At 35.4% G+C, this 144,179-nt stretch overlaps 2 protein-coding genes, 1 non-coding gene and 1 pseudogene across 25 annotated transcripts; 1 reads left to right on the top strand and 3 right to left on the bottom strand.

Annotated features, from left to right (window-relative positions):
* Nucleotides 1–54,648: 54,648 nt before the first annotated feature.
* LOC107503802 lies at nt 54,649–89,345 on the bottom strand (annotated as a pseudogene).
* Nucleotides 89,346–89,443: 98 nt separating this feature from the next.
* On the top strand, nt 89,444–124,335 carry PRPF4B (pre-mRNA processing factor 4B). Of its 19 annotated transcripts, XR_001595304.2 has the most exons (18): nt 89,444–89,641; nt 97,452–98,651; nt 101,048–101,224; nt 103,758–103,913; nt 105,298–105,379; nt 106,697–106,907; nt 109,536–109,609; nt 111,043–111,133; nt 111,817–111,964; nt 113,055–113,192; nt 113,800–113,953; nt 116,504–116,618; nt 117,208–117,359; nt 118,568–118,654; nt 119,739–120,016; nt 120,345–120,478; nt 120,986–121,031; nt 121,541–124,335. XR_001595304.2 is itself a non-coding variant. In XM_016132583.2 (15 exons), exons 1-15 carry the CDS (start codon nt 89,505–89,507, stop codon nt 119,940–119,942), a joined length of 3,126 nt encoding a protein of 1,041 aa, XP_015988069.1. In that variant the 5' UTR covers nt 89,485–89,504; the 3' UTR covers nt 119,943–124,335. The 19 variants fall into 19 exon arrangements, 2 of the variants coding, with proteins under 2 accessions (XP_015988070.1, XP_015988069.1); XR_001595302.2 differs by having other exon boundaries at nt 119,739–120,478; XR_004955827.1 differs by lacking the exon at nt 120,345–120,478 and having other exon boundaries at nt 89,485–89,641.
* TRNAG-UCC lies at nt 93,513–93,585 on the bottom strand. The gene has a single exon. It is a non-coding gene; the product is annotated as a tRNA-Gly (tRNA).
* A 3,009-nt stretch (nt 124,336–127,344) lies between the features above and the next one.
* On the bottom strand, nt 127,345–138,541 carry FAM217A (family with sequence similarity 217 member A). Of its 5 annotated transcripts, XM_016132588.2 has the most exons (7): nt 138,448–138,535; nt 137,301–137,388; nt 135,577–135,661; nt 135,396–135,409; nt 134,681–134,755; nt 134,518–134,585; nt 127,345–129,114 (listed from the first exon to the last, which is right to left on the bottom strand). In XM_016132588.2, the coding sequence occupies exons 2-7, from the start codon at nt 137,361–137,363 to the stop codon at nt 127,899–127,901; spliced, it is 1,521 nt and encodes a 506-aa protein (XP_015988074.2). In that variant the 5' UTR covers nt 137,364–137,388; nt 138,448–138,535; the 3' UTR covers nt 127,345–127,898. The 5 variants fall into 5 exon arrangements, with proteins under 5 accessions (XP_015988074.2, XP_015988075.2, XP_015988073.2 ...); XM_016132589.2 differs by lacking the exon at nt 135,396–135,409 and having other exon boundaries at nt 138,448–138,541; XM_016132587.2 differs by lacking the exon at nt 138,448–138,535 and having other exon boundaries at nt 137,301–138,378.
* Nucleotides 138,542–144,179: the final 5,638 nt, after the last annotated feature.

Raw genomic sequence — 144,179 nt, 5'->3', positions numbered from 1 at the left:
CAGAGACAATGAGAGGAAGCAAAGGGAAAGCTAAAATGAAGAGAGATGCTGGTTTATGCAACTCCTTAAAGCCCATGTTACCAATTTTCTTTTCATCTTCAGGGTATTAGGAAATCATTAAATAGGATGTTAATGCAATGAGATGTCACTTTGAAAAGACCAGTCTGTCTTTTAACTCCTTCCTGGGGTCTTTAGTTTCCCAGGGTGTGCACCAGTATCTCCTTAGCTGCTCCTTCACAAAAAGAAAATAATATGCAACAAATGAGTGCCTAAGTGACACCAGGGGCAGCAGCAAAAATTTGTGGTCAAAGAAGATAACTGTTTTTAATTTCCAAGAATTTTTTGTTATTTCTTTCTCATAAACATAATTGATCTTTTGAATACTTTGAACATATTATTATACTTACTTTTAAGGCTTTTCCTGCTTGCTATATTAACTGTTTTCTTGGGCATTAATTCTCTTAATTGCATTTCTGTCTTCTTTCATGATGTGTTTTCTCAAATGTATGGTGATTTTCTGTACTCTCTGTGTTTTTGAGTATCTTTACTTTCTTGTTTGTGGATACAGCTTCCTGACAATGACTATGGTCAACAAATTAATATTATTCTAATAGCATTAGAAAAAGTATGTTAGTAGTTTAGAGTTAAGAGGAACTTTCCTGCCTCTCCAACTTCAGAAACCACAGGATCTGCTTTATTCTGATAACAAATGTCACTGTAGTATATTGCTCATTCTGAGCAGAAACTGGCCAAATTGCAAGAAAACTACAGACCAATGAACACAGATGCAAAAATCCTAAATTAAGATACTAGCAAACTGAATACAACATATTAAAAGGTTCATGATCAAGTGGGATTCATTCTGAAGGCACAGGAATGGTTCAACATACACATATCAATTACTGTGATGCACCCCATAAACAAATTAAAAAATAAGAATCATATTATCATATCAATAGATGCAGAAAAAGCCTTCAACAAGTTACAGCACCCATTTATGATCAAAATAGTTGACAAAATTGGAATAGAAGGAAAGTACCATAATATAATGAAGGCCATATAGGCAAACCCTCAGCCAACATTATACTTAATGATGAAAAACTAAAAACCTTCCCTCTAAGATCAGGAACAAGGCAAGACTGTCCACTATCACTACTGTTATTCAATATAACATTGGAGTTATTAGCGAGTGTAATCAGACAAGAGAAAGATATGAAAGGCATCCAAATAGGAAACAAAGTAGTCTGTCACTATTTGCAGATAACATGATTCTCTATATAGAAAACCTTAAAGACTCCACAAGAACACTACTAGAAACAATATAGTAGAGTTTCTGGATACAAAATCAATGTTCAAAAATCCATAGCATTCCTATACTCTACCAACAAAGTGTCAGAAAAAGAAGTGGAAACAATAATTCCTTTTGCAATTGCAGCAAAAAGAATAAAATATCTAGGAATAAATCTAATGAAACATGTGAAGGACCTATATAATGAAAACTACAAGACCTTATTAAAATAAATCAAAGAAGATACAAAGAAATGGAAAGATATTCTATATTCTTGGATTGGAAGAATCAACATAGTTAAAATGACCATATTATCTAAAGCATTATACAGATTTAATGCAATCTCCATCATAATTCCATTGGTATTTTTTAAAGAAATATAATAAAAACAATTATCAGATTTCTATGGAAGTACAAAAGACCCCAAATTACCAAAGCCATCCTGATAAAAAAGAACAAGGCTGGAAGCATCACTCTGCTCGACTTCAAATTATATTACAAAGAGACAGTAATCAAAACAGCATGGTATAGGCAGCAAAACAGACACACAAACCAGTGGAACAGAATCTAGAAGTAAACCCATATTTATATGGGCAAATAATTTTTAACAAAAAAGCCAAAAATATACAGTGGAGAAAGAAAAGCCTCTTCAATTAATGGTACTGAGAAAACTGGAAAGCCACCTTCATAAGAATGAAACTAGACTGTTGTCTATCACCAGTCACCAAAATTAACTCAAAATGGATTAAGGACCTGAATATAAGACCTGAAACAATAAAATGCATATAAGAAAACATAGGAACTAAACTCAAGGATGTTGGACTTAAAGAAGATTTTATGAATTTGACCTCAAAAGCAAGGGAAGTAAAAGCTAAAATAAACAAATGGGACTACATCAAACTAAAAAGCTTCTGCTCAGCAAAAGAAATTGTCAACAAGGCAAAGAGACAACCATCTGAATGGGAAAATATATTTGAAAGCAACATCTCTGATAAGGGCCTAATATCCAAAATATACAAAGAACTCATACAACTCAATAACAACAACAACAACAAAATGATCCAATCAAAAAATGGGCAGAGGACCTGAATAGACACTTCTCCCTAGAAGACATACAAATGGCCAACATATATTTGAAAAGATTCTCAACATCACTAGTTATTAGGGAAAAGCAAATCGAAACCACAATGAGATACCATCTCACCCCTGTTAGAATAGCTAAAATCAACAAGACAAGTAATAACAAATGTTAAAGAGGATGCGGAGAAAACGGAACCCTCATACATTGTTGGTGACACTGCAAATTGGTACAGCCACTATGAAAAACAGTACGGAGGTTCCTCAAAAAACTAATAATGAATTTACCATATGATCCAGCAATCCTTCTACTGGGTATTTACCCCAAAGACTTAAAAACCCATATCCAAAAAGTTATTTGCACACCAATGTTCATAGCAGCAGTATTCACAGTGGCCAGGACATGGAAGAAACCGAAGTGTCTTACAATAGATGATTGGCTAAAGAAGCTGTGATACATATATACAACGGAATATTACTCAGCCATAAGAAGAGATGAAATATTGCCATTTGCAACAATATGGATGGACCTCTAGAGAATCACGCTAAGCGAAATAAGCCATACAGAAAAAGTTGAAAATCACATGCTATCACTTACATGTGGGTTATAAACCTAAAAGCAACAAATGAACAGGGCAAACAAACAGAGACTCATGGACATGGACTATAGACTAGTGGTTACCAGAGGGCAGGGTGTGGGGGAGGAAGGAGTAGGTAGATGGTTAAAGGGGTCAAATATAGTGGGGTAGGGGAGAGTGAAGTGGGTAAAGAGGATCAAATATATGGTAGCTGAAGAAAACTGGACTTTGGCTGGTAAACATACAATAGAATATACAGAAGTCAAATGATAGTGTACACCTGAAAATTATATAATTGTATTAACCAATGTTACCCCAATAAACTTAATTAAAAATTAATAAAAAAAGATGATCACCACAATAAGTCTAGTTAACCCCATGACTTGTTTATATCTAGAAGTTTGTACCATTTGACCCCCTTCACACACATTCATTTACTCTTCACCTCCACCTCTGACAAATGCCAATCTAGTCTCTGTATCTATGAGCTCTGTTTTCGTTGTTTTTTTTTTCTCTATATGGCTTATTTTGTTTAGCGCAATGCCGATTCCCATGTTGTTACAAATAGGAAGATTTTCTTCTTTTTATGGTTAGTAATATTTTATTATGTGTGCATGTGTATCTATATATATGTATATATATATCCATATACATATATATAAATATAAAATGTATATCAGATTTTCTTTATCCATTCATTCATTTATGGAAACTGGTTGTTTTCATATCTTGGCTATTGTAAATAATGCTGCAATGAACATGTGAGTGAAAATATTATTTTTAGTTAGCGTTTTTTTTTCTTCAGAGAAATATTCAGAAGTGGAATTGCTGGATTATATAGTAGTTCTATTTTTAATTTTTTGAGGTACCGCAATACTGTTTTCTATAGTGATTGTACCACCTTACATTCCCACCAACATTGCACAAGGGTTCCTTTTTTTCCGCATCTTTGACAACACTTATTATTTCTTGACTTTTTGATAATAGCCATTCTAACAGATATGAGATGACATCTTACTGTGATTTTAATTTGCATATCCCTAATGATTAGTGAAATTGAGCACCTTTTCATATACCTTTTAGCCATCTGTATGTATTTTTGGGGAAAAAATGTCTAGATCCTTTGTCCACTTTTTAATTGGATTTTTTTCCCAATCGAATTGTATGAGTTCTTTATACGTGTTGAATATTAACCTTTATCATATATATGATTTCCTAATATTTTCCTCTAGTCAGTAGGTTGCCTTTTCATTTTGTTATTGGCTTTCTTTGCTGTACAGAAACATTGTTATTTGATATAGACCCAGCTGTTTATTTTTGCTTTAGTTGTCTTTCCTTTGGTGTCAATTCTCAATAATCATTGCCAAGACCAATGTCAAGGAGTTTTATTCTAGGAGTTTTATTGTTTCATGTCTTACAATAAGTCATTAATCTACTTTGAGTTAATTTTTTTTGAGCATCCATATGAATTGCCTGTCTCTCAGGAATAGTATTGGTGAAGACGTCATACATTATGTCCAGTAAATCAGTATTTCATATATGAACCACCAAATACTAAATCCATCCTATTCATATAAACATAAACATGGTTTCTGAAGAAGAATGTATATGTTTTCCTTTGCTAAGCAAGGTAAACTCTGGCACAACATCTTTTATTTATTTATTTATTTATTTATTTATTTATTTATTTATTTATTTATTTTTGCTAAGCTGTTAAAAAACTGAAATGTTAAATGAGTAGTCAGTCATAAGAAGCAACTTTTCTCAAGTGCCTGGTAATATTTAATTTCTGTTTCTCTTCAATATGCTTTTATGAATTTGTTCCTTAATCATATACTTTATATGGCTAAATTGTGTTACTTGTCTCTTAATGATATGTAGTAATTGGTTATGTATTTTGTATTTTAAACTTTTCTCTATTATGTATTGTTGCAAATAATTTCTCTAAGTCTATTATTTGTCTCTGACTTTTGAGGCTCAGGAAATTTTTAGAAAATCAGAGTTATTAGTCTTTTTTGTTGTTGTTGTTATTGTTCCTGTATTCTGTGTTTTATTTAAGAAGATCGTCCCTAACTCAATGTGAAAACAACTTTTTAAAATATTTTCTTGGAGGTGACATCAGCATCATGGTATAAGACATTCCTTCTTACTATGCCCCTTTTTGACAACTAATTAGATATCTATCTATAAGCAAAAGTGCTTCAGTGGGAGCTTTGGGACCTAGCATCATATGCCAAGGGACCTGAGAGGATTCTCACCCACCTGTACATCCAAAAATAGACACAGGCCTCAGTAAAGGATACAAATTCAGTGGAGTCAGTGAACCTGTCCCACCTTCTCTCATTGTGGTCTGGTTGGAAACTGGAGAGTACTGACCTAGACTGATACCCACAGGCAAAAAAGAACTTGTAGAAGTTCAGCCTGCCTAATGGGAGATTACAGCATGCCATCAGAGTGGGAGGGATTAGTTTGGATGAAGCAGAGAGGGAGAAACTCAGGCAGAGTAGCCTCTGCAAGAGTGACACTGCAAGGGGCTAACCTGTCTGTCAGTAGGAGTGACCTCCCCCTCACAGGTGGAAAGAGTGAGAGAGTTCTGGCATACTCCAGGTGCGTAGATTGAAGCTGGAGCACCCAGAGTACTGGGATAGAACCTCCATAAGTGGGGTGCAGGTGGGGAAGACAAAGGAAAAGACGCAAACGAGAATCTTGAAGGACATTAAAAGGAAACAGTCTCTGCTGACTGCTTCCGGACTTCAGGAATTTTTCCCACAAGCATCAAAGATTCCCCATTAGGATACACTATGCAAGGATTTCTCCACCATGTCTGAGTGAACCCCCAAAATCCCATGTGCTAAACTCACACCTCCCCACATGCTGCAGTCAAATTTTTGTGGCAAGAGTGAGCTCTGGCAAACACACTGCTCAGAAAATAGGTCAGGCTCTGTGGACCATAGCACCACCTTCTGGAAAACAGCAGAGAGGTTTCCAGTAGCCAGCACCATCAGCTGTAAGAACCAGAGAAGACATACAAGCTTAAGAATTCTGCCACAGGAGGAAGCAAGAATTGTGGAACAAGCCTACCCATATATAACCTAGGAAATCCCTGATACAGCAACACCAATAAACAGTACCCATCTGAGACAGCCAGTAAAGATTTAAGGAGGTGTCTGCTATTTCAAATGCTAAAGCAGCAACACAAAACTATAAGGAACATGAAAAATCAAGAAAATGGGTTATCACAAAAAGATATCAATAAATCAACAACCAAACTCAAAGCCCCAAAATATTATGAGCTCTCAATTGTTATTAGTTTAAAATGTACTGTTTTATCTATAGGCACTTTAATATAAGCCTCATGAAAACCACAAAACAAAAATCTGTATTAGATTTATAAAAGATAAAGAGAGGGGAATGAAAGCATACCACCACAGAAAATCAAAATTCAAAAGAGTGAGTAGAAAGATGGGGGCAAAAAAGAACAAAGGAACTACAAACCACCGAAAAGCAATAAATAACATGGCACTAGTCAATTCTTACATATCAATAACTACTCTTAATGTAAATGGTTTGAATTCATTCACCAGTCAAAAGTCACAGAATGGCTGGATAGTTAAAAAAAAATAAGACTCAACGTATGTTGCCTACAAAAGAGTCAATTCGGCTTTAAGGACACAAAAAGGCTCAAAGTGAAGGAGTGGAAGAAAATTCTATTCAAGTGGAATCCAAAAGAAAGCAGAGGTATCTACATTAGCAAAATCGACTTGAAGTCAAAAATAGTAACAAGAGATAAAGGTCATTATATAATAATAAAAGGGTGAATTCATCAATAAGATGTAATAATCATAAAAATAAATGCACCAAGCATTAGAGCATTTAAATATATTAAGCAAATACAGATCTGAAGGGAGAAATAGACAACAATCCAACAATAATAGGGAACTTCAAAAATTGATATGTCATCCAAACAGATAATCAATAAGGAAGCACAAAGATGGACCAAACAAAATAGTCCATCTAATAGCAACAGAATACACATTTTTCTCATTTATATATGGAACATTCTCTGAGAGATATTATAGGACACAAAATAGGTTCTAGCAAATTTCATAAGATTAAAATCATGCCAATTATCTTTTCTGACCACAATGGTATGAAAGTAGAAATTGACAAGAAAAAAAGATGAAAATTTTACAAATATATGAAAACTAAACATAGTTCTGAACAACCAATAAGTCAAAGAAATCAAAAGGGAACTTTACTCTTTTTATTTAGTTTCAAGTATACAGTACATTAGTTAGACATCTATATAGTTCATAAAACGATCCCCCCCCCCAATTGCTCCCTCCCTTCCCTGACCCTCCACCTAGCCAACATATTAATGCTAACTGCATTCCCTATGTTGTGCTCCCTATTTCCATGAGCATCCATCAGCTACTAATCTGTAGTTCTTTAGCCCTTCACCCCATTCTCCCAGTCCCCCAAGCCTCCCTCCCCTCTGTCAGTCACCAAATGTTCACTCTATTTCTATGTCTGTTTTTGATTACTTTGTTCTTTTTATTCCTTAAATTCCATATATAAGTGAAATCATATAGTATTTATCTTTCTCTGATTGACTTAAATACCTTCTAGGTCCATCAAAGTAATATCTTTTTCCATTCTCTTCCTTTCCATATGTAGGGGTCTTATTTTCTTACCCTTTCAGCCACTCTATCTTTTGCTTGGATCACTTAATTCTTTTCCATTTAAGGTACTTATTGATAGAAATGTAGTTGTTCCCATTCTTTATTCCTGTTTTTGATACATGTTTTTTCTTCTCAAAGAAGTCCCTCAAACATTTCCTGTAATACTAGCTTGGTGGTAATAAATTCCTTTTATTTTTCTCTGGGAAGCTCTTTATCTGTCTTTCAACTCTAAATGATAGCTTTGCTGGATAAATTATTCTTGGGTGTAGATCCTGGGTCTTTATCCTGTCAAATATTTTGTGCCAAGCCCTTCTGTCCTGCATAGTTTCTTTTGAGAAATCAGCTGCCAGTCTTATGTGTTTTCCCTCATAAGTAACTATCTGTTTTTCTCTTGACTGCTTTTAATATTCTTTCTTTGTATTTAACCTTTGGCATTTCAATTATGATGAGTCTTGGTGTGGGCCTCTTTGGATCTCTGGGTTTTGGGATTCCTTGAGCTTCCTGGGGTTTTATGTTCATTTCCTTCACCAGGTTAGGGAAGTTTTCCATTATTATGTCTTCAAACAGATGTTCAACACCTTGTTTTCCTTAAGGTATACCAATCAGATGGATATTTAAACCCCTAATAGTGTCCCATATGCTCCTTAAGATATTTGTATAGTCCTGGCATCTTATCTCTTGCCATTCTGCTGTGTGTCCTTGGCTTTCCCATCCTCTGATAGGACATTTGATCCTTTTCTTTATTCATTTTGTTTATTCCTTTGTTTATTCCATTTAATATGCTTCTCATCTCAGATAATATTTTCTTCATTTGACTAGTTCCCTTTTATAATTTCCATTTTAATGTTTTTTATATCTTTGTTGGAGTTCTCTACTTCCTAAAAGTCCATTGAGCATCTTTATGACCAGTATTTTGAACTCTGTATCTGTCAGATAACTTGACTCCATATATCTGGATCTCTGTTATATTCTGTCCTATGGTTTCTACTTCTTTGTCTTCCCATTTTGGTTGCCTTTCCATGTCTGTGTCTATGTGCTAAGCAAAGCTCCTATCTCCTGCTCTTATTAGTGTGGATCTGTGAAGTAGGTGTCCAGTGGCACAGTCCTGAGAGGGGTTCAGCTGCAGGACAAATTTAGCCCAAGCCTCTGCCCCTTTGGGTCCACCTGTTAAGATTCAACAAGCAATCTACAGATGCTGTGCTTATAGTTGCCTCAAAAGGTCACACCAAAATTAAAGCCAGCTGCCACCAATGTGAGTCTAGGTACTGCTCAGCAAGGACCTCCTAATTCCCCAAGGACACACCTGGATGTGGCTTAGGTGGGGCCACGAGTTGGGGGAGGTGGGGTTTCAGGGAATTCTCTGGGCAGAGTGACCTCTGTTACCTAGTTTGATGATGTCACAGCTATGGCGGAGGTGTGTCTGCACACTGAGAGCAGGGCAAGGCTCAACAGGGAACAATGGATATCGCTGGCACTTCTGTATGGAGTAAATCTTGCCTCAGCCCTCACTCTGACAATGTCTCCCTATAAGTCCCTGGTACCCCCTGCATGCAGCCGTAATGACACTGGTACTCAGAGCAAGCAGGTCCATTATTGTGAAAATTTGCTCACGGACGCAGCCCCTTTAAGAGGCATCTGCCACCGCTACTGCTGCTACCGCCTCTGTCTTACTCAGAGGCAGTAGCCTCTGTTCTTACTAGAGACTGGGTAGCCTTATGTTCTTACCCAGAATGGGTAGCCTTATGTTCTTACCCAGACCTACCTTCTGCCGTTGCAGGGTGATTTCCTGAACTTCTCCCTAGTCGTATGGCTTATTCATCTAGATCCCAGGCGGTTTTTCCTTGCTGCCGCTCCCTATTTCTGTCACAACTTTGATTTGGTCACCAGAGGGATGAACAGAGCCTCTATCATCTACACCATTTTTTTCTCCAGCCCAAAAGGAAACTTTTTAAAAAATCTCAAAACAAATGAAAATGGAAACACAACATCCTAAAACCTGTGGGATGCTCCAAAGCAGTTCTTACAGAAAATTTTATAATGATGAACACATAACTAAGAAACTAAAGAGATATCAACTACAAAAACCTAACTTAACATCTCAAAAAACTTTTTAAAAAGAATAAATTATGGGGAGAAAAAAATGACATAGATGATAGAGGCTTTGTTCATCCCTCTTGCGACCAAATAAAAGTTGTGACAGAAACATGGAGCAAACAGTCAGTCAAGTCACCTGGGATCAAGACAAACAGAAGCACTACAACTAGGGAGAGAAATAATTAATCAACCTGCAAAGGTAGAAGTGGGCGAAGACTCAAGGCTGCCTGGTTCCAAGTGGCCAAGTGGGACAGACGCTAAAACATCGGCAGCCAGCAGCTGAAGATGCTTCTTAAAAGGGCCTGTGAGTGGACTTTAGTGGTGACAGATCTGTTGGCTATGAGCCCTAGCAGTGGGTGGGCTGCACAGGGGGCACCAGGGACTTACAGAGGACACTGAATTGTCTGAGTGAGGGCTGTAGGTGAGGATCTCTCCTGAACAGAAGTGCTAGTGGTATCCATTGTTCCTCTGTTGAGTCCACCACTCCTGCCCAATGTGCAGATGCAGTGCCTCCATAGCTGAGACATCATCAAACTGGATAACAGAGGTTGCTCCACCCAGAGGTTTCCCTGAAACTCTACCTCCCCCAACTCACAGCCCCACCCAAACCACATCCAGATATGTCCTCAGTGAGTCAGGAGGTCCTTGCTAAGTGACACTGAGACACTCCGATGGCGGCTGGCCTCAGTTTCTGGCATGGCCTCTTATAACAAATATAAGCACAGCATCTGTGGATTGCTTGCTGAATATTAACAGGTGGCCTCAGAGAGGCACAGGCTGGGGCCAAACTTGCCCTGCAGCTGAACCCCTCTCAAGACTGTGCCACTGGACAACTATTACCCAAAGCCACACTAATAAGACCGGAAGATTAAAGAGTTTTGATTAGTACATAGAAGCATACACAGAAAGGGAGCCAAAAGAGGAATACAAAGAGGCAGAAATTATATGAAAGAAGAGAACATAGCTCAAGGAAAAATGGAGTCAAGGAATCTAACAGATACAGTGTTTAAAACACTGGTTATAAAGATGCTCAGTGAAATTAAGGGAAGTGTAGATGAAGTCAGTGAGAACTTTAACAAGGAGATAAAAAAAAAACATAAAAATGAGAATGGAAATTATAAAAGAGAACCAGTCAGAAATGAAGAATACATTATCTGAAATGAAGAGCATATTAGAGAGAATCAACAGAATAGCGGAAGAGGATCAATACACCAATATAGAAGATGGGGAAGCCAAGGACACCCAAAGAGAACGGCAAGAAAAAAGTAACCAAGAATATAATAATATTTTAAGAAACCTATAGGGCAAAATTAAGGATAACAACATTTGGGGTCATAGGGGTACCTGAAGAGGGAGCACAAGAAGTTAAATATATATTTGAAGAAATAACAATGGAAAACTTCCTTAACCTGGTGAAGGAAATAGGCAGAAAGCTCAGAGAGTCCCAAATAGGCAGAAAGTTCAGAGAACCCCAAAAAAGATGGACCCAAAGAGGCCCACACCAAGACACACCACAATTAAAATGCCAAAGGTTAAATACAAAGAGAGAATTTTAAAAGCAGCAAGAGAAAAGCAATTAGTTACCCACAAGGGAGCACCCATAAGATTGGCAGCTGATTTCTCAAAAGAAATCATGCAGAACAGAAGGGCTTGGCACAAAATATTCAAAGTGTTGAAAACCCAGAATCTACAACCAAGAATACTTCAGCCAGCAAAGCTATCATTTAGAGTGGAAGGACAAATAAAGAGCTTCCCAGACAAAAATAAGCTGAAGGAATTCATCAATATCAAGCCAGTATTAAAAGAATTCTTGAAAGGATTGCTTTAAAAAGAAAAAACAGTATCAAAAACAGAAATAAAGGATTATAATAACTACATTCCTATCAACAAGTACCTCAAATGGAAAAGAATTAAGTGATCCAAGCAAAAGATAGAGTGGCTGAATGGTTAAGAAAACAAGACCCCTACATACGCTGCCTACAAGAGACTCACTTCAGATTAAAAGACACAATAAAAGGAAGCGGAAAAGATATTGCCTTGATGGATTTAGAGGGTATTGTGCTGAATGAAGTAAGTCAAATAAAGACAAATATTGTGTGATTTCACACACATGTGGAATCTAAAGAACAAAACAAACTACAACAAAAAATGAAAACAAACTCATAGATACAGAGAATATTTTGAGGGCTACTAGATGGGATGGGAGGTTGAGGGGGATGATGAAAAAGGGCAAAGAGATTAAGAAGTACAAATGGATAGATACAAAGTAGTCATGGAGATATAAAGTGTAGCATAAGAAAAATAGTTAACAACGTAATAAATATATAAGGTGGAAAATGGGACTAGATTTAATGGGATGACCACTTTGTGAGTTATATAGATCTCTAATCACTATGCTATACAACTGAAACTAACGTATTGTTGTATGCCAACTATAATTGAAAAAAACTCATTGAATTGTACAATGTAAATATGAACAATTAATTATCTGTTATACTTCAATAAAGCTAGAGAAAAAGATATATAAATTTTATTACGTTAATTTAAAAATTAGACTAAATTTTTTAAAAGGTGATTAAAAGTAAATTTAGAGCATATATTTGGCATCTTTTGGTTCTAAGGTAAAGCCAAAATGAGAATAGATACATAATTCAGCAAGAATTATGTATCTATAAATATTTATCTATACATAATTCATTATTTATACAATAAGGAAATGGTCCAGGAGTGGACAGAGCACATTGATCAGCAGGATAGTCTTGCTCTGTACAGTCCAAGTGTAGTGAATGAGTAAAGCACTAAACATTTAATTTAGGCAGTTCTCTTTTGTCAAATTTTCCCCCTGATTTTATGCCAGTCCTACTGGTGCTATGCTTTGTTGGGTTAATCCTTGCATAGATGTTCTTTCCTGAAAGCGGGGGAAAAAAGCTATAATAAAACAAAATAACAGGATAGAACTGGAGAAGAAGAAACAAGAATACAAAGGAAGGGATTTTTGCACAGATGACCTGTATTTCATTCACTGGATAACATGGATAAAGATGTTGGTCATGAAGCAAATATGTTTTAGTTGCATACCATTTAGAAACCAACATTACCTAATAACTTCAAGAGGTTATTAAACTCTAGCTTGAACATTAACATATAAAATTAGGACATGTTATATAACAGTAATTTTTCCTAATGTACCAATAACCTAACCTTGAAACTGTTTGCAAGTAAGAAGCTGAATGAGGCATTCTATTAGCCAATAAATTTATCACTGGTGTCTTTATAATAAGAAACTATATTTTCCTTCACTGATGGATTGGCATGAAGTGAAACTCATGCAGCTTAACTAACATGGTGCTACTATGCCTTTAATAGAAAAAATAAAGTTTTTATATTCATGAAAGCACATATGTGACACCAAAAAAACTACGAAATTGAAATTATTGACATCATAGAATTATAAACATATCCAATTCGGTTTATAAACTGAGATAAATATTTTTGAAGCCCAAACATCTACATATAATTTTCCAGCTACATATCTGTTCTATTTATTACCCAAAGATGGGATATCAGATTTTCTAAGGAAGAATGATGAAGAACATTGTTGTGACATCCCCTCTCCTTTAGGGTTTTGAAATAACTGTATGCTTATGGAGTAGTGTCTACCCATGTGCAAAGCATGAGACCCACATAGAATCTTATTTATGGTTAAGCTTCTAGTGTTGTAATATTAAGCAAGCTTTAATCACCATGCGAACACAATAAATCATCATAAAGTCACAACTTTAAAATCCATTGAGGACTTTAAATAGAAACTAAAGAGTATTAAAATTATTGACAATATTTACAATCCAGCTACTTTTCAAATACAGTTTCTAACACGATGAGAGCAACATTTTTAAATATTTTTCTTTGCTTTAAGGAATACATACTTTCCCTTCTCACAGAAAGTCATATTTTTAAATAGCAATTGTTTTCTATGTCACTATTTTCCTTGCAATTATTTTGTGATGACCCAAATAACCTTATGCTCAGGAATATACAATGAGTCAAGTAAAAAGATAATAAAATTTGGTCATCTTAATTCTTTGTCAGTTTGCCTTTCTTAGTTAGGAATTCCTTGAAGTGGTTGAACTAAGGTCATTAGTTGTTTTGGATTGGTGTCAGATGGTTCGAATAGTTTCTGTTTCTTGTAACTGAAATGATCCTCTTTAACCCTATTTTCCCTTACATTTCTTGTATATGTGAAATAGCACTGCCATCCTCGCTGTCATCACCAAGCGCTTCTGCCTTTCAATTTTTCACAATAGCATCCAGTTAGCTATTAAAAATAAAGAAGTGGAGGCTAGATTAGAGGAGAGTTTATAGATATAAACCTTCGAGCCTTCAGCATAGGTAAAAAATAAACAATAAAAAAATTTAAAAAGCTGAAACTGAGATAGTTATGCTCCTTAAGGAAACCAAGGGGCAAAAGGCCAAAAAGATTCTTGAGAAAGAAAGCACTAGTTTTGAGAAAACAGTATAGTACAGAGTCATTAAAGTAATAGAAGGATGATGTTTTAAGGAAAGGCTAATCAAATCAACAGCATCAAATATGGTTCCAAATTAAAAAAAAAGACAAAAATAAAAAGATTGCTGTAATTATCAAGAAAATCACAAAATTTGGGGGAGAAAATCAGCTTCTGCAATATGGTGGGAATATATGTCAGAATATGGGGGTCAAAAATAACATGATTGGTGAGGAAATTTCGAGACTGACATAAAGAACTCATCCATGGGGGAAAAATGGGAGAAATGTCTAGAACCTGGACAGTGTATAAGTTTAAAGACACAGATGTTATAATACTAACCTTGTTAAACTTTTATTTTCAACAACTTGTCTATAGATTCTTTTGGTCTTTTTATTAAAACAATCATATCATTACACAATCTCCCTCTTTTTCCAATATAGGAGAGTCCAAAGGATATTCAGGAGCAGAGGAAAAAGTGCTAATATTCTCCAGAAAAGTGGCTGAATAAGTGTATATTTGTCTATCTTCTTTTTTCCAAATGCATGGAAATTAACTAAAATAAATGAAAACTATATAAATTGAAACTAGGGAATGAGCATAATTACATATCGAAAAAAATTTGTAAGATATAAGGGAGTTTGGGCCTAGAAAAAGAACTGTAAGTTGGCACCTAGCTATTCTGATATTGAGTAGAATGTTAATTTCAAAACATAACTGAGAGAGCTGGGCAGTACCATACCACTTTGGAGAAAAAATTGAAGGCTCCCAAAGAAGTAGAAAACACCCAGCATAGGAACCATAAATTCCTATACACTAAGAGTATTAGGAGGGACAGTAGAAAGCAGAACCATAAGAAGTCATCTTAAATCTTTCTAATCCAGATTTCTAATCAGCAGCACTCATCAGGATTACTGGCCTTGATCCTAAGGGTTGTGAAAGGGTAAGGCCAGTGTTTTAGGGGATATGCCCAAGATTTAGTGAGAAAGTATTTGGAGGCTATTCACAGTCCCTTAGCTCACATGCACTATTTGAAGGGTGAAGAAATCACAAACTGCCAATATTTTATCCCTCCAGCTCAAGTTCTAAGGGTACCATGAATATAATTCCTAAGTAAACAGGGAGAAAGAAAAATCCACATTATTCCTTGGTAGCATTGCAGAATGGAATTTTCTTTCTCTTCTTCTTTCCCTTCTTCCTTTAAGGGATATCTATTAAACACCTAATTTGAACCAGGCATTGACCTAGGCACTATGAATCCTCACACAAATCATGTCCTACTGGGGAAAAAAATGTACATTAAAGTTATACAAGAATACTGAGTAAAATAAAAGTGTAGAGTTCTACAGGAATATCTACAGATGGCCTTAACATAATCCAGGAGGTTTCAAATGAATAATGAGCACAGAAAATCTAAGGAATCTATGAATTAAGCGCATTGAAAAAAGGAATAGAAGGGAGCATAAAAAAGCCAAAAGTGCTATGCTTTGGAAGAACTACTTTAAGAAAGAGAAGATAAAAATTAGCAGAGTTATGTCTTTTGATATGTAAGTCTTCTCTTGTGTAAAATCTGTAACTGTGTCCTGGGACACACTGGGATCTAACTCTACTTATTGGTCTATATATAATGAAAGTGTGAGAGAGTATTAAAGAAAATTTACTTCTTGTAAACTAATTTTCTCAAATTAAAAAAAAAAGCGTATTCGTTTCCTATGGCTGCCATAACAAAGTGCCATAGACTGTGTGGAATAAACAACAAAAATGTATTGTCTCATAGTTCTATAGGCTAGAAGTCAAAGGTCAAAGTGTCAGCAGGACTGGCTCCATTGAAGCTGAGAGGGAAGAATCTGTTTCTCTCCTTGGCTTATAATGACCATTTTTTCCCTATGTCTCCAAAATTTTCTTTTGTAAGGATGCCAGTCATATTGGATATTGCCCATCCTAATAATTTCATTTTAGCCTCACTACCTGTAAAGACTCTATCCCAAAATAAAATCACTCTGAAGTACTTGGCATTAGGACTTCAATTTCATCCATAAACAAGGAGTTATAACATCTTTTAAAAAGAGATATAATTTAATCTTTGTCCCTGGTTTCTGGCAGAGAGTTCCTAAAACCCTTGGAGTCTCCAGAGTAATAAGAATATCTATTGTATACTCATGAGATGATTGGTAGCTAGAGGTCCTTAGATAGCTTCAGGATGAAGGCTGGTCACCAGAAAGACCAAGAAGTGATTAGAGGGTTGGAATTTTTAGCCCTATCCACCAACCTCCAGGAAGAAAGAAGGAATGGAGACTAAGTTCAGTCACCAATGGCCAATGACTTAATTTTTAAAACATAATAAACCCTCTATAAAATCCTCTAAATGACAATATTCAAGGTGCATTTACATGCTGGGAGAGCAGCATGCCCAGAAAGGGACATGGAAGGTCTGTACCCCTCCCCTAACCTGACTTTATGCATCTCATCCAATTGGTTATTCCTGAGTTCTCTCCTTTAAAATAAACTGGTAGTAGTAAGTAAAGTGCTTTCCTGGGTTCTGTGAGTCATTCTCATGAATTATGGTATCTGAGGAGGTGGGTCTGAAGGGACCCATGGATTTGTTGTCAGCTGGATAGAATGTAGGTGTAGGGTTAACTCAGAACATAGCCCGTCCACATACTCAGAAAATTGACAGCTACCTGGCCTGCAGCCACAGGAAGGCCGTGAACAAAGACCTCACAGCAGTGATGTTTTCTACTGCTCCTTCGGACTTTATCTGCTTGCTCTGCTCAAGAAGGTGGCTAGTTTGCCACCCTCATGAACGCTATCTGCTTCTGTAACTAAGCAACACATCTTGTTTCAATCCACCAGAGAAGGTGGCAGCAACCTCAATGAGGTAATTCTTTATACCCCCAACACCCACTTAGAGATAAAATGTTATTTTCTTTTTGGCTAGGGGACTTTTCCTGCAGCTCTAACTGGCTGCTACTGAAGCTTCCTTGTCTCGTGAGTAATAAACAGGTACTTCTCACCCCTCTGGTCCTTCTGGTGTTTTTTCCAGAATATCCAAGCCCAGGTGCAAGTTCCAGGCCTGGGACTTCTGCATTACAGTGGGTATCCTAGGCACCCCATACATAACTGACATCTAAAGTGAAGGCAGTCTTGTGGGACTGAGTCCGATGCTAACTCCAGGTAGTGTCAGAATTGAATTGAATTGTTGGGTACCCAAAGGTGTCTGGAGAATTAGAAAATTGGTTGATGTTGAAAAAGACACCATTTTTCAGTGTCAGGAGGGAGAAAAACCCTTAGCAGGATTAAAAGGAAGGGAGGGTTTCTATGACAAGTAGAGGAGGCTCATGGGATTAGAGTTTAGGGTACTCCATGCAGTACTCTGTATCTTTTTATGTGTCCCATTCCGATTAGCAGTCTTGATTTCTCCTAATTCTGTGTCCTAACTTTTACTTACATGACCTAGCTTTAACTGATAGAGTAATTCAGTAGCCCTATATTTCAAATTGTGAATTTATTTTTTGTTGTTGTTCTCTGAATTACAGCTTTAATTTTTGGCTTGTTTCTGTGTATATCCTTCATTTTTCTTTTTTCTTTTTAATAAATTTATTGGGGTAACATTGGTTAATAACATTATATTATTTTCAGGTACACAATATTATAATTTGGCATCTGTTTATTGCATACTCACCACAGAACTCTAGTTTCCTTTTGTTACCTTACAAAGACTTTGACCTTTCCTCACCCCTTGTCACCTCTGGTAACCACTATTCTGTTGTATCTATGAGTATGTTTTGTTTGTTTTGTTAGATCATTTATTACTTTTTGTTTTATGTTCCACATATGAGTGAAAACATATAGTTATTGTTCCCTTCTGTCTGATTTATTTCATTTAGCATAATATTCTAGAGATCCATTCATGCAGTTTTCAGCTACTTCAACCTCAAGGCTACAATAAATAAGAGAATTTTATTTTCTTTTTTGTGTCTGTGTGTATTTAGGAGTCAAAAAATAAACAACATTGCATTGAATGTCCTAACAGCACATAAGAAAAATAAATTGAATCAAAAGAATAAGAAAGGATTGACAAAGATTGAAGATGATCTAATTAATAGAATATGACCATTTTAACATAAAATCACAAAGAATCTACAGATATGTTTAAAATAGTCAGTTTAACAAGAAGGATAAGGATATGTATAAGATCGTTATGCAAAAGACAACTGCACTTCTTTATACAAGAAGAGATATAGACTCAAATATATGGGGCCTGTAGAATATTATGAAGGTGGAATCCTGAATTGTGAGGAAAAGATTATTCCATAATGATTTTCAGGCAAATGGTTAGCCAATTGAGAAAAAAAATGTTTAGATCCGAATTTTATATAAATTGTTTTCAGATATGTCAAAGCTTTTTTTTTTCCTTAAAGAAGGGCATTTAATCCATTATTTTACCATGGTTGTATTACACTTATACAGAGGTTCCTCTTTACTCTCCTAAGAAAGCATTTAACAAATTGGCATTTTATTATTTCTAAGCCCTGAAAAGTTTTGATTCAGTATTTGTAATCTGTCTCTTATGACAACTTACCAATATGTAGATTAGTCCCCAAAATTAATGGGATTCAGAAAGTGCATATCATTCAATTCCAGACAAATAAATGAACCCATCCACCATAAACTCTTTCTTGTTTAGGTCATCAACACACATGCTGAAAAGCTGGGAAGAAGATGGGAAATGTTAATCTAGAGGACAAGATTATACCTTGAGAATTGCCATGCATTTATTTAAAGACTGGCCACTAGGGAGACTAAGAAGTGCAACTGTGTGAGCTCTATACCCAGATCCAACTTCTGGCATCCTCACTCTCTTTCACAGCCCTTCACAGAACCTTACTTTTTCTGGCCCATTTTCCCAAACTTTCAAAATACTTCAATGAAAGCTATAAGACAAACCATTAGTTGTCAGTCTGATTTAACAGAAGAGATCATGTCTGATACATTTTCTCTCTTCTTTAGTTAAATATAATTAGTTGTCTCTTGCCTCAACTTCTGTTGATTGGACCAGGGAGGCAAGACCTAGCACTTTAGTCTTAAGGATAGTTTACTCAATATTACAAAGATATAACTTTATATCTTATTCAAATAAAAATTTCATAAGTAGCATATTTAGATCTACTTCTGCACCCATGTAAATCTTTGTCCATTTACTGCCACCATGGGCATTTATACATATATGTGTGTGTACCATCATGTGCTGCTTAATGACTAGGGTATGCTCTGAGAAACACTTCAATAAAGGAAATTTCATCGTTGTGCAAACGTGATACATAATCCTACATGGTAAAGCCTGCTACACACCTGGACTATATTATATAGCAGGGATTCCCCAACCCCCAGGCCGCAGACCAGTACCGGTCCGTGGCCTGTTAGGAACTGGGCCACAGAGCAGGACAGTAGGCAGTCAGTGAGCGAGCAAAGTTTCATCTGTATTTGCAGCCACTCCCCAGTGCTAGTACCACTGTCTCAGCTCCACCTCAGATCATCAGGCATTAGATTCTCATAAGAGCACCAGTCCCTGGTACCAAAAAGGTTGGGGACCCTATAGCTTATTGTTCCTAGACTACCAGCCTATACAGCATGTTACTGTACTAAACACTGTAGACAATTGTAACACAATGGTAGGTATTTCTGTTTCTTAACATATCTAAACAGAGAAAAGGTACAGTAAAAATATAGTATAAAACAGTGATCCACTGGGGAGTGGCTGCAAACACAGATGAAGCTTCACTTGCCGCTCACCTCCTGCTGTGCGGCCCAGTTCCTAACAGTACTGGTCTGTGGCCTGGGGATTGGAGACCCCTAGTATAAAACAAAAAATGGTACACTCGTACTGGGAGCTCACTGTGAATGGAGCTTGCAGGACTGGAAGCTGCTCTAGGTGAGTCAATGAGTGCTGAATGACTGTGAAGGTCTAGGACATTACTGTACACTGCTAAAGACTTTAAAAATACTATCCACTCGAGCTACACTAAATTTATAAAACAATACAAGATTATATCAAGCACAGGAGAAAACTATGCAATCAAGAGCACAGATTTATGAGGTTGCTGCCAGTGTGACATGGCATATTGTTTTACAACTTTTCTTTTTTAATAAATAGAAAGTATACTCCAAAATAATGATAAAAAATATAGTATAGTAAATACATAACCCAGTAGCATAGTCATTTATTATCATTATCAAATACTATGTACTGTACATAACTGTATGTGCTATACTTTGACTGTTTATGCGGTAGATTTGTTTACACCAGCATCACCACAACCACTACATATTGTTGATTGAAACATCATTATGGGGCACATGATTATATAAATCTGGCCTATCTCACTCTCTTCCCAACAGTGGCCTGTGTCTTGTGTGTGTGGCTGATTTCAGTGTTCCAAATTGAAAAGTATCCCCAAGATGCAAATAAATGATGCCTTTTTCTCTGAAACGTAGAGAGGTTTTTCTCTCTTATAAGATGGGTCGAAGTACATCAAGCAAATCTTGATAGTCAACTAGTTTAAAATCTCGGTCTCTCCACTTTTGATAATCTCTTTGTAAATATCTCATTAACTACACTGTAATCCATTTGAAATATTATCATTATTTTTGATAAAAGGACCTTGGGGAAAAAAATCGAAATAATGCTAGACAGCTGTGGCCTTTGTTTCTTCAAAACAAATTGCTATCACAATAATAATTTCTGTATTTTTAAAGAATTAGTGTTATATGAGCTGATACAGGCATAAGGCACATAACTTGAGTGATGGAAAGTTTGCTTTGTGAAGAAAGTTGAAGGGCTATTTACCTCCATGGAGAGAGTCTGCAAAAAAAGAGAGAGAGAGAGAGAGAGAGAGAGAGAGAGAGAGAGAGAGAGAGAGAGAGAGAGAGAGAGAGAGAGAGAAAAGAGTAAAGAAAAGAAATGGGATTCTCACCTAAAAATGGGCAGGTTGTCTTCTTCAGGTTCATGCTTTCTTCTGATTCCTTTAAATCCACACAGAATCTAGGCCACGGGTTCTGGTGTCTAGTGTCTTGCCCTAGTTGCTTTATTTTGTAATTGGCTTGTCCTCAAATTCAACTTTAACTAAACTTGATGCTAATCGTCATTCTCTTCTGTGACTATCACACCTCAACTCCTCCCCTTCTACCAGTCTCTCCTACCCAGTCTTCACTCTTGAGAATGTGTTTAACAAACTCTATTCTTGGATACTTAGCTTTGCCTTCTTTCCACAGTTCTTATATGCATTAATCCACTCAGGAGCCCAACTAGCTCCCTTAGTGAGATTTGCCCTTTTTTCTCCTGGCACAAAAGACATTTTCCAAGTACTCTACCTATAGATTATCAGCTTAATACTATAAAGTCTGGAAGAAATAAGAGAACCCGAAATCAGAATTTTCCAGGGAACAACATAAATCACAAAACAACCACTATGTTTTCTGGCTTTTTCATATCGGGCACCAGTGATGATGATCTAGCTATAACAGCGACTATCATTCATTGGTGCCTATTGGGTGCCCATAGGAAGACTTTTAAAAAACTGAAATATAAAAGTATTACAAGAAGCAAACTGTTAAATATTTTTATAATTTTGGAGTAGAGAAATTTTTTATAAGCATGGCAGGAAACCCAGAAGCCACAAGAGAATTGGACTGCTTAACAATTTAAAACTTCTTCACTGCACAACAAACAAAAATCCTCCATAATGTTAAAAAATAAAAGACAATCTGGAAGGTGATGAATTATCATAGCTAGCATGTGCCTTCAGTTGTCAGTGAGGCCTCTGTGAAGGCCAGCTCTAAAATTAACTATGAATTTGGGCAAATTCCTTGATTTCTCTGAACTCCAATCTTCCTTATATGAAAAACTAGAACAATACCTATATTCCACATGATCAATGTGTAAATTAAATGGGATAATGTGTGTAAAGTAGATAACAGGGACTGGCAGGTAGAAAGCATTCAATAAATGCAGGGGAAAAGATCTGCAATATTTGACAAAAGCAGTTACTATAAATTAATAAGAAAAAACAATGCATGATTTTAAAAGAATAAAGTATGTGAATGATGGGCTTGAATAAGTAGAAATGACATTGATTAATAATCATGAAAAATGTATAACCTACTAAGAGAAACACAAAATTAAAAAATTAACAAAACATATGATTTAACTGTTATGCAGAAGAAAAAGTTTTCCTTGACCCTCTTAGAGTCCCTGGCTGGGTCAGAAAATTTAATTGTCAAAGACAGATTAACAGGAGAAAAGCATACAAATTTATCTAAATATTATGTGACATGCAAGCCTCATAAGGAAATGAGGACCCAAAGAAATGGTTAAACTTGTGTTCTTTTTTTTATGCTGGTTTTAATGAAGAGTGGAAAGTCACAGAAAGATATGATACTGTAAGTATAGTAAACTGGGGGAAACTTAGCAAGGTCTGTTGTTTCAGATTCTTCCTGGAGTCCCCTTGTTCAGGAGGAGGATAATCTTTTCCTCTGAGTTTCCTCTGAGTATAGGAAGGGCACCTCTCACAGGGGGATTTTACGACTGCTTCCAGGGAAAAGGGCGGGGGAGATCGAAGTGCCCTGCTTCTGCCATTTTCTCAAACTCCTTCAGCTTAAAATATTTAGTATGCCAAGGCGCCATATCTTTGAGTAGTATATCCTGAACCCCATCAATACCTATCAGCCTGGCAGAGATTTGAAAAAATCGATAATGCCCTGAGCTAGTAAGAATGTAGTAAAAAAGAAAAAAAAAATCACCCTTTTACATTTTAATGGGAGCATAAATTGGTATACTTTTTAAGGTAATTTATTGATTCTTATTAAATTTAAATGTTCACACCCTCTTGCCCCCACAATTTCACTTCCAGGAATTTATCTACTGAAATACTCATTCAAGAAAGTTAAACAATGTAATAACTATGTATAGTGCCAGAAGGGTACTAGATTAATTGAGGGGATCGCTTTGTAAATTATATAAATATCCAACCACTATATACACCTGAAATTAATATAAAATAATATTAAATGTCAACTCTAATTGAAAAATTAAATTAAAATTGAAAAAAAAAAGAAAGCGAAACATATAGTATCTATAATGATGGCTACAGATAAAACCAAAATTACAAATAATAAATATCAATAAATTCTATTATGGAAATTCAAGATATGTACAAAAACAAGTTGTACAATAATTTGCATAGTGTTATCCCTTTTAGGTTAAAAAAATATGGCATATATGTAAATACATTCATAAAAATATCTATCTCTAGAGGCTAAGGTTATAGAGTTTTTTCTCCTTGGGTATCATATTTATGTTTAAAACAGAAAATATTTATAAATTAATAATAATTATATATTAGTGACAATTTATAATTGAAATAAGTCAGGGGAGAAGAGGAGACACTAAAGTATAAGAAGCAGTCTCTAATAAGGAACAGAGATAGGCTCTAAAACCCAAGCAAAATGGAAGCAGACAGCAGATTGCAAGTCATTTTAAATACTTAAAAATAAACCTCCAGCCAAGCTGTCTACATACCAGTACTTAATATTCAAATTAAATTTTTCATATACTCATTGAGGAATGTAATACTAATTAACCACTACTTTAACTCAGAAAAAAAAAAAAGGCTGCACTATCTTTTTATAACGTAGACTATATCTTAATCCTCAGAAGAAACTTCTCCAGCTCCTTCATCTTATTTGAAATTATCTCATAAGTGTAAGTTCAAACATGTTTTGTGCAAATGCTTTGCAACATTATGAAAAGTGCTAGATTGTGTGCATTGTTAGGCTAGGCTTGAATGTAGTAGCAATAAGCATACAAATTGGTCTAAGAAAAAGTAAATTTTACTGCTTCGTGTCAGTAAAAGTGCATATGTTTATTATAATATTTTGACATGAAGCTCTATATTTAAAAAACAAAACACTCTTTTTAAATGTAATTCTTTCTGAATACACTGATTCTTCACACGTTTGTGATTACTGCCCAAAGCTGCCATTTAGTTTTGCTCTGAAACAATCTCTCCCTTTATGTACTGTACCTCTAAATTCATCTTACATGGAACTCAGATCATTAACATAATATAGGCCATTCCCCTGTTTAAATGGCCAATTAAAACAAGCTTAATTTCAAAAAAAGCATTCAATGGACTAAATGCATGCAAATGGAACTTGCACAGAGTTTCATATGTAGACAGACACAAAAGACATCTGTGTAGTAATCCAGGAATCAGATTACTCTACTTGTCATCAGTTTTTCTCAAGGGTGGTAAAAGGAACAGATGTAACCATGGCAACGTTTCTTCCAAAAACACAAAATAAACAAAACTCCAAAGCACAAGAACATCAAGGAAACCAAGAGCCCTAGCTTTCAACAGAGAATTCAACATTCCCATGACACAGAGTAGCTGAAAAGAAATTCTTTCCAAAACAGAAAGAAAAGGGCCACAAAGACATGGCCCTTTGCTTTTACCCCAGGCAAGATGCCTTTTATTCTATAAAATAAAATGCTTGTCAGCAACTATAGAAATAAAATACGTGCCTAAAATTTTCCTAAGAAGGACAAATTATTCAGTAGCTAGATTTAGCCACTTTCTTTAGATAATTGTGATGCAGCATTTTAATCCTAAAGTAAAGCTGGATATTCCTTATCTACTGGTTGAAATAGGGTAATCCTTTAGGGGAAAATGAATCTCTCTTGATCTAAACTTAATTGGAAACAACTAAAACTTAAACAAATTCATACAAAGACAATATACACTCTTTTGCCGAAGAGACTGGAGTATGAACTAACAACACTGAAATTAATTCATCAATTAATTAGTTAATTCAACAAATATTTATCATATACCTATCACATAATAAACACTGTCAAGTGCTAGTTAAATAGCTTCCAACAAAAACAGATGAGAATTCTCATTTATAGAACTTACATCTAATTTAGTGAGCAAATATAAATAAAGCAAAAGGGGCAATTATATACAGTCTTAAGTAGTAGGAAGGAAATAAGGCAACGTGATGAAGATGACTTGTGAGTTAGGGGTAGGAGCCTACCTGAGATTAAGAGGTCTTGGAAGATATGAACTTTAGATAAGACTTGAACGCTAGAAAATGTGAACCATGCGCAGATATAAAGGAAGAGGATGTTAGACAGAGGAACAACACACATGATGGGTTTTAATAAAGGAATAAGCTTGGAGAATTATAAGGAAAAAAAGGGGGGTGTGCCGGGAGCTAAAAACTACGAGAGAATTTAGGGAGAGCCAGATCATGTATGGCCTTACTAGCCAAAGAAAGGAGTTTGGATTTCATTTTCATGTGATGTATGAGAAAACATTGAAGGATTTTTGCTTCACTGATGGATTAATGTCTTTATACAATGCTCTGCTGTTTTGGGGAGAAGGAATAGAAGCAGAAAGACCAGGTGAGACATTTTGGTGGCTTAGAGTAGAGTGGTAAAAATAGAGGTGAAGATAAGACAAGATCTTGCAATAGGCATGTATTTTATGGTAAAATCAACAGTCAGGTACTTGCCTTCCTCTCACCTAAATTAACTGTGGGAGAAAAATGTCATCATAGGAGCAGAAATGGGCTGATCTTGGCCCTTCTACTTATTTTAAACTGTGGTGGCAACAGACCTATCCAAGAATTAAAGAAAAATTCTCCTCCTGGAGCCAACTTCAAAATTTGTACTAAAAAGTTCATAAAAGCCATTTCATAAATACTTAAAAAAAAAAAAAACAAGAACACATTCTGATGATTTAGATAAATAAAATTTTGCAAGTTTTTTTCTTTCTTTTTATTTTTGTAACAAAACTGCTTATCTTAAAAAATGAAAACTAGAATCCAGTATGAGAAGAAATGCAGAAGGTCAGATTATAAAAAGTTAACTAAATAATGTGAGATGTGAAATGCTAGTCAAGACAGTAAATATGATAGATATATCTGGAAAAACACACATAAGGGTGTGTTAGGAATGGATAAATAAGCAAATAATATAAAGAATAGTATTGGAAAATAGTGAAGTGTAATATACAATTATAGTAAAAAAAATATTTCGTATTCAAAAGAGAAATGCATTGAAGGTCTGAATTTAAAGTGACATAAACTATGAATCCCACCCAAACATCATGGTTTCTGCTCTGTAGAGAAGAATATGAAGTCTATGTTCAAGTACGTTTTGTGTATAAGTTGGATTTTTATGTCCAGGACACTGTTCCAATATATCAATAATTTAATATAGTATTACATTAAATTATGGCAATAACTTCAGAGACCAATTTCTTACGATAACCTATGGATTCCTCAAGATACCATAAAATTTCAAAGAACTATGTCAGAAGACTTTTGAAAATACATGTGTACTAGGAAAATACTTTCTAATAAACAGGTAAAATATTACCAACAATATGGTAAATTATAACACATTCAAGGATGTTATCCAAAATCTGATTTGGTCACTGACCATTGAGAAAGCAACCTGGCCACAGTATAGAGCAGGACCTAGGAAGCCCCTGATGGGCCAAGCATTTACTCTTTAGCGTCTGGAGAATTGTTCTACCTACTTTTTTCTTTTTTTTTGTTACGCATAATAACACTGTCATAGAAATATGGCACTATACTCTTATATCAATTGATTAAGACACTAGGATCTGAAAACTGGAACTCTATAAACCTGAAACTTTATTTCACTTCCATAGAATCATGGAATTTTATAGTAAGAAAGATCCTTAGAAGATGATATCCTCTGTGTTGAAGTCCAGAACACTTCTGCTCAGACATACATAGAAAGATATTAATCTTACTCTCTGCTAAGTTTATTAAAATTCAAGGATCTGCCTTTAACCAATAACACAATATTTCCATTCTAGGATAAAAGCAAATTATTTGCTATTCTATACTTATCAAAAGTTCAGTCTCAAAACCAATATTCATGGAGGATCCCTCAGACGACATGGAATCCATCTGTTTACCTAATGGATATACAATCTATCCTTGGATCATGCCATACAGCTGAAGAATCACATGTCAGAATCATAAGATATTGCTTCCTAAGGGATTTGTCATGTGAAAAAAAGAAGCTTCATACTATCACTGTAGGATTGTTATGAAAAATGTTGTTCACAGTATCATTGGAATCAATTTTATAAATATCTGAAGAAGAAATTTTTCCCAGGTCCTACTACCTGGGAATGTAGCACTTCCCTTGAACAATTGCTTAACTTTTATCACATGTGTCATGTAAGTTTTGTAAATAACCACACTTCCTTTATGCTTGTTTGCTTGTTTTTATTGGGGTTTTTTTGGTTGCCTTTTTATTTGTTTATTTTTGTTTTTGTTTGACTGCTGAGAAGTTCTGAAACAATTTGAAGTGTATCTTATGACTTGTATTTTGTGTAGTTGGTGGCTTTGATAATAGCACGTTAGTTCACTGCATTGAAATCTGGAGCTTTGCTATTCATTTAACCAAGTAACTTTGGGCAAGTCACTTAACTCTCTGGGACTCAGTTTTCTCAATTGTAGACCGAGGGCAATCATAATAATATCTACTTCATTGGATTGTTCTGAGGACTAGATGAGTACATATTTGTAAATCACTTTGAACAGTGCCTAGCACATAAATACCACTATTATTAATCCAGATCTTTTTTCCCTATGAAGAAATTGATACCTATCACACAAATCTCCTCTTTCCAGTAAAGGGTAGCTTTCTAATATCCTATGTTAATATTTTCTAAAAGCATGAGAAAATAAGCATTTATAGCCAACATAATTAGCAATAAGCTTCAAATTTATTTCAGAATTTCCTTATAGTGAGGATGGGAGTAAAGGAATGGTGGCATGAAGATTCACAGTATACACAAGTAAAAACAAAGAAGTTGCTCAGGGAAAATGCAGGAAATGGAGAGTTAATTCCTTCTTCACTCTCTCTCTCTCTCTCTCTCTCCCTCTCCATCTCTCTTTTTCCCTCCTCTCTTTCTTGCTCAGCTTACAGACTAATACAAATGAGGACAACAGATCTATGAGCTACAAAGAACACAAAAATGGCTGAAGGAAAAAATTTTTTGTTATTTCTTGTTCTTGATAGAACTAGTTGAATTAACTAATTTTACTAACTTACAAATATAAAATAAAAAGTTTTAGAATACAAAGAAATAACTATCACAACTGAAGTGACAATGTATTTATAACATTAATGATTCTTCCATGGATTTTTCCCCTTTGAAAAGCTTGAAGGCAAAGAAAAATACACTAGATATAATTTATTGTTTAAAGTATGGATGGATTAAAGCATTGACAGTAATCTAATGAAAAATTCTGTCTCTAAATTTCAAGTCAATAGCCAAATTTAAATAGAGCTTGAACTAATTAAAAAATACATATGCATCCCTATGTTTATTGCAGCATTATTTACAATAGCCAAGATATGGAAGCAACCTAAGAGCCCATAGATAGACAAATGGTTAAAGAAGAGGTGGTACCTATATACAATGGAATATTATTCAGCCATAGAAAAGAGTGAAATCTTGCCATTCACAACAACATGGATGAAACTAGAGGGTATTATGCTAAGTGAAATCATTCAGACAAAGACAAATACCATATAATTTCACTTATATGTGGAATCTAAAAAAGCAAAATAAATGAACAAACAAAACAAAAACAAACTTATAGATACAGAGAATATTTGATCATTTCCAGATGGGAAGAGGGTTTAGGGGATGGGTGAAAAATGGAAGGGATTAAGATGTGCAAATTGCCAGTTATAAAAACAGTCAAAGGGATGTAAAGTAGAGTTTAGAGAATATAGTCAATAATATTATAATAACTGTATATGGTATCAGATGGGTATTAGACTCACCAGGGTGATCACTTCGTAAGTTACATAAATGTCTAATCACTATGTTGTACACCTGAAATGAATATAATATTGTATGTCAACTATAATTGAAAGTGGAAGAACAAAGATATCTATTTTGACCACTTCTATTCAACATTGTACTAGAGGTTCTAACCAGGGCAATTAAACAAGAAAAAAAAATAAAATGTGTCCAGATTGGAAAGGAAAAAAGTAAAATTATATTTGTAGATAACATAATCTAGAAAATCCTAAGGAATCCACAAGAAAATTATTAGGTCTCATAAGCAAGTTCAGCAAGATTGGAGGATACAAGATCAGTATACAAAAATCAATTCTATTTCTATACACAGGTAAAAAAAAAAAAACAATCCAAAAATGAAATTAAGAAATTATTTTATCTACAGTAGCATCAAAAAAAATCAAATACATAAGGAAAATTTTTACAAAAAAAAGTAGATTTTTGTACACTGAAAACTACAAAACATCATTGAGGACCTAATGATAGATCTAAATTTAAAAAGAAAGCATAATAAATGAAAAGACGTTTGGGTTCATGGATTAGGCAACCTAACATTGTTAAGATGGCAATAGGCCCAAAATGATCTACAGATTCAATGCAATCACTATCTAGATTTTGGGGAGTGAGAACATGATAGAGTATACAAAAAGCATATTATAAAGTTATATGCCTGAGATTTATATAATTTTATTAACCAATGTTATCCCAATAATTTTTAAAATTCTCTGGCTTCCCTACAAAAATTAATACACTGATCCTAAAATTCATACAGAAATGCAAGGGGCTGAAAATAGCCAAAACAATGTTGAAAAGGAAGTACAAAGTTGGAGGACTAACACATCATAGTTTCAAAAATTACTACAAACCTATAGTAATCAAGACTGTGTGATACTGCCATAAAGATAGATGTATAGAGCATTGAAATGGAATTGAGAGTCCAGAAATAAACAGATACAATTATGGTTAACTGATTTCTGACAAGAGTGTCAAAACAAGTCAGTAGGAGAAAGAATAATCTATTAAATAAAAGGTGCTGAAAAAACAAGATGTTTACATTATAAAAGAATAAAGTTGGAGGCTATTTAAACCAAATGCAAAAAAATAACTCAAAATAGATCAAAGACTTAAATGTAATAGCTAAAATATATATAGTTATAACTATGTATTTTAAGAGTTTTATAACTCCTAGAATAAAATACAGAAATAATTTTTTTATTTAAGTTTATTGGGGTAACATTAGTTTAATACAATTATATAAATTTCAGGTGTACATTATCATTTGACATCTGTCTATTCTATCGTGGGTTTATCATCCAAAGTCCAGTTTCATTCGGCTAACATATATTTGATCTCCTTTACCCACTTCACTCTCCCCCAAAACCCTGTATTTGACCCCCTCCTCCCCCACTCCACTAGTAACCACTAGCCTATAGTCCATGTACATGAGTCTCTGTTTGTCCTGTTCCTTTGTTGCTTTTAGGTTTATATCACACATATAAGTGATATCATGTGATTTTCAACTTTTTCTGTCTGACTGATTTCACTTAGGATGATTCTCACGAGGTCCATTCATGTTGTCGCAAATGGTAGTATTCACCTCTTCTTATGGCTAAGTAATATTCCATTGTGTATATGGACCTCAGGTTCTTTAGCCAATCATCTATCATAGGACACTTCAGTTGCTTCCATGTCCCGGCCACTGTGAATAATGCTGCTATAAACATTGGTGTGCAAATATCTTTTGGGGTATGGGTTTTCAAGTCTTTGGGGTAAATACCCAGTAGAGGGATTGCCGGATCATATGGTAGATCAATTCTTAGTTTTTCTTAAGGAAGCACCATACAGTTTTCCATAGTGACTGTACCAATTTGCAGTCCCACCAGCAGTGTATAAAGGTTCGTTTTTTTCTGCATCCTCTACAACATTTGTTATTACTTGTCCTGCTGATTATAATTATTCTAACAGGTGTGAGATGGTATCTCATTGTGGTTTAGATTTTCATTTCCCTAATAGCTAGCCATGTTGAGTATCTTTTCATAGGTTTGTTGGCCATTTGTATGTCCTCTAAGGTGAAGTGTCTGCTAAGGTCCTCTGGCCATTTTTAAGTGGATTGTTTGTTTTTTGTTGTTGATATTATTGAGTTATATGAGTTCTTTGTATATTTCAGTTAATAAGCCCTTATTGGAGGTGTTGCTTTCAAATATATTTTCCCATTTAGATGGTTGTCTCTTTACCTTGTTGATGTTTTTTTTTGCTGAGCGAAAGCTTTTTTGTTCTACGTAGTCCCATTCATTTATTTTTGCTTTTACTTCCCTTGTCTTTGAGGTCAAATTTATAAAATTCTCTTTAAGCCCAAGGTCCTTGAGTTTAGTTCCTGTTTTCTTCTATGTGTTTTATTGTTTCAGGTCTTATAGTCAAGTCCTTAATCCATTTTGAGTTCATTTTGGTGTGTGGTGATAGACAACAGTCTCGTTTTATTCTTTTGCAGGTGAGTTTCCAGTTTTCCCAGCATCATTTATTGAAGAGGCTTTTCTTTCTCCACTGTATATTTTGGCTCTTTTGTCAGAAATTATTTGCCCATACAAACATGGGTTTACTTCTGGACTTTTGATTCTGTTCCACTGGTCCGTGTGTCTGTTTTCCTGCCAATACAATGCTGTTTTAATTACTGTTGCTTTGTAGTATAATTTGAAATAGGACAAAGTGAAGCCTCCAGTCTCATTCTTTTTTCTCAGGATGGCTTTGGCAATTTGGTGTCTTTGTGCTTCCATACAAATCTGATGATTTTTTTGTTCTATTTCTTTAATAAATGCGAATGGGGTTTCGATGGAGATTGCATTAAATCTGTATAATCCTTTAGGTAATATGGTCATTTTAATTATGTTGATTCTTCCAATCCAAGAACATGGAATATTTTTTCATTTCTTTGTATCTTCTTCGATTTCTTTTAATAGGGTCTTGTAGTTGTCATTATACAGGTCTTCCACTTGTTTCATTAAATTTATTCCTAGGTATTTTATTCTTTTTGTTGCAATTGCAAAAGGAATTATTTTTTCCACTTCTTTTTCTGACACTTTGTTGTTAGAGTATAGGAACACTACAGATTTTTGAACATTGATTTTGTATCCAGATACTTTACCGTATTTGCTTATTGTTTCTAGTAGTGTTCTTGTGGAGTCTTCAGGGTTTTTTATATACAGAATCATGTCATCTGCAAATAGTGACAGTCTGACTTCTTCATTTCCTATTTGGATGCCTTTTATATCTTTCTTTGTCTGATTGTACTCACTAGGAACTCCAATGTTATATTGAATAAGAGTGGCAATAGTGGACAGCCTTGTCTTGTTCCTGATCTTAGAGGGAAGGTTTTTGGTTTTTTTGGCTGAGGGTGTGTCATAGATGGCCTTTATTATGTTAAGGTACTTTCCTTCTATTCTGATTTTGTTAAGTGTTTTGATCATAAATGAATGCTGTATCTTGTTGAAGGCTTTATCTGCATCTATTGATATGTACATATGATTATTTTTTAATTTGTTTATGTGGTATATCATATTATTCAATTTGTGTACGTCGATCCATACCTGTGCTTCTGAGATGAAGCCCACTTGATTGTGGTGCACAACCTTTTTAATATGTTGCTATATTCGGTTAGCCAGTATCTTATTTGGAATTTTTGCATCTCTGTTCATGAGAGAAATTGGTCTGTAGTTTTCTTTTTTGTGTGTTATCCTTACCAAGTTTTGGTGTCAGAGTAATACTGGCCTCATAAAATGAGTCAGGAAGTATTGCCTCCTCTTCGACTTTTTGGAAGAGTTTGAGGAGAATAGGTATTAAATCTTCTTTGAGTGTTAGGTAGAATTTACTGATGAAGCCATCTGGTCCTGCACTTTCACTTTTTGGTAAGTTTTTAATGATTGTTTGAATTTCCATACTGCTGATAGGTCTATTTAGATTTTCCAGATATTCTTAATTCAGTCTAGGAAGGTTATATTTTTCAAAGTACTGGTTCATTTCTTCTAGGTTATTAAATTTGGTATTATTTACTTTTTCATAGTATTCTTGTATGATCCTTTGTATTTCTGCTATATCGGTTGGTCGTAATGTCCCCTTTCATCCTAATTTTGTTGATTTGTCTCCTTTCTCTTTTTTATTTAATGAGTCTAGCCAGGGGTTTGTCAATTTTATTAACCTTCTCAAAGAAACAGCTGTTTGTTGCAGTTATTTTTTCTATTGTTCTTTTGTTTTCAATTTCATTTTTTTCTATCCTAATTTTGATGTTTTCTTTCCTTCTGCTGACTTTAGGCTTCATTTTTTCTTCCTTTTCTATTTTTTAAGATGAAGTGTTAAGTTATTTATTTGGGCTTGTTCTTATTTTTGGAGATAGGCCTGTAATGATATTAACTTTCCTCTTATGACCACTTTTGCCATGTCCCAAAAGTTTGATATATCGTACTATCTTAATCATTTGTTTCTATGTATCTCTTGATATCGCTTTTTATTTCTTCTCTGACCAGTTATTCTTTGGTAGCATGTTGTTTAATCTCCATGTATTTGTGGTTCTTTCTGATTTCTTTCTGCAGTTGATCTCTAGTTTCAAAGCATTATGGTCAGAGAAGATGGTTGGTATGATTTCAACCCTTTTATATTTGTTGAGGCTATCTCTGTGTCCCAGCATGTGGTTAATCCTTGAGAATGTTCCCTGTGTACTAGAGAAGAATGTATAAGCAGCTGTTTTGGGATGGAAGGCTCTGTAAATGTCAATTATGTCTAGTTGGACTAGAGCATAATTTAAAGATGTTATTTCCTTATTGATTATCTGTTTGAATGATCTGTCCCTATCTGACAGTACAGTATTTAGATATCCTACTACAATGGTGTTTTGGTCTATTTCTCCTTTTTAGTTCTGTTAGTAATCGCTTTACATATTTTAGGGCTCCCTGATTGGGGTTATAAATATTAATAAGTGTTATTTCTTCTTGGTGCATGGTTCACTTTATCATTATGAAGTGTCCCTCAGTATCTTTCTTTACCTTTTTTATTTCGAAGTCTTTTTCATCTGATATTAGTACTGCCACTCCTGCTTTTCTCTGAATTCTATTTGCTTGAAATATCATTTTCCTCCCTTTCACTTTGAGTCTGTATTTGTCTTTGGAGCTGAGATGTGTCTCCTGGAGGCATCATATGATTGGGTTTTATTTTTTTGATCCATTCTGCAACTCTGTGCCTTTCTTTGGTGAGTTCAGTTCATTTACATTTAGGGTGATTATTGAAATATGAGGTCTTCTTAGAGCCATTTTATCTTTTGCTTTCTGGTAGCTCAGTGTTTCCATTGCTTTCTTGCCCCTGTATTGCTGTTTATTTTGCCCTGTTTATTTTGCTCTGAATCTTTGGAGTGTGGTTACCATTATGAATATGTAAAAGGATAGTTATATCAGAACTGAAGATTCAGAACTGAAGTATATAACATAAATCAAGAAGGGCTAGAGGGTAAACCCACAAAAGCTAACCAAAATAAAGAAAACAGCAACACATGGGCAAGGAAGCAATGAAAACACTGAGCTACCAGAAAGCAAAAGGTAAAATGGCTCTACGAAGACCTCATATTTCAATAATCACCCTAAATGTGTGTATACACACGCACACACACACACATGCACACAAACACAGTTGTCCATTTTCTTCTTCGTGTTCCTTATCTCCATTCCCCTTTGAAAATTTGGATCTTTGAATCTTCCCATTTTTAGTCATTGTTGTCTCAATTTGTCCCTATATATGCTGAACATTCATTACTATCTTGTTATAACAATTCACTTATTATTTAAGCTATAATGCCCTGCTCTTAATAAGGGTTGCACTCCTCTGCTTCTATTTTCCTGATATCACTTTACTTCTAATTATGTATTTTTGTTGTTGTTGTTGTTGTTGTTGTTGTTGTTATTTTGTGTTAGGTGAGCTGACTCCTTCCAGTATTTCCTGTAGTATAGGAAATATTGTAGTGGAGAATTTCCTCAATTCTTGGATGTCTGGAAAGGTCTTGATTTCTCCTTCATATCTAAAGTAGAGATTAGCTGGATACATTGTTCTAGGTTGGTAGTTCCTTTCACTTAATAGTTTAAATATTTGATTCCATTCCTTTCTGTCTTGTAAAATCTGTGCTGAGAAGTCCAGTGATAATTTAATGGGTTTTCATTTATACGTTAGTTTTTTTCTCCCTGGCTTCCTTGAGAATTCTATCTTTGTCATTGATTTTTGATAACTTTAATACGATGTGTCTTGGTGAAGGCCTTTTTGGGTTGAGATAATTCAGTGTTCTGTTGACTTCTTGAATTCCAAGCTCCAGCTCTTTCCTTAGATTTGGGAAATTCTCGTCCACTATTTGTCTGAAAATGCTGTCTAGTCCCTGCTCCTTTTCCTCACCTTTGATAATGCCATTATTCTTATGTTTCCTCTCCTGATGATATCAGCTAGTTCTTGTATTTCTCTTTCATTATTTTTCATTCTTTAGTTTCTCTCTTCTTCCTTCTGATTTATTTCTAGATTTCTGTTTTCAATATCACTGATCTTTTCCTCCATTTGGTCAACTCTATTTACCAAGATTGCTATTTTATTTTTCAACTCTTGCAGTGTGTTCTCATCTTCAGAAGTTCTAGTTGGTTCTTTTTTAATGTTTCAATCTCCTTGCTCTGCTCACCTAATTGTTTTTTCAATTCCTGAAATTGTCAAGTTGTTTTGGATCTCATTGAGTGTTTTCAGAAGTATCATCCTAAATTCTCTGTCATTTAAGTTCCATATTTCTATGTCTGTAGGCTTATTTTCTGGAGATTTTTCTCTTTCTTTCTGAGATGCCTTGTCACCTTGGTTGTTCTTGGTGTTTAATGGACTATTTCTCCACCTGGACATTAATGGAAATGTAATCTGCTGTTTTTCTAGAAAGAAGATTTATTATATAATGGCCTCTCTTTAGTCTGTTGCAAATAAGTGCTTTTCTTTTGATTTCTATTGGCATCTAAGCCTCTTGGATCCCTGCTGTATATAAAGTCTTAATAACGTTATTTAAATTTTCTTGCAGATATTTAATCATGCTCGCTACCCTCAGTTTCAGTCTCTGTCAGAGTCAGCGACAGTCTCCGCCAGAGTCAGCGACAGTCTCCGCAGCATTTTCTCAGATTCCCCTGGGGCTCTGCAGTGATCAGTCTCAGAGTTATGAGGTCAGGGCCCTCCAGGTTGAGGGTTTGGGGTTGTGGCTCAGCCTCAGTTTTGCAACCACAGCCAGCAAAAATCAACTGTTGTTCCTCTGCAATCCCGTCCCGCTTCTCTGCTTTCTGCCCTGATGACTGGACCCTGCAGCCAGCTGGTCATGGGGATCCTACAGCTATCCCAGTCAGGAATGTTCAGGAAACTCGTTGCATGAACTTGCCACCCTTCTACCCCCACCCCATCCTCCTGCAGGGATCTCTGGTGGCTGCCAGAGACAGCATCTTTATTGCTCCCAGTCCACCACTCGTCACCCTGGGTTCTGATCTGTGGTAGCTCTTATGCCCAGATCCCATGCTCAGATGTGCTAGTGTGCAGTTCGAGTGTTTTTTGTTGAGTTTTAGATGTTCAGCTTATTGCTGTTTTGAGGCGAGAGGTCTGAGGACATCTCTCACTTCACCATGTTACCAAAGATCCAGAAAGAGAAATAAATTTTTATGACCTTGGATTAGGTAATGGTTTCTTAAATATGATGCTAAAAGCACAGGCAACCAAAGGAAACTTTTGTGTATCACAGTACACTATCAAGACAAAGGAAAGACAACCCATAAAATAGGAGAAAGTATTCATAAAGCACATTTCTGATAAAAAGGTTAATATGCAAAACATAAAGAACTCCTACAACTCAACAACAAAAAACAAACCACCTAATTCTAAAATGGGCAAAGGACTTAAATAGACATTTCTTCAAAGAAGATATACAATGGCCAATAAGCACATGAAAAGATGACCAATATACACTACCCATTAGAGACATGTATGTCAAAACCACGATGAGATGCCACTTCACGCCTAAAATGGTGGCTATTATCAATAAAAGGAAAAAAAACAAGTATTTTGAGGATGTGGACAAATTGAAACTTTCTCATATTGCTGAAGGAATGTAAAGTGGACCACTGTAAGAACCAGTTTGGTAGTTCTTCAAAAAGTTAAACATAGAACTGCCATATGATACAGCAATCTCATTTCCAGATATATACCTAAACTGTTTTTACTTATAACACTTCTAACACCAAATACATGGGGTTGTTTCCAACATCACTTCTTCAACTCTACAACACCAGCTGAGTATCACACAACTCAATTAAATTCTGACACTATCTCTCTGGAGTTAACAATGGATTACATTGCTTAAGGATTCAGACCCACGAGACTACTGCTATTTCAGATGGCAGTCACAAGTTCCATATTATCACTAGTACTGACTGATTGACTATAAATTCAGGGAGGTCCTACAACCCCTTCCTAAGGTTCTATTGTTTGCTAGAATGACTCACAGAACCCCATAATCACTTTATTTACTATTACTAGTTCATTATAAAAAGTACAACTAATGAACAGCCAAATGAAAGAGATGCATAAGCAAGTTATAGGAGGAGGAGTACAGAGCTTCCATGCCCTGAGTGCATCACCCTCCCAACACATGGATGCATTCATCAATTAGGAAGCTCTCCAAACTCTGCTGTTTGGAGTTTTTTTTTTTTTTTTTTTATGGAGGTTTCATTATATAAACACAACTGATTAGATCATTGGCCATTAGTGATTAACTTGATCTCTAAACCCTCTCTTTTTCCTGGAGGTTTAAGAGCAGGGCTGAAAGTTCCAACCATCAAATTATGGCTGGGTCTTTCTAAGGACCAGCCCCAATCCTGCAGCTTTCTAGGGACTCCCAGTCACCAGTCATCTCATTAAATACAGAGACACTTTTATCACTCAAGAGATTCCAAGGGTTTTAGGAGCTTGTGTGCCAGGAACTGAGGACAAAGACCAAATATTTATTTTTTTAATATATTGCAAATTATTAAAAGCAGACACTCAATCAAATACTTGTACGCTAATGCTCATAGCAATATTATTTACAATTGCCAAAATGTGGGAACAACTCAAGTACCCACTAATAGATGCATAAACAAAATGTATAGACATACAATGGAATATTTCTCAATATTCAAAAGGAATAAAATTCTGATACATTACAATATGAATCAACCTGGAAGACACATGCTAAATAAAATAAGCCAGATACCAAAGAATAAATATTGTGTGATCTCACTTACATGAAGTAATTAGAATAGGCAAACTTATAGAGACAGAAAGTAAAATAGTGGTTTTCAGGAGCTAGGAAAAAGGAAAAGTAGGGAGTTATTCTATAATTGATATGGAATTTCTGTTTGCAGTGATAAAAAATTTCTGGAAATTGATAGTGGTGATGGTTGTACAACATTGTGAATGGTCAAAATGCCATTTAATTATACATTCAAAATGGTTAAAATAGTAAATTTGCATTATGTGTATTTTACCAATATTAAAACAAATTTTTTTTAATGTGCAAATGATTAGAATAGACATTTCTCCAAAGAAGATATACAGATGGCTGATAAGTTCATGAAAAGATGCTCAACATCATTAGCCATCAGGAAAATGCAAAACGAAATCACAAGATATCACTTCACACCCGCTAGGATGGCTATGATCCAAAAGACATACAATAACAAGTGTTGGCAAGAATGTGAAAACATTGTGACCCTTACACACTGCTGGTAGAAATATAAAATAGTTCAGCCACCTTGGAAACAGTCTGGCAGTTCCTCAAAATATTAAACATAGAGTTACTATATATGATCCAGTAATTCCATTCCTAGGTACCCAAGAGAAACATATGTCCACACGACATCTTTTACATCAGTGCTCATGGCAGCATTATTCCTAATAGCCAAAAAGTAGAAACAACTCAAATATCATTAACTGACGAATGGATGAACCAAATGTAGTATATCCATACAAGGAGTATTATTCAGCAGTAAAAGGGAATACAGTACTAATTTATGCTACAACATAGATGAACCTCAAAAACATTATGCTAAGTGATAGAAGCCAGTCAAAAAAGGATCACATATTGAATTTTTCCATTTATACAAAATGTGTAGAATAGACAAATCTATGGAGACAGAAATTATAGTAGTGGCTATATGAGGATGGCAAGAGGACTAGGGGAAAATGGGGAGTGATTGCTAATTAATCCAGGGTTTCCTTTTGGGGTTATAAAATGTGCTAAAATGGATTGTGGTAGTGGTTACACAACTCTGCAGATATACTAAAATCCATTGAATTATACTATTGAAATGAGTGAATTGTACAGTATATAAATTATATCCCAATAAAGCTATTACCAATTTTTTTTTAAATCTTCCAATAAAAATATGAACACTGCTTCTGATCTGTAACATGACTTTATTTGGCTAGAAAAGAACTAGTAATAAAAGTGGAGGCAGTAATTAAAATTCTAGTTTTCTTACTTTTAAAGGTTATATGCCTTTTATAAAATGAAGCATATATTCTATGTTTTAACATTATTACTTTTCCTAATTGTTAAACTTGACCTAAAACTAAAATTTGATATCTACTTAATACCTAAAAGTAATTTTAAAAATAACCAAATTGGGTTTATCCAGTAAATACAAGAAATATCAGACAAATTTATAAATTTGATTTATCACAATAATAGATGGAAAGAGAAAAATTATGATTATTCCAATAGATAAAGAAAAAGCATTTCATTAAATTCATAATAAAAGGTCTTAGAAAAAAGTAATGATAGAAAGAATTTCCATAGAGAATACCTCTGAGTAATCTATAGCAAACAATGTCCTAAACATTAAAAGCAGTTTTTTTACAAATCAAAACATAAATAACACTAAGTTGAAGGTCATATAGCCCATAAAATAAAAAAAAAATAATAAGTTAAAGCTAAAATGATTTCAAAGGAGTAAATAAAACTATTTTTATCAGCAGATAATATGATCAGTTCTGTAGAAAACCAAAAACAATCTACATACGACATATTAAAAATAGTAAGAGAATTTAATGAGGTGAATGGATATTAGATTGCTGTATAAAAGTCAATTGTATTTCTTTGCACTGATGACAAATAACTTAAAAATATAATTAAAAAGAAGATAACATTTTCAACACTATCCGAGAATACCAAATATCCAGAAATAAATCTAATAAAAGACACACAAGATCTCTATGTGAAAATTATAAAACAACATTAAGAGACATTAAATGAAGACCTAAAAAAAATGGAGAGATATACCATGTTCGTGAACAAGAAGATTCAATATTGTAAACAATCGATTTATAGATTCAAAGCAATTCCAAATCAAAATCCCAATAAGTCTTTTTTATGGGTAATGTTAAGCTAATTCTAAAATAAAGTACAAATAACAAACAATAAAAAAAAAGCCAGGAACTTCCTGAAGATGACTGTGGGGTAACTTACGCTATCAGATATCAAGAATTAATATGAAGTTATGATTAAGACACCATGGAACAAATTGGAAATTAGTGGAAATCAATGGAGATCCACAACAGACCCACACATATATGGAGCTTTAGCTATATCAGATGAAACATGGCATATTGATGGAGATATTAGGAACTATGCAATAAAAGGAAGTAGAAAAAATCACTATTTGTGTGGTAAAAAGTGAGATTAGAGTTCTATACCACAACAAGACACAAGATCTAAATCCATATGTATTAAAAACTTATATGTCAAATACTTAGAAACTCTTAGTAGAAATTATAGATGAAGATATTTTAGAGGGAAAAATGTTTTTAATTTAAACAATACAAGAAAAGCACTAACTACAAAATTAAAAAAATAATAAATTTGACTACTAAAATTAGGATTTTTTATTAACATATTTTAAAGATAGCAAAAAAACTAGTTACAAATTAGAACATATTTGTAATTCACACAAGTGATAATTAGCATCAAGAGTAGATAAAGAACTCCGAATAAATTTTAAAAAATAGAAAAGTGGGCAAAGGACATAAACAGGCATTTCAGAATGAGAAAACACATATGACCAATAAACATAGGGAAAAATGTTAAATCTTGTTAATGATAAAAGAAATGCTAATCAAGAGTACAATAAAGTAACTTCTACCTTCATTCCACCTGAGAATGTCAAATGTGAGAATATCAAGTGTTATAAATGTTGGTTACAGGATCTCTTATCCATTCCATTAGACTCTAATTTTCGTACAATGTCTTGGTCAATTCAGGAAGTTGTAACACAATATAATACAATAGGTGGCAAATAAACAACAGAAATGTATTTACCATAGTATTGGAGGCTGAAAGTCCAAGATCAGGGTGCCAGCATGGTCAGGTTCTGGAGAGAACCCACTTCCAAGGTGCAGAGGTCCGTTTTCTTATAACTTCACGTGGTAGAGAGAGGAAGCGCTCACTAGAGTTCCTTTTATCAAGGCACTAATTCCATACATGAGGACTCACTCTTGTTCCCTAATCAAGAGGCTTCCAAAAGGCCCCACTTCCCAGTACAATCACAGGGGCATTAGGATTTCAATATACAAATTTTAGGGGGACACAAACATTCAGTCAGTTGCGTATAACCACTTTGGTGGAAAATAGTGGGTCCTACTTGAAGGGTTGAACATTCACAGTAATTCCACTCTTTGGTTTAAGCCCAAAGAAATTATTGCTTACATTCAACAAAAACTAGGAAAATTCTTGAAACAATCTCAATATCTATCAGTAGAAGAATGGAAAAAAAAACTCTGGTATGTCCATACAATAGAATAGTGTCAGAAAATTCCATATAGTCTTGGAAGATTACATACAACATGATTCCTTTTTTAAAAATAAATTTAAAAATTTAAAAACAAGCATTTTAATAATACTTTTTAGGAAACATAGATAAAATAAGACCATATAGAATCAAAGAAAAAAATGGCGTAGATGATAGAGGCTTCATTCATCCCTCTTGCAACCAAATCAAAGTTGTGACCAAAACATGGAGCAAACAGCAAGTAGAATCACCTGAGATCTAGATGAACAGAAGCACTACGGCTAGGAAAAGAAATAAGAAATCACCCATGCAATGGTAGAAGGTAGGAGGGGGTGAAGATGCAAGACTTCCTGTTCAGAGTAGTTGAGTGGGACAGAAGCTATGGAAGTTGCTGATGCCTCTTAAAGGGGCCTTGTCCATGAGTGGAATTTCACGGTGATGGACCTGCTCACTCTGAGCACCAGCAGGTCAGCTACTTGGGGGGGGGGGGGCACCAGGGACATACAGGGTAACTGAATTGTTGGAGCAAGAGCTGGAGGTGAGGTTTCCTTCTAGCCAGAAGTGCTAGTGATATCCATTGTTCCTCTGGTGAGCCTTCCCCCTTCCCAGTGTGTGAACTTGGCGTCTCCATAGTAAAGACATCATCAAACTGGATAACAGAGGTCACTCTGCCCAGAGGATTCTCTGAAACTCCACCTTCCCCAACTCGTGGCCCCACACAAGGCACATCCATCTGTGTCCTTGGCGAGTCAGGTGCTCCTCACTGAGCAAAGCCTAGACTCACACTGGTGGTACCTGGCCTCAGTTTCTAGTGTGGTTTCTTGAGGCAACTATAAACGCAGCATCAGTGGATTGCTTGCTGAATCTTAACAGGTGGCCCCAGAGGGCACAGTTTGGGGCTAAACTTGGCCTGCAGCTGAACCCCTCTCAGGACTGTGCCACTGGACACCTACTACGCAAAACCATGCTAATAAGATCAGGAAACTTAGGAGCTTTGCTTAGTACATAGAAACAGACACAGAAAGTTAGCAAAAATGGGAAGACAAAGAGGCAGAAACCACGTGAGAGAACAGAACAGAGATCCAGGAATAATGGAGTCAAGCAATCTAACAGATGCAGAGTTCAAAACATTGGTTGTAAAGATGATCGATGAACTTAGGGTAAGTATAAATGAAATCAGTGAGAACTTTAACAAGGAGATAAAAAATATGAAAATGGAAACGGAAATTATAAAAAGGAACCAATGAGAAATGATATAGATTATGGGGTGAGATAAAGAATATAGTAGATGAAATCAACAGAGTGGATAAAGAAGATTGAACCACTGATGGAGGATGGAAAAAACAAGCAAACTCAATCAGAACAGCAAGAAAAAAAAAGGGCTAGACTATAATAATAATGTAAGGAGTCTATGGGACACAATTAAATGTAAAAATATTTGTGTCATAGGGGTACTTGAAAGAAAACAAGATTTTGAAGAGCTATTTGAAGAAATAATGATGAAAAACTTCCCTCACTTGGAAAAGGAAATAGACATACAACACAAGGAAGCTGAGAGTCCCCCAAAAGATGAACCCAAAGAGGCCCACACCAAGACACATCATAATTAAAATGCCAAAGGTTAAATACAAAGAAAGAATATTAAAAGCAGCAAGAGAAAAGCAATTAGTTACCCACAAGGGAGCACCCACAAGACTGGAAGCCAATTTCTCAAAAGAAATTATGCAGGACAGAATGTTTTGGCACAAAACATTCAAAGTGTTGAAAACCCAGGACCTACAACCAAGAATACTTCATCCAGCAAAGCTATCATTTAGAGTCGAAGGACAGATAGAATTTCCCAGACAAAAATAAGCTAAAGGAATTTATCAACACCAAGCCACTATTACAGGAAATGTTGATGGGACTTCTTTAAGAAAAAAAATATAGCAAAAACATAAAGAAAGAATGATAATAACCACATTCCTATCAACAAGTACCTCAAATGGAAAAGATTAAGTGTTCTCAACCACTTGAATAAGAAAACAAAACCCCTACATACGTTGCCTGCAAGAGACTCACTTCAGATTTAAAAACACACACAGACTAAAAGGAAGGAGATGGAAAACAATATTGCCTGGTTGACCTAGAGGGTATCGTGCTGAATGAAGTAAGTCAGATAGAGAATAACAAATATTGCGTGATTTCACATACATGTGGAATCTAAAGAAAAAAATACACAACAATGACAAAAGCAGAAACAAACTCATAAACAGAGAATATTTAGAGGGCTACTGGATGGGACAGGGATTAGGAGAATGGTGAAAAAAGGCAAAGAGATTAAGAAGTACAAATGAATAGTTACAAAATAGTCATGGAGATATAAAGTATAGCATAAGGACAATAGTTAACAATGTAATAAATATGTAAAGGGAAAGAGGGGTATTGGATTTAGTGGGGTGACCACTTCATGAGTTATATAGATCTCTAATCACTATGCTGTACAACTGAAACTAATATATTATTGTATGCAAACTATAATTCAAAAAAACTCATTGAATTGTACAACATAATACAAACAACTAATTGCCTATTATATTTCAGTAAAGCTGGAAAAAAATCTTTGAATTGTAAAATAAAAGTAAAATACACATTGTAAAGATTAAAAAATCTAAAAAAGGGATATAATCATCCTTAAAGCTATGCGGTTAATCTATTACCTATTAATATTAACTGTCAATCTATAACCCTATTTATTTGAAAGTTCTTAACTGTTTATTAATAAAATTATCAACTTATAATTATTAATATTGAAACATTTTAGCAATAAAAATATACATATGTATTTTAAAAAAGAGAGAGACCACGTAAAGCAAAGGATTATGGAGAGGCAAGAAATGAGAAGGGACTGTACCATAGAACTAGTGGTGTATTAATATTAAGGTCCTGGCTATTGAACTGGATGGCAGTTTCATAAATGCTTTATCAGAATTAAAAATAAGTAAAAAAAAATAGATGATAGATGATAGATGAAAAATAGATAGATACATGACAGATAAATAGATAGATGATAGATAGATAGATAGATAGATAGATAGATAGATAGATAAACAAACAGGGTATTTCATGGACTAATTGTGAGAATGTGTCATGAACCAGAGATTATTATTGATCTAGTTCTCAGATCCATATTTAAAAGACACAGAATAAAACAAACAAACAAAAACCTCAGGCTAAAATTTTAGATTATTTCTTGAAATGCAGTCATCTCATAAACGAGGAATGGAAAATCTTGCTAAATGACTTATTTTATTTTAGAGTTGGAGATTAGATACTGATTAATTATCAATGTTGATTGAAAAATTTATTTCAAATACGGCTACTAAAAATTTAAATACAAGAGGAAAAAACAGAACCATAATCAATGAAGCTTTATAATAATCACAAAAGCTTAATAAATGAAAACAAAAAAATATCAGAAGTAGGAAAAAACTTAATCATCACAATATTTATGAGATTAAATGAGGATGAAGCAAGCTCAGTGTCTCAAATATTATTATTTTATTTCTTCACTTAAAAAATAAAAAATTAACTAGTGGTTACCAAAGGGGTAGGAGGAGGGGGAGGGAGAAGGTAGGCAGGAGGGAGGGAATTAAATTATTTCTATAAATAAATAAATACATATATACATACATACATACAAAGGGGTAGGAGGAATCATTTGCTAGTGATAGATATATTCAGTATTTTGATTGTAGCGTTGATTACAACATATACACAATGCAAAACTTTATCAAATTGTGTACTTCAAACAAGTGCAGTTTATTGTACCTTAGTTATCCCCTCAGTAAAGCTGTTTTTGAAAAGGTAAAAAAATAATTAAATAAATAAATAAATAAATAAATAATTGCAGTGACCAAATTACTATATGTCATTTAAGATAGTAAAAGATTTTATTATAGCATTCACATGAATTCAATTGGCTTAGAGTATATGAATGAATGATAATTGGTCAGTACGTATGTATGTTAATTATTTTAAAAATTAATAAGTAGCTACCTCTGTAATGGCCTATACATCCCTTTATCAAACCCTAAACAGGAATTTCTTTAAGAAAATAGTTCATTCTATACTGGTAGGTTATCAGGTTAGTTTTTTCTAGCTCCATCTTTTTAATTGTTCTTAACCTCTTCAGGATATAGAAATTCTATTGTAGTTATTAAAACCATGTGAAACAGGTATTGGTATTCTCCCACTGTTTTTTTTTTTTTTAATAGATGAGGAAACTGAGGGTCAGAAGGGAGCTGGCAAGTCAGGCTTCCAGCATTCAAACCCCAAATGACCAACATTCAATCACTAAGCTATCTTGATAATACATGGTCCATGTGAGATAATCTGCTATGCAGCACAAAAACTATATTAAGCCATATAAAATATAACCTAGAAACTAAATAAAACTATAACCATGCCTTCTATTTTCCATATTATTTAAGTTTGCAGTGTGAGCCAATCTCTGGTGTGACTACCGAGAACAGAATCATGCTGGTCCTTTGCTGCCCTCTTATGGAAGATGTGCATAAATACACAAAAATCCCAGGCCAATAACTGCAGTCTCTTTTTCACAACTAAATTATTCTAGGTGTTCCTAGCTTTAAGTGGTAGATGGGTCTCTCAAACAATGCAACTAGTACATAATAGGTACTTGATTGATGTTTATAGAATTGAACTGAAGGTTTTAACCACTAAAACTCTGATATGTACTAGGAGCTTGATTTTATAAGAATCTTATGGTAAATGGTTTATCCAGTTAAATGACTAAATACCTTCCAATTTAATCTTTGTGGTATCCAGATAAGCATGTATCATGTTTATTTAAAATTATGAAATTACATCACATAGCAAATTTATTCACAATAAACAAAATCATAAAATTTACAAAATAAATAAAAATCATAATCTAAAATTTTCAGTTCAATCACTTGTTTCAATCACCTTTGCTTTTGTTTAAAGTCCAAATCTAATAAATAGTCAAAACAGACAGTTCAAGTTTCTTTTCATTTTCTGCTCTTTGTTTACTCTCCATTGGTTGTGACCACAGTCTACCTCAGGAAAGACTAAGTGTCCTGAATTCTGCAATAGGCAAGACTGATTGGTGATGAACAAAATTTGTGAAGAACAGCAGCATTTTAATGTAGGTAGTTATCTCTCTAGCTATTTTCTCAAACCGATAAGGCTGTTGATGATATTAAACATTAAAGTCCATAATCTTATGACTTCAAAACAGTGAGGCATTTTTATAGCTCAATGGGAAAGGTAATTGCTTCACTAATGCATGAATGAACAGTCCTCTAAAGTCATGGGTGACTTTATACAAGGGAAATTCTCCAGACTTTCTACTGGTCTGAAGTGTTAAAATCCTAAGAATGAGACCTCGCCTAGCCCTCATCACTAACTCTGGAAAAGGCTATGCATATCACTGAGTTGTGTCATGTATATCCTTCTACATGCTAAGTAGCTACCATAAATTAAAGCAAAACAAAACAAGAACAAACACAAAATAGTTGATAGTATATGTATCAAAAATGTTTCCTAATTCCTCCAGTAACTCTATCACAGCAACCTACTGTGAGTTCTTCAAGATCTTTGCTATTCATATTCCCCCTAATGGTTCCTCCTTGATATTATTCAAGCTTCAGTTCAAATGTCACTTCCTCAGTCTCAGTTCAAATGTTATTTTCTCAAAGAAGCTTTATATAACCATCCTCAAAGGTAGCTTTCCCCTACCCCATCATTCCACTTTATTTTTTCACAGCACTTAAAGCTATATGTGTCCTACCAACTAGGTTATAAGCTACATGAGAGCACAAATCATGTATAACTTGAGTGCACCATCATTTTCCCAATGCCTAGAAAAGTGATGAAAAGAAAATAGATACTTAATTAATGTATGGAATAAATAAAATATATAATATTCCAGTAAGTATAGAAAATCATTTTTTATAATTTCAATAATACTAAAAATGGACCTTCATTAGATAAAAGTAATATGTATTCTAGAATTCTAAATCCATAATTGGAGTCTTATCTTTCTTTTAGTTATGAGAACTCCACTGAGCTTTCATACTGCACTTCTACTTGCTTCCCTGAGGTCATACTTGGCAATATTGTTTCCTCTCCTAATGAGTAACCCTAGCATTTCTTAGGGCACCTAGCTACTTATGACACCTAGACATGAAACTAAGCCACTGCCTCTTTACCCACAATCACAGCCAATATTGTGCAAAGGAACCCTGGACTCATTTCAGTCCTTCCTATGCCAATGGCTAACCAAAGGCTAATTTTCATAAGAGAAGTTATGTTAACAGATGATTTACTAATTAAAGTATGAGTAAATTCAGGGTAAACAAACTGTTTTCCAATAAAAGTTTACTAAAAGTGAAATTTGAAATTATGTGAATATTGTTAGCAACCATGTATACACTATATATTTCCAATTTTAAAAAAAACTGGTATGCATTTATTCAGAAAACATTTTCTAAATATATATTCCATCCTAGATAGTCAACTATGTGTTTTCAGAATGTAGAAGTGCACAGTGAGAAATAAGGTAAATGCCATTAAAAATGCAAGTTATATTAACATATAATGGGCTTATTACTGATGTTTTAATAAACATTTTTAAATTTTTCAAATTTAATACATATTACAACAATAGACATAACACACATAAATGAAAGCTTTTCAATAATTTTTAAGGATATAAAGTTTCCTCAGACCAAAATATTTAAGAACCACTGTCATAGACTGAAGAGACTAAAAACAGGGGAAAAAAAACAGGAGGATGATTTTATGAGTATGAATGCCTAATTTAGTAGGATGACTAATCAAATCTAAGATGATATGGACTAAGAAAATCAGCAGCCTTAAACCCTAAAGACTAATGTTTCTTTTCCCACTATATATTCAAAATAAAATAGTATTAAACCATAGAAAAAATATAAGGATGCTGAACAAATTTCTGATATTTCCTCTTATTTCTTGTTTTGCAGATTTACTGAGGTATTTTTGATAAATAAAAATGTTATACATTTAGGTTGCACAACATGATAATTTAATATATACATACAGTGTGAAGTGATTAGCACAACCAAGTTAATTAACACATCCATCACCTTATATAGTTAGCATTTTTCTGATGGTGAAAATAATTAAGATCTATTATATTAGCATATTTTAAATATACAATACAGTATTATTAAATATAAAGACTATGCTGTGCATTAGAACCCCAGAATTTATCATATAACTGAAAGTTTGTGCCCTTTGACTAATATCTCTCCACTTTTCCCCACTCCTCATCTCCTGGCAACTACCACTCTACTCTCTGGTTCTATGAATGTGATGTTTTTAGATTCCACCTATAAGTGAGATCATACAGTATTTGTCTTTCTGTGTTTGGCTTATTTCACTTAGTATAATGTCCTCCAGTTTCATCCAGGTTGTCACAAACGGCAAGATTTCCTTCTTTTTATGGCTGAATAATATTCCAACGAACACATTTTTTATCCCTGCAAGTGCCATAACTTTTGGCCTGAAAGTACATTACAGACAGCAGAAGAAGGAGGGGAATCTCACTCATATTCCATTGGTCCTAAGTTAAGTTATCGGAGGTTGGTGTTCTGAGAGACTAAGACAGTTCCAAGGCAGGGTCTTAGAGAGGAAGAATAAATGAAAGTAAAACAAAATGTTTCATTGTTCTTATTTTTAACTGATCTAATAAATAACTGTTCAAAGTAATAATGGCGACAATGTATTGGTTGATTATAGCATATGGATAATAAGTGAAATGAATGACAGGAAAGGGGACAAGACAAGAGAGAGGAATTGGGAATATTCTGTTTTAAGGTACATGACTACTTGTAAAGTCCTATAGTGTTACTTGAATGTGGGCTTAGATTAGTTGTAAATGTATACTGCAAGATCTAAAGGAACCACTACAAAAACATTAAGCATAATTGATATGACAAGAGAGAAGAGAACACAGAATTATATAAAATACAGAGAAGCATAAAAGGAGGAATACAAAAACAGAAACAAAGAATAACTGCAAGGAAAGAATACAGTTAAAAACATGATAGATACTTATCTAACTATATCAATAATCAATATAAATACAAATGGTCCAAATACTTCAATTAAAAGATAAAAGGGATCAAAAAACAATATTCAACTCTATCTTATTTAAAGAAATCCATTTTAAATATAATGACACAGATAATATTATTAAAAGCAAAGGGGTGAAGAAAGATATACCATACTAACACAAACCAAAAGAAAGCTGGAGCACCTATATTCATTTCAGACAAAGCTGGCTTCAAAACAAGGAAAATTATCAAAGATAAAGAGGTACATTACATAATGATAAAGGAATTAGTTCTTCCAAACAATGTAATAGTCCTCAAGGTGCTTGTACCTAATAACAGAGTATTATGATGCATCATGCAAAAACTGATAGAAATGCAAGAAAAAATAGTTGAATGAACTATTTCAATTGGAGATTTCAATACACTTCCATCAGTAACTGACAAATCCATAAGGCAAATTGACAAATCCATAAGGCAAATTGACAAATCCATAAGGCAAATTGACAAATCAGTAATGATATAGTGGAGCTAAACATCACCATTAATCAACTGAATTTAATTGACAAACTAGAATTTATTCTAATATATTCTAGTATTTATAGACTACATTACCAACAACAGCAAAACACAATTCTTCTCAAGATCATCTGGAATATTCATCAAGACACACCACAATCAAATCATAAAATGTACCTTAGCAAATTTGAGAATTCATAGAGAATATGCTCATAGGCTACAATTAAATAAAATTAGAAGTCAGTAACAGAAAGAGAGCTGGGAAATCTAAACATATTTAGAGATTAAATTATTCGTGAGTCAAAGAAAGTTTCAAAAGAAATTTTAAGATTTTTAACCAAATAAAAATAAAAATACAAGTTATCAGTATTGTGGGATGCAGCAAAAGCAATGCTTAGAGGAAAACTTACAGCATCAAATGCATACATTAGAAAAGAATAAAGAACTCGAATCAATAATCTAAATTCTACCTTATGAAACTATGGAGAGAAGAGAAAATAAGGCACAAGAAAGCAGAATTAAGAATAATTTAAAAATTTGAGGAGAATCAATACAATTGAAAACAAAAAATCAACAGAAAAAATCAATGAAACCAAAATTTGGTTATTTGAGAAGATCAATAAATCAATAAATTGATACACCTCTAGCTAGTCTAAATAAAAAAGAGAGAAGGCACAAATACAAATGTCAGAAATTAAAAAGGGGCCCTTACTGCTAATACCATGGACTTTAAAAGAATAAAGGAATATTATGAATAATTCCATGCCAAAAAATAGGATAACTCAGGTGAAATGGATTAATTCCCTGACAGAAACTACCATAATTTACACACAAAAAAGATATGTATAATATTACTATGCCTATACTACTGAAGAAATCGAATCAATAATTAATAACTTCCAAAAGAGAAAGCACCAAGTCTAGAGGGTTTCGTTATTGAATTCTACCAAACATTTAAGGAAATAATGATACCAATTCTCTATGGTCTCTTCCAGAAAATAAGATCAGAGAGAAAAGTTCCTAAGACATTGTGTTATCTATTACCCTTACACCAAAACTAGTTAACCACATTACAAGAAAAATTATAGACCAATACCTCACATAAACATGAATATAAAATGTCACAAAAAAATATTAGCAAGTCTAATCCAACATGGTGTAAAAATAATTATAAGCAATAATCAAGGTATGCAAAGTTGTATACCAGGTATACAAAGTTGGTTCAACATGCAGATATTAGTAAATGTAATTTGCCATATCAACAAGCTAAAGAAGAAAAGTTATATCGAATATTGATCAAAAGAACTGAACAAACATCTCACCCAAGAAGAAATAGGTAGCAAATAGTCATATGAAAAGTTGCTAAATATCATGTCATTAGGTAATTGCAAATTGAAACAACAAGGTGAAGAAATGGCATAGATGATAGAGGCTCCGCTCATCCCTCTGGAGATGAAATCAAGGAGCAGCAGCAAGGAAAAATTGCCTGGGATCTAGATCAACAAGCCATACAACTAGGAAGAAATACAAGAAATTATCCTGCAATGGCAGAAAGTAAGATGGGGCAAGGATACGGGACTGCCCAGTCTTGAGCAGCTGAGTGAGGCTGCAACAGCAGCAGCGGCAGAAGCCTCTTAAAGAGGCCACGTATGTAAGCGGATTTTTGTGGTGACAGACCTGCTCACTCTGAGCACCAGTGCCCATTTGGCTGCATGCAGGGGACACCAGGGACTTACAGGGAGACATTATCAGAGTGAGAGCCTAGGGGAGACTTGCTTTCTACAGAAGCGCTGGTAGTATCCATTGTTCCCTGTGGAGCCTTCCCTCTTACCAGTACGCGGACACAGAGCCTCTATAGCCCAGATATCGTCAAACTGGATAACAGAGGTCGCTCTGCTAAGAGGATTCCCTAAAATCCCACTTCCCCCAACTCATGGCCCCACACAAGGCACATCCAGCGAGTCAGGTGCTCCTTGCTGAATAGCACCTAAACTCACTCACATTGCAGGCAGCTGGCCTCAATTTCTGGTATGACCTTTTGAGGCAACTATAAGCACAGCATCTGTAGATTGCTTGCTGAATCTTAACAGGTGGCCCTGGAGGGGTAGAGGCTTGGCCTAAGTTTGGCCTGCAGCTGAACCCTCTCAGGACTGTGCCACTGGACACCTACTTCATAAAACCACACTAATAAGACCAGGAGACTTAGGAGCTTTGCTTAGTACATACAAACAAACACAGAAAGGCAGCCAAAACAAAGAAGCAGAAACCATATGAGAGAACAGAACAGAGATCCAGATATAATAGAGTCAAGTAATGTAACAGATACAGAGTTCAAAACACTAGTTATAAACATGCTCAATGAACTTTTGGGAAATGTAGATAAAATCAGTGACAACTTCAACAAAGAGATAAAAAGCATAAAAATGGAAACAGAAATTATAAAAGGGAACCAGTCAGAAACGAAGAACACATTATCTGAGATGAGAAGCATATTAAATGGAATAAACTAGTGAATAAAGAAGAGGATCAAATGCCCTATCAGAGGATGAGAAAACCAAGGACACGCAAGCAGAATGGCAAGAGATAAGATGCCAGGACTATAAAAATAATTTAAGGAGCATACGGGACACTGTTAAGGATTAAAATATCCATCTGATCAACTTACTTGAAGGAAAACAAGATGTTGAACAGCTGTTTGAAGAAATAATGATGGAAAACTTCCTTAACCTGGTGAAGGAAATGAACATAAAACCCCAGGAAGCTCAGAATCCCAAAACCCAGGGATCCAAAGAGGCCCACACCAAGACACATCATAATTAAAATGCCAAAGGTTAAATACAAAGAAAGAATATTAAAAGCAGCAAGAGAAAAGCCAATAGTTATCTACAAGGGAACACCCATAAGACTGGCAGCTGATTTTTCAAAAGAAATTATGCAGGACAGAAGGGCTTCACACAAAATATTCGACAGGATGAAGACCCAGGATCTACAACCAATGATACTTTGCCAGCAAAGCTATCATTTCAAGTTGAGAGACAGATAAAGAGCTTCCCAGACAAAAATAAACTAAAGGAATTTATCACCACCAAGCCAGTATTACAGGAAATGTTGGAGGGACTTCTTTAAGAAGAAATTGTATCAAAAAAAAAAAAAAGAATAAAGAATGGTAACAACTATATTCTTATCAATAAGTAACTCAAATGAAAAAGAATTCAGTGCTCCAACTAAAAGATAGAGTGGATGAATGGAAAGGAAAACAAGACCTCTGCATATTGCCTATAAGAGACTCACTTTAGATTAAAAGACACATGCAGACTAAAATGAAAGGAATGGAAAAAGATATTGCTTTGATGGACCTAGAAGGTATTTAAGTCAGAGAGAAAAAGATAAACTATATGATTTCACTTACATGTGGAATCTAAGGAATAAAAAGAACAAACTAATCAAAAACAAACACAATTATAGTGGACAATTTGGTGACAGACAGAGGGGAGAGGAATGTGGGGATGGGCAAATGGTAAAGAAGTACAAATTAGTAGCCGATGGATGGTTATGGGGATGGGGAGCACATCATAGGGAATGTAGTTAGCATTAATACATTGGCTAGGTGGGGGGTCAGGTGAGGGAGGGAGCAATTGGGGGGGGATCATTTTATGAACTATATAGATGTCTAATCAATGTACTGTATACTTGAAACTAATTCAAATAAATAAAATTTTAAAAAATTAGTACAATGAGATATCACTATACACCTGTTAAAATGGATAACATTCAAAACCTAACAATACCAAAATCTGGTGAGGATATGGAACAACAGGAACTCTCATTCATTGCTTGTGGGAATACAAAATGGTACATCTTCTCTGAAAGACAGTTTGGCAGTTTCTTACAAACTAAACACTTTCTCTCTCTCTCTCTCTCTCTCTCTCTCTCTCTCTCTCTCTCTCTCTCTCTTTCTCTCTCTCTCTCTCTCTCTCTCTCAACAACAACAACAACAATAAACACCTTAGCTCTTACATAAACTGATATAGGAGGGAGGAGAATTTTTTTTTCCCCCGGGGCTTAATTTTCCTCAGATAGAACTCCAGCTCCTTGCCTTCTAACACACAGCCATCTACTTGGCTACATTAGCCTGGTCTTTAAGAGATGCTTGCAAGAAGCTTGCCCTGCTGGAACTTCTCTTCAAGAAGACTATCGATTTTGGCATTCTTTTTCCTTCATTGTATTCCTTCTGAATTTTCTTTGACCATTTTTGCTTAAAATCTCTTCCTCCTCAGGAGTTAACTTGGCCCCCTTCTTGCGGCCCAGAAGCAATGCATAGTTGGATTCAGATGACTATCGTCAGTTCAGTGCACTTTCAATAAGCACAATGCAGTTCTTTACTAAGGTCTTGGTGTGGACAATTCGTTGTTGGATGCATTACAGACAACATCAATAATCCTTGTTTTGCACGTACAACACTCGGAGCTCCAGGAGAAATCCCCCACATCCAGCCTCAAGGCACAGTACTGCTTGTTGCCTCCCTGCACACAGACTGTGTGTATGCAGTGGGGGCCAATTTTAGTGTTGGCAGTAGGGTGTCCCAGCTCATATTTTCACTTTTCATGGTAGGGCTTTCTTTTTCCCTCCATTTTGCAGCACTTGTGCCAGTTGTCTTGAGAGATGCCCATGGCTTAAAGCCAGCTGGAAAAAGAAAACACAGAGTCCTGGTCCGGTTTTCCATAATCTCTTTTTTCTTCCAGTTTTATTGAGATATAATTCACATATAATATTGTGTACATTTAAGGTGTACACCATAATAATTTGATATAGAGAGCAAAATGATTGCCACAATAAGGTTAACAAAACTGTCACATCAGTTACAAATTTTTTGTGTAGTGAGAACTTTTATAATCTGTTAGTAAATTCCAAGTATATAATACATTATTAACTATAGTTACTATGCTATATGTTAGGGTGTCAGTACCACAGAGTGTAAAAGAATTCACGAAGTCGAGAAATAAAGTAAAATATTTATTCACTTTCCAAGTGAGGAAAGGGGCCAAATGTTAAGAATAACACTGGCCCTGAGGAGTGAGGGGTTTGAGCTTTTATCGGGTTATAAAGGCCAAGGCAGCTGGTGTTTCTAAATGGCTGGGTAGACGTGGCAAAAGTTTGTGTTTTCTTTGATGTTATCTGAAGCAAGTTACCCAGGATATAGTTAATTAACTGCAGGCCTGCTTGTCTTGGTATCTTTTCCCAGGCCTGTGAACTTAAGCTCGAGAGAAAGAAAAATTAGAGGGTGCTTTAGGGTCTGCATGCATCCTTAGGTTGTTTATTTCAGCTAATAGTGGGGGCTGACTCTGGCAGAGGCTCAAGGACCTGTAGATGGTATATTTTAGCTGATAGCCCGAGCTAGTTCTGGCAAAGTTCCAAAACCTGTTAGGAACTGAGCTGTTTGTACTTTTACTGTACATTATATTCCCAAACTTATTCATCTTATAACTAGAAGTTCATACTCTTTGACTACCTTCACCCATTTCCTCCATCTCCCACTGTCCAACCCAGCATAGTCTTATTACGTTATGGACTGACTTGTGCCTCTCAAAATTGATGTTGAAGCCTTAACACTCAATGTGACTGTATTTGGAGATAGGGCTTTTAGGTGATAATTAATATTAATTGAGGTCATAGGGGTGGGGCCCTAATCTGATAGGATTGTTGTCTTTATAAGACTAGAAAGAAACAACAGAGATCTGTCTTGGGAACACATACAGAGATAAAGTTTGTGAAGGCAAGCCAGGAAGAGAGACCTCACCAGAAACCAAATTTTTTTGGTTTTGATCTTCTTGCTTCCAGAACTGAAAAAATAAATTTTCATCATTTAAGCCACCAGGTTGTAGTATATTATATTGGCAGCCGAGTGGACTAAAACACGATGTGATGAAATAATTGTCCTCCTAAGTGTTTACTCAGTTTTGTTGAAGAGTTATTACTATACAAAAACCTGCACATGACTATTTTATAGCGGCTTTATTTAGAATTGCCAAAAATTGGAAAGAGTCAGATGTCCCTCACCAAGTAAATGGATAAACTGTGGTATATCCAAAAAAAGGAATATTACTTAGCAATGAAAAGAAATGAACTACCAAACTACCAAGTTCCCCATGTCCGATAAAAAAAAAAAAGACATGCAAGAAATTAAATTATATATTGATAAATAAAAGAAGAAATCCATAAACGAATCTGTCTATTGGCCTTATGTCTATGTAGATACTGTATGATTCCAAATACATGATATTTTGGAAAAGACCGAACTGTGAAAACAGCATAAAGATCAGTAGTTGGCAGGAATTAAGGGGGAGGAAAGAAGGGATCAATAGGTGGAGCACAGGAAATTTTTAAGGCAGTGAAACTATTCTGTATGATACTGCAATGGTAGATATATGCCATTACACATTTGTCAAAACTCATAGAACTGTAAGGTACAAAGAATGAACCTTAATGTAAACTATGGACTTCAGTTAATAATAATGTATCAATATTGATGTATTAATTATAAAAATGCATCATTTTAATGCAAGATATTAATAGCAGAAATTGTGGGGGTAAAGGTGGGGGAAGAATACGGGAACTCCTTGTACTGTCTGCTCAATTTTCCTGTAAATTTAAAGCTGTTCTATAAAATAACATCTATTAATTGCAAAAATATTATGGCTTGGAAAGAAGTGAAAGTGTCTTTATTTGCAAATAAGATGATTATATATAGGAAATCCTAACAAATCTGAAGGAAAACTACTGGAAATAAGAGAATTTGTTTAACAAAGTTACAAAATATAAAGTCAATATACAAGAAACATTTAAATTCCATACATAATGGTAAACAATTGAAAATTAATATTTAACAAATACCATGGCACCAAGAAATGGGAAATATGTAAGTATAAATTTAACAAAATATGTGTAAGACTTGTATACTAAAAACTAAAAAAAAAAAAAAACCTGAAATTTTAAAAAATCTAAATGAAGATCTATGCCTGAATTAAAAGACTCGATATTGGTTTGTTTTTTTGTCAGCAACATTACTTTTTATTTTTTAATTATAGTTGATATTCAGTATTATTTTATATTAGTTTCAGGTGTACAGCTATAACACAGGAGCCCCAGGCCTGGATCATGCACATGGGTTTGGATATTCTGGAAGAACCACCAGGAGGACCAGAGGGGTAAAAAATTCCATTTACTACACATAGGCAGGGATGCTTCAGCATCAGCTGGTCGAAGCTGCAGGAACTAAGCTGCTGACCAAGAGTAAGCGGAATTTTTTATGCACCGCAAGAAGAGGGAGGGTTATCTCATTGGGAGGGCAGCTGCCTTCTCAGATGGATGGGAGCAAGATGTGCTACTTGGTTACAGGAGCAGAAAACATCCATGGGAGCAGCAGAAAACGTCCTTGGGAGTAGGCACTGCTGAAAGCACTTGGTGTGCTGCCTTTCTTGGCTGTTGGCCAGGCAGCATTCAGTCTTCTGAGTAAGTGAAGGCGCTATGCTCTGAGTTAACCCTACATTCCACCCCGACATAGCTCTTCCACCCTACATTCTTCATGTCAGTTCTTCCAGACTGGGAGTCCCCAGGTGGTTAGAGTATTTGCATGCTTATATCACAAATACAGTAAAGATTACATCCTAACCCTAACAGTACACATAAGCCAAGCAGTCCTGTTACCAGGTGACAGCCCCAAGAGCCCAAGGAGGGACATCAAGTAGTTAAAGGCTTTGCTTCAATTGCTGCAACGTGTGAGGCTACAATTCCTGTTACAACTTCCCCCAGACTCCTGATGGTTCCTCAGTCTTGAGAGAAGAGAGGCAACTGCTCCAGCTGTTTTCTGCTAAAAAGGGGTGGAGTTTGGGGGGTTACAAGAATGAAACTGTCGTACATTCAATTGAATGTATTGTTAGTTTTGGGTTTACTGTGAATATAAAGTGGTCTTTTGCATGATTCTTTTTATTTGAGTCTCAACTTCCCCAGAGGTGTTATTGTAGATTTAGCAGGTTATATTAGCCATTGTATAGATGTCTCCTATGTCTATGAAAACAAGAGAAAAACAAAAGCTAATAATCAGAGTAAATTATAAACCACCTTCTGAGTTTGTTAGTCTGTCAGTAAAGATTTCTAGATATAAGGCTGGAAGCATCTCCTGCACCTTGAAATGTCCCTGATGATGTTCTCAGATGCCAGACCAAACTCTATGTGGCCCACACAGCACCAGTCACTGAGATTGTTCAAACATGAGCCATTGTGGCAATTTCTTGAATTGTACGTCAAGTTGTCCATCTTTAGCTTGCATGGCTTGGAAAAACCAGTTATAGTTTTTAATAATTACTAAAGGATGAGAGAAAAATTTACAAATCGAAAACATGTTTGAAAATTCACAGATAGATTTTAGAAAATAGAAGAATTCAGGAGCCAGTCCAGTTTACAAGTGGAAAATAAAAAAACCTAAAAGGCAATGAATAGTATAAGAATCTAATGTTTACATAGGTATATTTCAATTTTTATCAAAACACATTTTTTCTTCCCTCTCCAACTACCCCTATTTTTACCAAAGATAGCCAAATTAAGATTCATTCATTTGTGAAATAAGTCATTTCAATAAACTTGGCCTGGTCATTTGCATAAGTCCAGCAAAAACTATGAATTAACCAGGTAGGGACTTTTAATTCTGCTTTGCTGGAATTTTACAAGGAATCTTCAGATTGAACTTAAAAGGACTTGCAAGACCCAAAAAGCCAAGGCAAGGACTTGCCCTCGGAGGATGTCTGCAATACCTATAGGTTTCAGGTGATTTCCTCTCTTCTTGAGATCTCCAAAATATCTTGAAGTTCCTGCACCTGCCAAGAGATGACATTCTTTACTCATATGGGAAGGCTGCTGGGAACCATGAGAACAAGGTACTAGGCCAATATTTCCAAAGGCTTTATTGGCTTCCATAAGTCAATCCTAATTCCTTAGAATTGTTTGGTCACATCTAAGTCTCTGCATTCTTCTTACATATGACATTCCAGTCAGAGGCTTGGTAATAAAAACTAGTTTCCAGTCATGACCTGGTATAAAGAGAACAGATTCTTATCAAACTTATGCAAATAATCACATTTCCATGAAAGTAAGAATACGTACTCATTAAAAGTGTTTGGATTCCGGAAGGGTACATAGGAAGGAAAAGAAACACTCCAATTCTGCATAATTATTAGCAAAATTTAGTTCATAACAATTGTGGAGATACAATATCCTTGAGTAGCCAAAGGCCTGATTGAGACAACATAAAATATGAAAAATTATTTTGATAAAACACAGAATCTTTGTTTTCTTCATGCAGAAACCTCTTCCACAATATCAGTAGCAGACCCATAATCCCAGAAACTCTTATTTAGCAGAGGGAGAAAACAACTCCGATTTTGTATTAACCTGTTTTTGACATTTAAATTTATTTCCAATCTTGTTTAGTTTAACCATACATAAAGTTTCCTCTTTCAAGATTTCTCTTCTGCAACTTTCGTCATCCCTTCAGTTTGCCTCTTCTTACACATTTCAAAATAACCAACTTTAGGACAAACTACTTTCCTTTAATCTCCTTGAAAATAAATCTTTATAACTTATACTTTCTGTTACTAAACACATACATTTCCCTTCCAATCGTAATACAAATTCTTAGCTCTCAGAAACCTCAATTTCTAATAGTAGTTAAAAGTAAGCAATTAACATCCTTTAGATTGGCAAATTTATGAATATATTTTGTAACCTCTAGAAGTATTTCATTTGCCCTTGACAGTTTTACAGAGGCTGGGAAAAGGCGGGGGCAGGGTATAGCTTGCAGTAAGTCTGAAAGAGAGTCAGAGGTTAGCATGACATCATTGATATAATAGTGCAATTGTATGATGGAGGATTTAGCCCAGCCAGTCAAATCCTCAGCCAAAAAACCATGGCAAATAGTGGGGCTGTAGGACAGTGAAGGTCCACTGTTGTCCTTGTAAAGCCAAATTGATCTTGACTGTTTGGGTGAATATTTGGGACGTGTCCTGGTCCTGCAAAAAGTCATCCATGCAGAGTCAAAGCGACCTTCACTTGAGGTCCACTCCAAGGTGCAGACAGCTACCTGCCTGTCGAGCAGGGGTTGGAATTTCTGTCCAGCTTAAGCTGCCTCCACTGGGCTACCAGTACTGTATTGAGTTGCTTATCAATCTTCTTTAGTCGACCCTGGCACTTATTAGATCCATCCATAGTTGCCTTCTGCTCATTTTTACTGGGCCATTATTACTTTGCACCTGCACATCATCAAGCCTTCAGTTTCTGCCTAGCCAGTTCAATTTCCCCCAAAATGAGCAACAGCCTGTGCTGTCACTTGGACTGTCCTCCTCACTAGGGTGGACAGGCCGAGCACCAAGGTACCATAATAAACCAGTGGGGCTGTCCGGATGATGCAGTCCTGCATACCTGCAGTACATGGCACCACTTCAGGGCCCTCAGATGGTTTGAAGTAAATAGCATGTACATTCCCACCTCCCTAAGGAACATCTGTAGTTCTGTCATGGTCATCCAGCATGCTGGGCCATCGGCAAATCACCTTTATTTGGCCAAACCATGCGGCAACCCACCATGAGCCAATTCAACAGTAATGCATTTTCTGCATACTGGATTGCCCCATATATGCGTTGGCGCAATGAAGGGTGGGTAGTGACAGAGGCCATCTGGGTTAATTCATCCCCAGACAGTATTTGCCATCTGCACTGGTGTCCCAGAGGCAGAGTAGCCACCCTGCAATAGACTCTGATCCTTTCTGGTGGAACTTGGCGGCCAGCTCTACCAACTCCGCCAATGTACATGGTCGGGTGGAGGAGACAAGTTCCTTGGATTATGCCCCTCAGGACATTCTTGTTGAGTCTTTAGTTTCTGAACAATTACTGGGCAGGCCTGAATAAAACATATAGCTTTCTCTGGGAGGGACACCTCTGTATTCTCATCTGACTCAGATTCACTTTCTGAGGAGGGATCCTATTTACTGGGGTTCTATTCAGACAGTACAATTACTGCCTGCATGCGAACTCTCATTAGCTTTTACCCCCGAACTTTTGCAGAGCAGCAGGATAGGTCCTGCAGTTGTTCACTAGTCTGTTCTGTCATCCCAGAATATCCTTGCTATTGGCCTGTGTGACTCAAAGGTCTCTTTCTAGCCTTACTTCCTCTTCCACTTTCTTCATGCTTTCCTCAGCCTGCAGCTGTTGAGTGGTAGCCTCACGCAGTGCCTGAAGAAGGGGCCAGCCCACTGTGGCTGCTATGACCCACAGCTCCTTTTTTAAGAGAACACAATTCCCCTATTTTCGGTAAAACTGTAAGAGGCCCATAGGTGTGTTGGGGGACATCCTCCCATTCCCTTGGTGAGCCCCAAGAATCTAAAAGGCTTGCCACCTCAAATAACATGGACTCAGAGACCTGCCCCGGGATTCCCCCCGTCAGGCCCCCACCAGGTATGTTCTCCCCCTCACTCAAGGCTGACTCAACTGGGGTACTTTCTGAAATATCCTGCTGGCTATGCCAATTATAATGCAGGAGCATGAGGCCTGGAATGTGTACCTGGGTTTGGATATCTGGAAGCACCACCAGGAGGACCAGAGGGATGAGAAATGCCATTTACTCCACACAGGCGGGGATGCTTCAGCAGCGGCTAGTCGAAGCTGCAGGAATCAAGCTGCTGACCATGAGCAAGAAGAGTTTTTTACTCACATAAGCATAAAGAAGGGTTATCTCATTGGGGGAGCAAGGTGTGTTGCTTGGTTACAGGAGCAGAAAACATCCATGGAAGCAGCAGAAAATGTGCTGAAAGCTCTTTGTGTGCTGCTTTCCTTGTCTGCTGGCTGGGCAGCTAATAGTCTTCTGAGTATATGGAGGGTCTATGTTCTGAGTTAACCCTACTACCGCCTAGTGGTTAGACATTTATATAATTTACAAAGTGATCCTCTCGATTAGTCTAGTACCTACCTGGCCACCACACATAGTTATGCGAGTATTTTTGACTGTATTTCCTATTCTGTACTTTATATCCCTGTGACTATTTTGTAACTATCAATCTCTACTTCTTAACCCTGTCTTCTTTTTCACACAATCTCCCACCCCCTCCCATCTTGGCAACCCTCAGTTTGTTCTCTGTATCTATGAGTTTATTTCTGTTTTATTTGTTAATTTATTTGGTTTTTTATAAGATCATATGGTATTTGTCTTTCTCTGTCTGACTTATTTCACTTAACATAATACCCTCTAGGTCCATCCATGTTGTTGCAAATGGTAAGATTTCATATTTTTATGGCCGAGTGATATTTCATTGTATATATGTACCTCCTCTTCTTTATCCAATTGTCTATTGATGGGCACTTTGCCTCTATATCTTGGCTATGGTAAATAATGCTGCAGTTGTTGAACGTAGGTATGCATATATCTTTTGGAATGAGTGTTTTATATTTCTTCAGATAAATACTCGCTAGTGAAATTTTTAGATCATAATTTAGTTCTATGTTTAATTTTTTGAGGAACCTCAATACTGCCTTCCACAGTGGCTGCACCATTTGCTATTGTGAACAAGGGTTTCCTTTTCTGCACATCCTTGTTAACACTTGTTTGTTGATTTACTGATGATACCCATTCTGAGAGGTGTGAGGTGATATCTCATTGTGGTTTAACTTGCATTTCTTGATGATTAGTGATGTCGAGCATCTTTTCCTATGTTTATTGGCCATCTGTATGTCTTTTCCAGAGAAATGCTTATTCAGGTCTTTCGCCCATTGTTTAATTGAATTGTTTGGGGGTTTTGGTGTTGAGTTATATGAGTTCTTTATAAATTTTGGATATTAACCCCTTATCAAATATATCATTGGTAAATATCTTCTCCCATTCAGTAGGTCATTAATGTTAATTCTTTCCAAATTGAACTACAGATTCAGCAGAATTCCAATCAAAATCACAGCAGGATCATTTGAAAAATCAACAAGCACCCTTCTGTGGTGTCTGGTCAGAAATGTAAAGTACTTTGAAGTTGTCACTCCTGTCCTCACCAAGAAAGAAAAGAAGAGAGAAAGAAGAAGAAAGAAAGAAAGAAAGAAAGAAAGAAAGAAAGAAAGAAAGAAAGAAAGAAAGAAAGAAAGAAAGAAAGGAAAAAAGCTAAACCAACTGAAAATCAATAACTCTTCTTTGATACATCAGAGAATTGAGCTCACAAGGCAAACTGCTGCTCCCCAAAACCAAGAAAACAGATGGACATAATCACAGATTACTTCACTAGAAGAAGAAACTGACAGCTAGAGTCAATATTGGAACCCCTAAGCTGTAATTGATGAATCACTGGAGACTTAATGTGGAGATGATTGAGAGTTAAAATACCTAAAGGGGCTCATTCTTAGGGAAATCCTACACTTATATTAGTTTTCCCTCCAAGAGTCCTACCATTGAGAAAATCAGAGAAAAATCACCTTGTGCTTCTAGAAGAGACTGTGAGGGGAACCTCATAAAAATGCACCCAGAGTACTTTGTTTTGTTAACAAGGTCTGCCCTCAAGGTAACTTACTTTATCAGAACCTAACTAACCTAAGAGAAATAACTCTATTCTCCCATAGCTTTTGATATAAACGAAGGGAAATACCCAAATCAGGATCACTAAAACACTGAGACCTAGTCACAGGACTGTAGAATGCTTTCTTTCCCCCATATCCTACCACAACATCAATACAGCTCCTGTATGATCATCAGGATTATAGCTAAAATAACCATAAGTCTCAGGACCTACTTAAGGAGTCTCTAGGAATATCCAAAGACAACAGGGAATACAAAAACAGGACACTAGAGGAGATTTCAACCTCTGACACCACAGTTAATAGCAAACAGTAAAGACAGACTCTTAGCCATAAAACCTCAAATTAAAGGTGTTTCTTATTTCATTATGTATGGCTTTCAACAAAAAAAAATTTTAAGGCATGCTAAAAGGCAAAAAGCACAGCCTGAAGAGATAAAGCAAGCATCAAAATCAGACTCAGATATGGCAGAGAATTTAGAATTATTTTATCATAAATTTAAAATAACTATGATTAATAGGCTAAGGGCTATAATAAAAAAAAAGTAGACAGATAATGTAAGCATGGAAATGAAACACTAAAAAATTCAAAAAGAAATTCTAGAAATCAAAAATACTGTAACAGAAATGAAGAATGGATGAGCTCATCAATAGAATAGACCAGGCCAAGAAAAGAATCAGGAGCTTGAAGCTAAACAGTAGAAACTTGTGAAACTAAATGCAAAGAGAAAAAAGGTTAAAAAAAATAAAATAGAACATTCAAAAACTATGACACAATTACAAAAGGTATAACATATGTGTAATGAAACTTCCAGGAAGAAAAATTAAAAAGATAAAAAGAAACAGAAGATACATTTGAAGTAATAATTGAAAATTTTCTAAAATTAATGGCAGACACCAAATCACAGATCCATTATATTTACATTTATGCCATAATTAAATTTGCTTAATATGACAACTAGCCAGTTCTCTTATAGCTAAGTGAAATTTGCTGTGTTTAAACAAGAAAGACATACAAGACTTTTAATAAAAACTGAATGTATTTTTTAAAAATGAAGGATAATAGTGCAGCCACTGTGGAAAAATTTGGCAGTTCCACAAAAAATGTAAATATATAATTACTTTATGAACCAGGAATTCTGCTTGTGGTATATATGTACAAAAGGATTGAAAGCAGGGACTCAAATAGTTATCTTTATACTAATGTTCACAGCATTATTATTAACCATAGACAAAAGGTAAAAAACTGAAGTATCCAACAGTGAATAAATTAAAACAAAAAAACTGGTGTACATACATACGATGGAATACTATTCTGCCATAATAAGGAATGAAATGTTTGTACATGATACAACATAGACGGAACTTGAAGACATTATGTTAAGTGAAATAAGTCAGACACAGAAGGATAAATATTGTATGATTCTACTTATATAAGGTAGCCAGAATAGGCAAATTCATACAAACAAAAAGCAGAACAGAGATATTAGAAAGTCGGGGGAGGAGAAAGGAAGAATTATTGTTTAATGGGATAGAGTTTATGTTGGGATGATACAAAGATTTGGGTATAGATAGTGAAGATGAGTACACAGAATTGTGAATCTAAGTAATGTCAATACACTTACAAATGGTTAAGATGATAAATATTATATTACGTATATTTTACCACAATAAAATAAAAGTTTAAAAACGGGAGGGAGATATAAAATTTTTCAAAGAAAAATTGACAAATGGATTCTAAAATTTACATGGGAACGAAAATATTAAGAACCCAGAATAGCCAAGCAATTTTGAAAAAGAACAAATGGAGGACTTATACTACCTGATTTCAAAACTTGCTATAAAACTACAGTAATTAGGACAGTGAAATATTGGTATAAGAATAGACATGTTGATCATTAAAACAAAACACAGTCCAAAAATATACTCATGCATATATGGCTATTTGGTTTCTCAGAAAAAGGACCAAGGTAATTTAATGGTGTTAGAATAACTGGATATCTATATGATAAAAAGAAAAAAATAATAATCTTGACTTTTATCTCACCCTGTAAAGAAAAAATCACCCCAAAGAGCTAAAACTACACAACGTGTAAAATAAGACACCAAAAAACAAAAACAACAACAAAAAAAACTCCTCCCTTTACAGAAAATATATTTCTTGTGTAAGAAAATGTTTCTTGTGTGTTATAACAGATTTCAAGGAAAATGGAATTAGTCATGTATAGTTAAATTTAATATAACTTTAGAAGGGCATTGAAACAAAAGATGTTTCAAGGTAGCCCAAGCAGTTTAAATAGATGCTCTCCTAAAAGCAGTCAACTGAATTCAGTAATCTTTTTTAAGTTCTCGAAGAACTTCATAATTAGATCATTTTTAAACAAAGTTTAGAGAAGTTATATTATTAAAGTCTCTGTTAGATATGTGTTTACCTAAAAACTGTTATCAACCATCTTTTTTATCAAGTATTATATCTTAAATCACGTAGCTGAAAGTAACAAACTTCCCCAAAATGACATTTAGACAGTAACTAGCTCAACATTAAAAAGAACAGAAAGAGTATCATTAAGAGGATTAGTAAATTATATCACTAAGAAGATAAAAAAGATCATACTAGTTTTTTCCTCCATAAATTACCAACTCAAGGACAGTACAAATTAAAGATGTGGGCAGTTGTATTCCCCCTTCCATGTTTTCTGAAAACCTAATCGTTTTTTTAATTGAGAGATATGGATAATAAGCTAACAGTGAAAAAGGGCCAAAATTATAGTAGTGCTAGACAACTCAATAGGAATATGCTAGTAATTTTTTAATTAAATAAGTAGAAATACAGTTTCTTTTGGAAAAGCATTTCCTAGGACCCAAAGTTTGCACTAATTCACACAGAAAATATTGGAAGTTATTCAAAACTCCTCATTATTTTTTAAACTCTTTTAATTAACATAGGATATTGGAGGCCACTTCAAATTCTGTCTCTACCACTTAGTTGCATTGTGAACTTGAGAAAATTACCTAAACTCTTTGTTCTGCAGATCTTTTGTCTGTCAAATGAAGATACTGCCTACTACATAGATTTATTATAAAGATATGTGTAAATGTGTAAAGCACACATTGGTGTCTAGCATATAGTATGCCTAGGTGTTAGCTATCATCTTCATTACATTATTATTATTCTACTGGAAAATGCCAGGAAAAGCAGATTTTTCAAAATTATGTACACAAAATAGTTAAGAAGGTAGATTACAGTCTGATTCCAATTTTGATGTTTGACTACTGACAGCTTTCAAGCCCACCACCCTTTTTCTCCTTGCCTTACATCTGAGCATACCCATAGAAAAGTTCGAATGCTCCCTACTTTTGGTGCAAGTTCAAACCACACAAGTATAACCAGAATATGGGAACTCCACCCTCTGACCAGCAGAAAAACCCCAAGCCAGTCTCCTTTGCCGGTTCTCTCAAGCCACTTGCAGATCAGGTTAGGAGCCATCCCTGCTCTCCCTGGAAAGCCTCACTATGAATAAACTTTTCCATACCCACTTGGCATGTTTATGATATCATCAGTCTCAGCATGGAATCAAATTCTGGGTGGGGTTCATCTTCCTTCTCTGTGACTTTTTCCAAAGAGAAAGGAACTAATCCAAACAAAAATTAATTACATAGAAAGTTGAAGAATGTTATGAGAAAACTAAGAAGTCAACTGAAAGATTCTGTGAGAGACACATATTACCATGTTAAATGTTTATGAATATCTAAAAAGCAACTATTATTTCAAAACCTTCTAAAATGTTAGTAGCAATAAAGTGAAAAAAAAACCAGGACCTGAGTTTCTGCATTTTCATAAGCCTTAGGATGTTATCAAAATATTCATAAAATACTGTACTGATTAAAAGACAAGAAAGTATATGGTTGGGGGGAAGGTTTCTGTACTCTCATTTCTAAGTTCCATTTTAAAAGTAATAATATAAAAGATTTTGATTAAAAAACTTTAAATAGCTTCTTTATTTCATCCAAGTTTAGCCCCCCTTCACCGGCTCTAACTAAATTTTAAATGTCTAAAAATAACCTATATAAGTGTCATATTAGATCTAAAAAATACATTTTTAAGGAAAAATCCAGAAAAAAAAAGGAACCGGGGGGAAAAAGCAAAACGTTAGTAACTATTTCTTGGTGGAAGAATTATAGATAACTTATTTTTCATTTTATAGTTTTCCATACTTCCTAGACTGTCTACTAATAGCAAGTCACTTACATATTAATGCAATTTTGTTGCTGTTGTTTCGTTTCCTTCACATTCAGTGTGCATATGTGAATGGAAGCTGTGGGCACGGACATTGAGATGCTTGGAAATCTCAGGCAAATTTTATCTGTCTCATAAAAGGCACAGAAACATATATGTTTACAAGATCAATAATCTTCAAAATGATTATGAAGACCAATCAGAAATAATTCTTATTTTAATTCTATGAATTATAGTTAGTACAGATGTAATCCAAACCTGTGTTTACAGATCAATATACACTGGCATCACAATGTCAGTGTACCAAACTAAGTCCTGTATGGATGGAAAAAGTACAAGAACAAAGTTACAGTTTATAAAAAGGAGCAATACTGAAAGATGGAAATAGTGTCATATATAAAAATCACCTTTGCATATTCACATGGATTTATATTTGTTTTAGGTAGCCTCATCGTTCTGCAAGTGTTTTACCCTTGCTCTCATCTCTTCCTTTTACTGTACTAACTTCCAGTAACTAATATTTGTACATACCCTTATAAGTTACAAAGTACTCTGCATGTGTAATTATGTAATTAAGGGCAATTGCTCACATTATCCAAATAAGACTAGTACAGTAGAGTTGTCTAAAGTGTTTCAGATAATCTATAGATGATTTTTTGTAGTAGTATTTCTTAGTTTTGTTCTCGGCAAAGTGATTGAACTATCTATATGTACTTAAAAATTAGAAAACATCTCATTGGCACCTCTCCAGTGTATACCATTTCAGATTTTACAAGCCAAACATTAGGACATTTAGTCCATAGTAATTCCAATTTTCCCCAAAATACCACCTAGGACTTAAACTTGGAGCAGTTTTAAAGAAAACAAAGGAAATATATAGACAACTTTCTTATAGCAGGAAACACCAAAGTTGCTATCAAGAGAGAACGTCCCTCCCCTCATGAAAGTGTCAGATAGCCATTATCTCTTTCAAGAGACAAGAAAAACACAGGAATGTTTCCCATGTAGCAACTGTAGATAAATAACCCAATTCTATAGCAGATTGCTCTGCCTCTTACATTCTCTTTTGATAATATCTGTAGGAAGTCAATAATCAGTTTAATAAGCACCAATAGTGGGTACTATTATGCATTATTAATTCCAAATAGTTTGTGAAAATGACAGAAGGCTCTAAGTAGACACAAAATAACTTGAGGAAGCAATGACAGAATCTAACAACATGCTTCCCCAATGTATAAAAAGGACATATGTCCTAGAAGTTTTGATTTTTTCCTCTTTTTGGTCTTGAAGACATTTGTAATACACAACTACCTAGCATTTATTTACTACTTTGAATTCACCATTTTTATATTTTTTTAACTGTGCTTAATTCCCTCCCCTATTAATTTTTAAAAGCAAACATCTATAGTTAAATTTTATAATAATTTTCAACAAGAAAACATTATATAATACTTAGGGCAAAATAATAATTTAACAAAAAAGAAAGTAAAGCAACTAGACTAGGTTAGCCAAAGAGAGGCAGTAGGTAGGACTGTAGTGGTAGCATGTCAATCATAATTGTCAAGAAAGGCAGTCTCATGCCTATAGTCCTTCCATCCCACTCAGCCACATAAGAATGGGCCTTGGGCCTGGAATATTTCCTTACGGAGATGAAAAGCCCACACAGCTTGTGTGGAGATCATCATCTTATAAGGTAAAATATTTCCCTGTTTCAGGCTCAATGTGTTCCACTGAAATGACCCTCAGACACGCCCTCAACAGTCAATATTTCAAACTCCACAGGGTAGGGGTTGGGGTCTTCTGCTTCAGTGCAAGAAGGGTATATGGAGGCCATTTGCATCAGCTGCCTGGAGGGCAGGGAGGAGGCCCTGCTGGCCACAGGAGACCAACATATACTATTGGAGCTGATCTTGCTGTCTCTTCTTTGAGTAAAAGCATTGTTCCATTCAGTGCCTGACCTATTATGTTTTCCTTGGTGACTCCAATAACAGAATGCAGTGGGTGAAAAAGTTTGGACTTCTATTCCTGGTGGCTGGCAGGGATAAACTTAGCTATTCTCCGCATAGTAGAAGTCCTCCCCAGCATTGTTATGGGTGTATGGTGTTTTACTTATAATGGCAAAAGTAATCTCTCCCTATTTTGTCTATTTGATGAATTTTTCCACCAACTATAGCAGTCCTCAAAGGGTGGTCCATGTTCATTAAGGGTTCCCAAAATCCTTTCATGGGGTTTACAATGTCAAAACTACTTTCATAATAACACTAAGATGCTGTTTGCCTTTTTGCTTGTGTTGATATTTTACTGATGGTGCAAAATCAAAGGTGGTAAAACTGCTGGAACCTTAGTACAAATCAAGGCAATGGCACCAAATCGTAAGAGCAGTCCTTGTATTCTTCACCACTATGCACTTACAGTAAACAGACTGCAGTCCTGTTAAGAGATGTAGAAGTTTTTAACATTTCAAAATTATGGACATATATGCAAACATAGATTGAGACAACATAATGCATACATCAGAAAATCAATTTTTATTCTCAAATACTTTGATTATACCTAATTATATCAAACTGCTTGAAATTATGCAAGCTAAAAGAGACTAACCATAACCAGTTTCACCAAAAAAACACAGGAAGTACAGTGTTACATCCAAAATACAATTTGCTGAATTTCATTTAAGATGAGCAAATAAGAACTGCAAAAACTTAAAAAGAAATTCTCTAAACTTATTGGTATGCTCTAAGTCTTACCATGCAGAAAGTTAAGTAAGTTATCATAATGAGAAGTCTCCTAAGATTTCTTATATGTTCAGCTTCACAGAAAGCCAAAGATTTGGGGTACTATAAAAACATTGTGATAACTGATTCTTTTGCTTGATGACAGATTCCTGGGTTTGCCCCTAATCATTGTGTGACAAGAAAACCTTTTCCATACCAAGTAGTTGATGATTAATTTTACCAGCATATAAAATGTTAAGTGTATTTCCATTAAGTTCTATGCAGTCATATCTCAATTACAATAGAAATGTGTAAATCTAAAATGTCTCTTTTGACATTTACAATGTAATTTATGCAACTTTGGTCTAAAATATCAGGCTACATAAAAGGCTTCTTTTATCACATCTTATGAGGTGAGTTCTACTGTCATTTCTTTCTTCTGTTCTCCCTTTTATCAGTTCTGTTTTGAAACTACTTTGGACACCTAATTCTACCAAGGCTCTGGAGTTGTACACTAGAAATTTAGCACACACCTACAGCTAGAAAGTGCTCAGACTGGGTCTTTGGTCTTTCTTACCTGATTTTAGTTCAGTGGACGTTAGCCACAAGAGAGAAAAGCCCTTTAGCAGGAATTGTCCATCTTCTTCAAACATTGTACTTCCTTCGTGTGTGTAGATTGTCACTATGACCACCTGAGTTAGGATATGCACTCAGAATTTGAGTTTCAGAGCACTATATATATATCAATAACAGAAAAGGATCTTTTCCAGATTTTCCTTGTTTTCTTACTCATCTCCACTCTAAAACTGTTGAAATTTTTATACAAGTCAGTATTCATTTCTGGTTCAAAAGTGTAATGGCATCTATTCTTAAAAAGAAAATTAAAATGTGGCTCTAGAAGTTCTTATTTGTATTGCTAGTAAACTGGCAAAGATTGCACCCATATATCTCTAATGAAAGTATTTCTACCAAGCTTGCAGTTTGAGCTTCAAAGTCTTCCTCTAGAAAAAAAAAAAAAAAAAAGAACTGGACATTATGCTTTCCTTTAAAAACAGGATCACATGAAATGTAATGTAATTTATATTTGAATTCATTAATTTAATAATGTAGACCTACATGCAGAAAAAAAGGCAGAGAAAAGAACGTATAAAGTGCTGATATTGAATTTTTTTTTTCAGTGTCATTGAGATATAATTGACATACTAAAGGGCTGATGTTAACTCTTTCCTACAAAGCACAAAATTTTTAAAATAAGCTATTGTGAACGTGGAAGAAACAATGTTGCTGAAATTATGTCTAGTTACCTGTAACTTCACCAAGATAATCTCCCATCCACTTACAACATACAGAGGTACACCTCACAAATTTCCTGAGATGTTTTTCTCAAATAGACTATTTTTAGAGTAGTTTTAGGTTTACAGAAAAAGAGCATAAAGTACAGTGTTACCATATACTCCCTCTCACCCCACCCTCAGTTTCTTTAATTATTTACATCCTGTACTGATATGGTACATTTGCTACAATTAATGAATAGTTTACATTAGGGTTCACTCTTGGCCTTATACATTCTATGGGTTTGGACAAATTGTATAATGACAAGTATCCATCATTACAGTAGCATATAGAATACTTTCACTGTCCAAAAAAATTCTCTATGCTCCACCTATTCATCCCTTCCTCCCCCTGAACGCTGGCAACCACTGATTTTTTACTGTCTCCATAGTTTTGTCTTTTACAGAATATCACGTAGTTAGCATATACAATATGTAGCCTTTTCAGGCTCCTTTCACTTAGCAATGTGCATTAGGATTCCTCCATGTCTTTTCATGGCTTCAAGTTCATCTCTTTCTATCATTTAACAGTATTTCATTGTATGGATATACCACAGTTTGTTTATCTATTTGCCTACTGAAGAACATAGCCTATGGCAGACCATAACATACAGAGGTTTACTTCGCAAATTTGTTTTCATTGCAATTAAAATTTTTTTTTTAATACACAGTACCTTGACTTCCAGGCAAATTAATTTTACCTGAAAAATTCAATCACCTTTCCCTAAACTTCAAAAAACTTCTAAAGTCATTGAGAAATGACATATACAAATGACAAAATTCTAGCTTGACTGGTAATGTAAAGACCTATAGCGAATATTAAAACCTCTGATGTATATGCAGTAGAATACTTTGTAACAAAATGTGTGTGTGTATGGTTACGCTTTTTGGTCCAAGGAAAATAAAAATTTTCTTTATTTCAAAACAGTCACTTATTTATATTGGAGGAGGGCTGTTCTTGAAAGAGGAATTACTGACTCAAATGGTATTCACATTTATAAGGATCATGAGGCACATTACTAAATTCATTCCTAGCATTGGTATATAAGCAAGCTCATTTCACTAAACTCTTGTCAGAGCTGCATATAGGATTTAAAAACATAAGTACCTGGAATTTGAGGAAATAAAACTATGCGGTTATTTGATTTTATAAAGAATCACAGTTTGAGGGTGGAGGACACAAAATGCCTGGGTATTTACCTAGCTTCACTCCTTTTTAGTTGAGGAAATTGAAATTAAACAATCACCCAAGGTTACATGCTATTACTTTATTGAAGAACAGTTAAGGAAATTGTTAAATGTGTCCTAACACTTTATATAGATTTAACAGTTTTTCTCTAATGGCACATAAGTGACAATGCTTATTTGCCAATCACCTTAAAATAAGCACGGCTTTTAAAACCTTGCCTACACTTTTCTCCATCTACTCTCTTTCCCAGAGCCCAAGTAAACTCATTCAATCTCATTGCTTAAAATGACATGCACATGCTATGTCTCCAAATTTTCGATCTCTAGCCCCACTCTCACTCATGAACTCCAGACCTGTTTATACAATTGCCTACTTGACATTTAAATGACATATTTAACAGGTATTGCAGTATGAATAGTTCCACAAACCCACTCCCCAGCAAAACTGGTAAAAATATTTTAAAAACAATCATTTATAATCTCTGGAAATTATCCTAAGGGAATGCAGCAAATAAACAAACATTTATTCAAGAAAATCTACTACAGTTTGGTAAAATCAATGAGATCTGTGGTATTTGAACCAAGACCTGCTCTCTCCTTCTCACTCCACCCCAACTGGTGTAACCCAAAATACAGGGCTCCTTCTACCCCAGCTCCCAGTTAGAGAGCTATCTTCCAGGGAAGTCAGCATTTCTCATTCTGTCTCAGCTCCCTATTACTCCCTGTTGCATCTGGGAAAATGTAGCCAAGAGGAGGGATTCTCTTCTTCTGCCCAGATTATGGAGTGAAAGCTATACCCTGAATGTGGCACCAGTGAGAATACTGGGGCCCTGATTGGCCTTGCCATGTTTCCTAATGCAGAGATGCTGGGAGAAGCAAGCAAAGAGGACCTGAGGTAACTGCTGTCTCCCTCCATTGGGCACTCAGTTCCTATAGAATGGTGTCACTCAGAAAGAAATATGTCATTGTCCCCACTCCCAAGTCCAGAGCCCTGGATTAGAGATTTGCCAAGAGGGTGTAATAGGCTGTACAACAGATACTTCCTAATCTATTCCCAAAGGAACTGATTTCACTTGCAACAAAGTATAGGACGTTCAAGACTAAAGATGCTCTCAAAACAAGTGGAAGTTGTGGGGAAAGACAACTAGGGGGACACTGGTAGAATCATTAAACATATAGACTAAACTGCAGGACAGCTAGTTTCCTGGAGAGAACCAAGGAAAGAGACCACTCGTAGAAACTCACCTGGGGTCTGCCCAAATCTCAAATATCAACCTCAGGAACTATCATTTTAAATGAGCCTATTAAATTTGATTGGTTTGTCTGTGGATCAATTTATGCCCTAGGGTAATATTGAAAGCATTACAACAATTAATGGAGTTTAACATCTGGGAATGGCCAGGAAAAGTGACAGGCAAAGAGAGAGAACCTTGCCCAAACTGCTGGCATCACAGAATGACTGTAGGACTATCCAAGACTACACCCTCTAAGAAACAACATCAGAGGCTTTACTCTACAGAGGATGGAGGTGGGGATGGGGTGGGGATAGACTCCACTAAAATAACTGAATCACTAAAAAACAAGCAAATAACAAGACTGGGGAAGGGGGAGGACCAGTATACAGAGTTGCTAAAGCACATTACCTAAAAAATCCAGTTTCCAACAAAAGATTACAATACATTGAAAGAAACAAGAAAATAGGACCCCATACATCATAAAAAAAAAAAGCATGCAATTAAAACTGCCCATGAGAGTAACCAGATTTCAAAGTAGCCATTGTAGATATGTTCAAAGAAGTTAAAGAAGTAAAGTAAAGGTTGACTAAGGTTTTAGTCTGGAGTGATGAAAATGTTTGGTACTAGATAGAGGCAGTAATTGTACAATATTGTAAATGTACTAACAAAAAAATTAAAAAAAAAAAACAATCACGATTGCCTAGAAAAGACAAATATATAGAGAATTAAAGTAATCCATAAAGAACAAAAGTTTGTTTAGTTGTCTGGGAGTGGAGGTAGGAATAGTGAGTGACTGCAAATGGATAGGAAGAAATTTTATTGGGGTGACGAAAATGTCCTAAAACTAAATTATGTTGATAGTTGCAATTATGTAAATTTGCTAAAAATCACTGAAGTACACACATGAAATGAATGATTTTATGATATTTAAGTTATACTTCAATAAAGTTGTTTTGGTCCTGGTCAAGATGGCAGAGTAGGTGAACACTGCTTGCCTCCTCCAATGACTACATTAAAATTATAATTAAGTTATACAACAGTCAATGTGGAGAACCATGTGAAATCTAACTGAACAGAAATCATATAACTAAGGATATAAAAAGAAGCAAAACTGAGACTGGTAGGAGGAGTAGAAACACACAACAGTCTACTCCCACATCCACATGTGGCAATTAAGAATCGGGAGGGATGTCTCAGGTGCAGAGATCCCCACTAAAGGACAAGAGGTCCCAGCCCCCACACTGGGCTACCCAGCTCAGAGTACTAGTGGTGGGAAGAGGAGTCTCCATAACACCTGGCTGTGAAAATTGGTGGGAATTCCAACTGTCTGGGTGAGAAAGAAGGCTGCTAGAAACCCAAGTGTCCTCTTAAATGGCCTGTGCACAGACTCACTCACTCACAGATGTTCACTCTGGGCTCTGGCAGAGGGGAGGCATCTTAAGAGCCAACAGAGACCTGTAGGGGCAGACTGAGTTGTGTAACCTCAGGGTGAGGGCTTGAGGGTCAGCTGCCATGATTCCTGTGTTGAACCCTCCTCCCATGTGGCCAGTGGATGGATGTCATCTTTCCTGTGTTGAGTCCTCCCCCTACATGGCCATATCTGAATTTGCATTGGCCTGGTGAAATCTATTCACTACACCCTGATGAATCTCTGGGACCCTGCCACACACTCAACTGGGGCACTTCCAGAAATTCCTGCTCATGAGGCAAGCAGCCAACATTAACCCATGCTGCAGTCTTTCTTGGACAGCTCTCAGGGGTCCACAAGGCTGCAGGCAGGCAGCAGCTGGCCTCAGTGTACCCTGAAACTTTTGCTGAGTGGCCCCAAGTTCAGTACTGATATCAAGTCTCAACCAGTATTAACCTGGTAAATACTACTCTCCCTACCTTGGTGACTCCCTGAGACCCACCTAACCCAACACATGTACTTCTTGAGGCGCTTTCAGGAGCTGAGCCTTATAGGCAGTTGCCAAGCCTAGAGGTGCCCTAGGCATTTTGCTGAGCTTCCCCAGGTCCGGTACTGGTCACAGTTCACCTCAGTTCACAGTGTGGCCCCTCCCATGCACCTCTAGGTCCAGCATAGGCAGTGACCAACCATGGATCACTCTGAAGCTTAAACTAGAAAGCCCTATGCTGGTCACAGGCAGCAGCTGACCTTGGCCTACATGGGAGTTCCTTCCAAGAAACCTCATCATCAACACATCCAGTAACTGGCTTCACACTACAACAGAGAACCACCTGATTAGCCACCAAGCAGCACAACCAAAGGGTGGTCTTGGCAAACACCAAAGCTAGCTGGGGTAAATCATGCTTCATGGGATCAGTCCCCACACCGCAGCTTATAAGCTATGGGTGTGGCCAACCCTCATGGCCAGATAGCCTGAGGTTCAACCCCACCCATTGATGTGCCAACAGTAATTAAGGCTCAACTAAATAGGAGGATACACACAACCCACAAAAGAGATACCCCTGAAGCACCCGGCTCAGGTGATCAGGAAGACTGCACCACTGGGCCACACAGGGCTCCTACTATAAAAGGCCACCCCACAAAGACTGGGAGATGTACCAGATCTACTTAACACATACAAACAAACACAGGGAGGCAGCCAGAATAAGGAGACGAAAAAACATGTCCAAAATGAAAGAACAGGGGAAAACTCCAGAAAATTAACTAAACAAAATGGAGAAAAGCAATATATCAGATACAGAATTCAAAACATTGGTTATAAGGATAGTTAAGGAATTTAGTGAGAACTTCAACAAAGAGATAGTAAGCATTAAAAATGACACAGAAACCATAAAAAAGATCCAGTCAGAAATAAATAGAATAACTGCAATGAGAAATACACTAGAAGAAATCAACAGTGGATTTGATGAAGCAGAGAATTAAATCAGCAAGTTGGAAGACAAGGTAGAGACAACACCCAATTAGAACAGTAAAATAAAAAAAAATTAAAAAATATGAGAATAGTTTAAGAGAGCCCTGGAACATCAAACAAAATTCACATCACAGGGGTACCAGAAGAAGAGAGAGAGCAAAGAATTGAAACCTATTTGATGAAATAATGACAGAAATCTTCTCTAACCTGGTGGAGGAAATTGACATACAAGCCCAGGAAGTGTAGAGAGCCCTAAACAAGATGAACCCAAACAGGCCAACACCAAGACATATCATAATTAAAATGGCAAAGGTTAAATACAGAATTCTTAAAAGCAGATAGTGAAAAGCAATTAGTTACTGAGAAGGGTGCTCCCATAAGACTGTCAGCTGATTTCTCAACAGAAACTTTGGCGTCCAGAAGAAATTGGCACGAAATAGTCAAAATAATAAAAAGCAAGGACATACAACCAAAGCTACTTTACTCAGCAAAGATCTTATTTAAAATTGAAGAACAGGTAAAGAGCTTCCTAGATAAGAAAAACCAGTATTAAAATAAATGTTAAAGGGATTATCTAAGAAGAAAAAAAGTGAAAAATAAAAGAACATAGATATGAATAATTAAAAAGGTAATAATTACATACCTATCAATAATCACATTAAATACATATGTATTAAATGTCTCAATCAAAATACATAGGGTAGCAGAATGGATGAGAAAACAAGACTTATACATATGCTGTCAACATGAGAACTACTTCATATGGAAAGATAAACACAAACTGAAAGTAAAAGGATGGAAAAAGATATTTCATGCAAATGGAATAACGAAAAAAATATGGAGTTGTAATACTTGTATCAGACAAAATAGACTTTAAAACAAAAGCTATAAGGAGACCAAAAAAAGACATTTCATAATGATAAAGGTATAAATCCAACGAGAGGATATAACCTTTGTAAACATTGATACACCCAACATAGGAGCACCGAAATACATAAAGCAAGTACTAACTGACAAAAAGGAGAGATTAACAATAATACAGTCACAGTATGGGACTTTAACACCCATTTACATTAATGAATATATCTTCCAAACAGAAAATCAGTAAGGAAAGAGCATCCTTAAATAACATATTAGATCAGATGGATTTAATTGATATTTTTAGAGCATTTCATGCCAAAGCAGCAAACTTTACCCTCTTTTCAAATGCACATGGAATATTTTCCAAGATAGATCACGTTAGGCCACTATATAAGCTTCAAAAAATTTAAGAAGACAGAAATCATATCAAGTGTCTTCTCCATAATAGTGAAATTAGAAATCAATTAAAAGAAAAAAAAAACTGAAAAACACACAAACACGTGGAAGCTAAATAACATGCTACTAAACAATACATGGTTAACGAGGAGATTAAGGAAGAAATCAAATGATACCCTCGGACAAATAAAAATGAAAAGACAATGACCCCAAATCTATGGAAAAGCAATCCTAAGAGGGAAATTCCTAGCAATGCAAGCCTACCTCAAAAAAAAAAAAAAAAAAAAAAAAAAAAAAAAAAGATAAATCTCAAATAAACAATCTAACCTTATACTGAAAGGCACTAGAAAAATAAAATAACAGCAAACAAAGCTCAAAGTGAGTAGATGGAAATAATAATAATCAGAGTAGAAATAAAGTCTGAAAAATACAAAAGATCAATGAAGGCAAGAGCTGGTTCTTTAAAAAGATAAACAAAATTGATGAACCTTTAATCGGACTCATCAAGAATATAAGAGAGAGGACCTAAATAAATAAAATCAGAAGTGAAAGAGAAATGACAGCTGACATGGCAGTAATACAAAGGATTATAAGAAAATACTATGAGCAATTATATGTCAACAAACAGGCCAATCTGTAAGAAATGGATAAATTCCTAGAAACATACAATCTTTCATGACTAACTCTGTTTCAAGAAGAAACAGAAAATTTGAATAGATCAATAACTACTAATGAAATTGAATCCATAGTCAAAAAACTGCCAACAAACCAAAGTCCTGGCATTACAGGTGAATTTTACCAAACATTCAAAGAACTAATACCTATTTGTCTTAACTATTCTAAAAAGTTCAAGAGGAGGGAAGGCTCCCAAGCTCATTTTACGAGGCCAACATTACCCTAATTCTAAAACCAGACAAAGACATTATATATAAAAAAAAAAAATTATTGGTTAATATCCCTGATGAACATGGATGCAAAAATCCTCAACAACAAAAAATATATTAGTAAACTGACTCCAGCAATACATTAAAAAGATTATATGCCATGATCAAGTAGGATTTATTCCTGGGATGCAAAGTTGGTTCAATAGGTGCAAATCAATAAACATGCAGAAAAAGTGTTTGACAAAATCCAGCATCCATTTATGATGAAAAATAACCCTCTCAGCTAAGTAGGAATAGAGGGAGCATACTTCAATATAACAAAGGCTATTTAATAAAAATCCACAGCTAATATCGTACTCAATGGTGAAAAACTATAAAGCATTTTCCTTAAGATCAGGAACAAGACAAAGATATCCACTTTCACCACTTTAATTCACCATAATATAAGAAGATCTGGACACATCAATCAGACAAATAAAAGACATCCAAATTGGAAAGGAAGAAGTAAACCTGTAATTATTTGCAGATGACATCATACTATATGAAGAAAACCCTATGAGTCCACCAAAAAGAACTGTTAGAACTGATAAATGGCTAAAGTAGCAGGATAGAAAATTAATATTCAGAAATTGGTTGCATTTTTGTATACCAATAATAAACTATTAGAAAGAGGAATTAAGAAAACAATCCCATTTATAATTGCATCAAAAAAATAAAATACCTAGAAATGAAATTAATGATTAGATTCTTTAAATTAAAAAAAATTAACAAAGGATGTAAAAGACCTTTACTTGGAAAATTATAAGTCACTGAAGAAATAAATTGAAGAAAACATAAATAAATGGAAGCATATCCTGTGCTCGAAGGTAGGAAGCATTTACATCATTAAAATGTCCATATTACCCAAAGCAATTTATAGATCAGTGGTTCCCAACATTTTTGGCACCAGTTACCAGTGCTGCTATGAAAATCTAATGCCTGATGATCTGAGGTGGAGCTTAGGCAGTGATGCTAGCCCTGGGGAGTGGTTGCAAATACAGATGAAGCTTCGCTCATTTGCCTGTCACTCATCTCCTGCTGTGCGGCCCAGTTCCTAACAGGCCACGGACTGGTACTGGTCCATGGCCCAGGGGTTGAGGACCCCTGCTACAGATTCAATGCAATCCACATCAAAATACCAGTGGCACTTTTCAGAGAACTAGAACTATAATTTATATAAAACAACAAAAGACCCCAAATAACTACAGCAATCTTGAGAAAACACAAAGTTGAAGGTATCATGCTGCCTGAAATCAAATTATACTACAAGCTATAGTTATTAAATAGCATGGTACTGGCATAAAAACAGATACATAGATCAACAGAACAAAATAGAAAGCCCAGAAATACACCCATGCTTATATGATCAATTAATCTACAACAGAGGCAAGTATATGCAGCAGGGTAAAGATAGCCCATTCTATAAATGTTGTTGGGAAAACTGGATACATGCAAAAAAAAAAAATCAAACTAGAACACCTTATTACACTATATACAAAAATAAACTCAGACTAAAATTTAAATATAAAATCTGAAACCATAAAACTCCTAGAGAAAAAATAGGCAGTATACTCTCTGTCACTGCTTGCTCTTCATAATATTTTTTCTGATAAATCTCCTTGGGCAAAGAAAATAAAATAAAAAATAAATGACTGGAACTATGTCAAATTAAAAAGTTTCTGCACAACAAAGGAAACAATCACAAAATAATAATCCAAAAATTTACATGGAACCATAAAAGATCCCAAATAATCACAACAATCTTGATAAAAAAAGAACAAAGTTGGAAGTATCACACTATCTGATATTAAAATATACTACAAGACTATAGTTATCGAAACAATGTGGTACTGGCATAAAAACAGACACATATATATATCAATGGAACAGAATAGAGAGCCCAGAAATTCATCTTAGATGGTCATTTAATCTATGACAAAGGAGGTAAGAATATACAATGGTGTAAAGACAGTTGATTCAATAAACTGGTGAGAATTGGTGATGATATACATGCAAAAAAAAAAAAAGTGAACTGAACCACCTTCTTACACCATATACAAGAATAAACTCAAAATGAATTAAAGACTTAAACGTAAGACCCAAAACCATAGAACTCCTAGAAGAAAACATAGCCAGTAAACTCTCTGGCATTGCTCTTAGTAATATTCGTTTCTGATACATATCCTTGGGCAAAGGAAACATATGAAAAAACAAACAAATGGGACTACACCAAACTAAAAAGTGTTTGCACAGTAAAGGAAACCTTTGACAAAATGAAAAGACAACCTATTAAATGGGAGAAGATACTGGCCCATGATACATCTGATAAGGGGTTAATATCCAAAATTTAAAAGAACTCATATAACACAACACCAAAAAAGCAAATAATCCAATTAAAAAATGGGCAAAGGACCTGACTAGGCAGTTCTTCGAAAAGGACAGATGGCCCATAGACATATGAAAAGATGCTCAAGGTCACTAATCATCAGAAAAATGCAAATTAAAACCACAATGAGATAACACTTCATACCTCTCAGAAAAGCTCCCATCAATAAATCAAAAAACTACAAGTTTTGGTGAGGATGTAGAGAAAAGGGAACCAATGTGTCCTGTTGGTAGGACTGCAAATTGGTACAGCCACTATAGAAAACAGTTTGGAGGTTCCTCAAAAAATTAAAAATAGAACCAATATCACCCAGCAATTCCACTTCTGGGTATTTATTTGAAGAAAATCAAAATACTAATTCGTAAAGATATATGCATCCCTATATTCATTGCAGCACTATGTATAATAGCCAAGATATGGAAGCAAACTAAGTGCTCATTAATAGATGACTAGATAAAGAAGAGGTGGTACACATATATACAATGGAGTATTATTGAACAATAAAAAATTAAAATCTTACCATATGCAACAACATAGATAGAACTAGAGGGTATTAAAAAAAAGTGAAATAAATCAGACAAAGGCAAATACCATATGATTTAACTTATACCTGGAATTTAAAGAACAAAATAAAGGAACAAATAAAACAAAAACAGGCTCATAGATACAAAGAATAAACTGGTAGTTGCCAGAGGGGAGGAGGCGTTAAAGAATGTCTAGAAAAGGTGAAGGGATTAAGAAGTACAAATTGGTAGTTACAAAATAGTCATAAGGATATGAAGTACAGCAAAAGGCATATAGTCAATATTATAATAACTCTGTATGGTGCCAGGTGGTTACTAGACTTATTGGAGGGATCATCTCATAAATTATATAAATGTCTAACCAGTGTGTTGTATACCTGAAATTAATATAAAATAATATCGAATGTCAACTATAATTAAAAACAAAATTAAGAAAACAGTTGTTTTTTAAATGTACACATAAAAAAACAATTGTACAAAATTACATATAATGTATTGAGTCTGTAACATATAGTAATTTCAATTATTTGCTAATAACAGTACAGAGGAGGTGGGTAAGAGCAAAACTGTATTGAGCTAAAGAAATTACTCCAGACAGTAACTGAATCCACAAGAACAAGAAATGAAGAAAACCAGAAAAGTCAATATAACAAAAGCTATAAATATGTAATGCTCTTTCTTTTTCCATCTTCTTTAAAAGATATAATCATTGTAATAATGTAGCATTGGGTTTGTTACATTTATAGATTAATTGTTATATACAGTATATATAACACATCAAAAAAGCAGAGAAATGGAATAAAACTGTATCGGAAAAAGGTTTTAAATCTCATTAGAATTAAGTTATTATAAATCTGAAGCTGATTCTATTAAGTTAAATGTACATGGCAAGTCCTGGAGCAACCACTAAGAAAATAACTTTATAAAAAGTGGAAAAAAATCATTAAAGAAATTAAGCTGCTACATTAGAAAATATTTACTTAATGCAAACAAAAGTAGTGAAGGTAGAGAAACAAAAAAAAATGAGACATATAAAACAAAAAGTAAAATGAGAGACATAAATCCAACTATATCAATAACATTGAATATAAGTGGAGTAAACAATATAGCACAAAGCAGATTGTTAGACTGGAAAAAAAAAAGATACAACTATATGCTGTTTACAAGAAACACAGTTTAGATTTAATGGTACAAGTCATGCAAGCAGCAACCATAAGGTGAAATGGCTGTACTAATGTCAGACAAAATGAACTTTAAAATTTAAAAAAAAAAAAAGTTACTAGAAAAAAAGTTAGACTGTTTTGTAATAAATGCCAATCCAATGGCAAAATAATAGCATTTATAAACAGGTATGTATCTGATAAGGGAGAACCAAAAAACATGTAGCAAAAATTCACAGAAATGAAGGGAGAAATGGACAACTCAACAAGTAAAGTCTTTAAGACCCCAATTCCAATTACACATCTAATAGGTTGAAATGTAATACAACTGAAACAGAACTCATCATTCCCGTCCTGCTTAAAATCTGCCCCTCCTTCAGTCTTTTTAAGTGGTAATTAATCTATACAAGTGCTCAAGCCAAAAATCTTTACGTCTCTGTCTCTCATACCCACATTCAATTAATCTGTAAATTCTACAGCCTGTCCTTTAAAATAGGTCCAGAATTCAACCACTTTTTCCAATTTACACTCTGGTCTACACCACCACCATCACTCACCAGGATTACTGAATTAAACTGACTGGATTCCATCTTACCTCCCATGGCCCCCTGCTGTCTAGCAGCAAAGTGAATCTGCTAAAACAAATTAAATGTCATTCTTCGACCCTGGACTTAGTCTGCCCAGTACATTTTAAATGAAATCCAAGTCCTTCTAGATCCCTTTCCAGCTTTATTTCCTACTTTTTTAACCACTGCACTCTTTACACTAACCTCTTTCCTGTCCTCAGCAAGTTACTAAACTGAATTTATAATGCAATCCTATTTTTTAAAAATATCATTAAGTATAAGTGTATAAAAAAGTAAGGTTAAGCACTATTTTAAAGTGTGGAAAAATTATCTATAGGTAGTAGGATTACAGAAAATTTTCATTTTTTATTGCAAAAGATTTCTAATTGATGTTATTATTTATGCTTTCATGTATTACTATGCAATAAAATTATTAAAAGCTATGTATAACACCCTTGACACCCAGTGGTGGTAGTATTTAACTATATATGAAATCTAGACATAAACTATGTGTGCCACAGAAAAATCAGAACAAAATAAACAAACTAATAAAAACAAAACCTGCCTATAGACATGGCTAGTATTAGCCAGTATGTGCTCCAGGCACTTTCATTCATCATTTCACTTAATTCTCACAATCCTATGTAATGAGAACTCTTATTTTTATGTTACTCCCATATAAAATGAGGCTCAAAAAGGTTGTTGAAATTGCAGAGCAAGTAGTGAAGCCCAGGTATATCTGACTTGAATGTTTATGGTGTAAATACTATTCTAGTTATTGCCTCATCATAGCCATTTATGATAGTGCAAAACTGAAAGAACTTAGAAATCCAGTAACGAAGGGATATCATGTACTTATAAAAATGTTTAATAAAACTAGGATAAGATAAAAATTGATGAGTATGTTACATGAAAAAGTATATCACAGTCTATACATAAGTACAAGAAAAATTAATATTTCATACGGAAATATGCTAAAATAAGTCAGTACATTGACGCTGGTTCAGTTTGGGTAATGGAACTGAGTGGTTTTCATTTTGTTTCCTTTTGCTTTGTTATTTTCCAGTTTTTCATGAAAGCATCAGAACTGCTTTATAACAAACAAAAAACTAATTTTCATGGAACAAAGGGAAGTTTTTGGTTTGTATTAAAGGAAAAACAGTCCAGTGTCTTTCCAAACGGCTACAAATTCGAAATCTAGATTTAACTAGATAAAACCTTAAGTATTATCGAAAAGGCGATCTATCTTCAATTGACATACAGGGACCCCTCATGGACTAGTTTTCGTCAAAGGATTTTACGGTACTCCTTGTTTTTGTTTGTAGCCTACGCTATCGTAAGCCTATTAAGAACTTAACGGGATTGACGATGTCAAGTAGTTTACTTTAATAATTCCTTTCCACGGAAGGAACGTAATTCAAAGGTATTTTCAAACCACTTATGGAGTGTGTACTTCGTATAAAAGTACTAATACTTAAAAGGAAGCAAAGATAATAAGAAAAAGTCGCGACGTTCAAAAATGCATGCTTGTCCCAAAACCTTGTCTCAGGGCCAGTAAACTTTTTCTGGTATTGCTTGGTGGTGGGGCGCTGAGCGTTTGGCTCTCACGGTCTCTTCAGCAAAAGAGAATCGACCTCCGCTTTAATGCGGCCTCCGCGTGGTTGCACAAAGTATATCAGGGACTCGGGGTCCGGCCAAATCCAGCTCTCTATTAGTAGGCGGGCCCGCCAGCTGGGCTGGCGGATACAGGAAACCGACTCGACAGTAATGTCGGTAATAGCACCCGGCCTGACAGGGACTGAAGCGAGCTTTCTCCCGCCCGAGTGAGCAGACGCTTCGGCTGCGCCAGCGCGGGTGCGAAAGCACTGACCAGAAGCAAGCATCTGTCCTGCAAATTCCGCACGTTCAGGGAGGGAACTACCCCGGGTGGCATAACCTGCCTTCCTCGAACAAGCCCACCCCTTTCCTCCTGCGGTCGTCCCACGCACGCACGCGCGCACGCAGCTCCCTGGGCGGTGCGCGGGCGAAGAGACACCTACCGGAAGTGCATGCTCACGAAGGCCCCGCCCCTCCAGTTTTCCGGCGGACCAGTGTACCGCCTAAGCTGCCGAACTGGCACTAGTCCCACGAAATGGCGCCTGCGTCACACGAAATGAAGCTTTTTGTGCAAAGCTTCCTGAATTTGCGGAGGAAAAGCAGCAATAATGAAACATTTGGCTTAAAGCTTGAAAATGAAAATTTGGGCTTAAGTTTGTTGCTGAATAAATGCTTACTGAAGGATTGAAGTAGCAAGTGGCTGTCTGCTTTAATTTTTAACTACTTCAAAAAACCCCATTCTTCCAAAACTACCACAGCAACGATGTGTGAGTGTATGTGTTTCACGTGCAGTGACGTGGCTCGGACTACTAGCAAGCCTACAAATGATGTCCACTAATTTGGTCCTCATCAGTGCTGCTCAGCTCCTACAGACTCGTCTAAGGCTTCTTTATAGAGTCAATTCATCTCATATTTGGTCTTTCTCTTTTCCTGAAGCCTTCTATTTTTCCATCATTATTATCTTTTCCAAAGACCCCTGCCTTCTCAAGATATGCCCAAAGTAGGACAGCTTGTTTTGTCTTTTTTGCCACCAACGATGTTTCAGGCTTAATTTGCGCTAGAACTCACCTGTTCATCTTTCTGGTTGTCCAGGGTATCCACAGTTTGGGGTGAGTCTTGACAAATCCCCTTCCTAGTGTACTCTCTACTGGTAGTATCTTACAAGCTAATTTGGTGAGACATTTTTAAAAGAAATATTTTACCAGCATCATTTTCTGACAACTTTTTACTATACTTTTTTTTTTTTTTTTAAACTTGGTTTATCCAAATCTAAACTTGAGGCCAGTTATAATCTGGCTTCAACCCTGAAGAACCTTAGTGCCTATTTTCCCCATCTTGTCTTCCCCATACTCTGTGTGCTTAGTTAAATCTTCACATTAAAAATACTACAAAGAATTGTAGAGCAGGAGGCCAGGGAAGATGATAATATGGTTGGGGAAATTGAGACAAATGTATGTGTTCTCCAGTAATCAACAAGAAGAAAAACTAGAGCCTCCAGACCTTGAGAAAATAGAATATTTCTGGATGCCAATCCAGTGCTCTTTTCATTCCCTTTACTCAAAAAACATTTGAATATCAGAATTGTGTGGGTGGGTGCTTAATAAGTAGATGCTAAACAAATGACATTTCTGTGGGAAGCAGCATGGTAAGAAGGAAAGAGCGCAGACTTTGGGGTTAGATTTTAGTTCATATCCTGGCTTGGTACTTAGGAACTAAATCATCACGAGCAAATTAGTTTACCTTACCTCTTCGCACCAGTTTGCTGGGCTTCTTTTGCTTTAAAGTATATTATTTTACTTTATATCTAAGCTGAGATTTTTTTAGAGGTTTGCATTTATTTCCAAGAAGAGATCTGTAATAGGTTTATACTATATACACTATGGTCATTTAATTTTAAAATTATTTAAAAATAACTTAATAATTTATTTCAATAATATATTTGAGCTATCCTTGACACAGTGGCACCTGGCCTTGCCTTCATGGGGGTGGGATGCAGATAATGAAATAAACAGTAAATACAAGGCTGAATTCGTAATACTTTTGAAAAGATATATAGGGATGACACTATACCAGTCAGAACAATTAGAATTCTGAAATCCCAACATACATACTATTAGTATGTAAATAAATGTTTGAAATATAAACCATTTTTAGCATAGTTCTGAAAACCTCCTTTGAAAGAAGCCTTCCAAGTTATATCTGAACCTGACTGCTAAATAGAAAAAGAGAAATCCATGAAGGAAACAATATAATTAAGAAGTATATAAAGAAATGCTACAGTGGGGGTGGGGTGAGGAATCCACAAAAAATAATTATCCAAAGATTTAGTATTCCATATTAAGAGAGTTAGTTCATGAGGGGAAAACATTTAGCATTTTAACATGTTTCGGAATCAGCCAGCCGGATACTTATTTTGTACGAACATCTGTAACTCATCCCCTCTGAAAATCAACATATATAAGAAGCCCAGATATTATGAGCTCAAATTTCTAAGACAAACCCAAACTGAGTTGATTACAAAAATGAAAGTGATCGTCACTCTGCTTTCAGGTTCCAGAGTACAGAGGATACTTTCCCCCACCAAGAGTCGGTAAATGTTTTCTCATACAGTATTTCATTTTGACCCATTACTGTAGCATCATAATAGAAAAACACAAATCAGATCCTATGTACCAAAAACGTTAGTTACAAATTCAGTTTACTGAACCAGTGTACCTAACGACCCTAGGACTTAACAAAGGCTGAAACAAAGTTCAAAGGTTTCAAGTAAATGTATCAGTAATAGTTACATATTAAAATACATTTATGTTTTATGTGCAGCCCTAACTTTCCAGTATTCTCAATGTCTTTCCACAGAGGTTTCCCTTTATGTCACTTCTGATTGAATTGTCAAGCCAATAAAAAGGCATTCACTATGCCTCCAACAGAGCCCAAAGACAAAATAATCGTCATTGTCCTAGTTTGAGAATTTTAACTCAACTTCTGGACCCCACAGTAAAACCAGTTCTCGGAACCGCACACATGATACCGATATCCCACTCCCTTTGCATCCTTCTCCAGCAAGTTTCGAGAAAGTAATTAACGTTCGGTTCCAACGTTGACTACAGCGCAGGCCTAAATCACCCAGCCTTAAACGCTTGGCGAGGACCGCCTCTAACTCCCCAAACCCCTTCGTCCCGGAAGTTGCATCACTACGCTCGTGCGCCCTGTCCCCGGATGCACTTTTATATCCGGATTCTTAGAACGGACTCAGAGTTCCACGGTTCCTGACGCGGTCAGCACATGCGCGACGCCTCTGCTCCCTCTTCGTCCGCTTCCACCAGCCTCCACGGTCTGGGCAGCCGCCGCCACCGCCGCGGAGGAGTCAGGAAGTTCAAGATGGCCGCCGCGGAGGCTCAGTCTCTGCGCGAACAGCCAGAGTAAGTAATCTCTCTTGAGTGGTACGGCAGGCCGGAGTCCTGGGGACTGCCGAGTGGGAAACGGTGGGGACCTGCACGGGCGGGCGGGAAAGTTCAGGCCTAACGGCGGGAGCCAAACTTTGCCTTGCCCCTCTAGATACGTTGTGGGGCGGGAAGTGTGGGGTGCGGGCAGGTGGCCTGCAAGCTTCGCTCTCTGGGAGGCCTCGTCTGTTGGGTCGAAGGCGGCCGCGGCCTGCCGAGCGTCGTTGCCCTGGGAGGCATAGGCGCGAGCGGCCCCTACAGGTCTCCTGCGCGAGGCGGCTGCCGCGACAGTGCGGTCGCGCCTTTCTATTACCTCCCTCCGGGACGGAGCGGAGCTCCCTGGCCACAGCACTCAGCGGCATCGGTGTTGGGCATCCAAGGGGCAGTGGCGACAGCAGGGCAAGTCCTAAGACTTATCTTCTGCATGCATTTACCTAGGTTGTCTACTATTGGTGTCAGTTTTTAGAAAACAGAGAGGAGAAAGGGTTCTAGGGCCACCCTCTTTGAACATCCCCAGCTATAGTTTGTGCACTTCATCTCTCCTCCCCTGCACTCTTTACTTAAGCATCCATTCGATATTTTTTCCTCCTGCCTATTGGCAGCCTATTTTCCAACTCGTAAACGTGAGACAAAGTAAGATTAAGTCCTTGGTTTTGAGGCCTGGCATTTTTTTGGCTTGAGTTTATAACCCTTCTTGGAAGTACCAATGGAAGGAATAGTGGAAATTGTTAGCTACTGCTAGATCCAAGCACTTTGTCTATAATTAAGCTAATATTAGAATTTATATGGCGGAGTGAAACCATACTTGTATATGCTGCAAAGGCTAACCGTTACCTAACTGAAAGTAGTATTTTGTTTGTGTGTGTGTTTATGTTAGGAAAACTTAAGAATATAAAAGAGACTGGATTTTAAAACATTATAGCGCCCTTTTTTTTTTTGCATAAGCATTATCTGATTTGTTTCTAGCCATTTTAGGAAAGAGGCGAATATAGTCTCCCAGCAACTTGGGATTAAAAGAAAGGAGAAATCTTTGCCTCCCGACGGCACAACACTTCATTGCCATGCATCTAGTTCTGGACTCAGTCATTTGCATTACTCAGCTCAACAGAATTATACTAAGTTTTTCCTTTAGGGCTTTTGAACGCTGTTTTATTATCGTCACAGTTTGAGTTAGAAGAGAACAAATGGATTCTAAGAATTAACTAGACTTTGGCTCTTTTTGTTTCTCTCATCGAGTTCACAGTGTGGCACAGTTACAGTATTTATGCCAGTACAGTACAGATCAGATCCTTGGCTATGCAGTTGAATATTCTAGTAATCTTTTAAAGTTCTATAGTCTTCCATCTGTTCATTTGATATTAGGTATAGTTCAGGTTCATTTCGAGAAGTAGTTCAGCTACATTTTATTTACATATTTAAATGCTAGATTCAGTAATGAATAACTTTATTTAAGCCTCTGCAATATGAACAATGAGGTAGTCTTTATTTCTACCTCCCCTCCCCACAGAACACTTTGTATAAATGTAATATTTGGTCTGTATGTATTCCACTTTCAATTGTTTGGAAATGTTTAACAAAGAAAATAACAGTTTAATATGAATGAGAGCAAGTACTATATATGTTTCTCTAGTGAATGGTGGCATATAGCATCTAACCAATTTTTTAGAGAATACTGAATATTTAAATGGAGTATTCAAAAGTAGAACATTTAGAAACTAAATATTAAAAAGACAGTTTTTAAGTTTCCTGAAGGCTTTTTAAAAAGTGGTTTTTACATTTGTCGTCTCTAGCTCAGCCTTTTTGATGGTTTTAAACATTTATGTTTTATATGCATGATTTATTTGCATTGACCAAGTACCACATGTTCAGAGAACTAGACAAATATTAACTCATTTAATCCTTATAACAACAAAATGGCAGTAGATACTGTTTTTTCTCATGTTTTACAGATGATAAAACTGAAGCACAGAGAAATCGAGTTAACTGCCCAGGGTCATACCAAGTGACAGAGCCAAAATTTACACTCAGGCAGTCCCCGATTCTAGATCTGCTCCTAAGGATTATACGGGCTGGTCTGCCACTATCAATTGTGGCTCCTTTTAAAAATAGCCGTTAGGGTTTGAATCATTTTTATTTATTTCCAGTGTCCCAGAAAGATCCATTTTTTTGATGCGACAGTTCTAATTCTTTGAAACTTAATTTCCCAAACCTGATTTGGAAATGGAATGGGTCAAGGAGTTCGTTTTAAGACTGGGTCTTTCGGGTTCATTCTTACTTTTACATTTACATTAGTTCTGTATTAATGTTGTTTAACTTGTCAGAGAAACAGGCATAATTACTTTCTTTGTAAAAAATCAGTTTGCTCACCGTTCTCTATCTCCAAAGCATAAATTGAATGACCCCCAAGTAAGATATCAAAAAGAATATTCTTTGAAAAACATGTGAAAGAGGAAATTAAAATAACACTAGTGGTTGGTAAATGGTCACTTTATTTAAAAATTGTTCCATGGCTATTTTCATTGTGCCAGATGACCCAATACCTGGGTTGTTTGAAGGGTGAAACTGTCATTGCATTTGACAAAAAAAAATACTGTTAAAACACTCTCATACTGTCTGCACTTCTAATTTAGCTTTGTTCTCAAATAATGTGATTTGGAGGATGGTATTCAGCTCTCATTATTGTTTTATATAAACCTGTTGAACAGGTTTGTATAGACATGCACCTGCTAAATGTAGTGTTAAATTGCAAAATGTAAATTTGTATATATGGAGCTTATTTACAGGAGTTCCCCCTTATTCACAGGAAATACTTTTCAAGACCTCAGTGGATGCCTGAAACCACAGATAGCACCAAATCCTGTATATACAGGCATACTTTGCTTTATTGCACTTCACAGATACTGTGTTGTACAAATTGGAGTTCTGTAGCAACCGTGCCTCAGGTCTGCTGGTGCCATTTTTCAAACAGCATTTTTACTCACTTCATGTCTCTGTGTTACATTTTTGGTAATTTTCACAAATTACAAACGTTAGTGTTATATTTATTATGATGATCAGTGATCTTTGTTACTATAATAACACCTCGGATGGTGGTTAGCATTTTTGAACAATAAAGTATATTTTAGTTAAGGAATGTACTATTGCACACTTAATAGATTATAGTGTAAACGTAATTCATATGCATTGAGAAACCACGAAGTTCATGTGACTGACTTTATTGCAATATTCGCTAATAATAGAACAAATATAACAGTACTGTAATAAAAGTTGTATGAGTGTGGTCTCTCACTTTCAAAGTATCTTATTGACTATAACCTTTTTGTGATGATACAGTGCCTATGTGATGAGAGGAAGTGAGGTGAGTGACATAGACATTGTGACATAGCATTGGGCTACTATAAGGGTTGCTTGAACACAAGCACTGTGATACCCTGACAGTGAGCCTTATAACCAAGATGGCTACTAAGTGATTAATGGCCAGGTAGCATATACAGTGTGAATATGTCGAACAAAAGGATGATTCAGTTCCCAGGCGGGATGGAGCAGAAGGTGCAAAATTTCATCCTGCTACTCAATGGCATGCAATTTAAAACTTATGAATTATTTCTAAAATTTTTAATTTAATATTTTCAGGCCTTGGGTGAGGGGGTGCTATTGTATTTATTGTTAACATGAACTATCCAAGAAGACTATCAGGGCTTTTTATTTGTTTGTTTATTATTTATGCCTATAGCACCTGGTCTTCCTAGGTGGTCTCCCATCCGAGTACTAACCAGGCCCGACCCTGCTTAGCATTTTGAGGTCAGACATTGGGCTTGTTCAGGGTAGCATGGCTGTATACCATGGACTGTGGCTCCACTGGGACATGAACCCAGGACCTTCTGCGTGGAAAGCAGACATGCTAACCGTTACACTGTGGAACCGTGTCCACAAGCAAGTTTCTTAAAAAATCTTTCTATATAAGTTTAGAAGAAAGTTGTTGATGAATGTAAATCAACTGCTTTAGCACAGGCTCATTCATTATATGTAATAACATTATGCCATTGACTCATTGAGTCCAAGTTTTCCTGGTTTACCTAGTCAGACTTCAGTTGTTATTTTCTATGAAATTTGCCTTAGAGAACAACTGAGGAGGACGAAGATGTGTTATATGCCTAACCCCATTGTAGGAGAACTCTAGGATAATTAAAGTTAACCTAGTTGGCCTTAAGGTGCGTACAGTTTTTTCATCAGTAACCTAGTCATTTCTTGAGATAACATTCATTAAATTACAATAGAAACTGAGGTCACTCATTGGAATGACTAACACTGGGCATCATGATGTAGGTCCTGATTCTCAGAAGCTTTAGGAGCTAGATAATCTTTTGAAGGAATTTAACTTCCTCTTTGGGTAAACTCAAGAATTTTGAATGAAGCTCCTTGAAAGACTTAAAAATTATAGAAAGCATAAGAAAAGCATTCAAAGAGCAGATTTTTCTTGGGGAGGGAGGTGATTAAATCATTTGGGATACTGCATTCAAGAAATGGGTGTATATACTATGTGAAGCACTGGAGATAAACGAGAAAAACAAAATGTTTACTGTCAAGAGGTAAGAGTATCTTACAGCCAGTATAAACCAGCTGTAGTATAATGAATACACCATTTTTATGTTATTCTATGTAAATCCTTTAATTGAAAGAACAAATACTTACTGAGTACCTACTATAGGTTAGATTATATAGGCCTTAGTAATAGAGCAGTGAACTAAACATTAAAATTCTGCTCTTAATAGTGTTTATGTTATAATACAGAGAGACAAACAAGAATTATATCAAGTGGTGGCAATTATTTTGGAGAAAAATTAAGCAAAGAAAGGGAATGTGTGGTAGGGTGGAGTTTGCGATTAAAATGAATTCTCAGGAAAACTTGACTGAAAAAGTGTAATTTGTCCAAAGACCCGAGGTTGACAAAGGAAACAGCAGTGTATACAACTGGGGAAAGTGTTCCAGGCGGAGGAAACAGCAGACACAAGTACTACTAAGGCGCTAAGGCAGGAGTATACTTGTTCAAGGAGAGCAGTGCAACTGAAGCAGAGTGAGTGTGGGAGGAAAGTAGTAAGTTCAAAGTGTTGGAGAGGTTGGGCAGATAGTATGGGGCCTTATAAAGGATTTTAGTTTTTTACTCTGAAGGAGGTAGGAAGCTGAAGTTTAAGGCAGAGTAGTCATATGCTCTGTCATTTTAAAAGCATATTCCATCAAGTGGAAGAACTCTCGACTAACTTGGAATGTAATATCAGCCTCCTTGCTAGGTTTGATGTATGTGTGACCTTAGACAAGTTCCTTAAACCTCCTTGAACATTAACATCTCATCTGTCATGGAGAAATAGAGACAATGTTTCTTGAGTAACTTTATGTGAACTCATTGCCAAGACAAACCTCTAATTGTCAATAATGTTATTGCTCCAGTTTTTACAGTTGAGGAAACTGAGGCACAGAGGAGTATATTTCTAACCTGTGCCATGTTGGAGGCAGCATTTTAACAATAGTTAGTTTTACTCTAGAATCTATGCTCTTTGACAGTATTCCTTAAAATAACATTAGTTTCAGCCCTCCCGATTCCAGTGTCACAATGAGTAAATACATTTATCCAGTATCCAAACAATAGTAACAGCATACTTTTTGGGCAGTTGGTTCATGCTAGACACTGTTAATAACAAATTACCCTCAGCAATCCACATAACATGCTTTGAGATAGGTATTTTTATTTTTATATTCTCCATTTTATACAGGAGGTACCTGCAGATCAGAGAGATCTTAAACTTGCCTAAGTCCACACAACCAGTAAGTAGTGGGACCAGAATTTAAACCCAGTAGTCTGGCTTTAGTTTTTTGCCATGTGGTAATTTTGTCATGTTCTCCACACCCCCTTATTGTCAACTAAAAACTTTTCAAGCATACCTCCATGTGTCCATTATTGAATACAGACCTAGCTGGAGGGCCAGACTCTTCTCCAGCTTCTGGTGTAATGACAGTGTCATTACAGACAACCTGTCCAGCATCCTAACCTTGCAGTTCCTAGGCCTCTGACTCCAGTGAGCCCGTGACTGTCTCAACCATTCTCTCCCAGAATCTTACTCTTATCTTATCTTATCTCCTGAAATTGTTCCTGAGATCTTAACCACCATTAGACCAGTTTCTTCCACAAGTTTGATGCCCAGGCAACACTTAACCTGTCTGTAGTTTGCTCTGTATAACTATGTCTTTTGTCACTTTTCCCCACTTGAATAGCCTTTCCCCTTCTGGTTAATTTTTTTTTACTCATTCTATAGGAGAAATTACTCATTCTATAGGACTGATACTTATGATATTACTTTTAATCTATGTACCCTCCTGATAAACATTTATTATCGCCCCTCAATGTTCCTGCTAAACTGATAGCTGGGTTTTTTCTGATGTCTCCTACAAGATGCCTTCCTTGACCATTTTCAAAATGATTTTAGGCAATCCTTCAGTGTTCTCATAATGCCTTTATTTATGTCTTTATTATACTTCTCAAGTGTTACATGGGACTTTCTTTTCCACTGGACTGTAATTTCCTTGAGGGAGGCAGGTATTGGACCAGTATATGTTATTTTCCTGCTGCCTGGTTTAATGTCTACATTAAATGTGAGTGATTTGTTAAAAATATTAAAAGACCTTAAGTGAAAAATTAATTCATTCTTAACTTACAAAGAGCTATTTGTAGTATATGGCACAAGTAATAAACTTACTAAAAATACAGGAATATATAATTTAAAGGATTTGGACAAAATAATTTATATTTTCTTCCAAAAATATATGATACCCTGAATCCAGATAATTTGAAGTCTGGGTTTGGTCTCATAGTTTAAGATGTGATTATTTAATTTGGAGTGCTTTTAACAGGGGAAATTAAATATCGCTGTTGTAGCTTTTGTTTAACTTGGGAATAACCAACTATAAAGATTTAGCAGAATAATTTAGAATCATAAACTCTAAGCACAGCCCAAGGATTTAAGCACAAAAACCACCTCTTAATATGAACATATTTTGGGAAACTAATCTCTCATTTGAAATTTAGAGAGATTAAATAGCCCACTGAACAGATCTTGGGTTGAACCATATGAAATTGCTGACTTTGAACTATTTTTGACCTGCAAAACACCCTTTGATGTGGTTCAACCTGATACCACATGATTGCTCAGTGGCTGCTGCAGGCCAAGAGTCCTAACTCCTGGTCAGTTTACTTTGAAGTTTTAACCCTTGGGAACATCAGCCACCAGTGTATGTGATGGAGTGCTTATTTTGGGTATAGCTCAGTGTTGGCTCTAGAGATTCAAAATTATGTTTCTGTATTTCAAATATTGAAAGAGATTTATCTCCCATGTATACATGTCTTTTATGTTTTATGAAAAAAAGAAAATGGGATATTCTTTTGATGTTAAGTCTGTGTTGGAAATGCTGGTTTAAAATCAAGTTATCGAGTGACTGTTTAAATCAATACTAACATTTTACCTGGCTTGGATTCTTTTTTTCTATTAAATATAGTTATTTTAAGCTCTTCACTATGCATTTCCTCTAATAGTTTTGGTAATGGAGTTCAACCTTTAAAAACAAATTAAAGTGTAAGTCGCCATTCAACTTAGTTCTTGCTATATACTATTGAAATAAATGTCTGACACTGTTACAAAAATGTTTCATGTACTGAGGTGTACTTTCTCATTATTATTTTGGTATGACCCTGAATACTTGATAAATGATATGATTTTAAAATGTGTGTGATACATTTTAGGACAGAAGATGCCGATAATTCTGAAAAGAGTGTAAATGAAGAAAATGGAGAAGTATCAGAAGACCAATCTCAAAATAAGCATAGTCGTCACAAAAAAAAGAAGCATAAACACAGAAGTAAACATAAGAAACATAAACATTCCTCAGAAGAAGACAAGGATAAAAAACATAAACATAAGCATAAACATAAGAAACACAAAAGAAAAGAGGTTATTGATGCTTCAGACAAAGAAGGTATGTCTCCAGCAAAAAGAACTAAACTTGATGATTTAGCTTTATTGGAAGACTTGGAAAAACAGAGAGCCTTGATTAAAGCTGAACTTGATAATGAGTTAATGGAAGGAAAGGTCCAATCTGGGATGGGGCTCATATTACAAGGTTATGAGTCTGGCTCTGAAGAAGAGGGGGAAATTCATGAAAAGGCAAGAAATGGAAATAGGTCTAGTATTAGATCTTCAACTCTAAAGGGGAAACTTGAACTTATGGACAATAAAAATAGTACAAAAAAGCGAAGTAAAAGCAGATCCAAAGAACGGACTAGACATAGGTCCGATAAAAAGAAAAGTAAGGGAGGTGTTGAAATAGTTAAAGAGAAGACAACTAGGAGCAAATCAAAGGAGAGGAAAAAGTCCAAAAGCCCATCCAAAAGAAGTAAATCTCAAGATCAAGTAAGAAAATCAAAATCTCCTACCCTTAGAAGGCGATCTCAAGAGAAAATTGGGAAGGCCAGGTCTCCTACTGATGACAAGGTTAAAATTGAGGATAAAAGTAAGTCAAAAGATAGGAAAAAATCCCCAATTATGAATGAAAGTAGAAGTCGTGATCGAGGCAAAAAATCCAGATCCCCAGTTGACTTAAGAGGTAAATCCAAAGACAGAAGGTCTCGATCCAAAGAAAGAAAGTCAAAACGGTCTGAAACTGATAAAGAAAAGAAGCCAATTAAATCTCCCTCTAAAGATGCTTCTTCTGGGAAAGAAAATAGGTCACCTAGTAGACGACCTGGTCGTAGTCCTAAAAGAAGAAGTTTGTCTCCAAAACAACGTGATAAATCAAGAAGAAGTAGATCTCCACTTTTAAATGATAGACGGTCTAAGCAGAGCAAATCGCCTTCTCGAACTCTCTCTCCTGGTAGAAGAGCCAAGAGCCGATCCTTGGAAAGAAAGCGAAGAGAACCAGAAAGGAGACGACTTTCTTCTCCAAGGTAATTTGTTTTCAAAATGTTAGTGCTTTTTACCAGTGCAGTAGATTTTAAAGGAGAAACTAGAACTTGTGGACAATAAAAGAAGAGATGATATTGAGCTTTTATAGTTTTCAAGTATAATCCATTCCACTAGCTATATTAATATTTGCACTTTTGTCAGTGTGTATCTTGATTATGAGTCGTTACAAATATTGAACTTAGTGACAGAATCAGTTTTTTCCCCCAACTCCTTAATTTAGTGTCTAATTTGCAGACTTAAATCTAAGTAATTTGGTCGATAAAGCTAGGTATACCTATTTATGGGAAGGGGGCAGTTTCTGGAGTTGGGATTATTACTTCATTGAACACTATACACTGAAATTTTTAACTTTAAAAAAGTAAGTATCAGTTTTAAGGATTGCTCTGTCTGCCCTCTTGACTTGGCATGATTTTGAATTCTAACAACATAAATTGGAACTTTAATTTTGGCCCCAAAATATAATGAAATTGAAAGTGGACATTTCTTTCTGTTACTAATTCATATACTTATAATCTTATTTTAAAAATACATCTTAAATTTAAGAAGAATCGTGTAAGAAATTATTTTATTTTTTACCAGTAACCATGAAAATAACTCATATTTGTATAATGCATTTGGTCTGTCAATTCTTATAAATTGTGATTCTTTCCTCATGAGGTAAAGTAACTGTCATACTTAGTTTATAAATGAAAAAGTATATTGAGAGGTTATTTACTAGAATTATAAAACAAATAGTTAAGACAGAAACAATTTTGTCAAGGAGGGATGGGGAGTTGATTAAACTACTTTAGAAACACTTTTTAATATCTTTATATTCAGTAATGAGATGTGAAATTATTGGCCAAGTTTCACTTAAAATAATGTTGGCTTTTTCTATGTAAAGATATATGAATTCTTAGCCATTTACTATTGCACATTAATATTTACTGTATATGGGTATAAATAATAAGCTAAAGTTTAAATCATCTTTTCTAAGACATTTCAAGAATGCTTCTCAAAGTACTCTATTTTAAGTGATACTCCTGATTCTTTACTTCTAAGTGACATTGTAGCAAAATGGACCCCTTCTCTTAGTTTTTCTCCATTGATGCAGCTGTTAGTGTTGCTGATATGTTATCTAAAGTGTTTCTTAAATAATCCTGGTCTCTCAATTTGCTTTTAGTTTGAGAAGAAAATTTTGAAGGGTTTATTAAGGACTAGAGTTGAATTTTTGAAACCAATATAGTTTTTTAATTATCAAAGAAATACTAAAGAGAAATTCAAATAATGCAGAAGCATGTAAACCCTTTCCCTCTCTATTCTTCCTCCACTGCCACTCATAGGAATAGGTCTTTTTAGTCTTTTTCCTATACCCATACAATTACACAGTTTTGTCTTATAAAATGGAGTCATACTATTCATGTTAACAGTAATTTGCTTTTTTCATCAAACATCTCTGTGATAATACATAAAGATCTTTTTAAATTTATATATCAGCAACATATTTCCTAGCCTAGATGGGCCAGAATATAATCATTTCCTTGAATTTGATGAAAATTTAGGTTGATTCAAGTTTTTCATGATTGTATGCAAAGAAGTCCATGGTTTATGCGTGGGGTTTCTTTGTAGAACAGATTCACAGAAGTGAAGTTTCAAAGTTTAAGGTTATGTACATTTACATTTTAGAAAGTTACGTCAAATTTCCTTCTAGTAAATTTATACCAGTATATACTTGTATGACTAGATGGACTGTCCTTTTCCCTAAACCTTTACTTATATTTCATCTGTTCTAAGGTTAATATTGATTTAAGATGCTAATGTATATAATTACCATGTTAAAAATAACTACTGCAAAAATGTCAAAATTTAGAAATAAAAGTCTTTCAACTTAGGAAATGGAATATTATTACCATTCAGGGAAGTTTTGAGGTGTTTACCTGGAATTAGAATCAGTGGCTATAACAGTATGAATAATTGTTATAATCTTTAATAATACTTCAAATTGTGAGACCAGAGGAAATAGACTTTTTATTTTGTACCTGCCATTATACCGCAGTGTCATGATCATTTGAATTTGTTTTGTTACAAAACATGTTAATTTGTGTTTACTATCTGTAGCATGCCTTTTTTTTAACATTATGAAAATTTATTTTTAAACATGTACTTTAACAAACATTTTGGATGGACAGAATTTTTTTTCCAATAACATTTTTTCATGATTCCAAAAGTTATAAAGATTAATTATAGAAAATTAGAAAAATACCTAGAAGCACAAACAAGGATTTAAAAAAATTACTGTAATAGCATGCCCTTTCTTAAGATGTTCACTGCATATAGGAGAGAGTAATTTATTTGATGTGATTTATTTTTCTATTAACTTGTATTTGGTCCCCTTAAGAACGCGACCTCGAGATGATATCCTCAGTAGACGTGAAAGATCAAAAGATGCCAGCCCAATCAATAGGTGGTCTCCAACCCGAAGAAGAGCAAGTAGATCCCCCATTAGAAGGAGGTCTCGTTCCCCACTCAGACGTAGCAGGTCTCCCAGAAGAAGAAGCAGATCTCCTCGGAGAAGGTAAACCTATGTTATATATGTTATTCTTTTGATTCATTAAACTGAATGTTTTTGCAGCTCCATATTAGTTCAGTTGGTAGGTTTTCTAAAAGACCATTTTTCTCTGTGAAAAATTGTTGCTGTGATCCCGTATAGTTTCCTTCTCCCAATGTGTAATATCTCACACTCATTGATTTTTCTTTAATATAGTTTTCTTTCAAGTATAACTAAATCAGCATTCATTAAAAACTCAATCTTTTAAAAGTAGGACTTTTTTCTCTCTTTCGTAAGAGAGAAATACTAAGTGAACTAATCTTGGGATTTTTTTTTTTCAGCTAGCAGGATAGATCATACAGTAATGAATAAGCAGTCCAATTTCCTGTCTTACAATTCTGTGTTTTTCTGTTAATTTGTATTTGGTCCCTTAAGAACATGACCTTGAGATGATGACCTATTTAATTTACAGTAGAAAACATTTTACGTAAAACACATGTAATCACTAGTATAGTTATTCAAAAAGGTTGGTTTCTAAAGCAAGGAATCAGTTTAAAAATAGTACATACACGTTAAATATTTTAACCTAAAACACAAATGGATTTGCCAATCTTTTAACATTTTTAATTGAATTAATAAAGTTTAAAGAGACAGTACGCCAAAGATTTATAATGTAACCACTATATATATCTATATATATCTTTGCGTATTTTGTATAATAGATTTTTAGAAATAGAAATGCTTTGCCTAAGTGTGTGTATGTTTTAAGTTTTTTAAAGTTATTGCCATATTATCTATTAATTTCCTACTTAGGACAATTAGTTTTTAATATTACCCTTCACATTTCTCTTCTGCCTGATTTCATCACCTTTCTGTATGCTTCCAAATAAAATCATTATTATGAGCATAAGGATATTGTTAATTGCTGAGCAGATAATCCAGGGAACCTCCATTCTAATGCTCCTAGCTTTCTGGCTCCAAAATGACCAATAAACCTGCTTATATAGTTATCACTGTAGTATTTGTTTTCCCTTTTCCATCCTCTTGATATTCCTTCATTTCTCTTTTATATTTTGATTCCATTTCCTCTATCCAGTGTCTACTCATGTTTTACCTCTTTGATTTGGTAATGCATCTCCAATAACTTCTTGATGAAAGTGCAGTGAAAGGACATTTTGGAAGTTTATGTCTCTCAAATTTGCCTTTTCTCATTGCTGGTGTGTCAAGGAATAGAATTCTAGGTCGAAATCATTTTTTCCTTAAGAATTTTGAGATTGTTATTCTACTGTTTTTTAGTTTCCCATATTGCTATTGAGAAGTCCTATTCTGATATCTGGGCAGTTTTTATAGTACTTGCTTTTTATCCCTGCCCCCTCTTTTCTTTTTTTTTTAACAATAAATGTTCTGTGTTTTGAAATTTCACTATAATGTGCTTTGTTCTGTGGTTTTTTCTTTCCATTTATTTTGTTGGGCATGAGATAGGCCCTTTAAAAGCAGGAAGATTATGGCTGCCTATTCTAGGAAATTTTCTGTGTCTCTCACCTTTTTGTGTGTGTGTGTGTGTGTGCTTTTTTTCCCATTGTTTTCTGGGGCTTTTTTCCCCCATTGGACCGTCTGTATTATTCCAGTGATCTTTTTGTTTTTCTCATACATCTTTTATGTTTGTTGTTTAATTCTACTTTCTTGTCTAGGAGATAGTTTCATTCTTACCTTCTTACTCTTACACTGATTTTCACTCCTGAGCTTTTATTTATCTATCTATCTATCTATCTATCTATCTATCTATTTCCAAGATCTTGTTGGCTGTTTATTTTTTTATAACATTTTGCTTTTGTTTTATGGAAATAGCACCTTTTATATCACAGATGATAATGAGTTTGTTTTGTGGTGTTCTAAGAGTTTTTTTTATAGGTTTCTTACCTATACAGTTGACTCTTGAATAACATAGGAGGTAGGGAGATCAGAAATCCACCTAACTTTGGCTCTCCAAAAACTTAACTCTTAATAACTTACTTTTGACTGGAAGCCTTACTGATAACATAAACAGTTGATTAAAACATGTTTTGTATGTTATATGTATTACATACTGTATATTTACAGTAAAGTAAGCTAGAGAAGAGAAAATGATATTAAGAAATCATAAGGAAGATAAAATATTAAAAATCTATGTATAAGTAGACCTGTGCACTTCAAACCTATTGTTCAAGGATCAACTGTATTTTGGTTTCTTCCCAAATTTCTTTTGCTGCTTATTTACCTTTTCATTTAATGACTTTCCTCAGCTACTTGATCCTTCCTTACTGCCTTTTGTGATTTGAAAGTTAGGCACTGAGACAGCGGGGTACAAGCTTTCTTCCATTCTGATGATGTAGAACATGTGGATTAGTGGTATCACTTCAAGGTGATTAGGTAGAGACTTTAGCATATTGACAACTATGTATCTTTCCTTTTGGGCTAGTGAGTTTCCAGAATCCTTCATCTTCTGCTGGAGAGTATAGACATGGTTTACTAGAGTTTTGGTCCTTCATAATGTAGATTTCATCTTTTTCCCCTCAAATAGAGATAGAGGTCGAAGGAGCAGATCCCGGCTGAGAAGGCGGTCTCGATCACGCGGTGGTCGTAGACGTAGGAGCAGAAGCAAAGTAAAGGAAGATAAATTTAAAGGAAGTCTTTCTGAAGGAATGAAAGTTGAGCAAGAATCTTCATCTGATGATAAGTAAGAGTGGAATTTTCCTGTAATTATATTTCTCAATTTAGAGAAACACTTTGACTTAAAAATCTTTTGTTTTTAAATTAATATTTTGGATATTATTAGCAAGCCTGTTCATTTGGTCTTGTATTTAAAAGTTAATCTTTTGTGCATATTTTAGAGGTTATATGGCAGAGATCATAGTTTTCTGTGTTTAGATGTTTCAGTTTGGGCTGGAGCGACTATTGGGCCATTGCTTTATCGTGAGTGTTCCCCTCTTTATTTTTATTAGAAACAACAGATATATTACATAGTCCTGCCAATCTTAATTACCAGTTTTATAGGGGAAATTTTTATACTAAGTTTAGACTTTTCAGTTTGTGTAAAATGATACATACTTTGCATCTGAGACTGTCTGGTAGCAGCAGATATGCCTGTTAAAATATGGAAAATGCAGAAATATTTTAGTTTCTAATAGTGGGGAAAATTTTTTTAATGCAAACCTAGTTGTCTAAATGGAACATTTCAAAAACAAGACTTATTTAGAGCATTGATTTCTCAAGTGAGGGTGATTTGCCTCCTCATTTGGCAATGTCTAAAGACATTTTAGGCGATAATCCAGTGGCTAGAGGCCAGGGATACTGTTCAACATCCTCCAGTGCACAAGATAGCTCCCCACAATGAACTGTCAAAATGATAGTAATGCTGTGATCAAGAAACCCTCATTAGAGCTGGGTGATGAGAAAATTGAGTGGGGGAAAGGTATTATATATACAAAGATCCTGACACCTTTAGAGTGCAGTTTGCTAACCTTTCTGCAGTGAAAATTCAGCAGACCATAGAAAAAGCTACACTGGGAGGGATTATAAAGGTTGTGGAGAAGTTCTTTAATAGACAGTTGGGACCAATCTGGGGCAGTATTTGGAGGTAGAGCCACATTCCCCTTTAGATCATATGCAAATGTTTACATGTTCATTTTGATGGGGAAAAGATCTATAGCTTTCAAAGGGTTCCGTGACCCGGAAAAGGTACTAGTTTACTAATCTGTCCCAGCCATCTTGTTTCATGGGTGTAGCAGTTGAGGATTGCTACTAATACTAAAGTCATGGCAGAGCCAGTGATGACTTTTTTTAAATTTAAGGATCTTTTGTTACCAATTTTTGTGCCCTGAGACGATAGACGAGGAGGAAACTGAGACACAGAAGGTTAAATTACTTGCCAGAATTTTAAACTACACACTGAGAGTTTAGAAACACAAGTAAAAAGAGTAAAAAAGCTTAAGACTTTTGCTTGAACTTACTGTTAACTTACATTTTCCAACTTTTACTTTTTAAGTGTGTAAAATTATGATTTTGGAATTTCTAAGGATGTTTGAAATTAATTACATGTATATTTGTAAATTTTTTTTAAGCCTTGAAGACTTTGATGTAGAGGAAGAAGATGAAGAGGCTCTAATAGAACAGAGAAGAATACAAAGGCAAGCAATTGTTCAGGTATGTGATTTTAGTAAAATTTTGATCAATCTTTCTTAAATAACCACTATTTTACGATAATAAAGGTTTTTATTAACTTTAATAAGGAAGCGACAGTAGCAATTCAGTAGGTATTGAAAAAATGGTAGTTTCTTAATATAATTGAAATGATTGCCCTTTTTGATATACATAGGGCTCTGATATAAACCTCTTGTGTAAGACACAAAATTTAAAGTGTGCTTTTTTTTAAGTTAATGACTAGGAAAACTCATACATGAGTATAGAATAAATTTGAGGAATTTCATTTAGCAAAAATTATGCCTATTTTGAAATAAAATCACAATGTTTAATAAAATAGCAAGTTTTTTTTAATGCAAATGTGATTGTTTAAATGGAACATCTCAAAAATAATTTTAAGACAAATTTAGAGCTAGGCAGTTAAAAAAATTGGGTAGGTAAAAGGTATTATACGTAGTTCTTGATATAGTCATTTAACGATATGGCTAACTGACTTGGAAGATTGTCAGTCCTTCTTCGTCCATCCTGAGATAAAGCCATGACCACTAGATTCTTTGTGGATAGCATTTCCTATAAAGTACCTTCTCTTATCATCATTAGAATTTTCTTCTAATGATGAGAAGGTGAGTGATGGGACTTTAGAGGAAGAATTCTGAAAGACATGAAAAATGTTTAGAAACTATGAGGAGGACAGCAGACAAAAAGAACGAACAGTCATGGCAGCTCACCTAGACACACATAGCAAACCAATAAATCCAGTAATGGTATGTCAGAGTGAAGGAGAGAACTTGAATCACCGGAGGCTGTAGGGCAAAACTTGAAATTCCAGAGAAAACTTTTTTGGGACACCGATGAAATTATTGTTATTAAACTGATAGGCCTAAAGGCTTGGTTGAATCAGTTTTTGTTTTTGCCCAGGTCCGCATTCCCTTATCCACAACCCTTGAGGGCAGATAGGCTTTAGAACTCAGATGTCTTTGAATTCTGGAAAGGTAATATGATGCATCAATGTGTATTAGCCCTATCAGTGGGGTCTAGAACAGCACCCCATCATCAGATACATTAGTATTTCTTTAGTGAGGCATGTTATGTTCACACTGGGAGAGAGAAATAAGACTAACGCGTGTCACATCTGTTCTGGTCAGATTTTGCCTCCTTTGGATTTCAGAGTTATATAGAAGGGATTTCAGATATGATTCAATCAAGGCAGCAATACCTTTAAAAAAGTTTTAACTTTATTTGACTCTTTAATGCAACACCTCTTAGCAAATATATTTAGTTAGCATCAGATTTTATGAAAATAATGTTTTGTTATTACAGAAATATAAGTATCTTGCTGAAGATAGCAATATATCTGTGCCATCTGAACCAAGCAGTCCCCAGAGCAGTACTCGTACACGGTCACCTTCTCCAGACGACATTCTGGAAAGGGTAGCTGCTGATGTTAAAGAGTATGAACGGGAAAATGTTGATACATTTGAGGCCTCAGTAAAAGCCAAGCATAATCTAATGACAGTTGAACAAAATAATGGTGAGTAAGTTAGATTTTTGTTTTGACCATGTTGTTCTCTGAATTTTTAGCTGTATAACCTCAAAATGAAAGAGATTATTTTGGGATGGGGAAAGTGAAAGGAATTAGGAATGTTGTTCCTGCTAAACACAGTAATATATTAAATGTATCCCAATAAATGTTCTCTATAAATGGTTTTTTATTAGTTATATAACTGTAATAGTATGCCAAATTCCCACTTATTCATTACCTTTTGTTCTACTTGCTCTGGAGTATTTTAAAGCAAATTATAGCTGTAATTTAATTTCATCTGTAAACATTTCAGTTTGTATTTTTGTTATATAGAGACTTAACCGTTGGTTTGAATCAAAATCCAAATAGTATGCACATATTATGTGTGGGGTGTATATCCCTTAAGTCTTAATAGTTTTTTCCTCATCCTCCCCTCTCCTCTTGCCATTTATTTCTGAAGATACCAGATATGTGTCCTGTAAACTGTTCTGATTTTGTCTGGCTGCATTGTGTCCTTTATTTCCTTTCTCCTCAGTATTAATGTTAGAGACTTGAATAGATTGGGGTTTGATTTTTTTATTTTTGGCAAAAATTCTTTATAAATCATGGTGTAAGTGTGTATTACATCAGGCGGCATGTGATATGTGGTTGTCCTAAGTTTTCCATTCTTCATTTACCCCAAAATGTAGTTTGTAGAGGAAAGGCAGGATAAATGCTTGATTATTTTCCTTTATTGACTGATTTTTTGCATAGAATATAGTTGGTAGCCCAGCAGCCTCCACAGATGACTTGTAAGAGTTCAGTAATTTTGGCGAGGTTTCAACTGGTATCGTTTTGTACTTGTGTTTCAGTCCATTGCTGTCATTTTTCTTATTGAAGCTCACATTGTTCTCTCTTCAGCTGAGGTGGGGAGGAACCAGTCCTTCTTAGTTGATTTCTGATGTCTTTTGACTCAAACCCTGCAGTATTTCATATAGCTTTTTACTTTCTCTAGGTCAGGGTCGGCAAACTTTCTGTGCAAGGTCATATAGAAAATATTTTAGGCTTTTGTAATTATTTTAAACTTTTTTTTCTTTGTTCCAACTACTAAACTCTGCTCTTGTAGTGCAGAAGCTGCCACAGCCAGCATCGATAAATGAGCATGGCTGTGTTCCCAAAAAAAAAAAAACTATGGGCACTGAAATTTGAATTTTATAAAATTTTCATGTGTCACAAATTATTTATGTTTTTCCCTAGACCTATAAACATGTACAAATGGGCCATACAAAAATAAGCAAGGAGCCAAATTTGGCCCAGATTATAGTTTGCCGACTTCTTTTCTACCACAGTAAAATATCACAGGCTCACCTTATACATATCTTGCCCCAGAACAGAATCAGCTATTGCTCCAAGGAATCCTAGTTCTGTGTAATAGGAAACCTCGTTTAGAGATCACAGGGCACTTAGAGGTGCCCATTACTGCTCAGCCTTTTCAGTGGACAAGGCTAGGAAATACATTTCTGGAAAGGAGTTGTTCGTTCATACTGATATTCCTGATTAAAATTTGAGATTATAGAGTTTGTTAGGCTGGATGAATTCCAGGATTGTATGGTCACAAATATGTGTTGTAAAGTCATTTGAAATAATTCTCTGAATGATTACATCACCAATTTGATAGGTTTAGGTTTATTATCATTTGCTTTTGACTTAATAATTTTCTGTGTTTTTAAAAATTATTAAAACATCTTTCACATGCATGTATTTGTGTTCTACCTACACAGGCACACAAAAAAAAGCATATTATACACTCATCTGTATGAAAGTTCTTTATTCTTTTTTACATCTGCATACTATTCCGGTATAATGAAAGTGCCACTTTAATCTGCTTTCTAATGATGGATACTTGGGGTGTGTCCAGTGTTGGATGTTAATTGGAATGTTATAGTAATATTGTGCATTAAGTCATTTTTTTATGCTTATTACTTTCTTTGAGATGGTTTTCTAGAAGTGGGATAGCTGAGTCGGAAGAGTGAATGAACATATAATTTTGTTATTTGTTTCCAAATTCCCCTTTTATAATAGTTATACAATTTTTGCTCTCCCACAAGCAATGTCTTGAGTGCTTGTAAAGGCTTATTAACAGAATGTTGTCATAGTTTGGGATTTTTAGCCAGTCTCATGGAGAGATGGTATTTCATCGTAGTTTTAAGTTGCGTTCTTTTTTTTTTTTTTCCTAGAAACCTTTCCAACTTTTTTGCCCAGTTTTTTTTATGGGGTTATTGGACTTTCTAGTGGAAAAATATAGATCTGTATCTATCAACAGTGAGAATATTAACCTTTCGAGACTTCATTTAGAAATACTATTTAGAAATGTAATTTTTTAAAGAGGAGCTTTTGTTTCAATACATAGTCATTGTTTAGTGACAGATTAATTTAACATTGACAAAAGAATTAATATTGAGTCTTTCAACTTTATGAAACGGATAGCTTTACATATCTTAAGTGTTATAAAGTGATTTTAAGTTGGGTTTTACTTAAAAACTAATGTACAAAAGGATAAAAGTTTGAATTGCTGTTAGTGATTTTTTGTTGATGTATTATTTGTGCTTTAATTTATCTCTCTTAACTTTTCAAATATTAATGCTAACTTTGATTAAGGTTCATCTCAAAAGAAGCTGTTGGCACCTGATATGTTTACAGAATCTGATGACATGTTTGCTGCATATTTTGATGTAAGTAATTTCAGGTCATAAAAGCAACTTAAAAGTATAACAAATTGTGTGTGTGTGTGTGTGTGTGTGTGTGTGTGTGTGTGTGTGTGTGTGTAGAGAGAGAAAGTGAATTAATAAATGTTAACATTTAGACAATCTGGTGAAAGGTACCTAGAAACTACTAATTTTGCAACTTTTTTGAGTCTGAAATTAAGTACAGCAGAATAGTTTGAGAGTTTCATAAAAGTTAAACATCAAATAAAATGTAGTTACTTTTTTGAAACAATTTTTTTCTAGGTTTTATAAACTAGTGTGTGTGTGCATGCATGCGTGCACGGTAGTTAGGCGAGACAAGGTGATAGCAATAATTTCCAGGCCTTTATTAGAACAGAGTTCACTTTGGGCTTTTATGTTATAGATAAGGGAGAACTTACGGTTTGGAATCTAATAGAATTCACTGAAGGGTTGAAAATGTTATATGGAGTGTTAAGAAATTTTGGTTGTTTAGCCATTTTTATTAGTGCCTTTTCTTGAAAAAGTCTTAAAATTAATATTCAGAACTGTGAGACCATTTTTATTATGAATTTAAGAGAACATAAAAGATAAAGAAGCTTTAGTAAGGGGTGAGGTGAAGGATAAATATATATTAGGGAAATTAAAAATGGAATATAATAAGCAGTTAGCCCCCCAAACACAGCAGGTATTGGTAATTGGTTTAAGTAATGTGTTCTGTGTTATGTTCATGTGTATATATGTGTGTGTGTGTATATTTGTGTATATGAATACATATGTGTGTGTATTTATATGCATATGTATGTATGTATGTATGTAGCCCTAGGAGCACCAAAAAAAAATGGGTTAAGAGAATATGAAATAATTATTGAGTCATCATTTGTGTGGGTGATACTGAAGAATCTTCTGAGTATCGTGGAGAGTGATGTGTAATAAAGACTCTTCAGAAGTATCAGATACTCTATTTAATTTCCCACACAAACTCAACTAGTACAGCCAGTTATATTTCTTTCATATATGAGAAGAGTCAAGAGGTGTTGCATGGACAAAGCAGTAAAAGAAATGTGAAAATTGGTAAGAGAATTGAACACCGATTGTTAACCGAGTTCCCATGAATGATTTTTGTCCTCTATCAATAACTATGGAAAATCAGATGTGGTTTTGAGTTTTTGTTTTCATTTATAATGTTCTAGTTCAATTCCTAAAAGTTTTTAAAGATACTTCGTTAATTTTTTTCCTAAGCATTTTTGTGATACAAGAGGCTTTAGTAATCACATTTCATCTATACTGCTTTTACATAAGTGATAGTAAGAGTTTATTTAATTTGGCATAAGTTGTTTTTCTTAAATTACAGCAGGTTACACTCATTTTTGTTGGAAAGAAAGTGCTTTAAATGTCTGTGATTAGCAGGTAAACCGCTTATGTTGCCTCCTTAATTTCAGAGTGCTCGTCTTCGGGCTGCTGGCATTGGAAAAGATTTTAAAGAGAATCCCAACCTCAGGGATAATTGGACTGATGCAGAAGGCTATTATCGTAAGTTCACAATTCTTATTAATTTTGGAGTTCATTGAAACATTTTTTAAGAGTATGTTGCTTAATGCAATCACAAATTAAAGAACTCTGAAAGCCACATCACAGTGCCATCACTTAAAAAGTATGGTACATCAACACATCTAGCAGCTTCTGAGCCCGTGTTGTATTCCATTAAGTAGCCTAGAAGCATCATGAATCGAAGTGAGATAAAGACTTGATATGCAATCTAAATCTATTCACAGTTATTTTTGGCCATGAGTTAATCCTCCAGAAGGAAGGGGTATGTCACTTGCTTGTCTTGATCTGAAACCAAGAAAAACATACAAGGAACTTGGGATACCAGTAGTGCAGTATTTATCATGTAGCACTGCAGCTGGGAACACTTCAGTGAGCACATTTCTTCCCTATTCAATGTTAAAATCATCAGTAGTTGATAAGACAGCAGAAACTCTCCTTATAATAATGAGTGGAAGTGAGCATTGCAAATTTAACTACATAATGAAGGCGTTAACAATGGAAGCACCGCTTCAATTCATTGTGTTGTCTAGGAAACCAAAAACACAGTAGAGATACGGCACATTTTTTAAGCGACTGCACTGTGTTTTCTTTTTTTTTTTTATTTATTCTATGCATCTCGTAGTTTTTTTTGGTCAAAATTTTAATTCTTTAATTTACATTTTTAGGTGTGAACATAGGCGAAGTACTAGATAAGCGCTACAATGTGTACGGCTACACTGGTCAAGGTGTATTCAGTAATGTTGTACGAGCCAGAGATAATGCAAGAGCCAACCAAGAAGTGGCTGTAAAGATCATCAGAAACAATGAGCTCATGTAAGTCAGAAAAATATGTCATGAAACTTTAATATAACAGATACTCACAAATGAACATTTTTAAATGTCATTTTAAAATGTGTAACTATGTAAAATTGCACTTATAAAATGAAAGTAGTCTTTTTGACTGGATTTTTAATTTATAACCATGTGTTAAATGGGAAGTTCTAGAACTATAGGTTGATTTATATTTAATTCATTTCAGTGTGTTTCAGTACCTACTATTTACACTAGTATCAACTTAGACTCCTTCCTTCTACTGCTTGTCTCATGGCCATCTTTTGCTGTGAGTATCTTAAACTCAAGACCAGAGGTGAGAAATAAAAGGATCATATTGATTAGCTGCCCCTGAGCATAAGGTGGCCTACAAAAAGTGAAAACTGATTTATCAGATTGTTCTGGAAATTATTTGTATCTTTTATCTCTTTTTCCTTTAAAGAGGTAGTTGTCATAATACATATGTTTTAACACCTAATCTGTACCACTTACCGAGCTTGTGTTAAAGTCAATTTACCATGTTTTGAAACACTAAAGAAATGTAGATTTATACTAAAGTCTCAGGCTGTACTAGGCTTAGAAAGTTATTTTTGTTTTGTTTTGATGGTGATCCCCAACCTCTACTATAGACATAACATTTTTTAAATATAGTTTATTGACAAATTATAACTAGAGTTTCAGAGGATAACCAAATATTAATATATGGTAAGACATTCCTTATTAGACTCTTAAGGAAACCATGACTTGTATTCAGTGTGGTTCCACTTTTATGAAACATAATATTTATATCAAGTCTTGCAAGATTGATTTCCCTTCAAGCAAGATGCGTTTATTCCTCAGTGTTTCTGTTTTGTTGATTGATTATTTTGGAAATTAACTCATGAAAATAGTTATTTGGTTAAGTATAAAGTTCTTATAAAGTGTGAGACCTGTCGTTCTGCAACGGAGTTATTATTATTACTTAAAAAAATACAAACTAATAATTAACATGTCACCTTTGATACTTCAGACTGGAATTAGCAAATGTATATTATTTAGTTTTCCTAAATTTTGGTCCTATTTAATTTTGACCTAATTTTCTTTTTCATTTCAGGCAAAAAACTGGTTTAAAAGAACTAGAATTCTTGAAAAAACTTAATGATGCTGATCCTGATGACAAATTTCATTGTTTGCGGCTCTTCAGACACTTTTATCACAAACAGCATCTCTGTCTCGTATTTGAGCCTCTCAGGTACAGTGTCAAAACTTGTATACTTAGGTAAACACTATGACAAATTTTCTGGATATTTAATTTTTTTTTTTTCATTTAGCTCTCGTTTTTATTCTTTAACTTCTGTTAATACCTGACTTATCAACAACTCTTAATGTGTAAACATTAATTGACTGTGTATTATGTGCCAGGCACTAATTATTTTTGGCCTTCAGCTCAATAGAAAGATTCTCTGAAAATTAAATACTACAAGAAAAGGTTAAGCCAGAATGAAAACAAATAAAAATAGTGGAATTAGAAATAGGATTTTGATCTTCAATGGTATGTTTTCACTGTTAGGCTTTCAAATGTAAAACCATTCTAAAATCAATATGAATTTTACTATTGCATATCTTCTATTTATTTTGATAATTGAGTTTTATGGGAAAATTTTGTTATATGCACACTATTTCATATGCTTTCTTATCAGTGTAGAATAATTTATTGAATGTGGCAGGAGGATTCTTGAATAGAACATACACACTGTAATTTGTATTTTAGACTTCATTTTACTTTGTTTAAATGTTTTTTGCCTTTTTTATTTCTATTTTGCATTTTAACCCCAAACTTTTTTTTTCTCTCCTAAAAGTATGAATTTACGAGAGGTGTTAAAAAAATATGGTAAGGATGTTGGTCTTCATATTAAAGCTGTAAGATCCTATAGTCAGCAGTTGTTCTTGGCATTGAAACTCCTTAAAAGATGCAATATCCTTCATGCAGATATCAAGCCCGACAATATCCTGGTAAGTCAAACAATCAGGCCACCTTATACATCATGTATTTACTTACCAGTAATGTGAGATTCCCACTGTATTCTTCTAAAAATGACATCTTAGAAGAATAATTCACTATTACATTTATTTCCCATTACAAATGACTTTATTAATTTTTACTTTTTTGAAAATTGGGCCATGAAATTTTAAAGTATAATGGAAGAAGAAATAGGCTACTGTTCCAATTTATTCCTTTTGCTTGATGGATTTAGAATATACACACATCCCAAGAGTGCTTTAACATACTAATGATGCATATCCTCTGGTATCTAAAAAAAAATGCACATGTTGCTGATTTGAAATAAGAAGTGTTTATACTTTTTTGTTCTTTTTGTTCTGTAATTTGTACAGACTGATGGAGTTAAGGACATTTAAAGGAATTACCCTCTCCAACAGATATATGGAGTTGAGTTTAAAGGTGTCTAGGAGTAATTCTTTTTTCCTTTATTCTTTATTGCTTTAGAAGCTGTGACATCTGGGAGTCCAAACACAGTAAAGCTAACCACAGTTGTGGTTAGATATTATATTGAAAGGCATCCCTTTCACAGTCTTGACATCTCCTAACTAATGATTTCTCATGTGATAGATGCAGATTTCACAGTGTTTATGATTTTGAAAGTTAGAAATATATATCATCATAGTGGGGTGATTAATGTGTGCACATACCCCTTCCCTTCCTGGTCTCATTTCTTAACCCTGTTCTGTGGTATTCAGAGTTGGCATGTTTACAACTCAGGCAATTCCTAGTTCATCTTCCAGTAACATGTTCCGCACTTTTAAAAGATTAGGATCCCATTAAAGTATTTCCTTTCATACTACCACATTAATAAGAAGACGTTCCATTTTGGTAAGTTTGGTCTGTGTTTGTAATACATGGAATATCTAATATAACTGGGATAGGAGCTGAGTAATTACAGTGAAATGGTAGGTAGAATTGTAGACTTGCCTAGTTCAATTTCAAAGTTGATTTTTACCTCAGTTTTTTTTTAATGATGAAATATATCCTCCATATCAAAAAACGTTTAAATAATAGTTTAAAGATAATTATACAGGGAACATCTCTGTAACTACCATGGAGGATAGAGAATGAGACATTTGCCAGTATCTTAGAAGCTCTTGTTTTTAAAACTTCATTGAATTTCTGACATGGAATGTTCCCTCTTCCTGGAGAAGGAAAAAATAGACATCAGAGAGCTCATGGAGCTGTTTAATGAAAATCCAAAACTTTTAGCTGAGGATTTCAGCCACCGGTGTTCTAAAAGTACCACATTCCTAATGAAGGGGCATAGCCAAACTAGTGCATGTAAGTGTGGCTATCCTGCTATTATTTAAGGCATTTAAGCTAGCCCAAGAGTTCCACTAGTAAATTGTAATTTTAAAATGGTTCTCAGGTTTGCTCTGGGTATTGCAACTGCATTCTTAAGTAGCTGGATGCAGTTTATACTTTTAAAAGTTTTGAAAGTGTTCTTCCTTTATATCTGTTTTCCTGATCCTCCAGATGAAGAGAATGATTATCGTTGTAACAGTTAAAAATCATTTCTATTATTAGATTAATTCAGTGAGTATCATCTATAATAGACCAGTCTATAACAGTGACCAAGCTTTATAACATCCCGGTAGAGAGTGCCTACAGTTATTATTTAAAGTGTTATGTTTCTTTTGGGTGGAAACAGTAGGCCAAGTTTAAGTCCCAACTCGAAATTTGTGTGTGTCTCTTTTGAAGGGGGGAAGGGACTCTGGAATATGAATTATCTGCACTTGTTAAGCCTGAACATGCTTCTGACTCATGAGTGGCAGCAGTCATGGGAGCAACTCCAGCCTTTCTCAGCAGATGTCACTGTTACTGTGTATGTTGAAGTATTTACAAAGGAAAAAAGAAACAAATGACTAATACAGAGTTCATGTTTTATCAGTTTTGCCAAATATAGTTAACATTTTCTTGACTAATACCTTCTTTATATTTAAGAGATTTAATAATTTTTAGACTTGAAGTGATAGCTAAATATGGGATGGTCTGGCAGCTTCCGATGAAGAATTTTTACTCTGTTTTTGTCCAAATTTAATCTGAATCCTTCCTCTTTCATTGCCATCATAATTTTCTGGCAACTGAAAGTTAATCTAAGTCCAAGCCCTTATGAATGAACATTTTCATATTCCTTTAGTTAGTAACTTGACTTTATTCAGGTATTCTGGGGATTTTTAGAAGATGCTTTGCTTCAAAGAAATTTTTCTCTTACTACCCCACCCTTTTCTAAATATCATTGGTTAAAATTAATTTTACTTTGTATTATCCCATATTTCCTCTCTGGAAAAAGTTCTTTTACTAATTATAATCAAATATTTGGTAGCTCTTAATTTTTCATAATTAGGAAATTGAGTTATAAAATAATTTAAAAAGGAATTTTTAAATGAGTAACTTTGTTCTCAGTATTGAAATAACTTCTCAAAGCCAATTATTTTATCTGTTTGTCTTAGTTATTCCTGGCATGAATTAAACTTCCATGATAAAATGTTTTGCAGGTTAATGAATCAAAAACTATTTTAAAGCTCTGCGATTTTGGTTCGGCTTCACATGTTGCGGATAATGACATAACGCCTTATCTTGTCAGTAGATTTTATCGTGCTCCTGAAATCAGTAAGTTTCTTCAAATGTTACCTGGACCAACATGTGTGCTGGAAACAGAATATTTAATGTCTAAGTACTGTTTTAATCGCACTTCAGCAGCTGCACGAGGTCGAGGTCATTCATGAGGAAGGGAACCATAGCACGTTCATCCTCCTCATTTGGAATGATGGTAGTTGTGACAGGAGTCTTGATCATGTCTGGCAAGAGTAGCAAAACAGTTGTGGAAAATCCTCGACTTTAGAAGACTGCTCTTGATTACTCAAGGTCTGATTATCCAATTTATGAATTGTGTGGGACCTTTATTTTTTTCTCTTCCTGTTGCCTTCGTGCAGGCTGATTAGCACCTTTACCAAAGGTGAAATGAAAAAAAAAAAAATATTTTCTGCCCCTTCAATTCCTTTCCTACCCCCTCATTTTTTAAGGTTTTAAGTTTAAGAGTTTCTGTTAGGAATTAATGGGAAAGAACATGAAACTAATGCTAAAGTGAGGTGTTAAGATTGTGATTATATACTTCAAGGTAAATAAATCCCCCGTTAATGAAAATAAATAATAGTTGATTGTTTTTATCATATATTAAAAATATTCGTTTTGTTTTTAGTTATAGGTAAAAGCTATGACTATGGTATAGATATGTGGTCTGTAGGTTGTACCTTATATGAACTCTATACTGGAAAAATTTTATTTCCTGGCAAAACCAATAACCATATGTTGAAGCTCGCCATGGATCTCAAAGGAAAGATGCCAAATAAGGTAGGACATTAGTGTGAGCTTGTATTTTTTCAAGGTCTTAGCAACAGTTTCCTATAAACTGATGGATTACTAACACGTATTCGTCACTACTGGCTCTAAAACAGTTTTAGAGAGGCAGATACATGGCTACTAGGATTCTGTTAGCTCTTTTCTCATTTCTGGTGTTCTAATCAGCCAAGAGCTATCAAAAGAAAATAAGAACTCTTTTCCTTTTCCTCTTCTAAGTCTGTTTTTATCTCTTCTTTACCTTCTTGAATTAAGCAGACAGTAGGGGCCTAGAGTTTAGGGTAAAATTGGAATCGAGGAAGAGAGACTTGATGAACATAAATTTGTTAAGTACCATATATATAGATGGATATATATATATATACACACACACACACACACATACATATATATGTATATATGTGTGTGTGTATAGATAGATAGATATAGATATATAGATATATTTATGAATGACTGTTTCATGTGTCTATTCTTCCAGAAGTAGCAGTGTTCTTGGGAGCACACCATTAATTGGTAACAAGACCAAACACGCTTGAGAGCTGGAATATAAAAAGGGGCAGGTCAGGTTAGTTAGATAAAAGGAAGAGATCAGTCATCAGAGAGGGAATAGGAGAACATTGAAAGAGGAACTGGATGGCAGTCAGTTTATTAAAGATTGGAAATTATTTAGGAAAGGAAAACACCAAGAAAATTCACTTGGAATGACATCTTTGTGCCATAAAACTCACCCATAATACTTTAGCCGTCATATCTGTTTCATTAACACAAAGCAAGAACTTTAGAGATTTATAAAAATGTATTGAAGGCCACATCTTAGACTTTTATGATTTCAGCTTATGTTGGACTTGTTTAGAATAAGTTACACAGAAATCAGCTATGTTGGTATTTATTTTAATAAGATTTAGCCTTTACCATTTTAGGACTATTAGAACATAATTGGTAAAATGTCATTAGCTTTCTTAACTGCTAAGAGACACCAATTGTTTAATAGTTTTCCCATCGAAGAACAAATGATTTTTAAGTCCTTGTTTAATTTCAGTATGGTATAGTGAAAGCACAATTTGATATCATAATTGGTTTATAATATCAAAACCAATTATTGAGAAAACAAACCCAGAGAGATAAATATATATTACTTGTTATGGTTAAATTATTAGTAAACCAGACTATTTCATAGTAGTTTTGTTTTGTTTTATTTCCAGATGATTCGGAAAGGCGTGTTCAAAGACCAGCATTTTGATCAAAACCTAAACTTCATGTACATAGAAGTTGATAAAGTAACAGAGAGGGTAAGTCTCTTTAGTGTGCTATATTAAATGATAATCTTATTAATGCATGAGCTGGGTCATATGATAGGAGCTATAAATATTTTAAAACATTAAAAATAAATTATTTTTGGTATTGGCCAATTCTGAATAAAATGTATAAGTTATGAAAAAGATGAAGAGATTTAAAAATGTGTAGTCTGAGGTTTTTTTTTTTTTTATTTTAGGTTATATTTAGGGCCTCTCATCTTTGGATCACTTTTCTTGGTCTGGCCTCCCATCTAGCTTCTGTACAGCTGTCATAGTGACTTTAAAAACAAATCTGATCTTGTTACTCTCTTTGCTTAAAAACCTGTCATTCTGTTACCCTGTAAGATAACATATTTAAATTTCTTAGAATGACAAACTAAGTCCTCAGTGATATGAAATCTGCTGCCTTCAACAGTTTCTCCTCTCTGTACTCTGTAAACCCTACCATTTGACAAGTTAGCTAAAGGATATGCTATTACAGACATCTATGCCTGTGTTCACAGACCACCCTGACCTTATTTGCTTCCTGTACTTCCTCACCCCCTAAAAAAAATGTATTCAACTTCAAGCCTCAGATGAAATACACATTCTATATTAACCTTTCTAAACCTCCAGGTGGAAGTAAGCACTTCTTTATTTTTGCTCCATTGTATTATGTGTTCCATAACAGTTCATAGTATCAACTTGTGTACATGGCTATCCCCATTTCAGGGTAAGGAAAATACAGTTCAAATAGCAAGTACTTACTGTATTATTTTTAATTAATGTTTTTGAATTCTCTAATTTTAATTAACTACATTTTAGAGTTCTTTTCTGTTGTCATTATGTTTATAAAATTATATCACAGATTTTTTTAAACAGCTATCATAGCTAATGCAAGATTAACCTTTTTTATTTAAGTTTTTGGATGGCTTCTTGAAAAGAAATGGAGAATAGAGAAAGCCACCTGAAAGTTTTAAATGAATAGATGATAATACATTCTTAATATGTTAATATTTTGGTAGACTAAAAAGTCTAATTTGTTATATATGTTTAATTACTTTATTTAGAGATACATATTTTTTAAAATTGTTTTTAGGAGAAAGTTACTGTCATGAGCACCATTAATCCAACTAAGGACCTGTTGGCTGACTTGATTGGGTGCCAGCGACTTCCTGAAGACCAACGTAAAAAAGTACATCAGCTAAAGGACTTGTTGGACCAGATTCTAATGTTGGACCCAGCTAAACGAATTAGCATCAACCAGGCCCTACAGCATGCCTTTATCCAGGAAAAAATTTAAGCGAGATGAAGAAGCTCCAAGGGTTTGAGTAATTAAATACAAAGACTGAAGAAATTTCACAGCAGTTTATTAATGTATATAAACTTATAAATATTTCTCCAGCAAATTGAGAAAGCATGATATATTTGAATTAAAACCAAGGGTGATATTTCTTTTAGAAATGTTAGTTAATCTGTTTTGTGTCTTATGTGAAATTTCACTGTAGAACTGTTTTAACTGCCAAGACTGCACAAAATTACAGTGCTAATGTATATGGTTGCAGTTCACATAAAAGACAAAAGCATCTGTTATAAAATAAGTAGTAATACTGGGTGGTTGATTTATTTTTAGCAGACTTGGCTTCATTTTGGTCTTCAGATAAAATGGCCAGCATAAATGCTGTTTATATTCACGTTTTCCTAGGTATGTGTGTGCAGGCCACAGCAGCATGCCCTTGGTGTAGTCAGTGCCGAAGGGAATCTGTTCCTTCTTGAGCCTGCCTGCAGGGATGGTCTCCTCTTTTAAGCAGGTTGTGTACAACATTCAGTACACTGAAGGTAAGCTAAACCATCAACATCACTGGTGTTTTGCAATGTTATTTTATTGGAGCAATTGACAAATGAGGGATATTAGCTTTGTGGCAGAATTCCCTGCATGTGTGATAACTGATCTTGTTTTATTTTTTGGCATTGCAACTGTGGCATAGTTACAATTTCTGTTCTGTTCATCACATTAAAAATTTGAAGAGTATGCGCTTGATGGATAGAGCGCCTTCAGTGTACTGTTTCTTATTAACTTAATTTTTTTTAATCAACTTGCTATAGACTTTATATACATTTTGTTAAATACAGTTCCTAGTGACATAGAAACAATGCATAGTTTTCATTTACTAACTACAGATGTTGAGGCATAATTCTGAAAGTCCTCATATTTAAAAGTTAGACAACATAATGAAATTTTTAACTATTTGTATGTCATTTTGAAAGTGTACTGCTTTATGGTAAAAGTGTTTTTCATTTGTTCATTGTTTTCATTATTTGTGATCATGTTGTCTTTCAATACAGGCATAAACCTTCCACTCTTGAACAAAGCAGCTGCTTTTTAAAAGCGGTAATTGCTTCTTTACCTTTTATTTCTTTTGTAAATGAAGCTTTTCTTTAAGAATGTGACTTTAAAGTGTTGTCTATTGCATAAAACAGTTGACACTCACTTACTGTAAAGTGAAGATTGTTCTACTGCATGTGAAGTGGACCATGCAGATTTCTGTATGTTCTCAGTATGCATCACTAGATAATAAAGTCTTTTGTGAACAAGGCATTTGTAGCCATTTTTAAAAATTTTTGTCTGCAGTGCTGGTAAGTCAGGTAAACCGTAAATAGCTAAAAGCAACCTTTTGTTTCTTCCTTAAAGTCTTTAAAATAATTATTTGCTAAAGATGTAAGCCTAGCCAAAAGTTTATCATTTTATTAATTAGGATCCTAATTATTTCATCAAAAAGTTCTACAAATATTGTCAGCTTTCAGTGTAGTGAGATAATTCCTGTAGGTTATAGGGTATAATTCAGGATTTAACTAATGTTTCTGCTATTTTCTCACTTTTCCTTTTGATGGTGCGGAAAGAGAAAAAAGGAAAACGGGGCACAGGCCATTCAACGCCTTCTCCAAGGGGTCTGATTTGCTGAGACACCAGCTTCACCTTCTTAACAAGGTTATTTCTGACAGCATGTGTAGATAAACATTTAGCAACAGTTTAAAACAAAATCATGTAAATCCGCTTGGTTTTGCAACACAAAGGAATTCATATTTTTAACATGATAGAAGAGAATTTTCAGAAATTTAATCTTTTCTGTTTGGGTGGTAAAATTAATTCTTGTCTCCCTGAGGAATATGGAAAATAATCAGATTTTAGGGGTTCAAATAATATTTTTAAATTGTAAATGGGATTTTTTTATTCACCCAGGCACCTAATTACAACAAGCATGCACATTTTGGTGCATTCAAGAATGGAAAATCAGAATAGCAGCATTCTTCTGGTGGGTTTTGCTCCATTTAAAGACATGAAATGAACTACAGCCAGGAAGGTGATAGATGATATAATAAGCCAACTTTGAATCTACACCCCATCTCTTCACGGTCTAGATTTACTAAAATAAATACAAGATGGTGTTCATCTTCAGGTAGAGTGAAGCCTTGTAAATGAGGCATCACGGTGCAGCTTTCTACCTTAAATGAAACAGGTAGTGATTTTCCCACCATTATTTATTTTGGTGATACATATGCTGCATATTCAAGACTTTTATAGTTATTTTCACTCAGTAGTTAATATTTTGATGCTTCTGATAATTTTCATGGCTTCATTTTATATAATTATTTAAGTAAGTTAACTTCCACTAGAAACAGTTCATCTTATGCCTTCAAAACTGTTACATATTCATTAAAAAACAAAGTTGCTTGTTACTTGTTCTTTGTGTTTTAGGTGCAGCTCAGTGGAAGATGATGACAACCAGAAGACATGATCTAAGGTTTCTGTCCTATAAAAGATTAAAAAAAAAAAAAAAAAAAAAAGAATCCTCCATTTAATTTTTGTCTAATTTTTTAGTTGTCAGCATTATGATTTGGATTTCATTAATGTTTGGTACTTGGAATAGTAGTACTATTATAGTGTTCATTTGTAAAGTGCTTGTTTTATCATGCTTCCTGCCTCTCCCCCTTCTTTCCTCTCCCTAAAAGAAAAATAATTTGTCAAATTTAGTGGCTTAAAAGACTCTTGGATGGTGAGAGTCCACATGTAACGTGATTTTCAAAATCAGTTACTAAAGGTTATTAGGGAAACAGCAAACACCAAAATAGCATACATCAAAAAGTAGTCTTTTGCTTAAGGTATCTTATCTCCTTGGCAGATGCAAAAAAATAGAAACTAATTTTAAGAACACTTCAGCTCCTAAAATATTCTATTCTCCAACCTGCCCCTCAGTAACTTTTTATCACATGTTGTCGTCGTCATGGCCTTAAAGTAGACAAAATATTTAGAGTCATTGTCAGTTTTTCTTAAGAGAAATGAGAGGTGATATACTGTAGATCCTTGATATTCCCAAATTAGGCATTCCCACATTGATCTATTTGACAGGAACCTTGTAAGCAATCATTATATATATGATGCTATTAGAATATGTAATTTTGCTAAGGCAGAAATTTAGAACTCTGCAAGACCTCTGTGAGGTTTAGGCCATTTAGCAAATAATCCTTTAAAAACCTGCATTCATATTTCAGGGTAGCTATGTAGTTTTCAAATACAATATTTCTCATGAAGTTTTTGCTTTATTACACTTTGGCAAAAATGATATCAAGTGATTGTCAGACTTCAGGATTGATAAGTCTTAGGACATAGCTCTCAAAGATGTCATAATTCTTTCTATAGTTGAAGAGAATACCTGAGATTTTAGAAAGCATATACATTTTAGACACTGTTCTAGATAGACCTTATTCTTGAAGGTTATCAAATTAGATTGGAATTTTGAGGCTTTGAAAGGATGGAGCATCTTGTCATAAAATTTAAGATGCTCCCAGTATTTGTATTCACTCCTAAATTGTTACTGATATCCTGTTTTTTAATTCCCCAGTGCCTATCTCGTTCCACTATACTTCTTTCTCTCAAAATAATTTTGCATTTTAAACTAATTTTTACTTTTTGCCATTATAATTATCACTTTTTTCCTAACTAAAATACTCAGGACATTTTTACAATACAAAGAATATGTATAATGTTTTATGGTATGTTGTAGAGGCAGTGAAATGTAATGTTAGGTATGTATGGTATATGCATTCCTTATACTTGGATTTTATCATCTCATCATTTTGTAACAGAACTGTAGCCGGCTGGGTAGAAATAAAATCGCTGAAATGAAACAAAAGAAACATATCTGAATTTAGGCCAAACAATTAAGGAATGCCCTTTTAAATGTTGGAGATAAGAATCAAATATGTAATTTCCTTCCCTTAGTTATAAAGACATTAGAAATTGGGCTTCCTAAAGTATTTCTTTCTTCATAGTATCTTACATCAAGCATATATTCAACATTAATTTTATTCTTCTCCTAGATGGAATGTCTTCCTTATAGAAATAAATGTTCACTATAAATTCATCTGTTTTTCACATGTCAATAATAAACAATTGAGTTTAAAAATGTTTTCCAGTTATTTTGATATCATGGCATCTTTAATTTTTCTTTTCCTTCTATGTGTAGGGTAAGGGACTGTTCTGAAGAATATTTCCATTTAGTGATCAAGATATGGAAGCTGAAATCTGAAAATACTCTGTATTCTAATTGTGGTATTATTTGTTGTAACTTGCATTTTAGTAGTAATGTTCCTAATCAGCTTATTGGAAAAACAATAAAATATGCATCTTGTTACTATATTGTCTCGATTTTTCTTTTGCTTGAGTTTGGTATTTTACATTAGATTTTAAAGATGCCATTTCTTACCTGATTTTTCTTACATGCTGTTTCACTGATAATGTTCACAGGTGTGCTTTGAAAAGTATTCTGTGCTAAAATTTGATTGCGAACTGCTGGGTGAGATTAAAGTTGAATATTTACCCTAAGAGTTCTCAAAAGACATCTTATGTGCTGTGTGAATCTCAGTGAAGGGGAAAGGTATGGAGGGAAGTTTACAAACTTTGGCAGAATCTGCCCTTTCACTGAAACTGCATCTTGGAAATAGCCAATTTAGTATGATTATCCTTTCAAACATCAAATAGTTTTCTAAGCAACTAAGTGCAGAACACACACCAAAGGGTGTTGTGTTCTTACATGTATTTCTGATTTGGTTTTCCTGGTAATAGGTGCATAATAGGCAATGAGATAACTCCCTTTTCTCAAATGATTTAAATTGGTTGAATGCAGATGGGGAGGCCTGACTTGTCTACCCACTCTATTTTCATCTCTTAAAGAAATTTCTTCAGCTTTTAAAAACTGAATACTTAGGAGGGACAGTTGGGTCATGTGAATCTAGCATATGGAAAGCAGGATTGGAGAATGGAGGGTCAGAGTGTCTGGCTGTGTAGAACATGCTCCACTTAGTTGGAACTACCTACCACCGAGAGACCAGTAGACCCTAGTTTAGTTGAATCTTGATTTTTATAAGAAATGGGCCAAATTGCAGTGTCTCTGGATAGCCTTATAAAGGGCCCTGATTGTAGTTTTCTACTTGGGCTCGCAGAGGAGTAGAGCTACATAATCTAAAGTATTTAGAGTATCAGTTTGGGAGGCTGTTGCTGCAAACTAATGAGAAAGAATCTACCTCGGTTAAGATCCAAAAAGGAGCGAGAAAAGGTCAATATTGGAGAGCTAAATATGGGTATTTATGAATAAGCCAAATTTAACAAAAATTTCCTGAACAAAATTATATTTCTTATACACTTGGCCAAATGTCTAATGGCACCGTAAATAAAGTAGCTTGATCGTTTCCAATAAGAAATTTGCCCTCACCTATCAGTTACCACTCTCCCCACCCTGAAATGCACACATTCAAAAGGGCCAAAGCAGTTCTTTAGTGCAGCAATCAACTTCATGGAATTTCTGACAGACTGATCCCTTATTACCTCTATCTCCGAAACGCTCCTCCCTACCTCCTGTTTCCCATCTCGGCATGCCCACTCCCACTCGTAGTCTTGGTGAAAACCTGGATTTGTGTCTTCATTACTCCATTCCATACCTGGTGCCTGGCACATGCCTTGCAAAAAGTAGGAAATGAGTTGTTACTCAGCAATCTGGCTATGGAACCAGTACTTGTAACTGCTGTGTCTCGCATAACAATCAGTGATGGATAAAGTCCATTTCTGAAATACTTTGAAAAGTACTACGTGCCAGGCAATGATTGTTCAGGATACAGTGGTAAGCAAATCAGTCATGTCCCTTCCTAAAGGTTTTACAAATAAAAGTTACATCATGATAGCCCTAGGATGAGGAGATAAAATACCAACACATGAAGAAGGTAGAAATGAGAATGAGTACAAAGGACTGGTAAATAAGGTTCAGGACTCAAGTTAGAGCTGTTAAGAATGAGAATGAAGATTGTTGATAGGGGAAACAAAAGATTCTTGCCAATTGGAACTGAGTGAAATTTTTGTAATCTGTGAAAGGGATGTTATACCACTTTGGATAATGACACTAATTGTACAAGATTTAGGTTAAATTCTATTAATAACAAGGGGCCCTGAACAGTTAACTTTCTATTGCTGTGATAGGGTTCCAGAAAATTCCTTGAAATTAACCTAAAAACTTAAGCATACTCTTTTTGACCCCTGCCTCAGAAAATTATTTGAGCCTTACTCTTTTACTACAGATAGAAGAGAGAACACTTAAAGTACAGTTGCTCTCCTCAACATTTATTTGAATTCTTTAATTCATCTCCTCCATCCCTAAATCAAATATTCCATCTTATTGTGGGAGATATCCCTAAGTCGAACCTAATATTGACTGGCTTTACATGTAGGGTAGGGGAATGGGGAGAGACCTTTTACTTTTCATTTTTAACTTGCAGTAATGTTCGAAGTTTAAATCATGTGGCTTTATTTTAATGTTTAAGAAAAACTAATTTGAGGTCACTTCATAGATTATGTAAATGTTTAAACACTATATTGTACACCTGAAACTAAAATAATACTAAATGTCAACTCTAATTGAAAAAATTTTAAAAGATGGGAGAGGTGAAGGGGAATAAGAGTTTCAAATTTCCAAATTTCAAAGTCATGGGAATGTAATATACAGCATAGGGAATATAGTCAATAATATTGTAATAGCCTTGTACGGTGTCGGATGGTTGCTGGACTTATGGTGATCACTTCTTTAGGTATATAAATGTTGAATAACTATGGTGTACACTTAAAACTAATATAATATGTTAGCTATATTTTAATATAAATCTTTAAAAAAAAACTTTGAATTCACCAACCATTCACTAAAACTAAAGCACACTATCCCCCAAAATATCCAAACTGATCAAGGCATGTTACATCCAGTTTTTCCTTTACAATGTTTTTCAAAGTGTGATCTGAGAAACACCTTCATTAAAAGTACTCGAGCTCTACTCCCAAAGATTCCATTTCTGTTAGCCTGCAATAGAACCTACTTTTTTGTTTTCCTGATTCTTAAGTGCAATAAGCGTCAATCAGATCTGTTTCCCTTTTCACCAGTTAATGAGTTAAACTTTAGCTTAGTTTGAGATTCAACTAACCAGGGTTAAGACTTCTAGCAATGAAAAGCCTTGGGGAAAAAATCCCATTAACATGCGATCTGGCTGCCCTGTAATCAGTGACCTTTTCCCATTTTTCCTTGGGCATCTCAAAACGATTAGATCTGAGTGGAAGAGGGTTATTCCATGCCTAAATCTATAGTTAGGCCCCAGAGAAAATTGATCTTGCTTTCAAATGACAAAGGACCTGGAAAATGATAAGTTTCTAAGGATTCATAGGAGGATTTTGAGGATCTGGTAAATTAATTAAAGCAGCAACTTTAGCTTCTAGTGGCCAAATACTCAGCGGATAAGTCAAAATGACAAACAAAAGAGATTTGTGGAGTTGGGAAGGAAAGGAAAAAGGTAACAGAGTAGGAAAAACTAAAAAAAAAAAAAAAAAAAATCACAGAGGTAACTGACTCGTGTGTATAATAGAACACAAGAAAATAGCAGCAATGTCAACAGTTTACTAACTGAAACATTTTGAAACACAACATGCAAAAGATTGTCAAATATGTCAGCATGGAAGCCCTTAGATTGATATATAGATATCTCAGCAGTGATTTCCATAAGTTCCACTCCACATCACTTCAAGTAATTTGTGTGTGTGTGTGTGCGTGTGCGTGTGCGTGTGCGTGTGTGTGTGTGTGTGTGTGTTTAATACCTGCATCTCGGAATGATGAACTATATTTTAGCTGGGTTTCTTGGAATAGATTTGCTTACATTGAGATGTATGAAAAAGTTATTTTTGCTCAAGGGGTGAGCACGTATCTTTAGCTATAAATGAAGGTGATAAACAGTTTAGCTTTTGAATATAGAATGGTCTGTTCAATACTGTGTTTTTTTGGTAAAGTTTCTTTTTGGTCCTTGGTGCCTTAATTTCTTCCCTCTGATTTTCAGGAAAAGACAGAGGTATGGGTGAAACTGGTATTGGAGACTTTGATGGCAGACAAGATCTTGTTGAGGCCACTTTAACCAGTGATTGAGTTGTTTGGGCAGCAGTTGGTTTGGTTGAGAATTCTTGGCATGGATTTAAAATGGAGATTTTGGGATTCTTGAAGTCATCATAAGTTGCCGTCAATTGTTTTGTTGTGGATGAACTTTTTAGAGATGGTGGTCTAGAATTCCATTTATCTTTGCCAGCATTGCCCCAATTCCATTTTGAAGCATTTTGTTCAAGCTTGCAAGAACCAGAATTAGTTTTTCTTTTTTCTTTACTTTTATCTACACAAGTTGGCTGAAGACTTACAGAGTCAGAAAGTTTTGGCTGTCTCATTTTGGACACAGTTTTGGAGGAAGAGGGTCGATCGGTAACTGCTGGAGTACAGAAAGTGGTTTGTAGTCTTGGCCTTTCTTTTTGTATAGTTGTATGTTGTAATCGTTCCATTTCCAGTAAACGAGTTATCAAATGTTCAATACAGCTTTCTGGAGAGTCCACTGTTCCTTTCCAAGTTTCAGATTTTGAGAGGGCTAATTTGTGCAAGTCCAGAGTATTGAAAGGAGGAGGGAGAAAATCAGGATATGGAAATACTTCACTTGGTTCCTCTGTGAAAGACTCTTCAACATTTTCTATTGTTTCTGGCTTTAAGTTTAGGTCCATCTTTTTAAAATAGCTGAGTAAAGTATCATTCGCTTTTTCATTTTCTGATAAATCACTTTCATCTGTCAAATTTTCTTCTACAATGCTGATTCCATATTTTGAATTCCAATTTGGAGCAGATAAAGTTTCACCATTGTTGTGTTCCATAGTTGAACATAAATTAATACGAGGTTCATTTCTGTCATTAAAGTCTCCGTCAGCATAGGGCCAGGAGAGACCTACTGGCATCTGCAGTCCAGGGTAAGAAACAACTTGTTTATCAACCGCAGCACTTTTTAAGGAGTGGTTCAGAGTGAAGAGCCTTATGGGATTATTGGTTATGTTAAGGCCAGTTTCCAATGAAGATTTTTTGAAATCCCTTAAAAAAAATGATTTAATAATGAATGACTTGTTGACTAGAAATAACATGCTATTATAATGATAATGAATAAATAACCTTACTCAGACTGGTTAATGTTTAGTTCCCAATGGCATATGTGTATCTATCTGAAACAGAAATATGTTAATTTCCAAATATGCTCTAATTGTATACAACCATATAAATTATTTAATTATTGATTAAAATATTAACTGGGTATCTCTTTGTGCATGCACAGGTAATGAGATCATTATAACTACATATGGCTAATGACTTATGAATGGCCAGTAGGTTAAAGTTGGCATGGATTTAAAATGGAGATTTTGGCTAATTATATCTATTTGCCTATGAATACATTGTACATGCAATTATTTCTGAAATGGAGATTATTCAACTCAAACTGAAATTATAGTGAAATGTTATCGACCCCGAATTAGATAAAAGGAAACACTTAAAGAACATAGGTTACTAAATAAAGGCTTCCACTTCAGCCATTGTGGTTTTTTATTATTATTCTAACAAAAAAAGGAAGCAAAACTATGTCTATTGAACAAAATTTACCCCAGATGTAGTCCATAGCATTTTCATCTGATGGTGCTCTTTTATTTTAGGAGTAATAACTCTACGTATTATATTAAAATAAAAACTGCAAAAAAGCCAGGCCATAGAATACTGAGTTTATAGTTAGCTTTTTTTTTTTTTTTAAGCTTACTAGAAATACTGACATTGAAAGATTTGATTCAGGAAGACCGGCCAAGATAGCATAGAAGCTAGATGCTGTGCTCGCCCCCTCTCACGATCACACCAAAATTACAACAGAACTACAGAGCAACCATAACTGGAAGTCACCTGAGGTCTAGCTGAATAGAAGTCCTACAACTGGGGATATACATAAGAAGAGGCTGGTAGGAGGGGCAGAGATGCCAAACAACCGGTCCCTGACCATGTGTTGGGATCCAAGAGCTGGGAAGGTTACCTTGGCTGCAGAGAGACCCCTCTCCCCTCTGAGGAGTGAGGGGTCCAGGCCTCGCACTAGGCAACTCAGCCCAGGGTTCCAGTGCCAGGAAGAGAAGTCCCCACAACCTCTGGCTGTGAAAAACCAGCGAAGATTGTGGCTGAGTGAGATGGAGGGCTGCGGGGATCCCAGACGCTCCTCTTAAAGGGCCCATGCCCAGACTTACTCACTGATGGACTTGCTCGCTTTGAGTTCCAGCGCTGGGGCAGCTGCTTGAGGAGCGCCGGGGACATACAGGGAGACACTGTGTTGTCGGGCTTCAGGGTGAGGACTGGAGGGGTGGCATTTTTTCCGGACAGAAGTGCTGGCAGTGTCCATTGTTCTTTTGTTGAGCCCTACCTGCTCCCAGTGTGCAGACGCATACCTGAGTCTCCACCAACCTGAATAACACAGGTCGCTCCATCCAGGTGATTCCCTGAGACTCCGCCTCTCCCAACTATTTGTATGGTTCATTCCATACAAATAGCCTGCTCAGCATATGCTGCAGACTTTCCTAAAATCTCTCAAAAACTCACAAAACCCACAGAAGCAATATCTAGCCTAGGCATTCCCTGTACCTCTTACCAAGTAGCACCAAGCTTAGCACTAGCGGCAGCTGGCCTTGTTTTCTGCATTGGCCTCTTGAGGCACCTTTAAGCCCAACACAGGTTGTAGCCATCTGCAGATTGTTTGGTGACTTTATTAGGTGGTCCCGGAAGTGCACAGGCTGTGGCTGAACGTGGCCAACAGCTGGACCCCTCCCAGAAGGCCCTTAGGCTGGCACACCCAGTGGCCTGCTTTGACCAGCACTGGAGCTGGAGCACCCTCCAGGGCTTCATGTGAGGAGGACACATATGAAGGGCAGACTGGGAAGGCACCAGAGCCCTGCTAAAGTGAATCCTGCTCCATATGGTCAATACCTCACTGGCCAGTTCTCACAACCAATCAGCCCAAGGGTCAATTTCTCTGATCAAAGTGCAAACAGCAACCAAGGCTCAGCTACATCAGGAGGGCACATACAACTCACACATGGGACACACCTTAAGAATCTCTCTCAACTGACCAGGGAACACTGTGCCACTGAGCCCCAAAGGACATCTACTATATAAAGTCACTCTAAGACTGGGAGACTTAGGCGACCTACCTAATACATAGAAACAAACATGGGGGGGGGAGGGTCAGCCAAAATAAGGAGGCAAAGGAAGATGTCCCACATGAAAGAACAGAACAAAGCTCCAGAAGAAGAACTACATAAAGTGGAGTCAAGCATTCAAACAGATGCAAAATTCAAAACATTTGTTATAAGGACGCAAAAGAAACTTAGGGGAAGAGTAGATGAACTCAGCAAGAACTTTAATGAAGAGATAGAAAACGTGAAAATGGAGATGGAAAACATAAAAGGGAACCAGTAAGAAATGAAAAATACAATATCTGAGATGAAGAGTACATTAGAGGGAATTGACAGAGTGGATGACGTGGAGGATCAAATCAGTGATTTAGAGGATAAGGTAGCAGCAAAAGACACCCAATTGGAACAGCAACAACAACAACAAAATCTCCAAAAATGATAGTTTAAGGGGCCTTTGGGACAATATAAAGTGTAACAACAATTCACATCATAAGGGTGCCAGAAGGAAAAGAGAGCAAAAAATTGAAAATCTATTTGAAGAAATAATTTCAGAAAACTTCCCTAACCTAGTGAAGGAAATAGGCATACAACCCCAGGAAGTTCAGTGAGTCCCAAACAAGATGAACCTAAAGAGGCACCAAGGCACATCATAATTAAAATGCTAAAGGTTGAAGACAAAAAGAGAGTCTTCAAAGCAGCAAGAGAAAAACAATTAGTTACCTACAAGGGAGCTCCCTTAAGACTGTCAGCCTATTTCTCAACAGAAAATTTGCAGCCAGGAGGGCTTGGCACAAAATATTCAAAGTGATGAAAAGCAAGGACCTACAACCAAGATTACTATACCTAGCAAAGCTATCATTTAGAATCTAAGGCCAAGAAAAGAGTTTCTCAGACATGAAAAAGCTAAAGGAGTTCATCATCACTAAGCCAGTATTACAGGAAATATTGGAGGGATTTAAGAAGAAGAAAAAAATATATATCAAAAATATGAATAAAAAATGGCAATAACTACATATCTATCAATAAGCACTTCAAATGAAAAAGAATTAAATGCTCCAATCAAAAGACAGGGTGGCTGAATGGATAAGAAAACAAGACCCTTATGTAGGATGCCTACAGGAGACTCACTTCGGATTAAAAAAACAGACAGACAGAAAGTAAAAGGATGGAAAAAAATATTTCATGATGGACCTAGAGGGCATTGTGCTGAGTGGAGTAAGTCAGAGAAAGACAAAGTTCATATGATTTCACATACGTGTGGAATCTAAAGAACAAAAGAAACAATGACACATATATTAAAAAAACTTAACAAAATCATAGATACAGAGAACATTTCGAGGGTTACCAGATGGGAGGAGGGGTGGGAGGAGTTAGTGAAAAAGGGGGAAGGGATTAAAAAGTAGAAAATGGTAGTTACAAAATGGTCGCAAAGGTATAAAGGATAGCATAAGGAATATAGTCAATAATATTGTAATAACGATGTACAGTGGCAGATGGGTACTAGTTTTACCCATGGGGTGATCACTTTGTGAGATATATAGAAGTCTAATCACTATGTTGTACAGCTGAAACTAACATAATATTGTATGCCAACTATAATTGAAAAATAAAAAATATTAAATTTCTCAAAAAAAGAATGATTTGATCCATTAATTGACTTATATTTATGGTCTCACTATCTTCCTGCTACTTTTAATGCCAGTTTACATTAAAGAGAGCAAAGGAATCTTGAAAGATTTTTAAATACTTTCATTTCTATGGAAAATGATAAATATTCATTTAGCTAAAAAAATAGGTATACTGACTTGCCTTTGAAAAACCACAGGAAAATTACTTTAAATTTAGAATAGATAACAACATAATCCATGCACTATAGTAAAAAGGGCATAGAATCTGGAGGCAGAAAACCTAGGTTTGAACTCATCTGCCCCCAGTGAGCTAAGTACCCAGACAGTTATATAAACATACTTTGCAAAATGTTAACTCTAAATTAAAGTTACATTACTTTTATCCTCTTTACTTGTTGATGGTATATTGAGGACAAAAATCTCAGTAATAGTTCACTTCCAACTCTGCAATGTTATTAGGCTTTCCTAGTATTAACAGTGAATGCATATCAAACACATTATTCAGTTTAGTCCTGACAACAATCCTATGAGATAGGCACTTGTACTTTTTATTTTTTATGGAAAAGAAAATTTGAAGCAAGGCTGGTTAAGGCCACACATCTAGAGAGTGATGGAGCTGGGATTTAAACCCAGGTGATGGAGATCCCATGTCTGTGATCCTAGCCCACACTCTACTGACTCACTTTATGTTTGCTCTTCTGTATAATAGAATTCAGTTCATTTCATTTGACCTCTTACCTTGAAATCCCTGTTCTTTCTAGTAAAAGTAGTCTTTCCTATCCCCACCAGTACCAACATTCCCTTAGGACATTAGTCAATACAATTCCTTTAGCATTTCTTGGTTTTGTCCCTCAAATTTTAGCATTAGGTGAGTTTATCCTGAGCCTCTGACTAGGAAGATAGCTACTATCAAGTGAACCACCCTAGTGTCAAAACTGGATACCAAAGAGAGGACTAGAACTCAAGCTCTCCGTTAAATAATACATTGTATATAAAAGTGACACACAACAGTGTTCAATAAATGTTAATTTCCAAATATTAGTAACCTATTTTTTTAAGAAGCATTATAGTTAATTCTAATGCACATGATAGATTAAGAAACAAAAAATAAGAATTCAAATCCAAGTAAGGTCTGAGAAGCAATATATTATAGTGGTAATGAGCATGAACTGTTACTTTTTTTACATTCTGGTGCTACCATTCATTAATTGTATGCTTTTGGGCAAGTTACTTAACTTGTTATCCTGCCTCAATGTTCTCATCTATAAAACAGGGATGATTTTAACAGTACCTACCTTATAGGATTGCTGTAAGGGTTAAATGAATTAATACATATAATTAATTAAAACTGTTTCTGGCACATGGAGTATTACTTTCCTATTACCATTTATTTTCCCTTCAATGAGAAGTCCAAACTCTATCCATCTAAACCTTCATTGTAATGGCACCATAAACTCTCAATTACCAATATGTTGATTCCTCTGTGGTGTTTGCCAGACATTTCCTATTTAAGGATGAGCTTCTACAATGTTCCATTATTTGCACTCAACACTTTTTCTTCTGGTTTTTTGTTCTAGTATTTCAGATGAGTTAGCTCATCTGTATTTAAATTTATTTCACTAATTTAGGGATTTTAAAAAATATGCTCTCACCTGGTCTCCATGGTACTTCCTTCATTAAGAGGATAACTCCAGAACTGAAATAACCCTTGATTACTATTCTGATAACAGAAAAGCCATGGAAAACATTTTAGTAACTGAATTCATTTTTTAAAAATAATATTTTAGGAAAATAGTATGATGAATAAAATCCCACCTGTGTTCTTTTGTGAGCATGCTCTGATAAATTAAGTTCTAGCATCAGCTGTTCTACTGGAATTTCCGAATGACTCTATAAAGCAGCAAAAGACTTTTAAACAAAATATATCTCTGTTCCTTACTAGTTTGTGTGCTAAGACTGTATAGTTATTGTTGTAACTAAGGAATATATAGTTCCAACCAAGGAATATATAGTAAAATCCTATAATACTCCCTTATATACATATGGATATAATTATTTTTTACTGATTTCAGCAGGAATTAGTATAATCTTATAAATACCAACTAAACAGTGTTAACTAATGAATCTTGAATATCATTGCCTTTATTTTAATAACAATTGTTTTATATTTTGATCAAAAAAGGTAAATGAAAGGTTTTCTCACTACTTCAAAACAAAATATTAACCATTTTAACTGCTTTAGGTATCTTAAAAGCTGAGACTATTTCTCTTTTGGCAATGACTAGAAAACACTATATTTATTACAAAGTTAATTTCCATTTATAGTTCTGTTATATTGAAGAAAAACTTAATATAATAAAATATTAATGACCAAGTTGCAGCTCTGTAAAAAAGCAAAGGTCTCTCTTGATTGAAGAAGTCTATAAAAATGAAATTTAAAGTTTAACTTTGAAAAAAGAAAATTTTTTAAAGAACATACATGTAATTTTAAATAATGTTTTCTAAATTATTTAAAACCATTTATCCTTACCTTGTTAATTTTACCTGAAAGAATGTATTGGGGAAAAATGACAATTAATAGTTACATAAAACTGCTTACACTAAAAACAAACCCCCTTTAATGTGCATGATTATTCATATTATAAATATGAATATAAATTTTCCTATATTTGTAAATACAAGGATCAATATACACATCTAGAATTTCTTACCACCTGCTTCAACATCCCTTCTGGGTGGGAGGTTTTTATTTTCAGGAACAGGTGCTTCTGAATCCAAAATCCAGTGAGATAAGTTCTAAAACAATATTTTTTTTAGGATACTCTTAATGTTAAGAAAATTTTAAAAGCTCAAGTACATAATTTTACATGTCCTTTGGGTAGAGTGTGACAAAAGGCATAATGCTTCAAGACCACCTCTCCTTCCTATAAGGATACTATCAGCATATTTGAGGAACATGCAATGTTCTCTTATCAAACTAGTATCAGCTTGATAACACTAATTAATCAGAAGATGGAAAGGCTTTTACAATTTATGGTTTCATTCTTATTTTGTTCAAAATGATGGCACACAAGTTTTCAAAACTGAATTATAAATGTAATAAAATGTCCAGTGCAGTGCGTCCCTGGCACACAATGGCACATTCACCAAATTTTCTGTAGCTGAGTACCAGATCTAAAAGCCTATGAAATCTTTCTACCAAAAATGAAAATGCCCTAATCCTCATATTTACTCAATGCTGACCAGCCCACTACTCATTCTGGACTCCAGATATTGAGAAACACTCAGGAAGTACTTAAAAGAAAGCCAAAAAATGAATAGGAAAAGGTACTATATCTACTGAGTATTTATGTTCCAGACATTGTGCTGAGCACTTTGGGGGAAAATGTGGGATGTGTATTGGAGAGGAATGTAATCATTTATCCTGGAAAAGGGAAAGTGAAGAGGCAATTAGTTTATTTTTTCAAAAAGTAATTTTTTAAGGAATGAACTTAGTGGTTTCCTATCTCAAATATAAAATCCTTTGCAAATTAAACTCTAAGCAACATACAAATAAAATGTGAGGTGGTATTAGGTATCATCTCTACACTAAGGAGGAATAGGGAGAAATAAGCTTAAATCCAGCATAAGGATATAACTAATCCACAAGAAAGTTATATCCTTTTAGAAAAGATAGTTGAAACTTAGGAGGTAGGCTGCAGATTCTCTTTCTCTGGAGATTTTTGAAAACTAAAATTAATACATTATTCTCTGCCCTCTGAAATAATGTTTCAGGTCTAGTCTCCATGTGAGAATTACCTGGGGAGCTTATTAAAAAATAATAGTTGAAAAAAATGTTACAGGTTCTGATTCAGTAGGATGAGGGTATGACCCAATTATTTGTATTTTTAAAATCCTCCTGACAGATTCTCAAGCTTCTCTCAGCTATGTATGTAACCCTGAAACATTAATGTACAAGATAACATGTGAGAGAAATATCCTTAAATTAACATGGAAAAGGGAAGCTAATGACTTGGGTTATTGAAATCATGAAATAAAATTAATGACACCAAATTTGTCAACTGGTAAGGAAGACTGTCAATCACACATGAAACCAGCTAGATTTTAACTCCTTGTAGGTTGGGAATTGTTTATACCTTTTAATATCCCACCTGTCTTACCAATATTTTTTACAAAATATGTGTGAGAAAATAGAACGAAATCCAATTGTGATTAGAAATGTTGTGACATTTCAAGAGACACTTGTTAACTTTTCCTTTGTTAAAAGAAATAAAAGTTTTCCAACTGATATTCCAAATGTGCCAAGAGGAAAACTCAGGACAAACTGCTCACAGAGACAGCAGCAAGGGATCTTAGCAGTAAGATTCAGAGGGAGTTAGGTCTTAACAGTGGGAGCTGCTGTCCAAATGCTCAAGTTCAATAGCATCTGCCATACCTCATGAGAGATGTTTGACACACGCAGGTTGGTGCCACAGTTCTCACCATTTCTTCTCCCCATTTTGCTCCTCTGTTTCCTTAAAATCCTATACAGGTTGTCGGACAGGCACATTTATGGGTAAGGTACAACATTGATTTAAAGAAAGCATGAACTTTGGCTCCCCATATAAAGGTCAAGAAAATGGAAAGCAGGAGAAAGGAACTATGAGGGCAAAGTGTGGGTAACAATATAAAATCAACCAGAAATAAGGGGCAAGCTAAACCAAAAAGGGAAGGGGGGTATAGACAAAAGCAAATTTGAAGATTTGACAGAAGATTAGGAAATTAAGGTCTGAAGTGAGAAAGATATTATCAGAGAGGAAGATAAAATGTAAGTTAGAAAAAAATATAGCGAATCATCTGGGATTTATAAAACAGGGTCATGAACTCTGCTTTTAATCATTCGGAACAGGTGCTCCGTTTGAAAATGGATTAACCTTATATACAAAGTCAGAGCGAGCACCCCATGTTCAGAGACATTGAATAGCCCACAGGACCAAACACTATTTTCCACATCAAACTATCATGGTATTCAAGTTCACTACTGTTTAAGATAGAAATATTAGAGAACTATAAGATAACAAGTAAAGCAATCATTGGCTTAGGGTATGGCTATCTGGAAAGACTCACAAATTAAAGCCACCACTGTAATCAGTATATTTGCTAATCGTTTATATTTTATTGTCTCCTAGAGAGAGAGGTGTATCTTGGAGAAATAGAAAATACAGTTCAGGAAGGTTTTGAACCAATCAATACTGATCCACCTGCTCAATGCCAGGCACTGGGATGGAAGCATGGAGGAGGAAGGCTGAGTAGGTGGCGCTGACCCGGGCCACCCAGGTGTGTGCCGTGGAGGAGGGCACCCGGCGCCTGAAAAAGGCCACTGTATCTGGAGGAGGGGCCCAGAGACCAGGTCTCTGTGACTGGGAGTCGGGGGAAGGGGAATTAGAGCGGAAGATTGAGGAAGTCGGTGTCCGGAGGAAGGCGCCAAGCCCAGATGTCAGAAGCCCCCTCCCTCCCCGGGCTGTGCGCAGCTCTGTGGCGAGCGCGGGACAAGGGGACAGCGGGTGCGGGCTCGCGGGGGCGCCCTGGGCTCCGCCTCTTACCCCGCCGCGCCGCAGGCCCACGTGTAGTCCCCGGCGTCGTCTCCTAGAGCGCTGCCTCCCCGAGGCCCGGGCCCCTCCGCGTGCGGGGCGAACGGCTGGACTGGCGCCCCTTCCGACTCGGCCTTCCTGCAGCGGGAGGACAGGGAGGGCAACGGGCGGCGGCCGGCCGGGAGCGCGGCGCCCTCGGCGGTGGACGGCCTGCGAGGCTCGCGGGCTGGCGCCGGGCCGGGCGAGACAAGCCTGAGCTGGGGCTGCGGCTCCGCGGGCTTCCCCGGAGGCCGGGTCGCCCGGCAACTACCATCGAGCCGGGGCGCCCATGGCGGCCCCGCGTTCCATCGGGTCGGCTGGTATTCCGGGGCCGCGAGGCCGTCGGCGGCCGCCCAGGCCCGGAGCCTCCTGGGGGTCACCAGGCCGCCATGCCCGCGGGACGGGCGACGCAGCCGGGGGAGGGCGCCGGGCCTCGGCTCCTGCCCCCGCGCGCCTGTGGGCCTTCTCAGGGGCGGCCCGGCCCCCTGGGCCATCGCAGGTGCGTGGCCGCCCCAGGGCTCCGCACCCGTGGGAGTCACGGCCTCGGCGCCCCCACCGTCCCACACCCGGACTGGGCCTTCCGGCGCCCTGGCCCTGACCTTGACCCCGGGCGACGCGCCGAGGGCCCCCGCGCGGCAGCCTAGAGGCCCTTGGCACCCGCTGGCCGCCACCTCATAATTTGTTCACTTAAAGCTTGGAGCTGTGCCCAGTACTAAGCTAGACTAGACAAAGCTAAATCTATATATATGCATGGATATATGTAAAGTTCTATCTATGCTTATAATATGTAATATAGTAAATACTTAAAATGGAAGAAGGACGGTATCCCTGCTGAGAGCAAGCCCACCTCTGGTCAGTTCCGAGTCCCTCATTGGTATTACAATAGGAAGAACAAAAAAGCTAATTTTTTTCTGTCTAGGATACATTTAGGTCGTGGGAGGCCAATGTTGTCCTCCAAATTTATATCTCTTACTTTCAGTTCCATGAAATAAGTGTGTAGAGTGAGGGAAGGAGAGGAAAGAATACATGTACACTTTATACACATATAGAATATAGGTATATGCATTATTATATGCATATATAGTAAGTAAATATGTAAGTGAATATTTACACATTTGTGACTGCAATATATTTGTATGTGTAAGTAAATAAATAGTAAAAGTGTCAGATGTATTCTTTATAATAAATCATTGACATTTGAGAAAGAAATTTTTGTAATCCTTTGCTGATGGATACTGTTGCATTCTGCTGGGTTGAACACTCGGCTCTAGATTCAATCCCCAAAATGTTTTGTTAACTATCTAAATGCGCTGGGTCTTAACGTTTGGGCGGAAGGAATCTCCTGTCGCTTTGAGTATCTTCCCAGAAAGATGTACGTAGAATATATACCAGTTAAATACAATTTCAAGGATTTTCCCCATCTCCACCTCCGTATCAGAGGTGTCTGTCTCCTTCCTCTCTCCATTTCCTTTTTCCTCTCATACAGGCCTTCCCTGACTTCACTATTAAAAGCCCTTCTCACCCACATTACTCTATTTCATAACATCCTGTTTTTATTTCTTCTTTATACTCCTCACAATATTGTTTGTTAGTCTTGTTCGCTTTTTTTTTTTTGTCCGTCTCTTCCTAGTAGAATATATAACACTCTATGAGGTAGGGGCCTAGCATGTCTAATTCATTGCTGAATTCCCATTACTTAAAACTGTATAGGAGCACGATAAATATTGGTGAATGATTATAAGGTTAGCCTAGGCCTCTTTGAATGTCTCCTTCCTAACTACTCTCCTCCTTCAGGCTGTTTTCCATGCTGCTGACCCAAAACACAGGCCTACTCAAATGCTGTCCTCATGCCTAAAGAATAAAATGCAGATTCTGTAGTCTGCTCATCATCTTTCCACTGCCTATATGTCAAAAACATCAGACATTTTGCAATTTTCCTAAATACTCTCTGTCTTCCAGCACATAGGTTATGTTTACTTTTTCTACACTAGTTTTTTTTTTTTATCTCCTCTCTCTTTTTAGTTGCTTAAGTCCTACTTATATAGATCTAGCTCACAAATTATTTTCCCTGATCCTTCAGAAAGAAATTGCTACTACCTTCAAGATCCCTATTTCGGGTTATATTATAATGATTTATTTATAGTTCCTTACTCACTATTACATTATAATAATTATTTTACAACATCTTACTCATTTTCTTTTAAACACCTTAAAAGCAAGACCTGGCCTTACTCTATCTGGTGGAGTGCTGGCATATACTAGACACTCAAGAAATATTTGAATTAATTTACTCCAAAAATAACATTTGCTAGAGTGTGTGGTGTGGTTTCTATGTGCCAGGCATAATGCTGAACACTCTACGCAGATTAACTGACTTAGTACTCTTAAGGACACAATAAAGTTGGTACTACTAGTTATTCCTATTTTGTAAATGAGTAAACTGAGCTTTTCCCAACTTAAAATTACTTGAAAAATAGTGAATTGGGTAAATATTAGAGTCCATGTATTTTTAACTAACTCTTTCTATAAACATATCTAGCTGAGAATTTTTTTTTTCTTTCTTTGGATAGGAGACAAGAATTACATCTGTATGTGTGTATGCATGCATGCATTTCATATATCTAGCTTATGTATCTCCCATCTTTCTCACTTTATTTTTTGTTTCTTCTTTTTTCTTTTGTTTCAGAACTTGAGCTGATGCCTGATCCCTTAAAGTCCCTCTGAGATTTGTCATCCATTAATGCATCTTCTAAGATTCTTTATTTTTCCTTGACAAATATATTCCTAAAACCTTCCTTTTCTATTATTATTTCCCCTTGACTTCTCTTTCTTTCTTTGGAGATCTTTTGAGCACTTTGATGTCAGCATCAAAATCATGTGCCCCCACCACTTGTTGAATCGATGAGGTTTTTAGTATTACAGTTTTAAAACTAAAGTGACAAGATAGTCCCTTGCAGTATTTACAGGGGAGCACCCATTCTAAGTGGTGAGAAGACAAGGCTAAGAGAAGAAAGAACTCAGTATGAAATATGGCAGTGTGAAATATAAGGGGAACAACTAAGAGAATGATGCCCTTTCCAAACCCTTGAGTCTGCTTTGGCTCTACCTAGCCTTGAGAGTTAGTGAATTAGTTAGTTGGACAGTGGGCTGTTTTCTATAGGAGATCTGGTCCAGCTTTAACAATAGTCTTTGCCCCAAAAGAACCCACCTTCCTTCTAGGCCATCCCAAGGCCACTCTGGATTCCATTTTTAGTGGTAGCCTCAGGCTTCCCTTACTTCGAGCCCATACCTCTTTAGTTAATCCAAGAGTAGGGTAAGGTAGATGCTCTCTGTCTCATGGCATTTAACAAGCTCTTGCATTAATTACAGTGAAGGTGGTCTGAATTGGTGGAAAAGAAGGAAAGCCTTGGGTCAATTACTTAGTAGGTAAGAATGCCTTGCTACCCACCTCAGTTTCTCTTACTATGAAAAATGTGACGACATTGACCACCAGATAACTATTTTGGAAAGTGCTTTGATGTACATTCCCACCACCCCCCCCCCACCCGCCATAGTCCAGCGGCATGCAAAAAAATGTCAGTAACAACATCGATTAGTTTCTATTTACACTGGAGGGAGAAGGCTTCTGTTTCAGTCTACCTCTTTCAATACCTCTTGTGTTTTCACATTTACCCATGCTTTTGCCTCCATCTCCTTTTATTTTTCCCTACATTATTGCAAGGTCATGGCTGATCATGTACTACAATAGAATCTTGTTTAGTGTAATTATGTAAATATTTTTAGAAAGTCAGGACAATATTTTCCAATTAATAATGTGCATTTTTGTTCCCAAATAGATTCTAAATCCATGGGGAACATTTCAATTCAATTACGAGCAATTTGTGTTTAGTGTGTGGTTTAGCTAACTTGCTTTTATTTTTTCCAGCTCAGCTTTGTTTTTCAATCACGACCGATTATATTTATCTCTACGAGCATTTACCTTAAATAGCCTAACTTTCTTGTGTATGTATAATTTCTTCTGAAGAAATATAAGTGAAATTTTGTTAGAAGTTATGTTTTTATTTTAAAAATTAATCTTTAACACTTGGGTCTCTCATTGAGAGGCCACCATTTTGTTGCAAAAATATAGGAAGTCTTGTTTAAATTCTACATCTGCATATGTTGCAGCTAGTGCTTTTGAATAAATTCTCAATCATATTTCCACCTTTATTTTGATTTTTCTGCAAGACTTGAATTGTGCAGTATGAATTGCTTTAAAAATCTTCCTGTCCTTCAGATGCCTATACTCTGTAGCTGCATTTTCTTAGCCTTATGTCACAAATCACTTTGAATTTTGGTTTAAATTCAAGATCAGAACTTACTTTCTGGCGCCAGGAAAGCTGTAACTTGGATCCTCTTTCTGGTAGTCGGGACCCTCCCACCTCCTTTGCTTTGAACGGAACACTCTCTTCAGAACACTTTCTTTAAGAAACTTGGAAATGATCTTTTCTCTTTGAACATTACTGAATATTTTTTCTTCTGGAAGCCAGCTGATCTTGTCACATCCACCATGGCCGAGGGGAAGAGAAATGTGTTCGGGAGACACAACAGCCCTCTTTGGAACAACAACAACAACAAAATGGAATTACCATTTACCTAAAAGTTATGAATAAGAGATCAGCCTAACTAGAAAAACAATCAAGAGTCCTGCAGCTGCTGGGTAGTTCATGATACACTGCTAGCCTAAGTGGTGCTGCTGGCTCTTCATAGCAACTCATGCCACAATAAGAAGTACTGGCTTAGGAGGATTCTTTCTAATCTTTTACTGTGAGAAAATAATCATATATTACAAACATAGTTGTGAAAAGTTAAATATATTGGATATTGAAGAATAGAATTGAAAATAAATAGAATACAAAACAGACACAAATGGGAAGATTTGTTTCGTCAAAGAGCATTAGTACCATAGCCTGAGACCTGGTTGGCTGCGATCGAGATCACACAACTAGTTAGCAGCAGGGCATTGCCAGCTTCCATTCTTGACTGTTAACTCCCATCCTGGTTCAGTGTTCTTTCCACCACAGCATAATTAGAGAAAATGAATGAGATTGCTTCCATGAAAAACACTTGTGGGAAAACATTTATCCATGTTTATTTAAAAATAAAATGTAATCATTGTAGCCAATGTTTGAGTTCAGCCAACGTCAATAAACTTAAGATAGCTAGAAGCATTCCATCAGTTGCTATTTAGAGCAATAATTACGAATGGATGGATCAATTCACTGGAGTATAAAGAATCAATTTTAATAGAGCACTTCTTTGGCCTGTTGAATGGCTTGAAACATGGTTTGTTCTTTCCTATTTATGTAAATGAGGATTTAATAGTACATTCACATTTACTTGGAAGAAAGAAGCCTCTGGCTATCAGAATATTCCACCCCTGTGACCTCCATCAATTCCCCCTCTCTTTGACAACGCCCATGAAATTATGAGAATCACATTACATTCAAGTTAACTCTATAACATATTTTAAATACATTTGTATTTCAAGTACATGTTTTGTTCATTTTTTTAAGTTTTATTTTTGTTTGCAAGTTGAAAATTAAGAAGTAGAATTGTATATCTCCTGTTGTGGGCACTAATGTACATATGATATAACATGATGTTTTATAGTCTTGGCCAAAGGTTTTTATAAGTTTGGTAAAAAGCTGGCAAACATTATCAAC

Source organism: Rousettus aegyptiacus, unplaced genomic scaffold, assembly GCF_014176215.1.
Source record: "Rousettus aegyptiacus isolate mRouAeg1 unplaced genomic scaffold, mRouAeg1.p scaffold_m13_p_1, whole genome shotgun sequence".
NCBI classification, from domain to species: domain Eukaryota; kingdom Metazoa; phylum Chordata; class Mammalia; order Chiroptera; family Pteropodidae; genus Rousettus; species Rousettus aegyptiacus.
This window is presented reverse-complemented; position numbering and strand designations above follow the sequence as displayed.

Excerpts from the sequence above, each read along its gene's own strand:
- PRPF4B (XM_016132583.2), top strand. The coding sequence starts at position 89,505 with ATGCGCGACGCCTCTGCTCCCTCTTCGTCCGCTTCCACCAGCCTCCAC. Across the intron at positions 98,652-101,047 it reads AGACGACTTTCTTCTCCAAG|AACGCGACCTCGAGATGATA; the intron begins GTAATTTGTTTT and ends GGTCCCCTTAAG. Across the intron at positions 109,610-111,042 it reads TGTTTGCTGCATATTTTGAT|AGTGCTCGTCTTCGGGCTGC; the intron begins GTAAGTAATTTC and ends CCTTAATTTCAG.
- FAM217A (XM_016132587.2), bottom strand. The coding sequence starts at position 137,414 with ATGTGCCTGTCCGACAACCTGTATAGGATTTTAAGGAAACAGAGGAGC. Across the intron at positions 135,662-137,300 it reads TGTCAAACATCTCTCATGAG|AACTTATCTCACTGGATTTT; the intron begins GTATGGCAGATG and ends ATATTGTTTTAG. Across the intron at positions 129,115-134,517 it reads GGAAGTACCATGGAGACCAG|GGATTTCAAAAAATCTTCAT; the intron begins GTGAGAGCATAT and ends ATTTTTTTTAAG.